Source organism: Oncorhynchus masou, chromosome 1 (genome assembly GCF_036934945.1).
Source record: "Oncorhynchus masou masou isolate Uvic2021 chromosome 1, UVic_Omas_1.1, whole genome shotgun sequence".
NCBI classification, from domain to species: Eukaryota; Metazoa; Chordata; class Actinopteri; order Salmoniformes; family Salmonidae; genus Oncorhynchus; species Oncorhynchus masou.
Window position 1 is genome coordinate 12877749 of NC_088212.1, and position 104745 is coordinate 12982493.

At 44.0% G+C, this 104745-nt stretch overlaps 2 protein-coding genes across 3 annotated transcripts; one reads left to right on the plus strand and one right to left on the minus strand.

Moving 5' to 3' along the window:
• The first annotated feature begins 12626 nt into the window (after nucleotides 1–12626).
• On the plus strand, nucleotides 12627–72601 carry LOC135517763 (SH2B adapter protein 3-like). 2 transcript variants are annotated; one of them, XM_064942391.1, is made up of 8 exons: nucleotides 12627–12702; nucleotides 27731–28705; nucleotides 51055–51156; nucleotides 55078–55172; nucleotides 60936–61027; nucleotides 61341–61555; nucleotides 61717–61888; nucleotides 67335–72601. In XM_064942391.1, exons 2-8 carry the CDS (start codon nucleotides 27758–27760, stop codon nucleotides 67646–67648), a joined length of 1938 nt encoding a protein of 645 aa, XP_064798463.1. In that variant the 5' UTR covers nucleotides 12627–12702; nucleotides 27731–27757; the 3' UTR covers nucleotides 67649–72601. The 2 variants fall into 2 exon arrangements, with proteins under 2 accessions (XP_064798463.1, XP_064798551.1); XM_064942479.1 differs by having other exon boundaries at nucleotides 12637–12849.
• Nucleotides 72602–73876: 1275 nt separating this feature from the next.
• Nucleotides 73877–97984, minus strand: LOC135517698 (ataxin-2-like). Its single transcript, XM_064942265.1, is given in 26 exon segments — nucleotides 73877–74468; nucleotides 74734–74908; nucleotides 75074–75435; nucleotides 75734–75860; nucleotides 76073–76251; nucleotides 76715–76787; nucleotides 77348–77365; nucleotides 81196–81327; nucleotides 81444–81510; nucleotides 81713–82020; nucleotides 82137–82207; nucleotides 82323–82430; nucleotides 82601–82711; nucleotides 82714–82764; nucleotides 85121–85300; nucleotides 85845–86036; nucleotides 89529–89692; nucleotides 89969–90157; nucleotides 90340–90431; nucleotides 90875–91005; nucleotides 93004–93018; nucleotides 93789–93939; nucleotides 94485–94556; nucleotides 95250–95309; nucleotides 95584–95617; nucleotides 97339–97984. Coding segments are annotated over 26 exon segments (3183 nt in total). The 5' UTR covers nucleotides 97431–97984; the 3' UTR covers nucleotides 73877–74439.
• Nucleotides 97985–104745: the final 6761 nt, after the last annotated feature.

Here is a 104745-nt window from a genome sequence, read left to right on the forward strand (position 1 = left end):
GCCATGTCATAATTTTCTGGAATTGTCCAAGCTGTTTAAAGGCACAATTAACTTAGTGTATGTAAACTTCTGACCCACTGGAATTGTGATACAGTGCATTATAAGTGAAGTAATCTGTCTGTAAACAATTGTTGGGAAAATGATTTGTGTCATGCACAAAGTAGATGTCCTAACCGACTTGCCAAACTATAGTTTGTTAAAACAAGAAATTTGTGGAGTGGTTGAAAAACGAGTTTTAATGACTTACATACACTTACGTTGGCCTAAGTGTATGTAAACTTCCGACTTCAACTGTACATGTTTTAACAGGGTATTACATGCGTTTTGTCAGGATGTTTCAGCGTTTACAGCACAGTCAGGAGGAGTAAAGCACAGAATGCCTCCCATGCGCGATTTGACAAGTGTAAACTTCAGATCACTGCAAGCTCAGCAAAGAAGGTTCCTGTGCGCACCTCAGCAAATCCCGAGCATTTCTTCTGAAGATGGAAAGGAGAAAGAGCAGGTGGTCTACACATGGATGGAGAGCTGTGGGTTTAGTCTGGCGAGTAGAGACACAGTAGTGAGAGTCAAGGAGCCATGTCTTTCTGCAAGCCCAGACGGAGTGTTAAACTCTCGAGAACTTATAGACATCAAATGTCCTGTTCTGAGTAAGAAGTGAAAGTCTCTGACTGAACTGTTTTCTGGCAAACTGGTGGATGGGGTACCTCAGCTGCAACCTAAAGGAGCCCGTCGGTGCTACATGCAGGTCCAAATGGGCATGTTCTGCACAGGACTGGAGAGATGCAACCTGCTTGTCTGGGCTCCATCTGAACAGGTTGTTATTGATGTGCCTTTTGATGTGAAATTCTGTGCTGATCTTGTCCCTAAACTGAAGGCATTCTATTTCACACATATGCTGCCAAGGATAGTGGATGAGTTCCAGTCAGGCAGACTAACTCTGTGCTGCAAATATGTTAATCTATGTGATTTCTAGGGCTTTCTATGGCTCTCGACCTTCGCCTCTCACGAGTCTGTACGGGAGTTGCAGTGATGAGACAAGACCGTAACTATCAATTGGATACCATGAAATTGGGGAGAAAAATAATTTTAAAATTAAAATAATTAAATTCAATAAAAAATATTAAAAAATACTATTATAAAAAATATATATATTGATCTAATCGTCACTTTTTGGACATTACAGTTTTTGGGCGGGCGACAGGCTCTCTAGACAAAGGCATTCCTTTGGTTGATACTGGAGAGGATTCTCTGCAGCATAAGATTTACGATAGGCGTGAGGTGTCATAAAACCGTCCCAGCCATGTGATTTTAGTTTTCGAAACGAGATCAGTTTTCACGGCCTTTGCACATTAACTAAACCACGTCCCGAATGAGGTCAGAAGAGTGTTTCAGTGCAACTGAGCCTCCCTTTTTGAGCAGAGTGCTTAAAAGGACTCGCTAAGAATCAACATACCAGACCAGCAGACGTGAAGTGTAAGTTAATAATTGAAATTCCCAGACAAAAAGACGTTTGACCGTGGTCCACACGTTGAAATGGTTAGAAACTCTGAAACTCTCGACACAAGGTGAAGAAGATAAAGACTAGACCTTAACATTGCCAGTCTGCAGCTGGGCATGTGTAAAGTGAGTTTGGAACATTGACTATCTACCTGAGGAATCCCATCTCAGACAAACATCTGAGTATCTGCTCTGAAAACACTCCACTACAAGACCAAGACAACTAAGAAGAAGGACAATGTGACATCTGGTGGACAACCAGAGCCTTACACCCATCGAGACCTTCCCATAGAAGGACTGATTGGTTTCAACAGAGAGACGATGAACAAAGACAAATACACATAAATACATTACATTTCTTACCCAAACGGGTGGTGATTCATGAGGAAAGTATTATTATTACTTTGAGGGTAGTTTACAAATGTACGATAAGTTTAACTCTCTTTGTCTCTCCCTCTATCTATCTACCCCTCCCTCACCATATGTGTAATAAACTGTCATATCTTGTCAGTCCACTAGGGACTTTTGTCTCATGTAAGTGTGTATGTGTACTCTGATATTATTTAGTAAGTTAGAAAATAAATAATTTCATCAATTTGTGTAGTACTGAATAATCAGAAAAGGCTTGGTCTCTTTTACGGATTCAAGAAGTCTGTGATGTTCAGAATGAGACTGATATGAGGTAATGATTAGTAAGTGACTGTTATCGATATATAACATACATATATATATATATACTATCGTTCAAAAGTTTGGGGTCACTTAGAAATGTCCTTGTTTTTGAAATAACTTTTTTGTCTATTTAAAAGAACATAAAATTGATCAGAAATAAAGTGTACACATTGTTACTGTTGTAAATGACTATTGTAGTTGGAAATGGCAGATTATTTATGGAATATCTACATAGGCGTACAGAGGCCCATTAACAGCAACCATAACTCTTGTGTTCCAATGGCACGTTGTGTTAGCTAATCCTAGTTTATCATTTTAAAAGACTAATTGGTCATTAAAAAAAAACTTTTGAGGGCCTCCCGGGTATCGCAGTGCTAGCTGTGGCAGAGACTCTGGTTTCGAGCCCAGGCTCTGTCGCAGCCAGCCGCGCCTGAGAGGTCCATGGGGCGACGCACAATAGGCCTAGCATCGTCCGTGTTAGGCCGGTAGGGATATCCTTGTCTCATCGCGCACTAGCGACTCCTGTGGCGGGCCGGGTGCAGTGCATGCTGACCAGGTCCCTAGGTGTACAGTGTTTCCTCCGACACATTGGTACGGCTGGCTTCCGCGTTGGATGCGCGCTGTGTTAAGAAGCAGTGCGGCTTGGTTGGGTTGTGTTTCGGAGGACGCATGGCTCTCAACCTTCGTCTCTCCCTAGCCCTTACGCGAGTTGTAGCAATGAGACAAGACAGTAGCTACTAATCATTGGATACCACGAAAAAGGGGGTACATTTAAAAATATATATTTTTAACCTTTTGTTTTATTTTATCACATCTTAAAACTGTTGTTCTGATTAAAGATGCAATAAAACTAGCCTTCTTTAGAATAGTTTAGTATCTGGAGCATCAGCATTTGTGGGTTCGATTATAGGCTCAAAATGGCCAGAAACAAAGCACTTTCTTCTGAAACACGTCAGTCTATTCTTGTTCTGAGAAATGAAGGATATTCAATGTGAGAAATTGCCAAGAAACTGAAGATCTCATACAACGCTGCGTACTACCTTCACAGAACAGCGTAAACTGGCTCTAACCATATTAGAAAGAGGAGTGGGAGGCCCCGGGGCACAACTGAGCAAGAGGACAAGTCCATTAGATTGTCTAGTTTGAGAAGCAGACGCCTCACAAGCCCTCAACTGGCAGCTTCATTAAATAGTACCCACAAAACACCAGTCTCAAAGTCAACAGTGAAGAGGCGACTCCGGCATGCTGGCCTTCTAGGCCAAACTTTTGAACGATGGTGTATATCTTCTAGAGTTGTATTCGGGAGATGGTAACTCTATAAACAACTTCTTCCATGGTACCCCACATTCGTAATGAATTAATTGTTACATGATTCATTTAATCTGGTAACAATTAAACATAGTTTGATGATTCGATAAATAACAATCATCACTTTAATGAAAGTCACATCACGACAACCTTGTATAGCTATTTATTTTCTTATGGCACTTCATGAACTTACGTATCTAAGTAAACCATAATTCATCTTGCACTTGGCAAATTATTATGTTAATAAAAACACTTTGAAATTCAACTTTGTTGACATTTTCTTTGATATGTAACATTTTGAAATGAAGGATGAAGAGGCATGTCTAAGGGTTTTAAATGTGTTTTCAGTTTGATTCTGGGTTTCATTTTCAAGGGAACAAATTAAGAAAACAGTGTGGCACTTCGTAAACAGTTTTCTTCCCTCTTGGTCTGTTAGAGACATTTTGCTGTTGAAGAAAATGTATTTTAAATAGATTGAAGAAGGCATAATAACAGCACCTATTGGATGCCTGTAATGATTAGGAACATGCAAAGTTACAATACATTTCTAATGAAGGAACATTAAAATGATTCAGATTAAATAGGAAACTATATATACACAGTATCTCATGTGGATGAAATTATAGTGTATAGTTACATTTCATATGTATGAACGTTCTCACTGCTCACTCCGCATCCTCATGGATGATCTCACCCTGCATGTTAACAAGCGCTGCACTGATTCTAAGGACTATCCATTTTGGTCGTCAGGTTGACGGGAACAGTCTGGGAGAGGATTTTGAACACCTTGAGTCGTCTGATAACTCTCTCAACATTAGCTATCCTTCTCGTGCTTGTGACATCCTTATCAGACAGCTGGTCTCCTTTTGAGTGAAGGCTGGTATGGCAAGGTTTAACTTCCTCTCATACAGCAGATCCCGGATGGTGAAGCCCCTGTCTGCCATAACTTATTCGCCAGGCCTAAGGTATTCCAGGAAGCCAGAGTTTTGGGTGATGAACTTGTCACTCCATATGCAGGAGAAATTAACATAACGAGTCCACATGGAGCAATGACAACCAAATACTTGGGAGTATTGCTGGAATAATAGTGTCTGTATGACTCCCTTCTGGAATCCAGATGATGTGCTTTCTGAAGAATGGTTTCAGAGCAGTTGATGATGCAAGTTGTGTTAGGGAACTTCACTTTGAAGCACTGAGGCATTGTGTTCTGGATTGTCTCCCTCAGCAGGCATGGAATGTAGATCTTCATGTGCTCCTCCATTGTATCAATCAAGAAGGAAAGTATTCTGCTCACTACTCCCTGGGACACAGCAAATCGTTCAGCAAGATCACCCTGGAGAAGATTCAGTTTCAGCTTCATCAAGGTTATCAGTGTTTCATCAGTGATATGCATTTTGAAGTTAGCCGTGTAGAATTTCTCCAGAAAAGCTACATGGTCAAAGAAAACACTAAGAGGAAGGCCAGTATACAACATTGAGCTAGTGTCATTCTTCAGGATGATGTGGGTCAATGGCTCTGCACCACCACATTGGGTTTGTTTGTGGCAGATGGGCTTGTTGACTGGTTCTCTTGACACATAGCTGTGATCAGTCAGTGCTGGAATCTCCCATTGAGTATCAGCATCTTTATGCTGTGGTGGCATTAGCACACTCAGATCAGAACCTGGCCGGGGACTTTAATGCAGGCCAACTTAAATCCGTTTTACCTCATTTCTACAAACATGTTACATGTGCACACAAAGTTTTAAAAAACTCAAAACCATCTTTACTCCACACACAGAGATGCATACAAAACTCTCCCCCGCCCTCCATTTGGAAAATCTGACCATAATTCTATCTGCCTGATTCCTGCTTACAGGCAAAAATTATAGCAGGAAGTAACAGTGACTCGCTCAATACGGAAGTGGTCAGATGACGCGGATGCTACGCTACAGGACTGTTTTGCTAGCACAGACTGGAATATGTTCCGGGATTCTTCCAATGGCATTGAGGAGTCATCGGCTTCGTCAATAAGTGCATCGACGATGTCGTCCCCACAGTGACCGTACGTACATATCCCAACCAGAAGCCAAACTACAGGCAACATCCACATCGAGCTAAAGGCTAGAGCTTCCGCTTTCAAGGAGCGGGACACTAATCCGGACACTTATAAGAAATTCCGCTATGCCCTCAAACAAAACATCAAACAAGCAAAGCATCGATACAGAATTAAAATTGAATCCTACTACACCGGCTCTGATGCTCGTCAGATGTGGCAGACTTGAACACTATTATGGACTACAAAGGGAAACCCAAACGTGAGCTTCCCAGTGACGCGAGCCTACCAGACGAGCTAAATGCCTTTTACACTCACTTCGAGGCAAGCAACACTGAAGCATGCATGAGAGCACCAGCTGTTCTGAATGACTGTGTGATAATGCTCTCGGTAGCCGATGTGAGCAAGACCTTTAAACAGGTCAACATTCACAAATCCGCGGGGCTTAAGGGATTACCAGGATGTGTACTAAAAACATGCGCGGACCAAATGGCAAGTGTCTTCACTGACATTTTCAACTTCTCCCTGACCGAGTCTATAATACCTACATGTTTCAAGCAGACACCATGTGTCCAAGGAAGCGAATGTAACCTGCTTAAATGATTACCTCCCCGTAGCACTCACACCGGTAATAATGAAGTGCTTTGAAAAGCTGGTCATGGCTCACATCAACAGCATCCTCCCAGATACCCGAGACCCACTCCAATTCGCATACCGCCCTCAACAGATCCACAGATGACGCAATCTCAATCGCACTCCATACTGCCCTTTCCCACCTGGACAAAAGGAACACCTATGTGAGAATGCTGTTCATTGACTACAGCTCAGCGTTCAACACCATAGTGCCCCTGAAGCTCATCACTAAGCTAAGGACCCTGGGACTAAACACCTCCCTCTGCAACTGGATCCTGGACTTCCTGATGGGCTGCTCCTAGGTGGTAAGGGTTGGCAACAACACATCCACCACGCTGATCCTCAGCACTGGGTCCCCTCAGGGGTGTGTACTTCGTCTCCTCATGTACTCCCTGTTCACCCACGACTGTGGCCAAGCACAACTCCAACACCATCATTAAGTTTGCTGACGACACAACAGTGGTAGGCCTGATCACCGACAACGATGAGACAGCCTAAAGGGAGGTCAGAGACCTGGCAGTGTGGAGCCAGGACAACATCCTCTCCCTCAATGTGAGCAAAACAAAGGAGCTGATCGTGGACTAAGGAAAAGGTGTGCCGAACAGGCCCCCATTAACATCGATGGGGCTGTAGCGGAGAGGGTCGAGAGTTTCAAGTTCCTTGGTGTTCACATCACCAAGAACTATCATGTTCCAAACACACCAAGACAGTCATTAAGAGGTCAGGACAACACATTTTCCCCCTCAGGAGACTGAAAAGATTTGGCATGGGTCCCCAGATCCGCAAAAAGTTCTACAGCGGTACCTGTACCCCCTGTATATAGACTTGTTTTTACATTTTTTATTTTATACTATACTAGTTTATTTGGTAAATATTTTCTTAACTCCTTTTTGAACTGCACTGTTGGTTAAGGGCTTGTAAGTAAGCATTTCATGGTAAGGTCTACACTTATATTCTGCGCATGTGACAAATAGCATCATAGCGCAACCACTTCTCAGGAAAAGGATGCTCTTCAGTCAGCCTCTTGTCCACGAAGTGTTGTGGCATCTCCTTACCGAACATAAAATGGCCGTTTTGCATGAATCCATCTTTGAAAATGTTAAAGAAGCGAATTAATTTATAGCATAGATTCTCTACGTTCCTTCTCCATCGAATAGCCTAATGGGCCAACTTTTAGCTTGCAAATTATCTAGCAAATTCGAGGTGAAATTAATACATTCATTATTTTTTAAATATTCTTCCATCACCTGCCGAATAAAACTTAATACGGCCCTACTTCTGAAAAAGTTAATTGGGACAGATATGCTGAAGTGGACTCGGCCCGAGTACCATTAGCCGGAACCCAGAGTAATAGTTGTTGTCCTGAGTCTGCACTACTCTGCCAGAACCTAGGATCAAGAGAGACGCTCAAGTGTTTTAGTACTATATCTCTTGACACAATGACGAAAATAATAATGGCCTCTAAACCTTCAAGCTGCATACTGGACCCTATTCCAACTAAACTACTGAAAGAGCTGCTTCCTGTGCTTGACCCTCCTATGTTGAACATAATAAACGGCTCTCAATCCACCGGATGTGTACCAAACTTACTAAAAGTGGCAGTAATAAAGCCTCTCTTGAAAAAGCCAAACCTTGACCCAGAAAATATAAAAAACTATCGGCCTATATCGAATCTTCCATTCCTCTCAAAAATTTTAGAAAAGGCTGTTGCGCAGCAACTCACTGCCTTCCTGAAGACAAACAATGTATACGAAATGCTTCAGTCTGGTTTTAGACCCCATCATAGCACTGAGACGGCACTTGTGAAGGTGGTAAATGACATTTTAATGGCATCGGACCGAGGCTCTGCATCTGTCCTCGTGCTCCTAGACCTTAGTGCTGCTTTTGATACCATCGATCACCACATTCTTTTGGAGAGATTGGAAACCCAAATTGGTCTACACGGACAAGTTCTGGCCTGGTTTAGATCTTATCTGTCGGGAAAGATATCAGTTTGTCTCTGTGAATGGTTTGTCCTCTGACAAATCAACTGTAAATTTCGGTGTTCCTCAAGGTTCCGTTTTAGGACCACTATTGTTTTCACTATATATTTTACCTCTTGGGGATGTTATTCAAAAACATAATGTTAACTTTCACTGCTATGCGGATGACACACAGCTGTACATTTCAATGAAACATGGTGAAGCCCCAAAATTGCCCTTGCTAGAAACATGTGTTTCAGACATAAGGAAGTGGATGGCTGCAAACGTTCTACTTTTAAACTCGGACAAAACAAAGATGCTTGTTCTAGGTCCCAAGAAACAAAGAGATCTTCTGTTGAATCTGACAATTAATCTTAATGGTTGTACAGTTGTCTCAAATAAATCTGTGAAGGACCTCGGCGTTACTCTGGACCCTGATCTCTCTTTTGAAGAACATATCAAGACCATTTCAAGGACAGCTTTTTTCCATCTACGTAACATTGCAAAAATCAGAAACTTTCTGTCCAAAAATGATGCAGAAAAATTAATCCATGCTTTTGTCACTTCTAGGTTAGACTATTGCAATGCTCTACTTTCCGGCTACCCGGATAAAGCACTAAATAAACTTCAGTTAGTGCTAAATACGGCTGCTAGAATCCTGACTAGAACCAACAAAATTTGATCATATTACTTCAGTGCTAGCCTCCCTACACTGGCTTCCTGTCAAAGCAAGGGCTGATTTCAAGGTTTTACTGCTAACCTACAAAGCATTACATGGGCTTGCTCCTACCTATCTCTCTGAATTGGTCCTACCGTACATACCTACACGTACGCTACGGTCACAAGACGCAGGCCTCCTAATAGTCCCTAGAATTTCTAAGCAAACAGCTGGAGGCAGGGCTTTCTCCTATAGAGCTCCATTTTTATGGAACGGTCTGCCTACCCATGTCAGAGACGCAAACTCGGTCTCAACCTTTAAGTCTTTGCTGAAGACTCATCTCTTCAGTGGGTCACATGATTGAGTGTAGTCTGGCCCAGGAGTTGGAAGGTGAACGGAAAGGCTCTGGAGCAACGAACCACCCTTGCTGTCTCTGCCTGGCCGGTTCCCCTCTTTCCACTGGGATTCTCTGCCTCTAACCCTATTACAGGGGCAGAGTCACTGGCTTACTGGGGCTCTCTCATGCCGTCCCTGGAAGGGGTGCGTCTCCTGAGTGGGTTGATTCACTGATGTGGTCATCCTGTCTGGGTTGGCGCCCCCCCTTGGGTTGTGCCATGGCGGAGATCTTTGCGGGCTATACTCAACTTTGTCTCAGGATGGTAAGTTGGTGGTTGAAGATATCCCTCTAGTGGTGTGGGGGCTGTGCTTTGGCAAAGTGGGTGGGTTTATATCCTTCCTGTTTGGCCCTGTCCGGGGGTGTCCTCGGATGGGGCAACAGTGTCTCCTGACCCCCCCTGTCTCAGCCTCCAGTATTTATGCTGCAGTAGTTTATGTGTCGGGGGGCTGGGGTCAGTTTGTTATATCTGGAGTACTTCTCCTGTCCAATTCGGTGTCCTGTGTGAATCTAAGTGTGCGTTCTCTAATTCTCTCTTTCTCTCTCTCGGAGGACCTGAGCCCTAGGACCATGCCCCAGGACTACCTGACATGATGACTCCTTGCTGCTCCAGTTTCAACTGTTCTGCCTCATTATTATTCGACCATGCTGGTCATTTATGAACATTTGAACATCTTGGCCATGTTCTGTTATAATCTCTACCCGGCACAGTCAGAAGAGGACCACCCCACATAGCCTGGTTCCTTTCTAGGTTTCTTCCTAGGTTTTGGCCTTTCTAGGGAGTTTTTCCTAACCACCGTGCTTCTACACCTGCATTGCTTGCTGTTGGGGTTTTAGGCTGGGTTTCTGTACAGAACTTTGAGATATCAGCTGATGTACGAAGGGCTATATGAATCAATTTGATTTGATGATTCTGCCGGACTCTGGAAGAGTTTAGCCCGTATGAAGCCCCCAGAGTCCGAGTCGATACCAAGTCTCAAACGGAATAGGCCACCGTGTTGACTGGGTACTTGGCAAAATATAGCTAGCTAGAGTTCATCGCTTGTTGGTTAGCTACCTAGCCAATGTTAGCTCTCATCTGACTGGTATAATGTTACGTTAGCTAGCTAGCTAATCAAAACAAAACCACATTCATTGGCTAGTTACAGTACCTTGCATGTTTGTTAGCTAGCTTTTAGCTGACTGGTGTTAGCCTGCTACAGAGGCTAGCTGCTGAACTTTGTACAAGCATGCTAACGTTAGCACGGTAACATTAGCTACCTAGCTAATCAAAATATCCATTTGCATTTATTGATTAACCTCCGTTTGAATACCACCATATAGCTAGCTATATACAATAGTCTAGGTTTGTTCGCATAGACTTCTTACAACTGGCAGCATGGTGCAGCTGTGTCGTTGCCAAGCAACCAAACCTGTGTTAGAACTATGCGTTTCATCGGAAAAAGACGTTAGCTTTGTCACAAAAAGGTAGCATGTGAGAGCTATAAATTATATATTTAATAAAAAACTCTTGCACCTATACATTTAGTAAATCTGGGCTTTTTTAAATTCCAACGATCACTTTATGGACGCTGTAGTGTCGTCGTTCTCATCTGAAGTCTAGAATTTGAGCTAGGTAGGTGCAAGAAATCGTAAAACTCAATCGCTAATGACACTGTTAAGAATTCCGGTATGTGAATCTTAGTAATGGACAGACGGCTCACGAGGAGAGTGTTTTGAATACCTCCAAGTTGCTTGCGAATTTTTAAAATCCAGATTGGTGTGATATTGGCTTAGATATGATGATAGGGAGATTTTAATTTAACACTGAGTTTCAACCAATATCTATGTAAACTTTGTTTAAATTCTGCTGTCTGTATTCTGTCTTTAAATGTTGTCTATCACTAAGCAGCACCGTATCACCAAGTAAATGGTTGACGAATAAAGGTGATTCTGACTTTTTAACACTAGTCTTAATTAACACTGTTGTCTAAATACGAATTCAAATAACTGCGTATCTTACAGCATTGAATAATTTTTGTAACTTTATTATTGTACATCTCACTTGTTTTTCCCCAATATATCAATACGAAATAAACTCGGGGTTTTATCAGGTCCTTTAATAATAAAAGTTATATTAAATGCTTAGGCTATCGTCAACTTGATGTGCAACATCAACATGCACTCGACCGCGGCAATTTTGACAGCGGAAATGATGAAGACAAAACTTTTTTCCGCGTAGAGTTTCATCTGTGTGAAGCCAGCAAAGCCAACCAACAGCTTCTGGCAACAAACATGCTACGATTTCTGCAAGATCCTTTCAAAATATAAGTCCCGCGAATTAAAGGCATACAATAAAACAAAGGCCTTAATATTGGAGTAGTTTATGTTAGATTCTCATTTATCATTATATATACACCCAAAATATTTTTCAACTTTCATTCAATACCAACAGTTGGTAATCGTTTTGGAGGATGTGCAAGTTTAGCTTGTTCTGCAGGATTAAATAAAACATTTTTTTGACTTCTGTAGAAATAAATTCTAAATCAAATCAAAGTTTATTGGTCACATACAGAGATTTGCAGTTATTATCACAGGTGCAGTGAAATGCTTGTGTTTCTAGCTCCAACAGTGCAGTAATACCTAGCAATACAAAACAATACTACACAATTAATGCAAAAGTAAAAAATAAAGAAATTAAGAAATATCAGAAAGAGCAATGTCAGAGTCCAGAATATATATAATGGTATGTATAGACAGTATGGATACTATATGAAGAGAAAAGTAGTTATATAGGATGAGCCATGACTAGCCATGAAAATTATTGAAGTCAGATGTCTGTGCCATAAATCGATGATAGAGGTTTTGTTTAGAAGTTATACAATACCCCACTGTCAAACCTATGCCATGCTATGAGTTTTCTGCAGGACCGTGTGCCCATGGTCCCCAACCTCCAGCGGGCCCTCATTGATTTTGTGCTGATGTTTGAGTCACTCAGACAGCATATGAACATGGCTTTGGCAAAATGTTTAGAATTTCAGAAAATTGGCTTTAAAACTGCAAATTCTTTCCCAGATTATCTGCCCTGAATTGTTCCATGGGCTTGACACAGACATCATTTTGATTCTCTTTGAGGTTAGATATTGATTATGCAATAGTAAAATAAGTATTTTACTTAGGCTACATAACATTGTCAGTCATCATTTCCTGCAATACAATAAAATACAATTGTTTTGGTCACATACACATATTTTGCTGATGTTATTGCGGGTGTAGTGGAATGATTGTGTTCCTAGCTCCAACAGTGCAGTAGTATCTAATAATTCATAATACTTTCCGAAATGTGTCGTTGAGACCTCTGGCTTCATTAATTTTATTCACCGACGTCATGTTCGTGCTTTTTTCTTTCCTTTAGTTCCGTACTTTTATTGTGAAGGTTTTTCTAAAACGTCACCCGGAACTAACGACCTCGATCTCGCCAATGCTGCTGGCTTCACACCAGTCAGTTTCGTTCCTGAAAACACATTCAACATGCGAGAGAAAGCAACGGGCTTTTGGGCTTGCAGGTACATTCTAAGTATTTATGTATTATTATTATGTACCGAAGTTTGTTTTAGTTATTATAAATGTTTCACAACGCATATGGGTTATGCTACGTCCACGTTTTTGGTATGTCGTCGTGCTATGGGTGCACAACCAAGATAACAGAGAACGTGAGTATAGCCTATTGTCAAAAGAGTCTTGTGTCAAATTTGGTCTTGTTTCCGAAGTGCTCAAAACAGAGCGCCAATCGTTGGACTAAGTGTCGTTAAAAATCAGATAGCTTGCTTGTAGTTAATTGTCCACACATAGTAGCTAATTTTGGTAAAGTTTTATCATGAAGTCCAACTGTGTTTAGCTAGCCACTGTAGAAATGTGTACATTTCTGGATTAAATTTAAAGGGCCGTCCTCTCCATCCCCGACGTGACTTAATTACTGGTTTGCCAATTCTTTGGGTAGTTTCTTGCAAAACATTTGATAACTAGCAAAGATATTCTCAGGAAGACAACCACGTCAGACCACAAACGGGATTTAGTTAAAATTGCCAAACTTTGTGAATGGCGATGTATTACTGTTTTTACTGTCACACACCTGTGACCTGTTCAGCAAGTTAACGTTGTGTAACGTTAATTAAGTGTTATGTAAAACTAACATGCCTCCGACATGTTGAAATAATGTATATCTGAAACGTTTGCCTACTGAATGACATAGGGCTGCGTTCAGAAACAGTAAATCTTTCAGTATATGGAATTGGTATTGTTTTGAACACCTGGTTGGCATTAGTGAGTGAACATTGCAGATAGACATGGAATTATAAACCCGGTAGATTCTTTCTTGTCAGACACGCATGTGTTCTAGTACATGTCTGTATGCTGTACAAGATGTTGCCTTCCTGAATGTGGGCCCCTTCTAGCAACATTATGCAACTCTACTGAAGATAACCGAGCAGTAGTCAGCACAAAGTAGCCTGTACTTGTCCTTTGGTTTCTCAGATTGTGGTTGTTTTACAATTTCTTAAAATATGTCACTTGCTGCTTGGGGGGCACACACAAAGATCAGAGACTTGGAATCCATCCTGAATATCCCTTGGACTGGCTATCAGTGTCCTTCCAAGAACTATGGGCGAGCTTCGGCTGGATTTTCCCTTCACTAGAAGTAGCCTACTCTGTAGAGTCTCCTCAAACCGCTTTGTGACTGCACTTCAAACTGCATTTATTTATGCAAGTGTCAGTGATGTTTACTAAGGTGAATGCTTGGTGGGGTGTAAAACCAGCCTCAGCCTGAACCCCAAAATGTTAGGGTTTGGATTTTGGGCAATTCCATGGTAACGGAGTGATGCTGAGACTCGGATCTGTCACTTTAAAATGTCAAACAAAAATCAATAATTGCAAAGTTAAACAAACCATACAACTCTATGCACAAGGTCTATGTTTAACAATTTCCAGTGAAATTGTTAATAGAAACACATTTACTTGAAGAACAGTGCAGATATAAAGTTTGGTAATATAATGATGGCACGAACAGCACAAAAAATATTTGGTTTTCTGGTTGGTTGAAGGTAGTCCAATGCCTGACAAATTCATTCAAATTCGTTTTGCATAAGGCCAATGATTCTGACAATTCCGACAACAAATGTGTACAAATCAGAGGGCCGTTTTTTTAAAACTTCCAGGCTATACCAAATAGGAGCAAAAAAGCCTAGAAAGTTGAAGAGCGGTGTGCATGGTTTTAGGAGAATGTGACATCAATACGTAGGCCTATCTTTTGCAGAATGTTCAGTTATGTCACCATCATTTACAGTATGACTGTATTGGTGGATTTTGGTACCAGCTCACAAAAACCTGTTTGGGAATTTTTTTGTTCTTACCTATGCTGGTTCCCAAAACTACTTGCTATAGCCTTATGTTTGAAATGTGTACACAAGCTCAATCGGCAGAATAAATGGCGTTCTGATGAGCTCTGTTGTGGGTGACTCGCATGTAAACATCAGTCGTACACATGATTACAGGATGCAGAAGAGAGGAACAATTGGGGAAGCTGGTGCTGTTGCACAATTCCTTTGTTATAGACTTAAATCAAAACAATAATTATCTCATCAAACCTAAAGGCCTAAGAGGTGTGTCAGAGCGTGCTCGTCTGCCTGAACCCAGCTTTTATACACAAAACAAATCCTATGTTTTTCTCTTCAAAGTAGAGGTGTGCGTCTGGTGAGATGAAGTGATGAAAGGACTTCTTTAAAGTCTCTTGAAGGGCAAAAGGAACTGTATCACTATGTTCACCTCTGTTCTAAACCTGCCACGTGTGCAGGTTTGTATGTGTTCTAGTTGCATGTTGTTAGGCTATGATGTTTCTTGCATGCCTACATGTATGCTTGTCTATTCCTGGTGCTTTTCACATCTCAAGCCCTTTGCAGACTCTGAAACTTTTAAGGCCGTAAGCACACATGGATCAGCTTCTGCCATGCATGAATACATGTCCTTTTAAAGAGATGTTATCACCAACTATGCTTTCCGTTCCATTAAGCATTAACAAGATTTCCATAGATTTCACTGGTGCACGAGCTCTGACCCTCATCGGCCCTACAGTAATGTAAGTGTAGATCAGTGTTTCTCAGCCTAGAGGCACTGCTGCCTAGTATGTTGCTGACCACAGTGACCGGCCCCTCTTATTAGGGCCTAAGCTAGTTTTAATGTAAGGCTGTCTTCTACCTCAAAGGAATGCTTGTGTTGCGCCCTGGTACTTGAAGGTCATGAAACAAATAGAGAGAGAGAGAGGCTGAACTCCACACCCTCACAGTAAGTTTGGACCCCTCCCACAGGGGAAGAGTGTGTTGTGATCTGAGTTGGTGATATGCAAACCCTCTCTCGAGCCCTGTGTGTTTGAGATGAGTGCTGCTCACCGGCAGACAGCTAGGGAGGTTTGCTATGTGGTGTCTTTAGGCCTAATTGACAGATGCCTAGGGAGGTTTGCTTTGTGGTGTCTTTAGGCCTAATTGACAGATGCCTAGGGAGGTTTGCTTTGTGGTGTCTTTAGGCCTAATTGACAGACGCTTTGTGGTGTCTTTAGGCTTAATTGACAGACAGAGGTTTGCTTTGTGGTGTCTTTAGGCCTAATTGACAGATGCCTAGCAGGTTTGCTTTGTGGTGTCTTTAGGCCTAATTGACAGATGCCTAGGGAGGTTTGCTTTGTGGTGTCTTTAGGCCTAATTGACAGATGCCTAGGGAGGTTTGCTTTGTGGTGTCTTTAGGCCTAATTGACAGATGCCTAGGGAGGTTTTCTTTGTGGTGTCTTGAGGCCTCACTGACTTGACGGCTAGACGGCAGTAAAATGACAATAGCTAGACGGGGGTACAGAGTCAATGTGCATGGGGGACCCGGTTAGTTGAGGTCATATGTAGGTAGAGTTATTACAATGACTATGCATAGATGATAACAACAGAGTGTCAGCGGTGTAGAGGGGGCACTCCAGTACTGCTTGCCATGCGGTAGCAGAGAGAACTGTCTATGACTAGGGTGGCTGGAGTCTTTGACAATTTTTAGGGCGTTCCTCTGACACCGCCTGGTATAGAGGTCCTGGATGGCAGGAAGCTTGGGCCCAGTGATGTACTGGGCCATTCACACTACCTTATGTACTGCCTTGCGTTCGGAGGCCGAGCAGTTGCCATACCAGGCAGTGATGCAACCAGTCAGGATGATCTCGATGGTGCAGCTGTTGAATTGTTTGAGGATCTGAGGGCCCATGCTAAATCTTTTCAGTCTCCTGAGGGGGAATAGGTTTTGTGTTGCTCTCTTCACGACTGTCTTGGTGTGCTTGGACCATGTTAGTTTGTTGGTGATGTGGACACCAAGGAACTTGAAGCTCTCGACCTTCTCCACTGCAGCCTCGTCGATGAGAATGGGGCATGCTCTGTCTTTTCCTGTAGTCCACAATCATCCTCTTTGTCTTGATCACGTTGAGGGGGGGATTGTTGTCCTGGCACCACACCACCATGTCTCTGACCTCCTCCCTATAGGCTGTCTCGTCGTTGTCGGTGATCATCCTACCACTGTTGTCATCAGCAAACCTAATGATGGTGTTGGAGTTGTGCCTGGCCGTCCAGTCACGAGTGAACAGAGAGTACAGGAGGGGACTGAGCACGTACCCCTGAGGGGCCCCCGTGTTGAGGATCAGTGTGGCAGATGTGTTGTTACCTACCCTTACCACCTGGGGGTGGCCTGTCAGGAAGTCCAGGATCCAGTTGCAGACAGAGGTGTTTAGTCTCAGGGTCCTTAGCTTATTGACGAGCTTTGAGGGCACTATGGTGTTGAACCCTGTGCTATTCATTGACTACAGCTTTCTCACATAGGTGTTCCTTTTTTCCAGGTGGGAAAGGGCAGTGTGGAGTGCAATAGAGATTGCATCTTCTGTGTATCTGTTGAGGCGGTATGCAAATTGGAGTGGGTCTAGGGTTTCTGGGATAATGGTGTTGATGTGAGCCATGACCAGCCTTTCAACGCACTTCATGGCTACAGACGTGAATGCTACTGGTCGGTAGTCATTTAGGCAGGTTACCTTAGTGTTCTTGGGCAGAGACACTATGGTGATCTGCTTAAAACGTGTTGGTATTACAGACTCTGACAGGGAGTGGTTGAAAATGTCAGTGAAGACACTTGCCAGTTGGTCAGCGCGTACTCGGAGTACACGTCCTGATAATCAGTCTGGCCCTGCGGCCTTGTGAATGTTGACCTGTTTAAAGGTCTTACTCACATCGGCTGCGGAGAGCGTAATCACACAGTCTTCCGGAACAGTTGGTGCTCTAATGCATGTTTCAGTGTGTTCCTCGACGCGTGCATAGAAATAGTTTAGCTCATCTGGTAGGCTCGGGTCACTGGGCAGTTCTCGGCTGTGCTACACTTTGTAGTCTGTAATGGTTTTCAAGCCCTGCCACATCCGACAAGCGTCATAGCATGTAGTATGATTCGATCTTGGGCCCATATTGACGCTTTGCAGGTTTGATGGTTCGTCGGAGGGAATAGTGCGATTTCTTATAAGCTTCCGGGTTAGAGTCCCGCTCCTTGAAAGCGGCAGCTCTAGCCTTTAGCTCAGTGCGGATGCTGCCTGTAATCCATGGCTTCTGGTTGTGGTATGTATTAGAGGTCGACCGATTATGATTTTTCAACGCCGATACCGATTATTGGAGGACCAAAAAGGCCGATACCGATTATTCGGCAGATTTTTTAAAACAATTTATTTGTAATAATGACAATTACAACAACACTGAATGAACACTTATTTTAACTTAATATAATACATCAATAAAATCAATTTAGCCTCAAGTAAATAATGAAACATGTTCAATTTGGTTTAAATAATGCAAAAACAACGTGTTGGAGAAGAAAGTAAAAGTGCAATATGTGCTATGTAAGAAAGTTAACGTTTCAGTTCCTTGCTCAGAACATGAGAACATTTGAAAGCTGGTGGTTCCTTTTAACATGAGTCTTCAATATTCCCATGTAAGAAGTTTTAGGTTGTAGTTATTATAGGAATTATATGACTATTTCCATCTATACCATTTGTATTTCATTAACCTATGACTATTGCATGTTCTTATAAGCACTTTCGTATTGCCTGTGTAACAGTATAGCTTCCGTCCCTCTTGTCGCTCGAACCAGCAACACAACGACAACAGCCACCATCGAAGCAGCGTTACCCATGCAGAGCAAGGGAAACAACCACAGGCTCAGAGCGAGTGACGGTTGAAACGCTATTAGCGCGAGCTAACTAGCTAGCCATTTCACTCCGGTTTCACCAGCCTCATCTCGGGAGTTGATAGGCTTGAAGTCATAAACAGCGCAATGCTTGACGCACAACGTAGAGCTGCTGGCAAAACGCACGAAAGTGCTGTCTGAATGAATGTTTACGCTCCTGCTTCTGCCTACCACCGCTCAGTCAGATACTTAGATACCTGTATGCTTGTATGCTCAGTCAGATTATATGCAACGCAGGACACGCTAGATAATATCTAGTAATATCATCAACCATGTTTAGTTAACTAGTGATTATGATTGATTGTTTTTTATAAGTTTAATGCTAGCTAGCAACCTACCTTGGCTTACTGCATTCGCGTAACAGGCAGTCTCCTTGTGCAACGAGAGAGAGGCAGGTTGTTATTGCGTTGGACTAGTTAACTAGTTAACTGTTGCAAGATTGGATCCCCCGAGCTGACAAGGTGATAATCTGTCGTTCTTCCCCTGAACGAGGCAGTTAACCCACCTTTCCTAGGCCGTCATTGAAAATAAGAATGTGTTCTTAACTGACTTGCTTAGTTAACTGACTTGCTTAGTTAAATAAAGGTAAATAAAAACAACAAAAAATCGGCGCCAAAAAATACAGATTTCAGATTATGAAAACTTGAAATCGGCCCTAATTATTCGGCCATTCCAATGAATCGGTCAACTTCTAGTATGTATGGTCACTGTGGGGATGACATCATCAATGCACTTATTGATGAAGCCAGTGACTGATGTGGTGTACTACTCAATGCCATCGGAGGAATCCCGGGACATATTCCAGTCTGTGATAGCAAAACAGTCCTGTAGCTTAGCATTTGATTAATCTGACCACCTTTTTATTAATCTAGTCACTGGTGCTTCCTGCATTAATTTTTGCTTGTAAGCAGGAATCGGGAGGATAGAATTATGGTCAGATTTGCCAAATGGAGAGTGAGGAAGAGCTTTGTATACAGCTCTGTGTGTGGAGTAAAGGTGGTCCAGAACTTTTTTTCCCTCTGGATGTACATTGAACATGCTGATAGAAATTTGGTCAAACGGATTTAAGTTTCCCTGCATTAAAGTCCCCGGCCACTAGGAGTGCCATCTCTGGGTGAGCGTTTTCTTGTTGGCTTATGGCGGAATACAGCTCATTTAATGCTGTCTTAGTGCCAGCTTCTGACTGTGGTGGTATGTAAAACAGCTACAAAATACAGATAGTGTGGTCTACAGCTTATCATGAGATACTCAACCTCGGGAAAGCAAAACCTCGAGTCTTCCTTAGATATCATGCACCAGCTGTTATTTACAAAAATACATAGTACGCCACTCCTTGTCTTACCAGACGCCACTGTTCTATCCTGCTGGTACACCGTATAACCAGCCAGCTGTATGTTGATAATGACATCGTTCAGCCACGTCTCCGTGAAGCATAAGATATTACAGTTTTGAATGTCCCATTGGTAGTTTAATCTTCCTCGTAGATCATCTATTTTATTTACTACTGTACACATGCATGGCAAGAGAGAAGACTATGATTTGTGTGTGCCTGTGTACTATGTTGGAACCCATGTGTTGAGGTGGGGGGGGGGGTCTTTGTGTGTCTATGGAAACAGTAATGAGAGACTTGTTTGTTTTTGTAAGTGGATATTGATTGTAGGCCTATAAGTAGGTAGTGTAGCCTACATGCAGTGCTGTTGTGGTTCACTTGAGTGTTGGGGCTCTCTACTCATTGTGAATGAGCTTGGAGGTTCATGCTTTGAAAATATGAGGAACTTCAATTGATAAAAGACAGAATCATTGAAAGATTTTGTGTATGTTTGGTGGGGGTTATCAAGAGTCAGCAGCCTACAGGAAGTGGAGTGGAGAAGCGGAAGTAAGAACTCTCAAACATAGCTCAGACAGTGAGGGGGAGTGAGAGCAGGCATGTGCACAGACAGGGCTCTCTACCTGTCCCATTACCCTTCCAGTCTCTAAAGTGCCCTTTTCAGTGGCTGTTCAATTTCCCCCAAAATGATATATATTTTAAAATACATTCTTTAGCATTGTTGTTCAACCCACTGCCCTCAAATCGTCCTTAAATTATCATCTATGCTTCAGAACCAAACAGTTGTGCGTCTTGATTGTTGACCAAAGACCAGTCCTGCATTGGTGCACAAAGGCAAGTGCGCATATCCAGATTATTGACCAGAAATAACTTGTTTCATTTTCTCCCATTTTTGCCTGCCAAAAACAGAGTAGGTCTACGTTTATCACCCATATAAAATACAGTTTAGCAATCTACTACTGACTCATCTTAGCCAGAGCAATCTACTACTGACTCATTTTAGCCAGAGCAATCTACTACTGACTCATCTTAGCCAGAGCCATCTACTACTGACTCGTCTTAGCCAGAGCAATCTACTACTGACTCGTCTGAGCCAGAGCCATCTACTACTGACTTGTCTGAGCCAGAGCAATCTACTACTGACTCGTCTTAGCCAGAGCCATCTACTACTGACTCGTCTTAGCCAGAGCCATCTACTACTGACTCGTCTTAGCCAGAGCCATCTACTACTGACTCGTCTTAGCCAGAGCCATCTACTACTGACTCATCTTAGCCAGAGCCATCTACTACTGACTCGTCTTAGCCAGAGCAATAGGCTACCTGGCGATTTGATTGATCATTTTTACATTTCAGATAGGCCTAGCTTGGGTGGCTACTGGCTATAGATAAGCAGCCGGAACATCGCACCGCCTTCAATATTATTGGATGATATTTGTGAGGAAGAACTACCTGGCTGTCACTCTGCAGGCAGGCTGCCTTCCAAAGACATGACGCGGTGCAGACAGAACGTGCTTTTCTCCTCTACAAGTTGGCCGTGTGACTTTTCTTGCTCTGGACTCCAGAGAGATGACATGATATACAGTGCCTTCAGAAAGTATTCTTAATTACTTTTACACATTTTCTTATGTTACAGCCTAAATTTAAAATGGATTAAATTGTATTTATATTTTTATCACTGGCTTACACACAATACCCCATAATGTCGAAGTGGAATTACGTCTGTGTAGACATTTTACAATTTTTATTTAAAAAATGAAATGTCTTGAGTCTAAGTATTCAACCCATTTGTTAGCCTTAAGTTCAGGAGTACACATTTGGTTAAACAAGTCACATAAGTTGCATGGAATCACTATGTTCAGTAATAATGTTTACCATGATTTTATAGATGGGTGAGGTTATTTAAAAAAAATCAATTTTGAATTCAGGCTGTAACACAACAAGTGAAATAAGTCAAGGGGTATGAATACTTTCTGAAGGCACCGTATCCCAAGCTGATATTGGCTGCTAACATGAATGACTTTCAGCTCTAAATGCAGGTGTAAAACACAGTTTATTTCTGTAGCCTAGATGTTTATGGCTGTAATAACAGGCTACATTTGCACAGGGATTATGCGAGCATGTTTGCAAGCTTTGTATCATTCCTTTTGGGGGGTCGTGGGTCAAAAAGTTTGAAAACCACTTGGAAACATGATGGTGACAACAAATGGGGTTGGATATGGTCATGGTAGGCTACAGTATTTCTGACCATCTTCTACTTTGACTGGAATTGTGTCGGTCATTGGTAATAAGTGCAGCATTTATTCCAGTTCAAAATAGTTGAGCAAAATACTTTACTCATCTGATTACTGCCTTCCCCTCTTCTTGTAAGAATTGCTCAACTAGTGGTTCCTTGGACCAGTAGCCTAACAGATGGATAGGGAACCCCTGGTTTGACGTATGCTGACTACTCTGTTTGAGTTCTGATAAGAGTTGGCTCTTGGCCTGTTTCTTGGCATATGACCGTGTAGCTTACTTGGTGAGTGACTGATTTAATTTGCGTGAGGAGTGAAGTAACTTGTTTGTCTGGTAGTACTGAGCCCACTCCAATGACCTCCATCCCTGCGTGCCCCAGGGCTGAGTCCACTCCAATAGCCTCCAACCATCCGTGCGCCAGGGCTGAGTCCACTTTAATGGCCTCCAACCACCAGGGCTGAGTCCACTCCAATGGCCTCCAACCACCAGGGCTGAGTCCACTCCAATGGCCTCCAACCATCCGTGCCCCAGGGCGTGTCTTTTATGAGGCGTGGGAGGTGTCCTCTTTCATTCTCCACTCGGTTTGATAAATAATTGTATCATTAAATGCATTATGAAATAATTACATTCAAATTATTTTTTTATAGATTTTTGAATGGAAATTTCATAGCCCAAAATAGTGAACATTCAATTGCCAAAACAATATTCCATCGTCTCTGTCAGGTAGACATCACTAGGACATTTCTATGAATGGTACAATATTTCAGTTGTGTATATTACTTTATTATTTTTCATTCCTTCAAAGTCATCCTCTCATTTCTGCTCAGGCAGCAGCAGTCAGCCAGACAACGTTGTCTCTGTTCTCCCCATACTGTACTGTCTTTGGTCATCCTATTTAACTCACCTGCTGAAGTATGCTGCAGAGCTGTCTGGCAATCATTTTACTAGTTCTTCAAAGTAGATACGGCATACTTTCATGAACTGTCTCTATCCCTCTCTCTTGTGGTTGTGTACTTTCTTCTCTCTAATGCGGTTCGCGGGCTGCGTGCATTCTGTGTGCATCTACGTAGCAGGTGTAGAAGTGCATCCATCTCTGTCCGAGCCGGAAAGAGCAGGCGCAATAGATTATGGTCGTTGTAGTTATCACGTTTCCGCGCTGAACTAGGTTAAACAACTCCCTTCAGCCCAGCGTCCCACATACTTCTTGACTTGGTTTTTCTCATGAATGATTTGATTTCTCTCTAGAGAAATGGCATGTTTAGGTTTTCATGATGAATAAAGGGGTACTTGAGGTAAATCATTTAACCGGAAAGTACCTGCTTAGGTCAGATGGTTCAGTAGTAGGGAGGGGCTAAAATCTACTGTCTTCACCAGTTCAGATTTTGCCACTTCCTCCAACCAAAGTAAACAAAGTAGCTAGCAAACACACACAAGATTTGCTTCTGCATTCCCAAATTAAAACTTTCATGGTGTTTGTTAGCATAGCATTAGGCTACGAGATATGCGTGTGCTTGCTGAAGCATGCCAAATGTGCTTTTGTACTGTAGAACAGCTTATTTCTTTTATTTTTATTGCATTTTTTTTATTAGTGTGCTTGCTGAAAGCAAAAACACTTGTTATTCGCCACACCTTTTGTTATTGGCCTATCAATTTTGCCTTAAACACCATAACAGTAAAAGCTGCCAACACCTAAACAACTTTCACAACCATAAATACTTCAGGACAAGCAAGCACACACACTTTCTTTAGGAAATGTTATTGTTTCTGTATAGTAAACTGTTAATTCCGTCAGTTCCCTCTCTCACCCCTACCTGTCTGACACAGGGAAAATCTTTACTTGTTCCCTGAATTTGGCTTGGCCTTCCCTACTGCATTCTCTATTTTCTAAATCTGTGAAATTGTTGAGTTGTTTCAGTGAGTCATAAGAATAGCCACATTGTGTTGTGTGGAGCTTGCATTGTTGTGAGTAAGCATGTTGAAGGACTGTGGACAAAGGTTAGGAATTATGGCCCTCTTCTGCCAAAGTGGAATCCACTACTTTGGTAAAGTACCCATAAGCTCCTAGAGAGGTAGAGAAAAGGTCCAGTTGCCATTGAGATATAGGCTTATCCCACTAGAAGCCTATACTTTACAACCACTTTTTCATAATATATATACATTATTGCTTTACGCACATAGACAAAGTTGACGCAGAAAACAGAACATCCCAGCCTACACATCCAGGCCTATACAGATATGCTCTCGTTGCTGTGGAACGGCCAGCTGACAGACCCGGCTCGTTGCTGTGGAACGGCCAGCTGACAGACCCGTCTCGTTGCTGTGGAACGGCCAGCTGACAGACCCGGCTCGTCGCTGTGGAACGGCCAGCTGACAGACCCGTCTCGTTGCTGTGGAACGGCCAGCTGACCGACACACTTTGTGTTTCAGCTTCCTATCTGGCTCAGGGTAGTGAGCTGAATGAAAGCTGGCTCCCACAGTTTCCAGGCCAGGATACTGTAGGGTACGGTTTGTGTTGGAGACGGTTGCCAGGGCAGGGCAGGGCAGGGTTTCCTGTTCCTGAGATTGCTGCCTTAGTGCCACTGGTCGCTAGAGCTTTCTTTTGTCTCAGTGAGTCTGCCACCTGGGTTCTCTCCCTTCCTCCGAGAGCCAGGCCAAAGCACATGAGGCTTTTACATGCCCACTTCTCTTGGTTCCCTGCTTGTCAGTGTTTTGTACTTCCTTAGAAACACCTTGCATTCAAACACCAAACCTGTGCAATTCAGAGAATCAACAACACTGTTTGGGATTGGACCAAAGTTATTGTGTGGTAATAGGGGATGGCTACTCTGACAGTTGTTCATGTATGCCAATAGTACAGGGTAGATGTCTTTCTCTTGCGTAAAACAGCCTTAATAAAACAGTCAGGATTCTCTCTGTGTCATGCTGGGTTCAAGGTGAGTGTTTGTCATCTGACTGGGATGAGCTCTTCACTGGGTCCATTGCAGCAGGCTTGAGGAGGGAGGGATCTTCTGTCTCCTCCATGGCCTAAAGTAACCACCGTTCCCAACGGGGGTCACAAGGAACACTGTTTATTGTGTGAGCACAGATACTAACCTATGAGATATAATTAGGTCCACCCTGTTTAGAGGGCTTCCACTAGGACAAGGTGAGGGTTGTGTTGCTGCTCTGCCTCCAGTAGGCCAGACAATGTCACTGGAGGGCTAGGACAGTGTCACTGGAGGGTTAGGGCAGTGTCACTGGAGGGGTTAGGGCAGTGTCACTGGAGGGGTTAGGGCAGTGTCACTGGAGGGGTTAGGGCAGTGTCACTGGAGGGGTTAGGGCAGTGTCACTGGAGGGGTTAGGGCAGTGTCACTGGCGGGGTTAGGGCAGTGTCACTGGCGGGGTTAGGGCAGTGTCACTGGCGGGGTTAGGGCAGTGTCACTGGCGGGGTTAGGGCAGTGTCACTGGCGGGGTTAGGGCAGTGTCACTGGCGGGGTTAGGGCAGTGTCACTGGCGGGGTTAGGGCAGTGTCACTGGAGGGGTTAGGGCAGTGTCACTGGAGGGGTTAGGGCAGTGTCACTCGGCACACGGCTGAGCCTAAAGGAAATGCAGGGGGACAGACAGCCTAGGGCGAGGCAGGCACACAGTGAAGGAGAGGAAGTGTGTCTTACAGTGCTGGAGGCTGCTGAGTCATGGCTGGGCTGGCTACACTGATAGAAACAGCCATCTGGGGGCCAGCGGCAGGGGTGGGAGTACCAGCGGGAGCATGCGTACAGGGGCTTTGGGGGCGGAGAAGAATGGTAGTGGGACATTGATGGTTGGTGATGCAATATTTCTGGATGCTGTCAACGCCTCTGACACACATTGTGACGTCTCTGTCCACCGTGTGAAAAACACATCACGTATGGTGGAGGTTTTGAGTTTCATCAGCCTTGGTCTTCTATCTCAAGTGAGGGAGAGGCCATAGAGAACAGCCTCGTGTGTTTATTGACACCATTAGGCCTTAACATGAGACCCTCCTCTTGAATAAGGAGAAGTGCCCAGTTGTAGCATCCATTTGAGAAATGCTGAAGCCAACTTCCTCAATCTGCCCTTCATTCACTCTCACATTACTATATTGGCTCCATTCATGTGGCCTTTTCCCGGTGTAAAGCGTATAAAACTCATCTGGGTTTAATCTAATCAGGTTTTTATTGCTCTCCTCTACCCCCACCATGCTGCTCCCTGCCTCAGCTCTCATTAACAGAGGGGGAGCAACAGAGATGTGGGGTCCCAGTAACAAGGATTACTGTTGTTTCTAACCCTCAGCAGGCAGCGGAACAGGGAACAAGGCAGATCTCCGTTTTGGTTTTGTAATATTACATATTATTCAAAAACCAACAAAACTCAATGCTGGAATTATGTACTTTCATGGTGTATTAAACAATAATTTCCACGTTGCTGCAAAGTTGGAAAAATTGTATGTAGGTTAGGGTCTACTGGTAAGGAAGTATTTCACTGTTAGTCTACACCTGTTTTACAAAGCATGTGACAAATACATTTGATTATTCATAAGACAAATTCAATTTATCAGAGTTAGGCCTATTTGCGTCATCAAATCACATGTTATTTGTCACATGCTTCGTAAACAATAGATGCAGACTCACAGTGAAATGCTTACTTATGGGTCTTTGCCAACAATGCAGAGACAATATGTAGAACTAATAGAAACATAATAAATACACAATGAGTAACGGTAACAGGGCTGTATACACTGGGAGTATCGAGTCGATGTGCAGGGGTACGAGGTCGTTGAGGTAGATATGTAAATATTTCTAGGAGTAAAGTGTCAAGACTCCTGTATCATCCAGGGTTGAGCCTTTTTACTCATTTGTCTAGTTGAGGCATGACGTTCTTGTCAATGTAGACTACCTTTCACTAATTAGGGTGCTAGCTCAAAGCAAGAATACTCAATCTTACATGTACTCTTAATATTATTTGCTTTCTTCCATAAGCTCCAGTGCTTGAACTGATTAAAAAAATAAAAAGTGAAACTGCCACATCTGTTTGGGATATTACACCAACAAAGGAGTCACTGCAAACAACCACCACTGTTTACCCCGTCAGACATCAATGCACGTGCAATAGAACAGTAGAATAGGTCCAGAATCTTTCTTTAACAAGCTGCTCCACTCCATTTAGTCAACAACAACAATAAGGCGCTGGGGGAGAACAGTCTCTACTATAGCCATATTCGCATTAAATTCAATGCATTTCCATGGCCATAGTGATAAATAGACTTACTTTGCTACAACTATAAATACTTCAAGACAAGCAATCAAACACATTTTCTTCAGGAAATATACTTTTATAGTTTGACTCAGGCTACTATAATCATTTGGTCTCTACATTAACTTTTTCTCTGGTTGAAATTCAGATTTAGAGCAATCTTCTTCATGATGGATGTAGTGTGTGTTTGGCCTATCTCCCAATAAATCATATGACATCATTATTAAGTGCAGCAGTTAGTTAACCTGTAATCAAATTGGATTTGTTGAAATTAGATTTATGGGAGATAAATCTCCTCCGAATGTCCGCGTGTCGTACATGGTACATTTCCCCTACTTTGGTCTTTGGTGTCTGTTAAAGTAGAAGGTTTTAAGTTGAATTAAATAGACCTTTGGTCTGTATCAATTGTTATATCTCAAATGTAAGTGAATGTATTAAAATTGCTCCTTTTTAATAATATCTCTCTCTCTCTCCCCCCCACCAACACATCTCATTTGTAGTGATTCTCAGCTGTTCTGGTTACTGCAATGAATGGTAACACTATCCATCAGGCTACGACCACAGCTTTGGTTGCAGTGCCTCGTGGCTGGAGGGAGTTCTGCGAGTTGCATGCCATTGCCACGGCCCGAGAACTAGCCAACCACTACCGGAACTTTGCCAGGGAGTGGCCAGTGCACGATGTCGTCCCAGCGGACAGCTTCTCCAAGCAGTTCAGTGAGCTGTTCCAGCAGCACTTCCACAGTGAGGTGGCCAAAGAACTCCCTGCATCGACCCCTCCCCCCATGATGGGCCGGCTCCACATCACCACCTCCTCCGAGGCGCTGGACTACAGGGAGGCGGGCCGGTCTGGCGTTCTGGCCCCAAAGACGGAGCCCGTGCCGGTGAGCCGGGAGCAGGGGAACCCCATCTGGTGCTCGGCAGCCAACCCGGTGCTACGAGCTCGAGCTCCCATCCAGAGCCGCAGCCAGGAGGAGGTGACTGTGTCAGAGGGGCGGCCTGCGTCTGAACGGTACATCCCCACCTCGACTTCCTTCACTGCTGCTGAAGTTACACACTTCTCCGTCAGCCAGATCAGGAAAAGCGTGCGCCGTCTCTTTAAGAAGCACCCGCCCCTTCAGGACCTGCAGCCCAGCAGGCTGGTGGACAGGGGAATGGGTGGGGCGCTGGAGGAAGTGATGGCCTTATCGTCGTCAGCGCTGACTGGGAACCCCTCCCACGAGACCACGCCCTCGGCCTCCCCCACGTCCACCCACTTCCTAGAACGGCTGAATAGCAGGTTTGTCCGTAGGCAGAGTGGGAAGCGCAGGCCGCAGGCTGCAAGCAGCTGCAAGGAGGGCCAGCTGAAGTACCTGGTGGTTGACGACACTATCTCGGACACACAGCATCGCTGGCAGCGCTGCCGCCTGCTTGTGAGGAAGATCAGAGAGGGCCTGGCAGGAGAGAGGTTCCAGCTGGAGCTCTACGACCCCCCCAAGGTAAACTAAAGCCACCTGATTCCAGCTGCTGGACTGGGCTCTCCCCTACCACTAAATTCATCTGATTCTTTCTGTTGGGCTTTTATCTTATCAAATTGGGCTTCGCCTACTGTAGGTAATTGCTGCTTTAGGAGTGCTGATCATTTAACAGTGACGTTTCTGACCAGGGTTTGGTTGTCCCTGGTAGGTCCCCTACCCATGTCCTATACCAATTTCAAAGGACTTCTATTATTCCTATCTGACGATTGTTTTGTTTGATGACGATTGTCTTGTTTTGTGAGAGGTGCGTGAGAAATGAACATAGTTTAGGCTGCTCCACCTACACTGGCTGTCAAATGCAAATGATCTAAAGCTTGACGTGAACGTTTCAGTTCAGCTGACCTCCCACACTTTCCTGTCTCTGCTGCAGTAACCATGTTGGGCTGTTGTTTTGAGTGTTAACATTAGTAGCTTCTGTAGAGAAGCCTGATATGTAGCCTATATCAAGCCTCTGTACTGTCAGAAATATAATCTGCATGCTACGGAGCAGAAGTGTTACAGCGTCTGTTTCGAGGTGTACTCGTCTGAACGGAAGGAGAGAACCACAGCTGGCCGGGCCAACACACAACCCCAGAGAGGGCAGTGAGTGGGGAGGCTGCTCTATTCACACACCCAGTTTTACGTAGCCTGGGGGTAGTAGGCAGCCACACATAGTAGGCTGCCCATGTCAGATTGTCAGAGCTGGAAAACCAAGCAACCTTTTTAGAGAACATTAAAACCAGACATTTGTAAACCAGTCGTGGATGTAGACCCGAGAGTTTTTGATTAAGCACAAGGCTTTGAAAAGGCTGTACAAATAATGTATATTTAGAAGGCAGCTCTGCCAGCATCTGGTGTTTTATCACAACCAAGTTCACATTTGTTGCTAAAGACTGTTTGAGAGATGTAATGCTGAAGTTCCATTAAGTCTTCCACTCAGAAGTGTGTGTGTGTGTGTGTGTGTGTGTGTGTGTGTGTATATAAAGGCCTTGCACTATTTCTGTGGAATCTTGGCAATGCTCAAAGCCAGAGAATATCTGTAGACCGTAGCACACAGACATTAACATTCCCTCATACTGTAGAGGCCCTCACAAATATATATATATATATATATGAACGTTAAAGGATCACTTTACAACAACAAAACACGTTTAGTATTTTGTTCATTAGTCAACTGTTGATATGGTCCCAAAAAATTGGCCATGTCAGCAGTGATGTTATCAAATGATATAAAACGCATCATCACACCACTCACCATGCGTTCTTACCCGGTCATTCATATGTGTTTCTCTCTCTCTCTCTCAAATAGATAATAAACAGAATTTCTGATTTGTTATTTAACAGTAAACATATCACTCACAAAGTTTCAAAAGAATATTGACATTTCAAATGTTATATTAATGCTATGTACAGTGTTGTAACAATGTGCAAATAGTTGAAGTACAAAACTGTACAAAATGGACAAATGCATATATACTGAACAAAAATATAAAACATGTGGAGTGTTGGTCCCATGTATCATGAGCTGAAATAAATGGTCCCAGTAATGTTTAATACCCACAAAAAGCTTATTTCTCTAAACTGTTGTGCACAAATTGGTTTACTTCCCTGTTTGTGAGCATTTATCCTTTTCTAAGATAATCCATCCATCCTCAAATCAAGAAGCTGATTTAAACAGCATGATCATTACACAGGTGCAATTTGTGGTTGCGGGAGGGGGGGGGGGGTGAGGAATACTTATGTTTGTAATAAAGCCTTTGTGGGGCACTTCAATTGACTGATTTCCTTCTATGAACTGTAACTCAGAAACATATTAGAAATTGTTGCGTTTGTTTTTTTGTTCAGTATAGTTTACATTTACAATGTTGTTTGTGCTTCACTGGTTGCCCTTTTCAGTGTAATCTGAGGGAAATATGTCTCTTTTAATATGGTCATACATTTGGCAGGAGGTTAGGAAGTGCAGCTCAGTTTCCACCTCATTTTGTGGGCACATAGCCAGTCTTCTCTTGAGAGCCAGGTCTGCCTACGGTGGCTTTGCTCACTGAGTCTGTACATTGTCAAAGCTTTCCTTAATTTTGAATCAGGGAAGGACATTCTACCAGCACTTACACAAATGACTGAGAAATTGATGATAAAATGATTGTGTGGGCTGTTTTGTTAGACTTCAGTGCGGCTTTTGACATTATCGATCATAGTCTGCTGCATCTGTGTTATGGCTTTACACCCCCTGCTATATTGTGGATGAAGAGTTAACTGTCTAACAGAACACAGAGGGTGTTCTTTAATAGAAGCCTCTCCAACATAAACCAGGTAGAATCAGCAATTCCCATGGGCAGCTGTCTAGTCCTCTTGCTTTTTTCAAGCTTTACTAATGACATGCCACTGGCTTTGAGTAAATGACTCGACACTATACATGTCAAAACTTAGCGAAGAGGGGCAGTTAGTTTCAGAGTGGGTGGCAAGGAATCATTTAGACCTAAATATTTAAAAAACCAAGAGCATTGTATTTGAGACAAATAATTTACTAAACCCTAAACCTCAACTAAACCTTGAAATAAATCATGTTGAAATTGAGCAAGTTGAGGTGACTAAACTGCTTGGTGTAACCATGGATTATAAACTGTCATGGACAAAATATATTGATACAACAGTAGCTAAGATGGGGAGAAGTCTGTCTATAATAAAACGCTGCTCTACCTTCTTCACAGCACTATCAACAAGGCAGGTCCTACAGGCCCTAGTTTTGTCGCACCTGGACTACTGTTCAGTAGTGTGGTCAGGTGCTGCAAGAAGGGACTTTGGAAAATTACAATTGGCTCAGAACAGGGCAGCAGGGGGGGCCCTCGGATGTACACAGAGAGTTAACATTATATATTATTACATATTATTAATATCTCCTGGCTCAAAGTGGAGGAGAGATTTGAGTTAATCACTACTTGTATTGACATGTTGTAGGCACCGAGCTGTCTGTTTGAACTACTGGCACACAGCTCGGACACCTGCATACCCCACACGAAGTGTCTTAACAGTCCCCAAGTCTGTTGTAAGACCCCAAGTCCAGAACAGACTATGGGAGGCGCACGGTACTACATAGAGCCATGACAACATGGAACTCTATTCCACTGATGCAAGCAGTAGAATCAGATTTTTTTTTAAACGATATAAATACACTTTATGGAATAGTGGAGACTGTAAAGCAATTCAAACATTTGGTTTTGAAGATATGTGGTAGTGGTGGAGTAGGGGCCTGAGGGCACACAGTGTGTTGTGAAATCTCTGAATGTTTTGTAATGTTTTTAAAATTGTATAACTGCCTTAATTTTGCTGGACCCTAGGAAGAGGCAGCAACTAAAGGGGATCCATAATGAATACAAATACAGTGGTCAGGCATTCTCCCACTGTGTACTCTCTGTTTAGGGCCAAATATAATTTCAGTTTGCTCTGTTTTTTGGTTAGTTCTTTCCAATGTGTCAAGTAATTATCTTTTTGTTTTATGATTTGGTTCCGTCTAATTGTGTTGATGGGGCTCTGTGGGTCTTATTGTGTTTGTGAACAGAGCCCCAGCACCAGCTTCATCTCTCTGTAGGTGATGGCTTTTGTTATGGAAGGTTTGGGAATCGCTTCCTTTTAGGTGGTTGTAGAATTTAACGGCTGTTTTCTGGATTTTGATCATTAGCGGTTATCGTCCTAATTCTGCTCTACATGCATTAATATATTTTTTTGTATGTTGTACACAAAGGATATTTTTTGTAGAATTCTACATACAGTGTCTTTCAATTTGTTCTTTGTCCCATTTTGTGAATTATTGGTTGGTTAACGGACCCCAGACCTCACGACTGTAGAGGGCAATGGGTTCTGCAGGGCCGGTGCCAGAATGAATCAGATGGACGGGCATTTTTTCACTGGACCTCCTGTGTGCGAACGCTTGCTCATTCACACATTTTGTTAATGGGTGTTCGTAATGAAGACCTTGTGAGTTTCAAGTTTAGGGAAACGTATAATTTATTCTACCGATCTGGGTGCCAGTTATGATTATTTTTAAATGTTGATTTTCGTGGAACGGTTTCATTTCAATAATAACACTTTCCTGTGGTTAGTCATAAAAATCGGAATTAAAATTATAAAAATCTAAGTTAAAATTCAACTAATGCAATAGCACCATCCTTTTCCATATGGACACATTGATACACCATGTCGGCTAAAGACATTTGGGCATGGAAGTCCGAGATATCGGAGTCAATCACCACCTTCCGGAGACACCTGAAACCCCACCTCTTCAAGGAATACCTAGGATAGGATAAGTAATCCTTCTCACCACCCCCCCCCTTAATGATTTAGATGCACTATTGTAAAGTGGCTGTTCCACTGGATGTCAGAAGGTGAATTCACCAATTTGTAAGTCGCTCTGGATAAGAGCGTCTGCTAAATGACTTAAATGTAAATGATATCTTAAAGGGCAGTACAGCAGTAGGCCTATAACTTCCATTGTCAACTCGGCCTAAAGTCGACATAAAAACTGTAGAAAATATCCTGATGAAAGATCCAGGATTTTCAATCACAGTAATCTCTACTCTGCATATCTGCCTGCCTTTCTGTCTTGACTTGAGCTATCGTTAGTGAAGTGCATCATTGTATCAACTCAGCAGGTTGGCATCTCAGGCGTGTCAAGTAATTATCTTTTTGTTTTCTTATGATTTGCTTCCCATTTGTGTTGCTGTCCCACTCAACGTTATCATGGCAGAAAAACTACACACATACTCATTGCTCACATGGAGCACTCCAAACAAAAGACAATGGAAAAAATGGATAACTCCTTAATGATTGTTATGAATTAAATCAAAACTTGTTTCTCACAATTGTAGCAGGTTGTGAACTCTGTAAAGAATGTTTCCACTATGAGAACGATAAAGGATGGGGATTAACAATACATCTACTCGGCCTACTGGTTACGTATGTAATGGGGAATTGATCAAATAATCAATCAAAGGGCAAACAATACACACAATTAAACAATTTAATGTACAAGAATTGGCGGGAGACAGTGGGGCACATCCTGGAGAGCTGAGGGTATACATTCTGGAGAGGGATGCCCATATCTTCGTCACACATCACTTTCCTTGTCTCAACATTTTAAAATTAGACTCAAGACACATTATCTTCACACTTTTTGATATGCTTTTCATTGACAACCGCAACTTACAGCTAGGCCTATTGCCACGTGTGCTGCCCAAATGGCCTACTTCCTAAATAGGTTGTAGGCCTATGCAATAGTCCAGCTCTCTGGGAAAGTATTTGTATTATTTTATTTAGACAGGAGTAATTATATAATATTGGCAAAACTTCTATTTACTTTAGGGGAAGCCAGCATCCAAACAGTGCACTGTGCAACCTCCAACTTTCCTTTCTAATTCACAACTGGCTGAAACCAGAGACTTGTATATAATGACGAGATGCTCATGTCTCTGCCCTAATAATGTGAGTCATTGTCCCAAAGGCGGAAATGCAAGTGACAAGCTTAGGTCTGCATATTATGCCCATAAAATCGCATTGTCTTATTTTGGACAGATTTTGGCGAGAGTGAGGTCTCTTGCTTCGCCTCGTCTGCTGAAACTAGCAAGTGAAACAGCACTGCTCTGTCTTACTGTATCTAGCCAATGTATCTGATGCTGTTTGTCCAGAAAGAGTATGACATGCCATCCGATAGATGGTCTACACATAGGGAGACAGATGGGTGCTGTTTCTCTCGCTCTTGGTCAAATAAATTATCAATATTTCAATATTTTATTTGGATATTAGCCAAATCCTAAATGGGATGTCGAATTGTATGTTTGTTTTGATGACGTTGAAGGCCATTGTTCTCTTTCAGGTTGTTCACTGCTTTGTGGAAGTAACCTGTGGCGCTGATGTTTAGGCCAAGGTTTAGTTTTTTGTGTGCTCTAGGGAAACGGTGTCTAGATTGATTTTGTGGTCTTGTCAACTGGACTTTTTTTGGAACACCATTATTGTTGTCTTACTGAGAGTCACTGTCAGGGCTCAGGTCTGACAGAATCTGTACAGAAGATCTTGGTGCTGCTGTAGGCCCTCCTTGGTTGGTATTTTATTAGGATCTCCATTAGCTATTGCAAAAAACAGCAGCTACTCTTCCCGGGGTCCACACAAAACATGAAACATGACATAATACAGAACATTAATAGACCATAACTGCTCAAGGACAGAAATACCTGAAAAAAGGCACATAGCCGACATATCAAAACAGAAGCACCAGATAGACATTTGACTTCAGATTCTTGTAGGGTGTGGCCGGGTGCTGCTGACTGTTCTAGTGCCCGCGCCAATTCATTAATGTTTATGTTGAAGAGGGTGGGCCTCAAGCTTCATCCCTGTCTCACCCCACGGCCCTGAGGAAATAAATCTGTTTTTTTTTGCCAGTTTCTGCACACAGATTTTAGAATGTTTTCCCCTGAACACCGCTTTCCAACAATTTATATTGCAGACCCTCATGCATGAGAAGACTTGGCTTTGTTTTTGTTTGTCAATTAGGGTGTGCAGGGTGAATATGTGGTTTGTCAAATGGTAATTTGGTAAAAAGCTAAATTTGACATTTGCTCAGGACATTGTTTTTACTGAGGAAGTGTAGGATTCTGCTGTCAATGATAATGCAGAGGATTTTCCCAAGGTTGCTGTTGATGCATGTCCCATAGTAGTTTTTGGGGTCAAATTTGTCTATTTTTGTAGATTGGGGGGGGGGGGGGTCGTCCGTCCTTGGTTCCAAATATTGGGGAAGATGCCAGAGCAGTTAAAGAGTTGTTAAAAATGGGCAATTGGAATTTGTGGTCTCTATTTTCAAATTTCATTTAGGATACTATCAACACTATCAACGCCTTTTTGTGATCGAGGGTGTGTATTTTGTCCTGTAGTTCATTCAATGTAATTGGAGAATCCAGTGGGTTCTGGTAGTCTTTAATTGCTGATTCGAAGAGTTGTTTTTGCTGTTTATTCTTCGTTATAGAGCCAAAAAGATTGCAGAAGTGGTTTATCCATACAGCTCCATTTTGGATAGGTAACTTGTTTGTGTGTTATAATTTTCCCAGAAGTGGTTCTATTCTATGGATTCTTCAATTACACTGAGCTAGTTTCTGACATGCTGTTCCTTATTTTTCCTTATTGTATTTCAGTACTGTTTTAGTGTTTCACCATAGTGAAGGTATAGACTCAGGTTTTCTTGGTCTCTGTGTTCTTGGTTGATGAGATTTCTCAATTTCTTTCTTAGGTTTTTGCATTCATCAAACCATTTGTCATTGTACATTTTTTTATGTTGTCTGCTTGACATTTTTTGATTTGATAGGGAAGCTGAAAGATAATATTTAGGCTTTCTACTGCCAGATTTTCATTATTGCAGTGAAACGTTTTATCCAGGTCTAAAAGGGATTGAATTTGTTGTTGCCCAATAGTTTGGTTTCTACGAGGCTTGGGCGGTATACCGTATACCTGGGTATTATGAAAAAGCCATGGGATGGTTTTTCAAGAATGTCAATACCGTTAACTTTTTCTTTTTAGTTGATGTAAGAAGGGCTATAATTATTATTATTTTTTAAATCAAATTTATTTATTAGACCCTAGTTGCTTGTTTGTTTACTAGCACACAACGTCAAGAGACCGGAGCCTTATGAGTCACTATGATCTAATTACAGTATGGAATTCACAACTAAATGTTTGCCAGCTAAATATCTTAACTTAATATTTGTAACTGTCTAAAATGTGCTAAATGCTCTGCAGTTGCTTTTTTGTTTTGCTAATTTCGTAGATAGTTGGCTATCTAGCTATTGTAAGTGGTTAGCTTCTTCCAAAATGAAGCATTTGCTTACATTTACATTACATTTAAGTCATTTAACAGACGCTCGTATCCAGAGCGACTTACAAATTGGTGAATTCACCTTCTGACATCCAGTGGAACAGCCACTTACAATAGTGCATCTAAATCATTTAAGGGGGGGGGTGAGAAGGATTACTTATCCTATCCTAGGTATTCCTTGAAGAGGTGGGGTTTCAGGTGTCTCCGGAAGGTGGTGATTGACTCTGCTGTCCTGGCATCGTGAGGGAGTTTGTTCCACCATTGGGGGACCAGAGCAGCGAACAGTTTTGACTGGGCTGAGCGGGAACTGTACTTCCTCAGTGGTAGGGAGGCGAGCAGGCTTGGTAACAGCAGAGAATCCCCTCCTGAATCAAGAGCCTTGCAGGCTAATATTTGTTTTGTGCGTGCAGCAAACTGGCAGTACTGTTTTCGAGTTATTTGTATAGTTTGGGGGGGTTGGTATAAGAAGGTCATTCCAAGGCTCATTTTGCGAATTGATTTTGAATTTTAAGACTCATTGAAGTATCAAAAATTATAATATTTGATCAATTCATTTTTGGCCTTACTGCTATTAGCTCATACAAACACAATGAATACCAGATTCACTACATAGAATAACAGATTGTCCCACAAAAAAAACTAAAGGAAGTTTGTTCTGGGTGTCTGTCCTATGTCTGAGAGATATAAGAAAGGGCATGAAACATTTTCTTTTTTTACATGTATTTAACCCCTTATTTTTGGCATTCAGTCTCCATATACAGTACATTTGGAAAGTATTCAGACCCCTTGACTTTTTCCACATTTTCCACATTTTGTTACGTTAGAACCTTATTCTAAAATTTTCCTCATCGATCTACATACAATACCCCATAATGACAAAGCAAAAACTGATTTTTAGAGAATTTAGAGAACAATAAATTGAAATATCAGATTTGCGTAAGTATTCAGACTCTTTATTCAGCACTTTGTTGAAGCACCTTTAGCAGTGATTACAGCCTCGAGTCTTGGGTATGACTCTACAAGCTTGGCACATCTGTATTTGGTGAGTTTCTCCCATTTCTTCTCTGCAGATCCTCTCGAGGTCTGTCAGGTTGGATGGGTAGCGTCGCTGCACAGCTATTTTCTGGTCTCTCCAAAGATGTTCAAGTCTGAGCTCTGGCTGGGCCACTCTAGGACATTCAGAGACTTGTCCCGAAGCCACTCCTGTGTTGTCTTGGCTGTGTGCTTAGGGTCGTTGTCCTGTTGGAATGTGAACCTTCACCCCAGTCTGAGGTCCTGAGCGCTCTGGAGCAGGATTTCATCAAGGACCTCTCTGTACTTTGCTCTGTTAATCTTTCCCTTGATCCTGACTAGTCTCCCAGTCCGCTGAAAAACATCCCCACAGCATGATGCTGCCGTCACCGTGCTTCACCGTAGGGATGGTGCCAGGTTTCCTCCAGACATGATGCTTGGCATTCAGGCCAAAGAGTTCAATCTTGGTTTCATCAGACCAGAGAATCTTGTTTCTCATGGTCTGAGTCTTTAGATGCCTTTTGGCAAACTCCAAGCAGGCTGTCATGTGCAACACCATATTTAGTAGATGTACTACAGCACCATATTTAGTAGATGTACTACAGCACCATATTTAGTAGATGTAGTACAGCACCATATTTAGTAGATGTAGTACAGCACAATACATTTCTCTCCATGTATTGGTCTGAATTCATGTTTTGGAAAAGATATGAAAGATAAACTAAAGGCTATAGTTGGATTTTGCTGAGGTCACTGTGGTTGTGTGTGTGTGTGATGCCCATGCACTGCCTGCGCATAGCATAGCAGCGACCCTGTAAATATAGTAACATTTAATTGAGGGCTATGTGTATCTGAACTACAATGGCGACGCCAGTCGGGTCATTTTGCAGAAAGAGGAAGCTGGGTGTTAGCTGATTAATTTCTTTGCATGAGAAGCTCCATAGCAGGGGAGTCTTAACTTTTTTTAAAGATGGTGTTTGTGTAGCTGATAAACTGGGCAGATAATCTGCTGTCAGATTTCACAGAAGTGCATTATTCTTATTTTTTTTTAAATGTAGGGTTAGCCTAGTTAAAGAGACGTACTGTTTGGCTCTTACTAAAAGTAGAAACCCGAAGCAGCCTTTTTAAAGAACAGAGCAGAATATGGCTCATTTTAACACATGGCTCTGGTGGTGTTATTTTTAAGAGATAGACCCTTTTGTTTAGGAGACAGCTGAGGTTCTGCCTAGGTTGCCAATGGATTAGAACACAAGGCTCTCATCCAGGACGAGATGTCTCCTGTTACCTTGCCCACGCTTTGTAATGCATTCTTGAGTAAACGGGCCCTCGTTTTTTGTTGCACGGCCTCAAAGTATGTTGTTTGATGTGTGATGGTGCCAGTGTTTGTGACTTTACAACTTAATCTTCAACACATGGTTTCAGTGTGTGTGTGTGTGTGTGTGTGTGTGTGTGTGTGTGTGTGTGTGTGTGTGTGTGTGCATGACTGTTCCCTGATGGTAATGTTCCTGTTTGGAGCTATGCACGTGTTTGTGCGTGTATATCGCATCAAGAGATGAGTAACCAAAAGTGAGAAATAGTTGCTTTCACTTTAATTGCTTGTCTTGATTTATATATTTTTTTTTTAGGCGATCTGACCAAATTCACATAGAAATGTGAGTTATAGATCTGTCCTTCTCATTGAAAGCATGTCTAAGAAGTGGTGTGTTCTATGTGCTCTATTTCTATGCTCCCCTGTCTGGTACATTCGGGTTTTGTACACCAGCTTCAAACAGCTGAAAATACAATATTTTTGGTTTTGGAAAATATATTTTACAGTGTTTTAGATGGTACAATCATTCTCAGTGGTTTAGATGGTACAATTTTTCTCTACACTATATTTGCTTGTTTGTCACACAAAAATAAATTCGAATTTTAGCTTCAAGGAAATGGCGAAGTGATTTCTGCATTGCATCTTTAAATATATATATATATAAAAACAAACACTGGGGATGTTTTTTCGGTATGCTTTATCCAGATCAAAATAATCTGTTCCCCATTTTGTTTAAAAAAATCATCTTAAGGGCAATATTGCCTAATTTTGCTTCACAGTTATTGCAGTGATAAAGATAAATTCAGGTTTAGCTTTAGTTTACTTATTGTTTGTATTTAAATCTATTACCTCTCTCTTCTTAACCCATGACAGAATGGAAAATACTTTTTACTCTGCCAAACCTCATCGCCCATCTGTGTGTTGACACGGAGTATGTTTCAAACTTACAAAGCAACATGCAGCGTTCATTTCAGTCACCCTGTGCACCACAAGTAAGAATCTGAACATGTGGCCTGTACCAGCAAAACCAGTAACTCAATTAGCACTCTCCAGTTCCAGGAAACATGATGAGTGATGAAAGAACTTGCTTTCGTACTCCCTTGTTCTTTTTAATCAACCTTAAAGCTACTCAACGTTGTACTGTCTTCGCTTTGGTTGGGCTATTGCTTTGCAACCAGTGTACCTGTTGTTTAGGCCTAGTCACTACACTTGTCATGGAACTAGGAATGTGTAGGACCTAAAAAAAAAAAAAAAGTTGCCTGAAATTGTGGGATTCGTTCCACTATTAGGCTACCGATTTTAATTAATTTATTTTTAAATTCTGCTTATAATAGGTAATTACATAGAAATAGTATTGGGCTGTTCCTAGGCCTTATTTTCCTTATGCTTTTATAAGATAAACTATTATAAGATAAGCTATTCTCATCATAAAGGCCGAGACTACTTAGTGAAAGATTATCATCCGTGAAGAGAACTCATCTTTTTACTGGAACATAGAAATCAGAACACCTGCCTCTACCGCAACGCAGATGAATGGAAACCAATTTCTGGAGGCAAACTGACCTGTTTGGTACAGTTTTCACACTACATAATTATCCACCTCAGATTACTAGAAATTAGTTTCAGTTTTCGTCACCCTCGTCTCAATATCAAGCTGTGTTTCTGCTACCAGGTTGTGTTTCTCGTAAACACCAAGCAATGTCAAACCTTGAAATGGTGGAATTATGTAAACTATACTAATGTAAACTTAAATGTAGCTGCTATTTCCCAATGCCAGAAACTCATATAATAGTAACTAAATCAGCTCTAAGGTCGGAAACAATCTCACAACCTCCCATGGCCAGCGGAATAAGGTGAGGAAATAAAAATCCATACTCACCCCTTCATATACTCATTAAAAAATGGACTTGTGGGTTAGTAGTATAGAGCAAGCTGGCAATTGCAAGCTTTGTGTGATAGAAGGGTGTAGAAACACTATACACATGTGAGTATGCCTCTATGGCCACTCAAATGAAACACTTCGCAAGACATGATGGGATACATTTGTGAAAAGGAGGCGGGTGAATTGTGCATCTACTCATCAATCTGTGAAGGCACATTTCATACTTGAGAGCTTCCATGGTATCAACAATGGAAGGAGGGCTTCAGTAAATTGTACCTTTTCAAAGTGGATGCTGTCCATACCAACAACGTGGCTTATGAAGTACACTGTCAGCCAATTGTTGCTGACAGGTGTATAAAATGGAGCACACAGCCATGCAATCTCCATAGACAAACATTGGGAGTAGAATGGCTTTGCTGAAGAGCTCAGCAACTTTCAACGTGGCACCGTCATAGGATGCCACCTTTCCAAAAAATCTGTTTGTCAAATTTCTGCCATGCTAGAGCTGCCCCGGTCAACTGTAAGTGCTGTCTGTTATTGTGAAGTGGAAGGTCGAGGAGCAACAACGGGAGCTGTGAAGTGGTAGGCCACACAAGCTCACACAACGGGACCGCTGACTCCTCGGTGGCAACACTCACTACCGAGTTCCAAACTACCTCTGGAAGCAACGTCAGCACAATAACTGTTAGTCGGGAGCTTCATGAAATGGGTTTCCATAGCCTAGCAGCCCCACACAAGCCTAAGATCATCATGCGCAATGCCAAGTGCCGGCTAGAGTGGTGTAAAGCTTGCCGCCCATTGAACTCTGGAGCAGTGGAAACGCATTCTCTGGAGTGATGACTCACGCTTTGACATCTAGCAATCCGCTGGACAAATCTCGGTTCGGCAGATGCCAGAAGAACGCTACCTACCCGAATGCATAGTGCCCACTGTAAAGTTTGGTGGAGGAGGAATAATGGTCTGGGGCTGTTTTCCATGGTTCGGGCTGGGCCCCTTTGTTCCAGTGAAGGGGAAACGTTACAGCATACAATTACATTCTAGACGATTGCGTGCTTCCAACTTTGTGGAAACAGTTTGGGAAAGGCCCATTCCTGTGTCAGCATGAGGATTCCCCCGTGCATGAAGTGAAGTCCATACAGAAATGGTTTGTTGAGATCTATGTGGAAGAACTTGACTGGCCTGCACAGATCCCTGACCTCAACCCCATCAAGCACCTTTGGAATGAATTGGAATGCCGACTGAGAGCCAGGCCTTATTGCCCAACATCAGTGCCCGACCTCACTAATGCTTTTGTGGCTGAATGGAAGCCACTGCAATGTTACAACATCTAGTGGAAAGCCTTCCCAGAAGATGCTGTTGTAGTTCATCCCCCCTTTGCTGCTATATGTTAATGCCCATGATTTTGGAATGAGATGTTCGACGAGCAGGTGTCTGCAGACAGGCAGGCATATGAGTGTATTATCTCCTGAGGAACACTTGGCCTAAATGTAGCCTAATGTAATGGCAAAGTATTGTTTTGGAGTTGACTCTGCTGTGTGTTTGTGTAGGCTGGTGTGTCAGAAAGCCAGAGAGCAACAGTTAACACACTGACAGTGTCTGTGTGCAAAGGACAACGTGTGGTTTATGTTGCTTCTTGATGTGCTAAATGAGATGGATGGCTTTCCGCCATTTAAAAAAAAAAAAAAAAATGTAATTGAGCTTCTTAGCTTAGGATGTGTCCCAAATGCTATGGGCCCTGGTCAAAAGTAGTGTGCTATATAGGGATTAGGTGCATTTGGGAAGCAGACTTTGTAGATAGGCAAGTATTATCCGGTGTAAATAGGTCTTTGGGGCGATGCACAATTGGCCTAGCGTAGTCCGGGTTAGGGAGGGCTAGGCCGGTAGGGATATCCTTGTCTCATCGCGACTAGCGACTACTGTGGCGGGCTGGGTGCAGTGCGTGCTAACCAAGGTCACCAGGTGCATGGTGTTACCTCCGACACGTTGGTGAGGCTGGCTTCCGGGTTGGATGTGCCCTGTGTTAAGAAGCAGTGGTTGGGTTGTGTTTCGGAGGACGTATGGCTTTCGACCTTCGTCTCTATTTTGAGACAAGATAGTAACTACTAACAATTTGGATACCATGAAATTGGGGGGAAAATTTAAAAAATAAATATATATTTTTTTTTAAAGTAGGTCTTAATGTAACCTGCAATGCTTCTGTCAGAATTTTGTGTGCTGTCTGGTGCATGACGCAGCCGATTTTGTTTTTGGTTATTTAACAGAATGAGGAATTAGCATGCTTGACTCCAATAGTTCTTAATAATACAAAGTATTTTAGGTACAGGGTTCAAAAGACAAACTGAAAAAGAAAAACCCACATTCACTGTCGCCTAATAGTATTTGCTGTTGCTAAAAGACATTAACATGCAGAGGTCAATCTAGCAGTCAACGCTTACAAAGGCTGTTTCCACAACATGTCCATTTGATTGAAAAATATGCATAAAAATCTAAAGACTAAATTAGCCCAATCTCCTTACACTGACCTCGGGACCAAGAACCCCGAATCAAGTAGGAAACATCCAGTAGCTGAGAGGAGCTCCCAGTTTTCAGTTCTGATCACAGGGAAAGAACTTAGCCCAAAATAGTTTGTTGTTGTTTAGACTACCTTTTTTTCTTCTCTCTCTCTGCCTATTTGTTTTGTACCCCATCCTGTCTCTTACAGTACGTACACTCAAAATGGTTGAATAGAAGAAGGGTGGGGAAAAAATGTTCGTCAAGGTGACACAGAAAATGTAGAAGAGTCGATAGGAAGTCAAGTGGTTACCGTAGTCATGCAGAGTAGTGCTTGTTTGTTTTAAACCTTTCACTGGCTTTGATGCCCTGTGTGCGTGTATGCGCCTCTGTTGTGGGTAACAATGCTTATCTCTCTGTGATGAACCTGTAACCACAGTGTTAGTGCACCTGACCTTGCTCAGTTGCTTGTGGAAAGCCCCTTAGGGGAGCGACGTCTGTCATCTCTCTGGAACATCTCTTTCCTCTGGTCATTTTCTCATTTTGTCACCTTTCCCCTCTCTCATTTCTCCCTTTGCCTGTCTTTTCATCCCCCTCCCCTGCTCCTCTTTCTCTAATTGTCCCTTTTGCTCTGGCCCCCTAACCCCGTGTGTGTGTGTGTGTGTGTGTGTGTGTGTGTGTGTGTGTATGAGAGACACGTGGTTCACTGTCTTCAGTGGACCTATGTGAATGCCTGTTCTGCCTGAATGGCTTTTCACAGAGCCAAGGCCAGTGTACACGGACAAGTGACGGGCGTGCAGGCAGACGGAGTGGTGGGCGAAGAGAAGGGCGGGCAGGCAGACGGAGTGGCAGGCAGACAGACGGAGTGGCGGGCGGGCAGACGGACGGACGGGCGGGCGGGCAGACAGTGGCAGACGGGCGGGCGGGCGGGCAGCCAGAGTGGCAGGCAGACGGACAGGCGGGCGGGCAGCCAGAGTGGCAGGCGGGCGGACGGACGGGCGGGCGGGCAGAGTGGCAGGCAGACGGAGTGGTGGGCGAAGAGAAGGGCGGGCAGGCAGACAGTGGCAGACGGGCGGGCGGGCAGCCAGAGTGGCAGGCGGACGGGCGGGCGGGCAGCCAGAGTGGCAGGCAGACGGACGGGCGGGCGGGCAGCCAGAGTGGCAGGCGGGCGGACGGACGGGCGGGCAGAGTGGCAGGCAGACGGGCGGGCGGGCGGGCAGCCAGAGTGGCAGGCGGGCGGACGGACGGGTGGGCAGCCAAAGTGGCAGGCAGACGGGCGGGCAGCCAAAGTGGCAGGCAGGCGGGCGGGCAGGCAGGCAGGCAGACGGACGGGCGGGCAGCCAGAGTGGCAAGCGGACAGACGGACGGGCGGGCAGCCAGAGTGACGGACGGGCGGGCGGGCAGCCAGAGTGGCAGGCAGACGGACGGGCCGGCGGGCCGGCAGCCAGCCAGAGTGGCAGGCAGACGGGCGGGCGGATGGGCAGCCAGAATGGGAGGCAGGCGGGCGGGCAGCCAGCCAGCCAGTGTGGTAGGCAGACGGACGGGCCGGCGGGCAGCCAGCCAGAGTGGCAGGCAGGCGGGCGGGAGGATGGGCAGCCAGAGTGGCGGGCGGGCGGGGGCCGGGCGGCGGACAGCCAGAGGGCGGGCGGGCGGGCGGGCGGACAGCCAGAGTGGCGGGCGGGCGGGCGGTGGCGGGCGGGCGGGCGGACAGCCAGAGTGGCGGGCGGGCGGGCGGACAGCCAGAGTGGCGGGCGGGCGGGCGGACAGCCAGAGTGGCGGGCGGGCGGGCGGACAGCCAGAGTGGCGGGCGGGCGGGCGGACAGCCAGAGTGGCGGGCGGACGGGCGGGCAGCCAGGGAGGGCGGGCACGGGCGGGCAGCCAGAGTGGCGGGCGGACGGGGCGGGCAGCCGGGCGGGCGGGCAGCCAGAGTGGCGGGCGGGCGGGCAGCCGGGCGGGGGCAGCCAGAGTGGCGGGGCGGACGGACGGGCAGCCAGAGTGGCGGGCGGGCGGCCGGCCGGGGCGGGCGGGGGCGGAGTGGCGGGCGGGCGGGGGGGGCGGCCAGAGTGGCAGGCGGGCGGGCGGGCGGCCAGAGTGGCAGGCGGGCGGGCGGACGGGCGGGCGGGCGGGCAGCCAGCCAGAGTGGCAGGCGGGCGGGCGGACGGGCAGCCAGCCAGAGTGGCAGGCGGGCGGGCAGCCAAAGTGGCAGGCAGACGAGCGGGCGGACGGACGGACGGGCGGGCGGGCGGGCAGCCAGAGTGGCAGGCAGACGGACGGGCGAGCAGCCAGAGTGGCAGGCAGGCGGACGGACGGACGGGCGGGCGGGCAGCCAGCCAGCCAGAGTGGCAGGCAGACGGGCGGGCGGTTGGGCAGCCAGAATGGCAGGCGGGCGGACGGGCGGGCGGACAGCCAGAGTGGCAGGCAGGCGGGCGGGCAGCCAGAGTGGCAGGCAGACGGGCGGGCGGGCAGCCAGCCAGCCAGAGTGGCAGGCGGGCGGGCAGCCAAAGTGGCAGGCGGACGGGCGGGCGGGCAGCCAGAGTGGCAGGCGGACGGGCGGTCAGGCGGACGGACGGGCGGGCGGGCGGGCAGCCAGAGTGGCGGGCAGCCAGAGTGGCGGGCAGCCAGAGTGGCAGGCAGACAGACGGGCCGGCGGGCGGGCAGCCAGCCAGAGTGGCAGGCAGACGGGCGGGCGGATGGGCAGCCAGAATGGCGGGCGGGCAGCCAGAGTGGCAGGCAGACAGACGGGTGCCTTTCCAATTAATGTCCAATCAATTGAATTTACCACAGGTGGACTCCCATAGAGTTGAAGAAACATCTCAAGGGTGATCAATGGAAACAGGATGCACCTGAACTCAATTTCGAGTCTCATTGCAAAGGGTCTGAATACTTATGTAATTGAGGTATTTCTCTTTTTTTTTTTTTACATTTCTAAACTTTTATTGTGTAGATTGATAAGAACAAATTGTATTTAATCCATTTTAGAATAAGGCTGTCACGTAACAAAATGTGGAAAAGGTGAAGGGGTCTGAATACTTTCCGAATGCACTGTATGGAACACACACACACGGATTTGATGGGGAGGGGGTTGGGGTGAAGCTCCATGTCTGTGGCCTAAAACAGCTCACACCCTAGCCCCAGTCTCTGAGGATCTCAAGACCCAAGGCTCAATGTTAGACAGTAACAGGAAACACTATTCTGTTTCACTTTCTCACCTCTATACATTTCTCAGTAGCAGGGGCTCTCGAGTGTTTCGGTGAAACTGCGGTTGTATTTCCAAGAGCAGGGCCAAAGGTCAGACTGACTGACGTTGTCATTTTCCTGATGTTACACCTTCAGTGGAATGACTTCCAGACCAGAGTGGCTGTAATATTTTTAGCTGCATAGGCAAGCTATTATTACCATTTGAAATTGCAAGATAATTGACACACAAGTCCGACTAGAAAAATGGTCTTGTTTGTATTGCCTATGCAGCCTGTTAGTATCTCTTTCCTATTGGCTGCTCTGTTTCCTAGAAACCTGTCATTTCTCAGTTTAATGATAGTGCTGCTGTCCCCACATCCTTGATGATGTCATATCTAGCTAGATCTGGTTCATATGGCGTTATCACCGTACTTGCCGCTGCTCTCCTCAGACTGCTCACAACCGAGAACAGCACGCTCTCTTTCCTGTGACACTTCTGAGGATTTCAGTTCCACTGTAGGGTTGTTTGATAAACCTGCTTCACCATAAAGATGCCGAGCTGGGTGTAAAGTCAAAAGGCAACCACCAAGGCTGATTAGCGTGTGGTCTAGGCCAGGGATCATCAACTAGATTCAGGAGTGGGTGGTCAGGGGGCCGGAACATAATTACAAATCATTTGTAGGTTGCAGATTGACTACAAGAACCACAAACCGATATATTTGACTCGAGCATAATCATTTCAGAATGTTTATACAGCCATGTGTTTCTGTTATGCGTGGAAATACTTGAACAGATTTACAAAATGGAAATCACTTGTGGCTGATTTCCTGGTGATTTTACAGTCTTATGTACAACAATGAAATTTCAACCCACATTTTTTTGTCTATTTTTTTTTAGTTGTTTGTTGTCAGAACTTGGGGATGGAATAAAACCACCGGTGGGCCACCAGTTGTGGAACCCTGACCAAGGCCTCCTATAGTACAGAATGTAATGTGTGGATGTGGAACAGGGACTATTATACAATATCAAATTATGAATCACCAAATGAAATCTCAACCCAATAACTGTAGCGTATGAAGATCCTCCTGTATTGAGTAGTGTGTTATGTTTGTGTATTTGTACTGATGGGGAGCTGGAGGGTAGCATTTGGGAAGTCTCTGGAGAGGGTCCTGATGATGATGATGATGACCCCAGGATCAGTGTAATGTTGGTGCAAAGCATGCTGGGAATCCTGCCCAGGGTGGACAGTGTCAGCTGTGAATATTTGTATTTGCTTTGCCACACATCTGTGGGTTATATTGTCAATTTTCTCCAACCATATTACCAAATGTTGTGTGTGTGTATGTGTGACTAAAGCTGAAACACGATTGTGAATGACTAAGATTGAAAGTGACCAGTGAGAAGTGAAATGGAATCGGAGGGCGTCACAAGTAGACCTCTGTAAATTTCCCCTGTATTCCACTCAGTGTCATATTGAGCTTTAAAGGTGCCATCTGCAAACAACAGCAAAGGCACCGCCCCACTGTTTTGGTAAACAGCTGATCTCTGAGATGAGATGTTGTTGGGATGGTCACTGAATGAGTAGCATGAGACGTTTTGCTTCACATCAAACTGTTGTGCTGCATCTCTCCCTCTTTGCTTTTCCCTTGTGGCTCAGTGGCTCAGGGCATACCTTATTAAGTACACTAAAATGCTCTAAACAAGCTCCAAGAGGGACAAACAATTTGGATGCGTTGTGTATACAGTCAAGGAGATGGCGTCAAGCGTTTCGAAGCAGACGGCTAACCAAATATGGCATTTGTCCAACATTTAGTTTTCACAGGCTTCCAGTGGCGTCACCCTACCAAAGCGTTCCTGTCACTAACTCTCAATACATCAGTCAGATGTAGCCTATCTGATGCTGTGTCCTGTTTCTTTTAAAGGTTGAAGAGCTCTGGAGTTTTTGTTTATGCTAGACCTTCGCTACATTTATTTGCCAATCTGTTCCACTTGTTTGAAAGTGTCAGTTTTAGTTGACATAGCCAAGCTATGGAGTGTCCACTGAACCACCGGTACATTTGTTTGTCAGTACACAGGCTCGGATCTGGGGTGTATCATATTTGTGTAGGCCTAATTTATGATCGTGTGTGCGTACTCGCCCACCCGCCCAGTGGAGTGCTGTCTCTGTGTAATGAGTCAGTGCAGTGCCAGTGGGTGGTGCAGCAAACTGGAAAGAGACCTGGTATTAATCTAAACGGGGAGATTCCTTCCTTCCATGACCACGTTTCCATCCACAGGCTTTATGCGAGTAAAGTCATGCAGTATACAGTGCATTCGGGGAAAGTATTCAGACCCCTTTTTCCACATTTTGTTACGTTACAGCCTTATTCTAAAATAGTTGTTTTCCCTCATCAATCTACACACAATACCCCATAATGACAGAGCAAAAACGTAAATTACATTTACATAATTATTCAGACCCTTTACTCAGTACTTTGTTGAAGCACCTTTGGCAGTGATTACAGCCTCGAGTCTTCTTGGGTATGACGCTACGAGCTTGGCACACTTGTATCTGGGGAGTTTCTCCCATTCTTCTCTGCAGATCGTCTCAAGCTCTGTCAGGTTGGATGGATGGGAGCGTCGCTGCACAACAATTTTCAGGTCTCTCCAGAGACGTTTGATCGGGTTCAGGTCGGGTGGTGAAGTGCACGATATGAGCCTGATGCTCCTTTCCAATAAATATCCAGAGTCTTATTCTGGTGACATGTTGATCAATGATTAAAAATATTCTCGCTGTTATCCATTTTAATCTCAAGTCTACCCACAGTGTATCTGCCAACTGTTGGCCATGTGCCAAGACCAGAGGAGGCACATTTGCTTTGCTTTTTAATGCAGCAGCAGTTTTGTCACAATCTGTATTGTTAGAAATGCAACGGAAACACATTTTTATTTGCTACATGAAAAACTAAAACTCACTTTTTACATTTATTTTTATTTTTATCTGCAACAAGTCAGTTTGGTGAAAACACCACTGATGGGAAAATGCACATTTTCTTTATGCAGATTTTAGGATATTTGCATGAAAATCTCACCAATTGGATGGAAATCTAGCTACTGAGTCAAATACTTCTAATTTCTCCTTAAAGCTGTTGGGAGGAACAATGGCTCCATGTGATTCATTCATACTAAGACTCATGAGGACAGGAAACGAGGGGGAAAGGAATCTCCTTTTGATGTGCCCAACCTGTCTGGGATAAGCATGGCCTGTGTTCCTAATGGCACCCTATTCCCTAAGTAGTGCACTCCTTTTCAGCAGGGCCCATAGGCCTCTGGTCAAAAGTAGTGCACTAAATAGGTAATAGGGTGTAATTTAGGACGCACCCATAGACATTTCATCGGCTCACACAGTGTCACAGGGTCACACTCATCCGCCTCAGCCCTCTGGAATCCACCCGTTTTTTCTCTCCCCCGCTCTCCTTTGTCCCCCGCTCTCCTTTGTCCCCCGCTGTCCTTTCTCCCCCATCTTATACTGTCTCGCTCATTTCCTTTCCGTCAGCCAGCATGTGGAACAGCTCACACATGACACACAACAGCAGAACTATCATCAGCGACGAGCACTTTCCTTCTGCCCATTTTCTCCTGAAAGAACAGTGAGGAGATTAATTTTCAAAGGTGACCTTTGCCCTGTCATCCCATGGGGCTGTTGATGACTGGCCTCCCCTCCTCCCTCTGAGCTGGGCTGGAGACTGTGAGTGTGTTCCCGGAGGAGCAGCCTTCCTCTCTGGGTCTCTCCATTCTGAACCGGGCCTGGCCTGGAGGGAAGGAGTCCTGGCGCTCAGCCAAGAGAGTTCCACTGAGGGATACTCCAGGGGAAGAGCCAAGTTGGATTTTCAACAGCAAAGACTTGTACACACAGGAACACGTACTTTAGACACTCTGACACTGAGAAATACCGACACACACACACACACAGCCTGCATGTCCCAGTGGTTTTGCGTTTCCCACTAGTTCCTCCACCATCTGGATCCCCTCTCCATCTAGTTTTGGAGGTCTTGTTGGAGAGTGCTGTAGAGCGAAAGGAAAACAACATCAAAACAGCAATAGATCACATGAATGCATCCTGATATGTCGACTCCCTAAAAAACAAAAACACAAACTAACGCTCCTCACCACAAACACTCAGTCAAATGTTCAAGTAAAGCAGAAGCAAACTGTATCTAGAAACGTCTCTTAATGTGCCACAAACACACTAGTATGACGTGGTTTTTGCGTCGAAGCGGATGTGGTGAGTTACTGGAACAGAGTGGTGTTTGAGGTGGTGTGTTACTGGAACAGAGTGGTGTTTGAGGTGGTGTGTTACTGGAACAGAGTGGTGTTTGAGGTGGTGTGTTACTGGAACAGAGTGGTGTTTGAGGTGGTGTGTTACTGGAACAGAGTGGTGTTTGAGGTGGTGTGTTACCGGAACAGAGTGGTGTTTGAGGTGGTGTGTTACCGGAACAGAGTGGTGTTTGAGGTGGTGTGTTACCGGAACAGAGTGGTGTTTGAGGGGTCTAGGACACGACGTGCTGTAACAATGTCTGCTTGATCTCGGACCCTGTCTCTCTCTCTATCTCTATCTCTGTGTCCTCCAGGGCTCCAGTCCTAAACTGACAGCACGTTGCTCAGACATCCTGGAGATCCGCCGCTGCAACTGTCTGGAGATGCCGGACAACACAAACACGTTTGTTCTAAAGGTGAGGAAGAGGAGAGACCCTCTCCCTGTTGTTGGTGATCTAGCGTCATGCCTCATTTCTTGTCCTTTTCTCAACATCGCCTATTCACACACACAACCATACAGCCGAGCCAGTCTGTTCTCTGTCCAAAAGCACTCCTGTGGATTTATAGTGAGCATTGAGCTTCCACATGAATTGCGCACACACACACACACACACACACACGTAGTAATATGGCTTCTAGCTCCTAAGCAACTTTTCAGTATTTTTCTTTCATTATTAGGCCTGAATATTTTTTGGTGTGTTATTACATACAGCCAGAAATAAGAGCGGCGGTAACTCACCAGCGTTACTACTAGGAATACTATATTACCAAATTGGATCCTTTGTTTCGTACCCCCAGGGAAATTGAACTTATTCCAGAGGCTGCTCCAAACACCACTGACGGAGAAGAGGTATTCAGAGTGGACTTCTAGTCCGACTCAGGAGGCGTGCACACCATCCACCGCTTCAGAGTATATATAGTCTCTGGATAATAAAGTAGCCGAGCTCAGGGCGAGGATCTCCTTCCAGAGAGACATCAGTGATTGTAACACACTCTGTTTCACGGAAACATGGCTCTCTAGGGATGATATACTGTCCCCGTCCATACAGCCTGCTGGGTTCTCAGTACATCGCGCAGACAGGAATAAAGAACTCTCCGAAGAGAGAAAGGCGGGGGGGTAGGTTTTATGATTAACTACTCATGATGTTTCTGTATGTTATGATAATCACAAGTCCTTTTGTTCACCCGACCAAGAATACCTCACAATCAAATACCGACTGTATTACCTCACAAGATAATTCTCTTCAGTTATAGTCACAGCGGTGTATATTCCCCCTCAAGCCGATACCACGACAGCCCTCAAAGAATTACAGTGGACTTTATACAAACTCGTAACCACATCCTGAGGCGGAATTTATTGTAGCTTTGGATTTAAAAAAAGCCAATTTGAGGAAACCGCTACCAAGAAACATTGGACCACTGCTACTCAACTTTTCAAAATGCCTACAAGGCCCTCCCTTCGTCAAGTCTAAGCACGATTCCATTTTGCTCCTCCCTTCCCATGGGCAGAAACTCTAACAGGAAGTACCTGTGCTACGGTCTATTCAACGCTGGTCTGACCAATTGGAATCCATGCTTCAAGATTGTTTTGATCATGCGGCCTGGAATATGTAATACCAATGTAAGAATGCTGTTCATTGACTATAGCGCAGCATTCAACACCATAGTACCCGCTAAGCTCATCATTAACCTCGGGGCCCTGGGTCTGAACCCTGCCCTGTGCAACTGGGTCCTGGACTTCCTGACGGGCAGCCCCCAGGTGGTGAAGGTAGGAAACAACGCGATGGGTGCGTGCTCAGCCCCCTCCTTTACTCCCTGTTCGCCTCCAACTCAATTGTCAAGTTTGTAGACGACAACAGTAGTAGGCCTGATTATCAACAATGACAAGACAACCTACAGGGAGGAGGTGAAGGCCCTTGGAGAGTGGTGCCAGGAAAATAACCTCTCACTCAACATCAACAAAACAATGGAGCTGATCGTGGACTTCAGGAAACAGCAGAGGGAGCACGCCCCTATCCACATCGACGGGACCGCAGTGTAGAAGGTGCAAAGCTTCAAGTTCCTCGGCGTACACATCACTGACCATCTGAAATGGTCCACCCATACAGACAGTGTGGTGAAGAAGGTGCAACAGCGCCTCTTCAACCTCAGGATGCTGAAGAAATTTGGCTTGGCCCCTAAAACCCTCACAAACTTTTACAGATGCACAATTGAGAACATCCTGTCAGACTGTATCACCGCCTGCAACCACAGGGCTCTCCAGAGGATGGTGCGGTCTGCCCAACATATCACCGGCCCTCCAGGACACCTACAGCACCTGATGTCACGGGAAGGCAAAAAAGATCATCAAGAACATCAACCACCCAAGCCCCACTGCCTGTTCACCCCGCTATCATCCATCAAAGCTGGGACTGAGAGACAGAGGCTGTTTCAGTCTCAAGCTTTCTCCGGCTTCCACCCAGTTACGCAACCCTGCACCTTAGAGGCTGCTGCCCTATATACATAGATTTGGAATCACTGGCCACTTTAATAATGTTTTCATATTGCTTTACTCATCTCATATGTATATACTGTATTATATTCTACTGTATTTTAGTCAATACCTCTCCGACATTGAGCAATCTAATATTTATATATTTCTCAATTCCATTATTTTACTTTTAGATTGGTGTGTATTGTTGTTAGATACAACTGCACTGTTGGAGCTAGGAACACAAGCATTTCGCTACAACCGCAATAACATTTGCTAAATATGTATATGTGACCAATAGAATAAGATTTGATTTGACACACACACCCTCTGCCAAACTTGCCTTAGTTTCTTCCTGTTCCAATTCTTGTGTGTGTCACGTCTTTGTGTGTGCGTGTCACGTCTTTGTGTGTGCGTGTCGCGTCTTTGTGCGTGCGTGTCGCGTCTTTGTGCGTGCGTGTCGCGTCTTTGTGCGTGCGTGTCGCGTCTTTGTGCGTGCGTGTCGCGTCTTTGTGCGTGCGTGTCGCGTCTTTGTGCGTGCGTGTCGCGTCTTTGTGCGTGCGTGTCGCGTCTGTGTGTGCGTGCGTGTCGCGTCTGTGTGTGCGTGCGTGTCGCGTCTGTGTGTGCGTGCGTGTCGCGTCTGTGTGTGCGTGCGTGTCGCGTCTGTGTGTGCGTGTCGCGTCTGTGTGTGCGTGCGTGTCGCGTCTCTGTGTGCGTGTGCGCGCGTCTGTGCGCGCGTCTGTGTGTGGCGCGCGTACGGCGTCTGTGTGCGCCCGGCGTCTGTGCGTCTTGTCCCGCGTCTGTGTCGTTGCGTCTGTGTGTGCGCGCGTGCGTGTCGCGTCTCTGTGTGCGTGCGTGTCGCGTCTGTGTGTGTGCGTGCGTGTCGCGTCTGTGTGTGTGCGTGCGTGTGCGCGTGTGTCGCGTCTGTGTGTGTGCGCGTGTGTCGCGTCTGTGTGTGCGCGTGTGTCGCGTCTGTGTGCGCGTGTGTCGCGTCTGTGTGTGTGCGCGTGTGTCGCGTCTGTGTGTGTGCGCGCGTCTGTGTGTGTGCGCGCGTCTGTGTGTGTGCGCGCGTCTGTGTGTGTGCGCGCGTCTGTGTGTGTGCGCGCGCGTCTCGCGTCTGTGTGCGCGCGCGTCGCGTCTTTCTGTGTGCGCGCGTCGCGTCTTTCTGTGTGCGCGCGCGTCTGTCGCGTCTGTGTGCGCGCGCGTGTCGCGTCTGTGTGCGCGCGTGTCGCGTCTGTGTGCGCGCGCGCGTCTCGCGTCTGTGTGCGCGCGCGTCTCGCGTCTGTGTGCGCGCGCGTCGCGTCTGTGTGCGCGCGTCGCGTCTTTCTGTGTGCGCGCGCGCGCGTCGCGTCTGTGCGCGCGTCTCGCGTCTGTGCGCGCGTCTTTCGCGTCTGTGCGCGCGCGCGTCTCGTGTCTGTGCGCGCGCGCGTCGCGCGTCTGTGCGCGCGCGTCTGTGTGCGCGCGCGCGTCTCGCGTCTGTGCGCGCTCGCGTCTCGCGTCTGTGTGCGCGCTCGCGTCTCGCGTCTGTGTGCGCGCGCGCGTCTCGCGTCTGTGTGTGCGCGCGCGCGGCACGTCTGTGTGTGTGTGTGTGTGTGTGTGTGTGTGTGTGTGTGTGTGTGCGCGCGCGCGCGCGCGGCACGTCTGTGTGTGTGTGCGCGCACGTGCGCGCGGCACGTCTGTCTGTCTGTGCGCGCGTGCGCGGCACGTCTGTGTGTGCGTGCGTGTCACGTCTGTGAGTCACGTCTGGGCGTGCGTGTCACATCTTTGTGTGTGTGGGTGTTTGGTGTGTGTGTCACGTGCGTATCACTACTTTCTGTGTGTCTGTGTGTGTACATCTCCTTAACCAGCAGTCTTGTCTCATCCCCAGGTTAATAACTTTCCAGGTAGTCTCATATTTGAGACCGACAATGACCAACAGGTCAGCTCCTGGACAACAGAAATTAAAGAATGGATAAACAACAGGTGAGAGACGTGCCACATCTAACCTAAATGTTAACACTATTTATCATGCTACTCTTCTCCCCGTCTACTGTCAGCCTTTTTCTTCATCTCGCTTTTTGTTGTGTGTGTGTGTGTGTGTGTGTGTGTGCCCGTGCTGAGCTGTGTCAGGTGCAGCCCTGTGAAAGAGGAAGCGTGGGGGAGGTGTGTCTCAGTGGGGGAATTTTCAGGACCTTTCTGCAGATGTCTGGATTCTCCATCTCACTTCCCGTGTTGGTTTCAGCTCTGCAGCACCCATGTCCCAAGGGTTCTCTCTCTCTCCCACTCACTCATTTTAGTCTCATGCATTTCTCTCCTGCAGTACTGACATCTAGTAGTTAGTATACTGCTATTAGGATTCCACATTTGTCTTCAAAATGGATATCCCGTATTAAATGGCTGAAGTGTGCAGGGAATGATGAGCTATTGGAGACCCATGGCTTGGCCACGCTTTCAGCATGTCTGTTATCATGCTGTTCCAAATCTAGCAGCATACAAGATTATATGATTGTGCATAGTCATTAGTTTGCGCATGTGTGCAGCTATTTTTCATGTGTGTTTGAGATACAGTGCCTTCGGAAAGTATTCAGACCCCTTGACTTTTTCCCCCTCAACAATCTACACACAATACTCCACAATGACAAAGCACAAAGTTTTTATTTAATTTGTTTTTGTTTGCTAATTAATATAAAATAAATACTTTTTTAAGTTTTCAGACCCTTTACTCAGTACTTTGTTGAAGCACCTTTGGCAGCGATTTCAGCTTGGGTATGACGCTACAAGCTTGGCACACCTGTATTTGGGAAGTTTCTCCCATTATTCTCTGCAGATCCTCTCAAGCTCTGTTGTGTTGGATGGGGAGCGTTGCTGCATAGCTATTTTCATGTTTCTCCAGAGATGTGTAAGTCGGGGCTCTGGCTGGGCCACTCAAGGACATTCAGAGACTTGTCCCGAAGCCTCTCCTGTGTTGTTTTGGCTGTGTGCTTAGGGTCGTTGTCCTGTTGGAAGGTGAACCTTCACCCCAGTCTGAGGTACTGAGTGCTCTGGAGCAGGTTTTCATCAAGGATCTCTCTGTACTTTGCTCTTTTCAACTTTGCCTCGATCCTGACTAGTCTCGCAGTCCCTGCCGCTGAAAAACATCCCCACAGCATGATGCTGACACAACCATGCTTCACCGTAGGGATGGTGCCAGGTTTCCCTGGACGTTCAATCTTGGTTTCATCAGACCAGAGAATCTTGTTTCTCATGGTCTGAGAGTCTTTAGGTTCCTTTTGGCAAACTCCAAGCAGGCTGTCATGTGCCTTTTACTGAGGAGTGGCTTCCGTCTGGCCACTCTACCATAAAGGCCTGATTGGTGAAGTGCTGCAGAGATGGTTGTCCTTCTGGAAGGTTCTCCCATCTCTAGAGTTACTCTGGAGCTCTGTCAGAGTTCTTGGTCACCTTCCTGACCATGGCCCTTCTCCCCCGATTACTCAGTTTGGCCTAGTGGTCAGCTCTAGGAAGAGTCTTAGTGGTTCCAAACTTCTTCCATTCAAGAATGATGGAGGCCACTGTGTTCTTGGGGACTTTCAATGCTGCAGAAATGTTTTGGTACCCTTCCCCAGATCTGTGCCTTGACACAATCCTGTCTGAGCTCTACGGAAAATTCCTTCGACCTCATGGCTTGGTTTTTGCTCTGAAATGCAGTCAACTGTGGGACCTTGTATAGACAGGTGTGTGCCTTTCCAAATCATGTCCAATCAATTGAATTTACCACAGGTGGACTCCAATCAAGTTGTAGAAACATCAAGGATGATGACTGGTAACAGGTTGCACCTGAGCTCAATTTCAACAGGTCTGAATACTTTATGTAAATTTTTGATTTAATACATTTGCAAAGTATTAAAATAAATATTATGGTGTATTGTGTGTAGATTGATGAGGAAACGGTTTTACTTCATCCATTTTAGAATAAGGCTGTAATGTAACAAAATGTCAAGTTGTCTGAATACTTTCCAAATGCACTGTATAAAGTATCATAGAAAGTCTAAACCCCCTTGGATTTCTTCATTTATTTTCATAAGGGGATAAAAATGGATTTAATTGTTGTTTTTGTCAACAATCTACTCAAAATACTTTAAGTGGGGAAATTTTTTTGAACATCTTCTAAAGATTATTGAAAAATTATACCTGAGATAAGTATTCATCCCGCTGCATGTTAGAAACTCCTTTGGCAGTGATTACAGCTGTGAATCTTCTTGGGTAATTCTCATAAGATCTTTGCACACCTGTATTTTGTGCAGTATTTGCCTATTTTATTTTCAAAATACTAATAGCTCTGTCAAGGTGTTGGGGATCATGGCTTGATAGCGATTTTCAGGTATTGTCTTAGATTCTCAAGCAGATTTAAGTCAAAACTGTAACTTGGTTGCTCAGGAACATTCACTGTGTTTTTGGTAAGCAACTCCTGTGTACATTTGGCTTTTAGGTTGTTGTCCTGCTGAAAGGTGAATTGCTCTCCATGTTTGGTGTAAAGCAGGTTCTCCTTTAGGATTTTGCCTTTGCTGTATTTTTTCCCAGTATTGCTTTAGTGCTTTGTTGCATACAAGATGCATGTTTTTGAATAGTTTTATTCTGCGTGTTTGTATTATTTTCACTCTGTCATTTAGGTCATTATTATGGAGTCACTAAATGTTGTTGATCCATCCTCAGTTTTCTCCCATCACCCATTAAAATCACTAATGGCCTCATGGTGACATCCCTCAGCAGTCTCCTTCCTGTCCTGCATCTCAGTTCAGAAGGACGACTGCATCGTTGATGTGTCTGGGTGGTTTAATACATCATCCACAGCATCATTATTAACTTGACCATGCTTAAAGACATATTCAATGTCTGATTTGTTATTGTTACCCATCTACCAATCACTGCCCTTCTTTATGAGGCTTTTGAAAAGCTCCCTGGTGTTTGTAGTTGAATCTGTGCTTGAAATTCAGTACTTGACTAATGGGACCTTACAGATGTTATATGTATGGGGGACAGAGGAAGGGGTGAAATTCAGTACTTGACTAATGGGACCTTACAGATGTTATATGTATGGGGGACAGAGGAAGGGGTGAAATTCAGTACTTGACTAATGGGACCTTACAGATGTTATATGTATGGGGGACAGAGTACTTGACTAATGGGACCTTACAGATGTTATATGTATGGGGGACAGAGGAAGGGGTGAAATTCAGTACTTGACTAATGGGACCTTACAGATGTTATATGTATGGGGGACAGAGGAAGGGGTGAAATTCAGTACTTGACTAATGGGACTTTACAGATGTTATATGTATGGGGGACAGAGGAAGGGGTAAAATTCAAAAACTTTCATGTATGGGGGACCCCATGTCAATTATAACTTCCATATCACTTCATTATGTGATTTGTAAAGCAACATGTTTCTTCTGAACTAATTTAGGCCGGCCTAAACAAAGGGGTTGAATACTTATGCAACGACTATTTAATTTCATTTTTATTAATTTGCTAAACATTTAGTAGTTTTTTTTGTAGCTCAATGACAAATTACATCTATTTCAATCCTACTTTGTAACAAAATGTGAAAACAGTTCAATGGGTTGTAGACTTTTTATAGGCTACACTGAGCAAAAATAAACGCAACATGTCCCATCTTTCATAAGCTGAAATAAAAGATCACAGAAAGGCTTATTTCTTTCAAATTTTGTCCACAAATTTGTTTACATCCCTGTTAGTGAGCATTTCTCCTTTTTGAAGATAACCCATCCACCTGAAAGGTATGCCATATCAAGAAGTTGATTAAACAGCATGACCATTACACAGGTGCACCTTGTGCTGGGGACAATAAAAGGCCACTCTAAAATGTGCAGTTTTGTCACAACAGATGTCTCAAGTTTTGACTGCAGGAATGTCAATCAGAGCTGTTGGCATAGAATTTAATGTTTTTTTTCTCTACAATAAGCCTTCTCCAACGTTGTTTTAGAGAATTTTGCAGTGCGTCCAACAGGCCTCGCAACCGCAGACCACGTGTAACCACACCAGCCCACGACCACCACATCCGGCTGCTTCATCTGCTGGATTGTGTGAGACCAGCCACCCGGACTGTGGGTTTGCACAACTGAAGAATTTCTGCAAAAACTGTCACAACCCATCTCAGGGAAGATCATCTGCATGCTCGTTGTCCTCACCAGGGTCTTGACCTGACTGCAGATAGGCGTCGTTACTGACTTAAGTGGGCAAATGCTCAACTTCGATGGCCACTGACACGCTGGAGAAGTGTGCTCTTCACAGATGAATCCCGGTTTCAAATGTACCGGGCAGGTGGCAGACAGCGTGTATAGCGTTGTTTGCGGCGAGCGGTTTACTAATGTCAACGTTGTGAACAAAATTCCCTATTGTGGGGTTATGGTATGGGAAGGCATAAGCTACTGACAACAAACACAATTGAATTTTATCAATGGCAATTTGAAAACAAAGCTACCGTTTGACAGATTTTCCTTTTTAAATTTTTAAAAAGGAAAATAAGTTTGTTCTCTCTGTAAGTGTGTGTGTATATACACCAGGCAGGATGGGGCAATGGACTCATGCTGCTTATGCCAAATCCTGACTCTTCCATCAGCATGACGCAACAGGATCCGGGATTCATCGGACCAGGCGATGTTTTTCCACTCCTCAATTGTCCAGCGTTGGTGATCACATCCCCATTGGCGCAGCGGCTGCTTGTTTTTTTCCAGATAGGAGTGGAACCCGGTTTGGTCGTTTGTGCGTTCTGAGATGCAGTTCTGCACACCACTGTACTGCGCTGTTATTTGTCTGTTGGTGGCCCGCCTGTTAACTTGCACGATTCTTGTCATTCTCCTTCAACCTCTCATCAACGAGCTGTTTTCACCCACAGTACTGCTGCTGACTGGATGCTTTTTGTTTGTCGCGCCATTCTCGGTGAACCCTAGACACTGCGTGAAAATCCCAGGAGGCTGGTAGTTTCTGAGATACGAGAACCGACGCGCCTACCACGGTCAAAGTCACTAACGTGACTTGTTTTGTCCATTCTAACGTTGAATGGAACAGTAACTGGATGCCGCTCTACTTGCATTTTTGTGAACGGGTGGTGTACCTAATAAACTGGACTGAATATGTAAGAGAAGTAAAAACTCCTGTCTGTCTGTCACACTCACAGAGAGAGGAGAAGGCTTGTCTTCCTGTTATTCAGAGTTCTCAGAACTGTAGTCAGCATTTTAAGCAGGATTTGATCTGTCTTCCTTCTCAACCTGGCTACCAAAGTGTACGTGTGTGTGTTGAGTGTGTGGTGTTGCTTGGGGTGCGGGATTCATGTACAATAACGTGGCGTTCTCAAGACTTAACAAGACGCTTCCTGACCGAGCCCCGACGCTTTTGTGTGCCATCCTGCTGCTTCCTGTAGACTCGATGGCCCCCAGCCCTCCCTCTTCCTTTCGTTCTCTTACTTTCTCCCCTAGTGTGAACACCCCTCCAAAGCTCCCCTCTGTGGTTCACACAATTCAAATAATAATACATTTGTGTATTGTAATATTATACTAGTGTGATCTAAATCATTTTCGATTTGTTTTATTTGACTTCCTTGTGAATAATGCCTAATTGTTAAAAGAGCAGTCACACAGAGGCTGGAGTTGACTAATGAAGTCAGTCGGTGGCAGTGTCATTCCCAGGAGGCTAACGTTTCATCCCACTGTGGATTGACTGCTGCTAACTAAAGGCATTGTTTGTCCACAGGTCTGGAAGCGGGGATTTGGAATGCCTAACCTACCCTATGGATAATGCTGCGACGGCCAACCGGAGAGGGAGCTCCGAGTCAGGGAGTCAGGGTGGGTGTCAGGGACAGGAAGGGGCGGACCTTCTTTCCCATGCGTGTCGTTTCACAACAAGGAAGTGTGTGAATATCTCAGGATTCTATTGTAACTTGATGTTTAAAATGATGCAGTAGTAGTTCCGATTGTCTGCCGTTCAGAATCAGAGCATGGTGCTTGTACCAGTTTGAGGTGTTGTGGGTGTGATTCCTGCATGGGCTGCATGTATGTAAATGAACATAGCGGTAATCAGCTAATTGTGGATCAAAATGTTTGCTAAATGTTATTACATTCTATTCTTACGCCTTGCTTGTCGTGCCCCCCCCACTAGGCTCTGCGACCTTTGCCCTCTCGGAGCAGGTGTACCATAAGACTGACCACTTCCTGTGTTTGTACCCATGGTTCCATGGCCCCATCTCGCGGGTCAAGGCGGCCCACCTGGTCCAGAACTCGGGCCTGGAGGGACACGGAGTCTTCCTGGTGAGGCAGAGTGAGACCCGCCGCGGAGACTATGTCCTCACCTTCAACTACCAGGGCAAGGCCAAGGTGATGCAGACACACACACACACAGGTTCTAGAAGAATTACCTTATTAGTTTTAGATATAATCTCCTCTATAAAGATGTCTGAATAGAAGCACCATCATCTTGGTCCAATGTAGTGATCCTTGTAAAATTGAAAGAAGACATTCTCTCTCTCCCTCTGCAGCACCTGCGTCTGTCTCTGACAGAGTGTGGTCAGTGTAGGGTGCAGCATCTGCGCTTCCCCTCCGTCATGGACATGCTCAGTCACTTCCGCCTCTACCCCATACCCCTGGAGTGTGTCGCCGCCTGCGACGTCACCCTCACCAGCTTTGTGGTGGCCAATTCTACCGCACAAGGCAAGTCTAGGTTACGAACCTCCACCACGCACGTACGCACACGCACACACACACGCACGTACACGCACACACACACGTACGTACACACACACACACACGTACGTACACACACACGTACGTACACACACGTACGTACACACACACACACACGTACACACACACACACACACACGTACACACACACACACACACGCACGTACACACACACACACGTACACACACACACACGCACGTACACACACACACACACACGTACGTACACACACACGTACACACACACACACACACACACACACACACACACGTACACACACACACACACACACGTACACACACACACGTACACACACACACACACACACACACACACGTACACACACACGTACACACACACACACGCACGTACACGCACGCACGTACACGTACGTGAGTATATATATACCGTAATTGCTGGACTATTAAGCGCACCTGAATATAAACCGCACCCACTGAATTATTAAAAAATATGTATTTTGTACATAAATAAGCCGCACATGTCTATAAGCCGCAGGTGCCTACCGGTACATTGAAACAAATGAACTTTACACAGCCTTTAAACGAAACATGGCTTGTAACAAAAATAAATAGGCTTTAACGAAACACGGCTTGTAACAAAAATAAATAGGCTTTAACGAAACACGGCTTGTAACAAAAATTAAAACAGTAGCCTACCAAGAAAGTCATTGGTCACCATCTTCCTCCTCTTGTGCACTGAAACCACCTCCTTCGGTGTCGGAGTTGAATACCCTCAGAATTGCTTCATCCGATGTTTGATCGTTTTTAGTCGCTCTCGTCACTTTCATCCGGAGGCAAATTCCCCGCTGAGCTCATGCTGCCCCTTCAACACACAGCAGTCCAGCCTTTAGAAACCCGTTGATGATAGTGGATTTTTTGACAATGTTCCACGCTGTCAGGACCCATTGGCAGACTTGACCATAAGTTGCTCTTCGCATGCGGCCCGTTTTAGTGAAGGATTTCTCCCCACTTGTCATTCAAGCCTCCAACTGAACACGGAACGCCACCTTAAATGCACGATTTACACTGATGTCGAGTGGCTGCAAATACTTTGGGCCATCTGCTTTTCTTCCCTCTGAAACCTTTTTTTGTCTTTTTGCACTGAGTCAGTTCCTCACGCTGCTGTTTACAAAGTCTTATAATCGACTCATTAAGGCCAAGCTCCAATGCAGCAGCTCTATTCCCTTTTCCAACAGCCAGATCGATCGCCTTCAACTTGAAAGCTGCATCATATCCATTTCTCCGTGTCTTTGCCATGAGGGTGACAAAATGACTACCGTAATCAGAATGATGGGAAGTTTGAGCGCGCTCGATTTACGTCACATTATGTGACGGTGCTCAGTTTTTTGGCGGCATGAATCTTGTGAAAGCGGGAAAAATCCATAAATTAGCCGCGTCATTGTATAAACCGCGAGGTTCAAAGCGTGGGAATAAAGTAGCGGCTTATAGTCTGGAAATTACGGTGCACACACACACACACATACACACACATACACACACACACACACACACACACACACACACACACACACACACACACACACACACACACACACACACACACATACATACATACATACATACATACAGTGGGGCAAAAAAGTATTTTGTCAGCCACCAATTGTGCAAGTTCTCCCTTTTAAAAAGATGGGGCCTGTAATTTTCATCATAGGTACACTTCAACTATGACAGACAAAATGAGAAAAAAAATCCAGAAAATCACATTGTAGGATTTTAAATTGATTTATTTGCAAATAATGCTGGAAATTAAGTATTTGGTCAATAACAAAAGTTTATATCAATACTTTGTTATATACTCTTTGTTGGCAATGAGAGGTCATGTTGCTGGTATTTTCGCCCATTCCTCCATGCAAATCTCCTCTAGAGCAGTGAGGTTTGGGGCTGTTGATGGGCAGCACGGACATTCAACTCCCTCCAAAGATTTTCTATGGGGTTGAGATCTGGAGACTGGCTTGGCCACTCCAGGACCTTGAAATGCTTCTTACGAAGCCACTCCTTCGTTGCCTGGGCGGTGTGTTTGGGATCATTGTCATGCTGAAAGACCCAGCCACGTTTTATCTTCAATGCCCTTGCTGGTGGAAGGAGGTTTTCACTCAATCTCACAATACATTGCCCCATTCATTCTTTCCTTTACACGGATCAGTCGTCCTGGTCCCTTTGCAGAAAAACGGCCCCAATGCATGATGTTTCCACCCCCATGATTCACAGTAGGTATGGTGTTCTTTGGATGCAACTCAGCATTCTTTGTTCTCCAAAAAGTTATATTTTGGTTTCATCTGACCATATGACATTCTCCCAATCTTCTTCTGGATCATCCAAATGCTCTCTAGCTTACTTCAGACGGGCCTGGACATGTACTGGCTTAAGCAGGGGGACACGTCTGGCACTGCAGGATTTGAGTCCCTGGCAGCGTAGTGTGTTACTGATGGTAAGTTTTGTTACTTTGGTCCCAGCTCTCTGCAAGTCATTCACTAGTTCCCCCCGTGTAGTTCTCGGATTTTTGTGATCATTTTGACCCCACGGGGTGAGATCTTGCGTGGAGCCCCAGATCGAGGGAGATTATCAGTGGTCTTGTATGTCTTCCATTTCCTAATAATTGCTCCCACAGTTGATTTCTTCAAACCAAGCTGCTTACCTATTGCAGATTCAGTCTTCCCAGCCTGGTGCAGGTCTACAATTTTGTTTCTGGTGTCCTTTGACAGCCCTTTGGTCTTGGCCATAGTGGAGTTTGGAGTGTGACTGTTTGAGGTTGTGGACAGATGTATTTTATACTGATAACAAGTTCACAGGTGCCATTAATGCAGGTAACGAGTGGAGGACAGAGGAGCCTCTGAAAGAAGAAGTTACAGGTCTGTGAGAGCCAGAAATCTTGCTTGTTTGTAGGTGACCAAATACTTATTTTCCACCATAATTTGCAAATAAATTCATTAAAAATCCTACAGTGAGATTTTCTGCACAATTGGTGGCAGACTAAATACTTTTTTGCCCCACTGTGTGTGTGTGTGTGTGTACACACACTGCATTCGGAAAGTATTCAGACCCCTTGATTTTTTTTGACACATTGACATTACAGCCTAATTTTAAAATGGATTACATTTTTTTCAGCAATCTACACACAGTAACCCATAATGACAGAAACAGGTTTTTAGATGTTTTTAAACAAATTTCTTAAAAATACACAACTGAAATGTTAAGTATTCAGACTCACTACTTTGTTGAAGCACCTTTGGCAGCGATTACAGCCTCAAGTCTTCTTTGGGTGTGACCCTACAAGTTAATCAAGGTGAAATAAAATAAAGTTTGGCACACCTGTATTTAGGGAATTTCTCCCATTCTGCTCTGTCAGTTTGGATGGGGAGCATCACTGCACAGCTATTTTCAGGTCTCTCCAGATTTCGATCAGGTTCAAGTCTGGGCTCTGGCTGGGCCACTCAAGGACATTCAGAGATTTGTTCTGAAGCCACCCCTACATTGTCTTGACTGTGTGCTTAGGGTCGTTGTCCTGTTGGAAGGTGAACCTTCGCCCCAGTCTGAGCTCTGGAGCAGGTTTTCATCAAGGGTCTTCCCCAGACTGAAAACTATCCTCACAGCATGATGCTGCCACCATCATGCTTCACTGTAGGGATGGTGCCAGGTTTCCTCTGCTCAGCATTCAGACCAAAGTGTTCAATCTTGGTTTCATCAGACCAGAGAATCTTGTTTCTCAGTCCTTTAGGTGCCTTTTGGGAAAACTCCAAGCGGGCTGTTATTTGCCTTTTTACTGAGAAGTGGCTTCCGTCTGGCCACTACGTAAAGGCCTGATTGGTGGAGTGCTGCAGACATGGTTGTCCATCTGGAAGGTTCTTCCATCTCCACAGAGGAACTCTGGAGCTCTGTCAGAGTGACCATCGGGTTCTTGGTCACCTCCCTGACCATGGCCCTTCTCCTCTGATTGCTCAGTTTGGCCGGGCGACCAGCTCGAGCAAGAGTCTTGGTAGTTCCAAACGTCTTCCATTTAAGAATGATGGGGGCAATGTTCTTGGGAACCTTCAATGCTGCAGAAATGTTTTTGTACCCTTCCCCAGATCTGTGCCTCGACACGATCCTGTCTCGGATCTCAACGGACAAATCCTTCGACCTCATGGATTGCTTTTTGTTATGAAATGCAGCCAGCCAACTGTGGGACCTTATATAGACAGGTGTGTGCCTCATGTCCAATCAATTGAATTTACCACAGGTGGACTCCAATCAAGTTGTAGAAACATCAAGGATGATCGATGGAAAAAGGATCCACCGGAGATCAATTTCAAGTCTCATTGCAAAGGGTCTGAGTACAGCGTGGTCATACTTGCGTACTATTGTTTGTACAGATGAACGTGGTACCTTCAGGCGTTTGGAAATTGCTCCCAAGAATGAACCAGACTTGTGGAGGTCTACAATTTTTTTTCTGAGGTCTTGCCTGATTTCTTTTGATTTTCCCATGATGTCAAGTAGAGGCACTGAGTTTGAAGGTAGGCCTTGAAATATATTCACAGGTATACCTCCAATTGACTCAAATTATGTCAATTAGCCAATCGGAAGCTTCTAAAGCCATGACATCCTTTTCTGGAATTTTCCAAGCTGTTTAAAGGCACAGTCAATTTAGTATATGTAAACTTTTGACCCATTGGAATTGTGATACAGTGAAATAATCTGTCTGTAAACAATTGTTGGAAAAATTTATTGCGTCATGGACAAAGTAGATGTCCTAACTGACTTGCCGAAACTATAGTTTAACAAGAAATTTGTAGAGTGGTTGAAAAACGAGCTTTAAAGACTACCACCTAAGTGTATGTAAACTTCCGACATCAACCGTATAGTGCATCAACCCGATTAGCCTGTTAGTATCAGAGCATGAGGCTCCGATACTAACATGGATGGTGCAGCGGTAGTATTTGGAGAGGACCTGCGGTGGAATGCCCAAATTGCTTCAGCCGCCTTAGGAAGTAGAGATGCTGTTGTGCCCTCTTGACAGGAGTGGTGTTTTTTTTGTCCATGTCAAGTCCTCGGGGCCATGTTCCCTCCTGCTGTCTGAAGACAACAATCAACTCATTTGTTTTGCTGACGTTGAGGGAGAAGTTGTTGTCCTGGCACCACACTGCCATTTCACTTAACTCCTCCCTATAGGCTGTCTTATTGTTGTCATCAGGCCTACAATTGTGGTGTCGTCATGTAAACTTAATGTCCTGTTAACACTTTACATAAAGATATTAACATTCTGCACAAACGTATTTTAAATAGACGCTATTAATACAGCTACAATTATGGGACTCAGCACAAAAAGGATATTCCAAGTCAGTCTGTTTCTGTCAGCATAAATACTGGAATGTCTCTGTGATCCCTCTGTCTTCAGGTCAGAGTTCATCCGCTGTCCTGGTTCCTTTCTCCCTGCACCGCTGGAGCTCCGAACCCAGCCTAGCCCACTGCAGCCCCAGCCTGCTCCCCTCTCCAGACCCCCTTCCCCAGCCCAGGCTCCCTCTCCTACGCCCTGCGCCCTTCCCAGACCTTTCCACCTCGGGTCCCCTGCGTCGGAGCGAGTCTGTGGGCCGCAGACCTATTCTGCGTCACCCCAACCCCCACCTCCTCACTCAACGGGACTCCGACTACGAACTGGAGCCAGACAGAGGCCGCAAGCGGGCCATCGACAACCAGTACATGTTCCTCTAATTGGTGGACTCCCGGTCACAGCCGACCCAGTGGTGGCTCGGAGACTCCAAATGAGCGAAGGACAGACTCATGAGTGAACGTGTATGCCACAGTGGAGGTCTGTCTCGTGGGCTGGGTGTCAGAGGTCCGACCCGAGTGTCCATTGTGAATGTATTTCTTAGGAAAGTGCCTAATCTTGTTATGATTGTCATTTTCTGAAGCGGCTGTCGTGGTCCTTCTAAGGGACGTTGCTACATGGGAGTGAGTGGCGCTGGTATGGAAGGTCTTCCTTCAGTCCCTCCCTTCTATAGGGGTCTGTTCACTCCCTCCACACATACACTCCATTTAAGTGAATTCTAATGTTCTTTGATACCCTGTGTATTAGTGTATCTCAAATGCACACATTGTATACTTTTAAACACTGTGTATTTTAGTACGCAGACTATTTTTGTAGGAATATGAAGGTGTTGAAAAATAAATAATTTAAAAAAACTTAACTGTGATGAGCTTAGGGCTGTTACGGTGACGTCATGACCACAGTCAAATTCCATGTGCCTTCTCAAACTGTGCTCTGATGGTTAGTAGCCTACCAAACGTGCCAGTCGCTCAGCACTATTGTCCCTCTAATCACCAACATCAATTCAAATCAAACACTTCATGAGCTCATGTTGCACAACATTTTTATAGGCTATGCAATTGCGTGAGAAAAGCGTCTTGATGGCCTCTAATAAACAGAGGCACACTATATTTCTCAACTTTCCTAATATTAAGCACATTGCTTCTCTTCACAACATGAGTATAGCCTAACTGGCTGTAATGAAAATGAACCACGGGAAAAGCAACCTCCATTCGCTATTTTAAGTGCGTAGATTACATATTTTTCCCCCCCCTCTTCCGACAGGTGCAAGATAATGGTCCATCATTAAGTATAGGTAAAGACAAGATTAGTCTGATGGGTGACAATATTTGGCTATCACTCATGAATGATGCCCAGGGTGTGCAATAAGGTAAGAAACAGAGCATGTTTTGTTTTTTTGCAACTTTTTCTAATCATAGTCACACATGTCATGTAGCCTAGCCCATGATAAGATTTGTAACTAAAGCACATTATTACGGAGACCAACTGACATACACTACCGTTCAAAAGTTTGGGGTCACTTAGACGTCCTTGTTTTTGAAAGAAAAGCACTTTTTTGTCCGTTTTAAAATAAATTGATCTGGAATATCTACAGAGGCCCATTATCAGCAACAAGCACTCCTGTGTTCCAATGGCACGTTAGCTAATCCAAGTTTATAATTTTAAAAGGCTAATTGATTATTAGAAAACCTTTTTGCAATTGTTAGCACAGCTGAAAACTGTTGTCCTGATTAAAGCAGCAATAAAACGGGCCTTTAGACTAGTTCAGTATCTGGAGCATCAGCATTTGTGGGTTAGATTACAGGCTCAAAATGGCCAGAAACAAAGAACTTTCTTCTGAGAAATGAAGGCATTTCCATGCGAGAAATTGCCAAGAAACTGAAGATCTCGTACAACAATGAACTACTCCCTTCACAGAACATTGCAAACTGGCTCTAACCAGAATAGAAAGGAGTGAGACCCTGGTGCACAACTGAGCAAGAGGACAAGTACATTTTGACAGCTTCATTAAATAATACTCGCAAAGAGGCGACCCCGGGATGCTGGCCTTCTAGGCAGAGTTCCTCTGTCCAGTGTCTGTTCTTTTGCCCATCTTCTCTTTTTATTTGCAACTCTGCCTAGAAGGCCAGCATCCCAGAGTCGCCTCTTCACTGTTGACGTAGGTGTTTTGTTGGTACTATTTAATGAAGCTGTCTTTCTCGAACTTGACACTAATGTACTTGTCCTCTTGCTCAGTTGTGCACCAGGGCCTCCCACTCCAATCTGGTTAAAGCCAGTTTGCGCTATTCTGTGAAGGAAGTAGTACACAGCATTGTACGAGATCTTCATGATTAGCTAACAACACAGGAGTGATGGTTGCTTATAATGGGCCTCTGTATGTAGATATGCCATAACAAAATCAGCCGTTTCCAGCTACAGTAGTCATTTACAACATAAACCATGTCTACACTGTATTTCTGATCAATTTGATGTTACTTTAATGGACAAAAGTGCTTTTCTTTAAAAACACATGAGTGACCCCAAACTTTTGAACGGTAGTGTACATCAAAAGTAACATTGACAAAGTCATCAATATTTGAGCACACAGAATCCCAAACAATGTGAGATGTTCTCATAATTTACCATAAAAATGCACCTTTTTATAATAAAGCATTACATGTCTAATCGCATTTGCAGACTTAATGTAAGATGGATTACTATTTGTAATGTGATGAGTAGATAGTTTAGGCAAATAATATAACTGAATCACTGTTGGTAAAACAAAAAAGACCGTTCAGTCCATTACTGAGCACGTATAGCAGGCCAAGGCTATATGGGATACGTTTCGTCTTTGCATGTGAAAAATGTGGCCTTTTTATAAATGCAATTCTACTACACTTCATATGGCGGGAGACATTAGCATCTTTTTTTAATAGGACAAATTAAAATGAGTAGCCTACTCAGCTGACAGTGACCATATAATAGGCCTACGAGAAGGGGTGATAACTAACAATTAGTCATTTCACTGTCTTCTTACAACATTAATCATTTACTTTCCAAACTGTTTTCCCGCAATTGTATTTTGAAATATTGCTATATGCCTGGCTTGGCCTCTAATTTTCAGACATTCGCAACTCAACAAATATCTGCCCAAATTGTGAACTGCCTTTCCTTCCAAACATAGGCAATGCGATTTAAAACATTTTATTTATTAATTATTTATGTTTCAGCAAATTAGGCTATATAATTTTGGCAATTTTAATTACATTTACTTTGGGAGAATCTTAGCTTCCCCTATTAAAAAGGTAACTGCACGCGACCTCCATATGCTAGAGTGCAGGCTACATGGGTTTTGTGGGCCATATTAAATTGAGAATAGGCTGAAGGGTGAGATTATCAAGTGCTTGTCAAATTGTGATTGAGAGACTGAAGTGTGCAGCCTGCACCAGAAACAGAGCTAATGCCTTTCATGCGACTATTAAAAATCAGAACATGTCCCTACTAAAGTTGCATTAAAAAAACTACCTATATGTTAACCACTCATAGACTAGCCGCATGTGCGCACTCCCTCAAGGATATTTTCTCCATTCTATAAAATAAATGCCACGAAATTCCAAGCATATCTTGTCTGCTAAATGAACTAGTGTAGCCCACAGCCATATCAGGGTCTAACATAAGGACAACTCAGTATGCTATTCTGTTCTGAAAGACATTCTTCATATCATGTTTCTTTAGAACTAAAATAGATAATGGATTTAATGTGATGGTGTAACAGTCAATTACCGTAGAGACCAGCAGTTATTGGCTTGACAATCACCAGCTGACAATCTCATGATCTCCACAACCCTAAGAGGCTCATAGTTGGGGTGTGTTGGTGCTGAACCTCAAGAGATGACTGAATAAAGGGTTTGGGAGGAGACATGAAACCCAACCTAGTCTATGGTTCTCAACACATGATACGACAGTTTGTCTACCCAATAACATTTACATAACCCTTGTAAAAAATATCACTATTGTACATCAGTTGTAAAAATCTGAATGTGTACAGGGCCAAAGATTAGCGTGTTAATTTCCTATCAGCATGAAACAAAGGTTCTTACCTGTGCTCTCCATCCCTACCAGGAAGTAACGGATAACTCATCCTGGTCCTTTCTGAAGGCATTTTTGTTTGCAGATGCTACATTTGAATGTTTGTCTATGGCTTCTTAATCATCAAGCCCTAGAAAGCCGCCCTCACTAAGAACCCATGTGGTGCCTTAACACTGTGTACGCAACCATTCTGGTATAATTTGTTTATTAAACACTTTCTGAAAATTCTAACACACCCTTCACTTTTCTGTATGTACGTCTTTCCCCTTGCTTAACACTAACTTAGCAGTGACACTTTAGTCAGCGACTCAACCTCGATGTCATGCAGTATTTATGGTAATCATAGGGTTTCCTGTTTAAGAAATGCACAAAGGCAGGTTGATCTCCTTAGACATGATCAGGATATTTTATTTTCATTGCATAATTGAGCTACAAATGTATCAAGGGTATCTTCCAGTATTGAAACTGACATTAAGAGTTTAGGTGGTGGGGGGGGATAGACAATTGTAAAGTACGGTTGGTCTCCTGCACTTCAATTTAAACTGAACCCAAACATCTGCTCTGCAAAAGGAAATCTACGGTATCAGTCCCTCTCTGACCTGTAGAGACTGCTTTGCCTGAAAGCTGCTGTTGCTTTGAACCTCCGGGCCTGACGTTAGAAATTAGTGCAATAACATTTCCCATGATTTGGCTTATTGAACAATGCTTTATATTGTGGCTTAACCTGTACATTGGAGAAACAAACAATTCATACTTGGCATCCAGCAATAAAGATCACCCCTACTCACGTCAGTGTCATGGCAAGCGTTGAGTGCATTCCATCACTGCAGACATGGGTAGCTCACTCTTCAACTGTCTGCACATATGTTTGTTTTATACTCCCAAGGAAACAGTGCAAATGGATTGGCATCAAACGCATAGAAACCATGTTTGATGCCATTGCCGCCTGCCAATCCTCACCAATTAAAAAAGTGCCTCCAACCTCCTGTGCTCAGGTATTAGAACATTTGCTTGCAAGCATTTTATTTTGGCCCCTCAGCGACGCCTTGGCTGACATTGTACATTTTGAGTTCAACTGATGAATGCATGTCTTCTCAATACTGTTGATTCTATTTATGTATTAGCACTGTAACATTCCATCACTAAGTAAACCACCCCAACGCTTTGTCGATCTTTGATCAATTGTTACATTTCCCTCAGCTATAAGCATTCTAAATTTATATAAACTGTATATTTGACTTTTGGAAAATAAAGCTAACCAAAACACATCTACCTGCAACACATTTGTGACTGAAAAAGCGCCACACCTCCCTCGTGGTTTCATGTTTATCTACAAATATCACTGAGTCAACAAGTGTTCCCCGAAATGATTAAGTATACACAGAATGGTATGGCTCCACCACAAAGCCCTATAAAATGCTTTCACGTGTTTAGTCTGAACAGAGGGTGCTAGGGGTTAAAATAGAACTGGGTAATTAAAGGGTGTCGCTAAGGGACCTGTGAAACATTTCTTTCTTGAGCCTCTTTGATACCTGGTGCTAAAATGTGTACTGATCCCATCCATACTGAGACCGGTATAGACAGTTAAGACTCACTGGGCACGTTCGAGCAGATCACGTTAGTCACTGCCTTTCAAAGTATGTTGCATTATGGGGATAAGAAATATCTAATTGTCCGACTTGCGCCTACATGTACTTTACACAAACCATGTGATTAAAGGTCATGAAGTTGCTCTTCAACTTCATCACCTCTTGTCAACCAATGAGGTGAATTGTTTTTGACAAACATGAGCAAAAGTGACCGAAACAGGAAACAACTTTGCTGCAAGACGAGATGGATATTGACAAATTGTGATATGAGGGTTACCAATTGATTGTATCATGTAGCCTACACACACGATTTCAGTTCGTGTGATATTGGAGGTTGAGATGTTTACTTGGGACAAATAAACTTTCATTAATAGCTTATGTTGATCTGAGCTTTGCTGTTGGAAATCTATAACAGTGTTCGGCTGTTGCAGATCCACTTGCCACAACTTCAGTCTCAACCGCTTAGTGACAGGTCAGGGGGTGGAGTTTATAGGTGAGTCAAATAAAGACAAGGCTCGTATGGAGGTAGGTTGAAGGGTGTTAACTTGGTCGCAACCCACGTTTGTCAGTTCAAATCACAATGCACTGTTTGTTTTCCAACCTTACATTTTATAATTGTTGGGTGATTTGACTGAACAGCTTTATATCTGTGAAGAAAGTGGCACAGTTGACTAGGCATTTAGAGATCTGAAGGTCACAGGTTCTAATCTTGCAGATAGCCTTTCTAAAAAGACATCTCATGTGCAAACTGATCTGGATGGTCAAAGTACTTCAATCAATTATACAGCCCTCGAATCACTGGGATCGGGACCAGGTCCTAATCTTGTCCATGACATTGAGTGGTCATCTACTTTTTGACCTTGGACCAACTTAATTCATACATTTGTTAATTAAGGTCTATACATTACTTCAAAAAAATGTGATTAAACAGAACGCTAAAATAAACAAAGACAGTTACCCAGTTTAAAACTTTTATTGTTTTCCTAATTTTTTTTAATGGATATCTACAAAGTAAACTGTATTTTAACTTAAGTTCCATAATGGTCAGGTGGGAAGTGGGATCACCTTAGCCATCAATTCATAAATAATACTTCAGTCTTTTTAGCCAAACTTGTTATTAATTACAGGAAGATTTTAATTTGTTTTAGTTTGGTTTGAACCTGTTCTCAAGTCTTGAATGCAGCAATAGTAGCAGCAATTAAACAGTCACTTTAAAACTGTCCAAGTCAGAAGAATTTTCATATCAAGGTGCAGACATAATGCAAGCTCCAGTACTTTTTTTTTACATTCTCAATTCTTAAATTGGCAAGCCAAATCAAGTTCCACTTAGGTGTGTGTGTGTGGGGGGGGGAAAGGAGTCCTTTCTGTTATCAGCACAACTCTAAACTAATAAAACCTCTGAACATTCTGACTGGGAGAGGAACGCACATGTAGCATGATGAGAGCTGTGTGGATTCTCTGTGTGAAGACTCCGAGAGCGAGGGTGGTAGAGGGGTCCATGTTCTCCACAGTACCCTCTACAGCTGCTGCTGATGGTGCTGTTGTACTGCAGGGACAAAACACAAAATGGAGCAAATCATTGATTGGCCAGTCGTGGTTAGATTAGATACAGCTGCATGTCAGCATTTATTAATATCCGTTTTCAACCAAAATGATCATTAGCAAAAAGACTGGGAAATGGGATCAAACATTGATATGATGAACAACCTATTTGCCCCAATTTAAGACTTGTGTTTAGTTGAACAAGCAGCAAAGAAGTCTGGAGAAGTCCTCCCCGAGGCATGTAGGGATGGGGTTTCATATGGACGTACCTTGAGGGTGAGCCAAGTAAGAGAAGTGAGCAGTGGAGGACACTGGGATGGGGTTGAGGGCATTCTGGGCGAGTTGGGGCTGGGGGCCACCTTGCTGCTGGGTGGCCATCAGCATCATCTGAGGGTGGCCAGGGTTACCATGGTGGGACGGCACCATCCCAGACTGGATATGGGCCTGAAGAGGGAGAGAACAAGACAGAGAAAAAAGCTTAGAAAAAGATACATACAACTGTTACTGACTGATTCTATAAAAGTGAGTGTTTTTGTTCCTGGGACCACTAACCTGCTCATATAGTATGTACTCAGAGTGAAGGGAAGGGCTTCTGAAGGTGGAGCTCACCTGCTGCATGTGGGCCATGTGGGAGGGGTTGTAGCCGTGCTGCATCTGCTGGGGGTGGAGGTAGACTGCCTGCTGGGCCGAGGAGAAGCTGCCCTGGGGGGACTGGGGGTTGGGCCCCGGGGTCATGGAGGGTGGGGTGGGGGCCAGGGCCTGGTACATCTGCTGCTGGGGCTGGTTACCCATGTGCAGGGCCTGGGCAGCTGCAGCAGCCTGGTGCTGCTGGACGGGGCTGGGAGCCGGGTGGTTGCCACCGTGCTGCACGCCCTGCTGGGACTGGCCTGTGGGGGTGGCCGAAGGCTGGGGGTGGGGATGCAGTGTGGTATTGGGGTGGGCGTACTGCTGCGGCATGGGGCCTTGTGACACTGGAACCCCCCCAAACAAAGACTGGGTTATTGTCACGGACAGACAGATGACACAGAAACAACATGTTTGCTTTGCCAAAACAAAATAACCTAACGTTTATTGCGCAATCGCACACCATTTATGCTTTTTACATGGAATTCGTGTGGCTATGCAACCGTATTACAAATCTCTCTACCACCGGTCCCAGAACCAAAATAGAGTTGCTGATTTGGTTCTGGGTGGTGAAATGAGGTACATACACACAACCAGATAGTGGGACGAGTAGGAAATGTGGTCTGACACACAGTGGAGTCTTACCGTACATGGTGTGAGTCTGTTCACCATACTGGGTGGTGGAAGAGACCAGCTGGCCAGGATGGCCGTGGGTGGGAGGGGCCATCATCCTGGCCTGACCCTGAATCACCGGGCTGAACACATGCTGAGCCTGGGGGGGGGAGATGGGGAACTCACTGCCTGCACATGCATGTGTTTGTGTGGTCCTATTCCAAAGACACTGCTGATGATTTTAAGGAATTCATGCGCTCATTGGAGGAGTATTGGAATACCTTCTACAAGCCCTGAAAATCTATAGGGTCTTCTTTCCATTATCCATGGTCCATAGAAGTGAGTAGAGTAGTTATTTTGGCAGATTGTTACCTGTGACTGGTAGTGGGGCATCAGTTGCTGGCTGGTAAACTGCTGTGGGCTACACGTGAAGTACTGGGCTGAGTAGGCAGGGCTCTGGGCCACGATGGGCGGCCCCGCGGCCGGGTGCATCATGGTGGGCGTGCCCTGAGGGTGGTGCTGGTCTGACCTCTGCTGGGGCATGTTGGGTACTGCAGCAGCCAGTGGCATACCACAACAACAACCGTTCAGAACACAAACATTCAGAATAACAGGAGAGATATCTGGGTGGGCAACCTTTTAAATTAATTATTTGTCTACAATGCTGAATCCATCTATGATGACATACACCCTATGAAAATGCTGAATTCCAAAAGCACCGTTAGTGTAGCCGTTTGGCTCTCCAGCAGACTAGACAACGACGTCAAAAGCTCCACATAAAGCAGCGCTATCACCCGATGCCGGCCGGCTGTTACGACTACAAAACACATGAATATTTACTGCACAACGTCATGAGAATGTCTTCACTATGCGTTTGCCAGACAGCTTTAGCTCCATGCATGTGTGAGGGCAGCATGTCTGACTTCTGGAAGCAGCCTTTGGCTGTTAATTTGGCAGCTGAACTGTGCTATTGATGAGGACAAGGAAGACATGAGACAGCGTTGCCAGTCTCACCTTTACCTGGTCTGTAGGGCTTGGACTGGCTCAGCGTCATATGAGGCATCTGGACGTGGTACATGGCTGGAGACTGGCAGAGAAGATCAGAAGAACACCAGGGTTAACCCACTGATTTCTCAGCCCCCTTATACCCTTTCAACTCTGACCTCCTCATACACCCACAATCCATGTTCACAGCATGCCTTGTAAACTTGAAGAGAAGAAGGGCTGTCTGGTCTCATGCATACACCTGTCTGTCCACACTGGGCCCCCCTTCTATCAGCTGGATGACTGAAACATGCACTTAATATTATACGTTCATCTGCACATTATCAATGCAGGCTAATCAAATGGCAACATTTGCTCACATACAAATACGAGAATTGCTCTGCATTTCTTCAGTTTGTAAACTAAAAATGAAGACAGTCTTAGGTCTTTGTAAAAAAAAAAAAAATTCTTAAGGCAGCGAGACCATTAGTTGTCAAATGAACCAAAGTAAGCTGTTAAAAACGAAGATAAGATCAACAACTAGAAACAATTGCAATAAGAAATTGGCAAACCAACATTTGATGGGACATTTTCAAGCAAGCAAAACATCACATACGGATTTGGACATAAGAAAAGAGTAAAAAGCTTAAGAAATGCACAAACCTTCCAGATAATGCTTTTCTAATGGAGAGAGGAAAGGGAGAAACAACAGAACCATTCTTTAGTGGCTTGTTTGTGGTAACTAGAAAATGTTTCTCTCTCAAGTGACTAATGTTGGATCACCATAGCAACTTCAAGACCAAAATAGATTTATTTCTTACAATACATCTCTGTGGCAGATATTGTATGTGCTTTTGGAGACAGCGCAAGTCCAGAGATCTCCATCGCACAATTGCATAGTTCACAATGGATTCACTAGTCTCAAACTGCATTCCAGAGCTGGGCGGTATACCGTATTTTACTATATACACACACACACCGGTATTTATGCACAGACCGGTTTGGGTTTTTACTTTACCTTCTATAGGGGTATTTGAATGTTTGGTTCGTTTAATGTGATACGCCGTGTGTAACGTTACTTTTTATAGTTTACTCCACTACTCGAGTCATCCCTCTCCATGCCGCTTCCACACAGACCTAGTCCGACCCTGTCACTCAAGGACCACATTTGTTGTTGCTTGACCACCTGACACTTCTGTTCAGTCTGCATGGTCAATGCAGCACAACAAATTTTCATTTTTGCTTATGGATTTAATATAAATCCACAAGCATACTATAATTACTTTGTGCTTCTTACATCTGCAAACAGCTAGTTTGTATTTTCTTAGCCACTAATGCTAATTGCAAGTTGGCTGTATGAATACAGATTTAATGTAGCCAAAGACTATAGGGTCCCCTTGGAAACACTGATCAACACTTTGGTTCCTACCCTGTCACAATAACACGTTTCATTAGTTGTCATGTCACTGTATTCAAAGTGCCCACCATTATTTATATTCTATTTCTAAAAGTTCACCCAAGTGGTTTGATCTAAAATCGCAATATCTGGTTAAAAATAAGGCCTGGTATTTTTGTTCGCAGTGTGGAAGTGATCTCAAATGAGTGCAGGAAATTATTTTAGGTTGAGGTTGAATTAAACCGTATAAAACAAATCAGAATGGAGAATTGCAATCACTTAGAATGCATGTGTTGCCACCCTAGGGTCACACACACTACTCAAAGCAAATTTAGAACTTTTATTGATCAAAAACAAAGTAACATTAAAAATGGAAAAAATACCATGACATTTTGGCGATATGGCCCAGCCCTACTGCATTTACTCCCGAGTCCTACATTGAAACAGGACTAGCATCAAGACAATGCTGCTGTATACTGACAGGAGAAACTAACTACTAAAAAAAATAATTCAAGCTCGACTCAAACCCACCTGAAGTCTCCCGAAATGTCACAAACCAATACAAAGAAGCAGTAGGCTACTCTACATGAGTTCAGACAGTGAGTACATGACTGTGGAATGGTGACCAGTCAGGCCAAAGTAGGAAGAAAGGGCCTCTAACATATGCATGCCACAACTGCATAGAAGGACAGATGGATCATACAAATACCCCCAAATTTTAAAACTGATAGCAGTGAAGCAAAAATTGAAAAGGTGATCCTTCTGGTTGGGAATGATGCAGTCCAGGGTTTTTTTCTGGGTCAAAATGGGGCTTAGGTGGTGGACGTGGAGGGGCCGTGGGCATGGTCACTGGTGCAGTCTCTGACCGGACATTTTAGAGACTCTCCCATTGTCCGCAGTGACAAAATGTAGCTGTTATATAGCTAATTTACTCCAATCTACACATCTTGCCATGGCTTATGCCATTTGTGTGACTCAAATGTAACAAAATCAATGTGGGCCCCATGCCTTGACAAAGATAGTCCTGAATGAATCATTTGGTGAAATTGATTGTCCCTGACTGATCTTTTAAAAAATAACAGCGCCATAATGTTTTCTACATACTGTACTTTATAGCTGGTTTTAGTCATTTAAGTTTACACTGAACCTTTTCATATCCCACTTTTTTTTCTTTACTGTTTGGACACAAGTGGCCTAAACACTTAGGCGGCCCACCCTAGACTTTTCTATACAGAAAACTAGAGGTCGACCGATTAATTAGAGTCGATGTCAAGTGTTCATAACAGTCGGTAATCGGCATTTTTGGACACCGATCATGGCCGATTACATTGCACTCCACGAGGAGACTGCGTAGCAGGCTGACTACCTGTTATGCGAGTGCAGCAAGGAGCCAAGGTAAGTTTAAATGCTAGAAAGCACCTTAAAAAAATCTTCGAGTTAACTACACATGGTTGATGATAGTTTTTCTAGCTTGTCCTGCGTTGCATATAATCGATGCGGTGCCTGTTAATTTATCATTGAATCACAGCCTACTTCGCCAAAAGGGTGATTTAACCAGCACATTTGCGAAAAAAAAGCACTGTTGTTGCACCAATGTGTACCTAACCATAAACCCCTTTCTTAAAATCATTACACAAGTATATATTTTTAAACCTGCATATTTAGTTAATGGTGCCTGCTAACATGAATTTATTTTAACTAGGGAAATTGTCACTTCTCTTGCGTTCTGTGCAACAGAGTCAGGGTATATGCAGCAGTTTGGGCAGCCTGGCTCGTTGCGAACTGTGTGAAGACCATTTCTTCCTAACAAAGACAGCCAACTTCGCCAAACAGGGGATGATTTAACAAAAGCGCATTTGTGAAAAAAGCACTATCGTTGCACGAATGTACCTAACCATAAACATCAATGCCTTTCTTAAAATCAGTACACAGAAGTATATATTTTTAAACCTGCATATTTAGCTAAAAGAAATCCAGGTTAGCAGGCAATATTAACCAGGTGAAATTGTGTCACTTCTCTTGCGTTCATTGCACGCAGAGTCAGGATATATGCAACAGTTTGGGCCGCCTGGCTCCTTGTGAACTAATTTGTCAGATTTTTACATCATTATGGCATAACATTGAAGGCTGTGCAATGTAACAGGGATATTTAGACCACCCGTTAGATAAAATACGGAACGGTTCCGTATTTCACAGAACGAATAAGCGTCTTGTTTTCGAAATGATAGTTTCCGGATTTGACCATATTAATGACCTAAGGCTTGTATTTGTGTATTTATTATACTACAATTAAGTCTATGATTTGATAGCGCAGTCTGACTGAGCGGTGTTAGGCAGCAGCAGGCTGGTAAGCACTTTACTGCGTTTGCCAGCAGCTCTTCGCAATGCTTCAAGCATTGCGCTGTTTATGACTTCAAGCCTACCAACTCCCGAGATTAGGCTGGCAATACTAAAGTGCCTATTAGAACATCAAAGGTATATGAAATAGAAATGGTATAGAGAAAAAAAGTCCTATAATAACTAACCTAAAACTTCTTACCTGGGAATATTGAAGACTCATGTTAAAAAGGAACCACCAGCTTTCATATGTTCTGAACAAGGAACTTAAACGTTAGCTTTCTTACATGGCACTTTCACTTCTCCAACACTTTGTTTTTGCATTATTTAAACCAAATTGAACATGTTTCATTGAAACTAGATTTATTATATTTGGTTAAAATAAGTGTTCATTGTTTATTCAGTATTGTAATTATTACAAATATATATATATATTTTTTTTTTAAATTGGCCGATTAATCAGTATCGGCGTTGAAAAATCATAACCAGTCGGCCTCTAGAAAAAAATCAAACTTCATTCAGTCTTGTTGTACCACAACACACAGAGCGAGACAGAGAGCGAGAGCAAGAGATAAGGGATGAGGTGAAAGGAGGGTGAACTAAAAATTTTAGGACCCTCATCCACCTTCCATGCTGCTTAGCAACTGTGCATGCCAATCATACACCAATTATCATTTCATGGGGATGTCTCAGCTTCCACAAGTATTCTTATTCTGACCTGCCAGAGTTGTGGGGGCATGCAGGGGGATGGAGTCTGTGTGTGCGTGTGTCGTCTCACCTGGACTCCAGGGCTGACAGGGGTCAGAGGGTACATCTGGGGAAAGTAGACCTGTTGAGGCTGCTGCATGACGATAGAGGGGCTGGGCTGGCCTTGGGGCCGAGGGGGGGTCGGGGTGGTGGCCGGCTTTGGCTGCACACAGGCACATATTACAAAGTCTTTTCATCTTCGACAGGAATATCGATATCAAGCAGAGATACCAAATAGCAGAAACAGAAGATGCAGCCTATGTGGGGTGTCAAACTGACCTGAGGAGTGAAGACCCTGGGTTTGAACTCGTGGGCATTAGGATTCAGAGTCGACTTTCTCATTTGACTGCAGAGCGGGGAAAAGGAATACATTGACATAAGAACAAAATCATTAACAAAATAATTTATTTCGGCAACACGAGAGTTCCAGGATGATCAATCTCTCTCAGGTTGGCTGTTTAAAGCTGCACTCCATTTGTGCCTACCCTCAAGAGAGGCCCACTACAACACCAACTCAAATCTAGCAGATGAATGGCCATGACACTCACTCTGCCTCATCCTCTTCCTTGTCTTCAGGCTTGGCTCCTCCGCTTAAGTTGGGTGCAGATGTCTGGACGCCCTGCGAGGTCACGTCAGGCCCCCTGTTCTGCTCCGGGGCGGGACAGAGTGTAGAGGACAGGGAGGGGGATGGTGCGCCAGGGCTGTCTGGCTTGTTGCTCCTGGCGGGGACCACAGGGCCCTCAGACCCCTCCAACCCCTTATCCAGAGGAAGCTGCTTGGACTTGTCTCCCGTGTCCTGCGGAGGCTTAGTCACCATCTGCTGAAACTGTGGGTCTGGGTTAGAGCTGGACTGCAACTGAGAGAGCGAGATGAGTTTTAGATGGCTGTACTAAAAGATTATTTATGACATTTTCTGTATTTTACTGTCAAGAGATACTTCTTCCTGAAGGCAAGTGAGGACACCTAACTTACCCTAAAATCTACACTAAATTTCTTTAAGTTGTCTATTTGTTTTCTGTGGTCTGGTGCCATGGAGGGGGGTCCTGCAGAGAGAAAGTGAAAGATCATGAGACATTTCACCAATACAGAAATAGAGATGCATTTCAGACAATACAATTGGATCCTCCTCAACATGTGAGCTGTGTCCACGCTGCAGACCTTTAGAGAGTGGTCTGTTGATACTAGGGGGGCTCTCCAGGGGTTTCATGTTCTCTTTGTTGACCGTAGGAGAGTTCTGTCTCGTCGCCTGGACCCGAGAATCTTTTGCTATATTAAGGGAAGAAAGAAGGGGAGGGGAAATCGTCAAGTGCCTTGTTTCAGACGGCGCTTGACTGACTGCTTTTAATAAGAAAGTGACAGATTCTTACGTTTGTCACTGCTTCAGAGCATAGCCAGAAAACAATAGGAGTATGGATGTCGATGGCAAGCAGACTTACCCTCTGCTGAGATGGTGGCAGCCATATTGGGGGCAGGGCTAGCAGTAGGTGAGGAAGCTGACATTGGCGTGTTAACAGGTTCCACGGGAGTGGACCCAGTCTGGGGCGAGGACCAGGAGAGGCCCCGCCCATGCTGTTCTGCCGAGGGGATCGAGGTCTGTGTGCTATAGGAGAGCAACAAACACCGTTATCCTACACACATCCAAAAGAGATGTAGATAAGAACATTGCCCAATAAGTTGTCTTTAGTCTATCGAGGGCTGTCGCAGTAACCGTATTACCGCCACAACGGCAGTCACGAGTCATAACCACAGTCAAAGTCCCTGTGACCACTGGTCAGGGTAAACCCATCCATAACAGTGCAAATTAATGGCCCTGAATGGTAGCCCACCAAACTTGCCAACGAACCTCTAAATCGCCTCATACTCAGCACTCCATTGTCCCTCTAAATCACTTCATGAGTTAATCATCTGAATGATGAGGACAATGGTGATGAGAGTCAGAGCTCCTGTTCTGAAATGGACAAGAAAAAGCCCAGGACCCAATATGCATATATTTATTTGAAAACCCGAAAGGATCTGAAGGACAACCGGTCAGATGAGAATGAGGAAAGCAGTAGAAGACATTGTTTTGCTACCTTATTAAACCGGAGCCGTTACAGAAAGAGAGAAAGAAGTACAGAGCGAGCATTGGTGTGGTAACTGAAAGGTCGCTGGTTTGAATCCCAGAGCCGGCAAGATCCTTGAGCAAGACCGGGAGAGCCCCCCTCTAAAAGTCTGCAGCCTGGACAGAGCTCTAAAATGTGAGGCACAGGGCAAGTAAGGAAAGGGGGATACCTTGTCAGTTGCACAACAATGCATTCAACCAAAATGTCTTATGCTTTTAACCCAAACCCTCAAGAGAGAAGCAGGTTGCTGACTAAACAGGGAAAATCAACCCAAATCCACTAATTCCTTCAATTTACAGTGTTAAATAACTAATGTTACATACATACAATTTATTTGGTGAACAAATGTTTAGTTTTGGCATTATGATAAAGGTGGGTAGCAAAATGGAAAATCAATGGGGAAATCTGTTGCAGCTCAAGTCGACTACAAAATCCACAATGCAATGCTCTCTATGGGCTGGCTCGCTAGCAAGCAAATGTAGCTACACACAATAATAACAAAGACAATATCAGCATGTAAAGTAGCAAATTGGGATCCAACCCGGGTCTGTACTGACGCCTCTAGCACTGTGATTCAGTGCCTTAGACCGCTGCGCCACTCAGGAGCCACAAATATACCTTAGACATAAAACAAATCTTTACCAAGATGTGAGATAATTAAATTGCCATCTGTAGTATCGTATAGCTTTTAATCGTGACACTACGTACTTGAGGAAAATAGGCATGTTTCTCAACATACACAGACTTTGAGAAAGGGATTGCGTGACGCAGCATGACAACGTGAACGGTTGACAGTATGCTTGATCAGGGCATTATACATTCCCATCTCTTTTATATCATCTATTTTCTATCTCTAGCAACGGCACAATGCACCCTGGACTAAAGAGGCAGACAAATGGGAAAAATGTTCTAGGCTCTCCGTTAAATTACATAATTTCCCGAGGTACGAATACCTCAAAATATGATCAATGGCTCATTCGAGAGAGAAAAATCCTCCCGAGTCAAGACATCAGCCGGTAGTGTGTGGGGGAATGTGAGAGTAGGACACAGGACTCAGGAGGCTTGGAGCACAAAGGGAGAGACCGCAACTACTGTTCTCGCCCTGGAATAACTTCTTGCTAGTTACCATCCCATCGGATTACATTGTACCAGTCTTGACTGCATCAAACCGAGAGAAGCTAGCTAACTTGGCTACTTAAGGCTAGCCATAATGTTACTTTGGATCTCACTATCCTACAAGTTAAGCCAACATATCACTACTCCGTTCAAATTATAGCCTAAATACAAGCATACCTGTTGGTTTTTGGTTGTTATAGCCTTTTAATTGTCATTTTAATGCCATCTTCTATTGATTACATATCCCCTAACTTGCTTGACACACAAGTAGATTAACAATGCAATCGTCTCGCCGAGGGAAGGATGAGAGCACATGCCTTTTTATGATTTTCTCTCCCCAAATCATCAAGTCTCATGCAACATTTATGTTTCGATATCTAAGACAGGCCTATAAACCTGGGAATATCACAACTAAATAATGCATTTTAATGTGACGGTGTAGGCTATATTAAATGGATTCATTTGACTTGTTAAAATGTAGATGTTCCATAGGTGCGCATCAGCAGCTCGTATGTGTGGAAGCCAGGAGATGCTAAACATGTTATGTTAATTAACAGTGAGATACCGGCAGTCATTTGCATGACAATTAACAGCTGACAATCTCATGACCGCCACAACCCTAGGCATACCATTTGTCAATGTAATATAACCACACAGTGGCTATATCTGTAACAATCCAAGCTATTTTCCCAGGTGTCATTTCCACCCCAGTCCTGAAGGACAGATGGGGTTTCTTACCTCCGCTGACCACTGAAGACCAGGTGCCACCGGATGAGCTGCTGCGGGTAGCCTGGGGCACGGACACCTCTCCTGGAGCATTGTGGGGCATGAAGTCTACTCCCGGGGGGACTCTACTCCCGGGGGGAACTCGGTGGGTGCGAGGGGTACGCTGGGTCTTTGGGGACATCCTGGGAGGGCCTGGAGAGAGATAGATGTGACACATCACATCATTTAGCTAGAAGGAGCACAGGTAGAGGCTTGTGAGCCACTAGCACCACAAACTATATGCAACTAGGTGGACAATACAAACAGCTACTTACCACAGACGATATTACAAAATGATTGAGGAACGGTGATGAAAAACTGCATGAATACATACACCATCTTTCCTTCACCCATACAACGGTCATCAATGCACCCAGTGCACGTAAACACTGACAAGTCTGACTAGTGCCTCCTGCTTTCAATGCCACACCATGGGAGTGTTACTGGAGAGCGCGACCAACACCACACAATTCACAATGCAATGTGTGCAAGGAGAGCGAGAGAGAGCAGGAGCGAGAGAGACAGGAGGAAAGTGGAGGTAGGGCAAAGAAGAAAAAACATCAAAGTCCAAAGCCGTTTCTCAATTGAAAAGCAGCGTCTTGAAGCAGGAGATTAGAGACAGCGGCAGCAGCACAGCCAGCCCAGCGGTGCACATGGCTCTGTGTGTTCACCACTCTGTTAGGAGGGAGGTAGCTACCTTCGGAGGACATGCGTCTACTGGGTATAGTGGAGATGGGAGCTGGAGAGCCGTGAGCAGAGGGGTGAGACGGGGGCCGGGAGGGCCGCGAGGGGGGTCTGGAAGGAGGCCGGGTGGGCGTGGCCGCCCTGGGTGGGAGAGGGGAGGGGCCTGACTGGTAGCGGGAGGAGGGCGATGGGCAGGAGGTGGCACCTGATAGGACAAATGACAATGAGCAGAGGAGGAGAAATAAGGAGAAACGAGAGAGCAAGGACAGAAAGGACTGATAATAAGGTGGAGCGAGGGGTAAAGACGAGGAATGGGTACACAAGGAAAAGGAGGGTGATTCAAGGAAGGCAGGAAGAGGAGACGGGGTCAGCAGGTTGAAACTAGAGGTCGGCCGATTAGGGCAGATTTCAAGTTCATAACAATAGGAAATCGTTATTTTTGGACACCAATTTGGTCGGGTAGAATGACAGATTTTTACCTTGTCAGCTCGGGGATTCAATCTTGCAACCTTACAGTTAACTAGTCCAATGCTCTAACCACCTGCCTCTCACTGCACTCCACGAGGAGACTGCCTGGTACACAAATGCAGTAAGCCAAGTTAAGTTGCTAGCTACCATTAAACTTATTTTTTTTTAAATCATAATGACTAGTTAAACTAGGAATATCATCAACCATGTGTAGTTCTCTAGCGTGTCCTGCGTTGCATATAATCGATGCTGTGCGTATTCACAAAAAAGGACTGTTGTTGCTCCAATGTGTACCTAACTATAAATATCAACGCCTTTCTTAAAATCAGTACACAAGTATATATTTTTAAACCTGCATATTTAGTTAATATTGCCTGCTAACCAGGCATCGGTGCGAACTCTGAAGACTACTTCTTCCTAACAAAGACAGCCAACTTGGCCAAACGGGGGATGATTTAACAAAAGCGCATTTGCGAAAAAAGCACAATAGTTGCATGACTGTACCTAACCATAAACATCAATGCCTTTCCTAAAAATCAATACACAGAAGTATATATTTTTAAACCTGCATATTTAGCTAAAAGAAATCCAGGTTAGCAGGCAATATTAACCAGGTGAAATTGTGTCACTTATCTTGCGTTCATTGCACGCAGAGTCAGGGTATATGCAACAGTTTGGGCCGCCTGGCTCGTTGAACTAATTTGTCCGATTTTTACATAATTATGACATAATATTGAAAGTTGTGCAACGTAACAGGGATATTTAGACTTATGGATGCCACCCATTAGATAAAATACGGAACTGTTCCGTATTTCACTGAAAGAATGAACGTCTTTTCGAGATGATAGTTTCCGGATTTGACCATATTAATGACCTAAGGCTCATATTTCTGTGTGTTATCATGTTATAACTAAGTCTATGATTTGATAGAGCAGTCTGACTGAGCAATGGTAGGCACCAGCAGGCTCGTAAACATTCATTCAAACAGCACTTTTGTGCGTTTGCCAGCAGTTGTTTATGACTTCAAGCCGATCTACTCCCGAGATTAGGCTGGTGTAACCGATGTGAAATGGCTAGCCAGTTAGAGCACCAATAGCGTTTCAAACGTCACTCGCTCTGAGACTTGGAGTAGTTATTCCCCTTGCTCTGCATGGGTAACGCTGCTTCGAGCCCAGGTAGGAGCGAGGAGAGGGATGGAAGATACTGTTTCACTGTCAATACTAAAGTGCCTATAAGAACATCCAATAGTCAAAGGTTAATGAAATACACATGGTATAGAGAGAAATAGTCCTATAATAACCAACCTAGAACTTCTTACCTGGGAATATCAAATACTCATGTTAAAAGGAACCACCAGCTTTCATATGTTCTCATGTTCTGAGCAAGGAACTGAAACGTGAGCTTTCTTACATGGCACATATTGGACTTATTTTTTTTCAACACTTCATTTTTGCAATATTTAAACCAAATTGAACACATTTCATTATTTATTTGAGGCTAAATAGATTTTATTGATGTATTATATTAAGATAAAATAAGTGTTCATTCAGTATTGTTGTAATTGTAATTATTACAAATAAATGAAAATATTTTCTTCTTCTAAATCGGCCGATTAATCGGTATCTGCTTTTTTTTGGTCCTCCAATAATCGGTATCGGCGTTGAAAAATCACAATGGGTCGACCTCTAGTTGAAACTGATATAAACAGCATAGCAAAGAATAAACTCCAGAGATTTACTGATGAAAAAAGAATAAACTTGAAAAAAGGTCAAAGAAAGTTAGGACGCAGAACAAGATGACCACTCGGGAAATTAAACTGAACTGACATTCAAATTGTTAATGTAGAGAGAAACATGCAATTGTGTTTTTTGGATGATAGGATGATTACTGAGTACTGATGGCTGAAAGTCAAGGCCAAACTCGCCACGGCAAGTTTCCCAGACAAAGATAAACATAGGCCTGGACTTGTCAGACTAACAAATCCTACAGGTGATCTGACAGTTGTGGTCTAAATACCAGCTAGAATATACAATTCAAACTACGAGATGAGCATACAGCTTAACTAAAAAGAAGAACGTTAAACTAAAACTAGGGATTGGGTAAATTCAGGACAGATGAGCTCATTCAAAAATAGCCAGGCATGTTCACACAACTGATCTCTACAGGATGCCTGTAAAAACCCATCAAGGGGTGGTCTGACACAGAGACATCCTCTGGCTTTGACAATAGTGCCTTTCATTCAGTCATTGTGTGGTGCCCTCGATTTACTGGGGGAGGATGGGTAATGGAATTATGTGATGTTTTGTGCTCGTGCACATCTGTCATTTTAGTCCTTTCTGAATCTGCCATGTCAGCCATTTTTATCTGGCAGGAGTAACAATTTCATCCAGAATATCCTACTGTTGGCGAACTCATTATACTAGTCCCGTGCGAATCGACATCCCTGTGTTTTGAGAGAACTATCTTGAGTTTGATAGGTGTTGCTTGCGGTTTGAGCAAGAAAACAATAACTGATTGGATAATTTGAACTAAGTGCTGCTCATAGCCTATATATATGAAGGGTCAACATGTATCAACTTCCACAGTGAATGCTTTGGTTGATGTTTTGTGTGTGTGAATATTGCCAAATGCATCAATGAAACATATTGCTCCTATGTAATGCAACCCTTGCTGTTAATAGATCACAAAGCAGCATACAACTGAGCAAAATATTTGGAAATGACAAGGTAACTCATCTACAGCCTTAAAACACACCTCAAGTGCAAGTTAACTGTTTAGCTCCCATCTGAAGGCTGGGGGCATTTAGGATGCCTTCTACTGCGGATCATTAAAATATTACACTTCGTTAATTCAAATATTATATATCAACACAAGACCTAAAAGATGGTTTGGTATGGTTCAGAAAGTTGGAACCAAGCTCAATATATCAGTGTAGCACATTGTCGCCTGGATTTGTTGAAATATCTTCACGCCTTAAAAAAACCATCCAGACTTCCATGCCAAAAATTACAGGGAGTTTGTAAAAAATAAAAAAAAAAAAAACTCATCTTGGCAGAATCGTCCTCTGGAATAATTGACATTCTGGGGTAATAAATACATAACCAACGTTCTCAAGTAATACTAGCCCAATTCCAATAGGACTTTAGTCTACACCTGTTGCTTAGAAAGCGATGTGACAAATACAATGTGATATTGTTCCATGCTCCAGGATGAACCAGGGTGCCCTTACCTCCGTTGACAACTCTCTGGTCGGCTCCAGAGCTGGGGGTGTAGTCGTGAAGACCTGGCCGGGGAGGTCCACTGCTGCCCTGGACCAACCTAGGGGAGTTCTGACGACCTGCTCCCCATGACATCCCCTCTCTGTTCCTCTGACCCGGGGGAATGTACTTTTCTCTATGTAGAGATCAGTGACCCAGGAGAACAAGTTAAAAACTAATGCAACAATGTGAAACCAGATGTACAAATTGGCAGCGGAATCCTGCAAACATCCTGCAAGCCTGCCTCTGCAACGTCCACAACTGAACGAGCGCTTGAAGACACTGCAGTATGCCAGTATGTTAGCCATACACGAGGCAAGTCGCAGCTGAACATGGATGCGAGTGACAGACAAATTCAATTTATGGATACCAGCATCAATTAATGGATTGTGAAAACCCCTCAGAGACCCACCTGTTGTGTGTGTGTTGCTCCCGCTCTCCCCTCACCACGGCAGTGTACTTCTCCTCCTCGCTGCGCTCGTCATTCTCCAGGGCCACGCGGGACTTGTAGGTGGAGCTGGCCTCGATCTCCTCCGCCAGTTGGGCCGCTCGCGCCTCCCGCTTCAGAAACTCCTCAGAGTTATCCCGCTCCAGGGCAACCCTGCATAGCAGAGCACAGCACCGGGCAAACCTTAGACACACACACACCTGTCCCCAAATAGGGGTCACGCATGCAAAGCAAAGTAGGTGCAACACATTGTTCGTGGATGAGCTCATTTCCTACTTGATAAACCCAGCTGTGCCTGTATGACGCATGAGTGGACAGAGGCAGGAGTAGCTTACGTGTAGGTGGACAGGCTACTGTCGTAGGTGGACTTGATGCCATACTGCTCTTCATTGTACTTGAACATGTCATTCGGGTCCCAGCCATTTGACTAAGAGGAGCAAGAGAGCGAGGCAGAGGCTTTTGGTCAGATGATAAACTATGACAAAAAACAACAATACTCTGGAGTGAAGTGCTACCAAGCTACAGATTTAGGATCAGCTTCCCCTTCCCCAATCCTAACCTTAAAGGGAAACTTCGGGATTGATCTACTTCCCCGGAGTTAGATGCTACTGTAGACTTCCTGTCATTGCGCTAACGCTAGATGGCATTGGCTGCAAAACTACCTCCAATTTCTTTCATACTGGACGCAGAGAGATAAAGGAGTTCATCGGACTCTGGGGAAGTAGACAAAGGACCTCAGTGCCAAAATCCCAAAGTAACCCTTTAACCACTAAGGTGGAAAATAAACAGATACCAGAACAGCATCTAGGGGCAACTTTGCCCACAGAAGCAGATATAGTTCCATGCAGAGCAATAAATGGAAAACAATACCACGTCTGTGTCCAGAGACTCCAGGCTGCCTGAGACGATGTGCTGCTGCCGCCCGCCATCCCACGGCTCCAGGTCCTTCTCCTTGTGTTCCCCGTTGATTCTGCCGCCCACTGCAGTGTCCGTGAAGTTATCTACACGTTACAACACACATTCATAGTTATATACTGCTGACAAACATGCATGCAAACACGGAGGGGATCACACATACACGCGCAGGCACAGGTAAATGATGACTGTGCAGGTGTGGAGAAGGCAGATAGCACATGATCTGCCTTTCTAAGAACCAGGTGCACTCTTTGCTTTGGCAGTGATCATGTCAGGATAACCATTAGAGACGGTCACAACACAGAAGTAGCAGAATCATAGTGTTAACATTAGGGAGAACGAGTACAGAAATTAATGGTAAGCAAAATAAACCTATAAATAACATGCACTTTGATTAGTCATAGCATGAAAAATATGACTCCAGGCAGGTCAGACAATGTGGTTACGCAGAATAGATTGAATTATAAAAAGGAAAATTTGGGACCGCACTTGTCATTTTTAAATGAGATATTTTAGCACAGTTCAACATCTTTGTAAGCACTTTTGTTTCAGTTGCATTTATTTGATAGTCAACCAAAGCTCTTTAGAGAATCAAGCCATTTGAATAGGTCCCCCAGAAACATGTATTTTAATGACAATGGGGTCTGGCTGAAACAAGCCCAATATGAGGATTGACCCTTATAATATATGGCATCTAGCAGACACTTTCCAAGAAACTTACTGTCATGGGTGCATATATGTATTTTTTACGTATGGGTAATGTTCCCTCAAATGTTGTCCGGCGCTGAGTAAATTTCAGGTCTGCAGAGCGCAAACTTCCAAAATTGTGAAAATTCTGTGCAACTCCCAATGTGAGTTTACAGTGAAAACCGAGTTACAGATTCAGACAGTGGTCAAGTAGACTGTTAACTCATGTTGGCTTATCAGTGGCCTACCATCAGAAACAATGGAAAAATGCACACCATACCATTTTAACATGGAAATAGCTGTTCTATCATTCAGCCTACAGTAGCAGCCAATGTGTGGTCAATGTAAGCCTACATTCCATGCAACAATACATTCCTTTTTAACCTGCTTATCCACTTGTCTTTCAGACGAGGTGACTGAAAATGTATTGTTTGACACAAGAAACCACTTTACAAAATAAAACGCATTATTACTCCCATTCCCTGATAGAGAATCAGACAAACCCTCTGCCTCTTGGCTACGTAGCTTATTCAAGACATCTCAAAATACAACACTGCCCCCTTTAAGACAAAAAAAAAGCTCTTCAGGTGACTCGCTTTTCAAAGGTCTAGAAATGTACACGTTTTGTGCTCTTGTAGGAAGCAATCACTGCCCCCTATTGCCGACTACAAATGATCTATAATTGGGCTAATAAATCACTAACTAGCAAAGGATATGAACAAAATGTGCATGTGGATACATGCAACTGTCACATTGATCTCAAAACAAGTGCATCTACTCAACCACTCATGCTGTAAACACAGTCCAGTTCAACGTGAACGGCACAGCTTCATATGGCAATGGTCTATTTGCATATAGGCCTACTGCAGCTCTGATTGCTTATGCCGCAAAGGTCTGTGTAGAGTACGGGCTGAGTCGTGCATGTCAACGCAATAGAATCCTACGGCGATGCGTTTGGCCTACAACAAAATCTCTTGCATAGTTGTGTTTCAGTATGTTGCATTGAAAGTGGCTAAAATTGTGTTGATTCAATCCCAATTCCCACAGTAAAGGGAAACTTTGATAGTGTTAACTAAAAGGGGAAAACTCTAGAAGGTTCAGTGACGTTCAATCTCGCCAGTGACAACCTTGAGTGTACAGGTGCTTCTCTGCGCAGGCTGATATTTTGTGCGGCAGTCCCGGGGGAGCTGCTTGCAGCATAGAGGGAACATTGCGTATGGGTGGTCCTGGGAATCAAACCCACTATCCTGGTGATGCAAAAGCCATGCTCTACAGAGGACCCTTACACTACTGCATTTCTTCAAAGCTATTGAGGTTTTACTGTTTACCCCCTTACCATCAAAATTAACATGTGTATGCGTCAACAACATCAAAAAGGTGCAAAAACAGCATATTACCTGTGTCAGTAGAGACTACACCCATTTGAGGAGAAACACATGAAGAGAGGGTCAGTTGAGAGAAGACAGGTAGCCTAATCCTGGGGTTCCTAACCTTATTCCTGAAGCGCCACTATGTATATGCTAATGTTTACATTCCAACCACACAGCTACATTTCTTTCATCCACAAAACAAATGGCTTTTCTTGTGCATTACCCGAGACTTAGCCCAGTGAAATATCTGGCACATGGCAATGAGATACTGTATGCATTTAACATGTGGCCTTTGCTATTTGTCTGCTAGAAACTGGGTTGGCTACAACAAGAACCTGGGCACCCAGGGATGCTTCAGGAATGGCTGTAGGGAAGCACTGATCTAACCCACTTCACACAGTAACACTTCACTAGTTGATTTGATTACAATGCTAACTAGCAGAGTCTATTGTTGCTCACTGTGCAGTGTTTGAGTCCTGACAGGTTTAGAGGTAATATAGATATATTGGATCACAACCTTATTGAGTACCCCTGCAGTGCCTGGGAGACATTCGGAGAAATCAATATTTCACATTAATACTCAATGACTGGCCACAGAGGGAGCATTCAGTTCAGGCACATGATCTAGCCCTTGGCTCTGCTTCTAGACATGATAACAATTCACACAGGAGGAATGGGCTATCTTTGTATTGGCCAATAAATAGGCATTTCCTTGTGCATCCAACCAACTCAAGTTAAAGACATAGCTACACCTACAAAATTAAGGGGCCAGTGACAACCTTGAGTGTACAGGTCTTGACACAAGGATGTACCTTTTCTGGCATAATTGAAGTCCACGTCTCTGAAGTGCACCACCACCACATCGGAAGCCTTGAAGATAATGCTGTCCACGAGGTCTTCCTGTCGCAGGCCCACACTGGGCCCAGGACTCTTGATGTTGGCCGCATCCAGAACCAGGTCACACTGGGGGACGGACGACAGATGTGAAGTAGAAAGAGCTCCATCAAGTATCACTGTAAACGCTTAGGTTAGACTACTCCCCGAAGGAAATACATGGTTGTATTTTATATTTGGGTTTTGTGTGCGATTTGAGATTATGAACACTGCATCAGTAAGTGAGCCATGCAAAGCATTTTCCCTTTAATAAATGGACAACAAGGCTGTTAAACTTGAAGCATATGTTGCATGTAAGGCCCACTGTGTGTAACCCTCCTTTTATGTTACCAAGAAAGATAGAATATCCTTGGCCTCAAGTATTATACTAATAATAATCATTCAGCACACGATTTTACCTAAAGCAACGTACAGACATGCGTGCACACATACGTATGGGTGGTCCCAGGAATCGAACCCACTACCCTGGCACTACAAGCACCATGCTTTACCAACTAAGCTACAAGGGATCAGGTCATAAAACACAGCTCTAGCCATAACAATTAAAATGTACTTATTGTCACCCAATAGAAAAAAAACTTTGCTTTGACATTGCTTTATGTGATTGTCCTTACCTCTGGGCTGTATGTTTTAAACACTCCATCATAAACCATTCCATTTTTTACTTTCAGTTCACAATTGGTTCCCTGCAAATGAAGGGAGAAAAAAAATATATTACTCCATCATCATACACACGAGCTGTACAATTACGTTCCAACTCAACTAAGACCATTGACTTGCTGCTAAGTAGTATCTCCATTGGCAGTCTGAACAACACATTTAAACAAAGTTCACTCCTAAAAACATATACCTCTTAATTAAAACAATCTGTCAATCACACATGACTTAATTATCACAAGGGAAGGTCTTTGGGAAAATGTCACTGTTGCTTGCTTGATATGCTTCAACGAGTCAACAGCACGAGTGGCATAGAGGTCTAAGGCACGGCATCTCAGTGCAAGAGGCGTCACTACAGTCCTTGGTTCGAATCCAGGCTGTATCACACCCGCCCGTGATTGGGAGTCCCATAGGGCGGTGCACAATTGGCCCAGCGGCTTCCGGGTTTGGCCGTCATTGTAAATAAGAATTTGTTCTTAACTGACTTGCCTAGTTAAATTAAGTTTACATAAAAAAATAAATGTGTAGTGTGCTGTCCTTAGCTTTCCAGTGACATTAGATTTTAAAAAAAGCTTTGTTCAGGAGACACATCCAACATACACAGTATCTGGCTCTACTATCGCCGTCTAGAGATTGGTTATGAATTAGTTTCAAATCATAAAATGTATTTGGTGTTGCCTGATCCTCACAGCCTTAATGCATCAAGTGATCGAGGAACATACCACTAATGATGTCAAGACATGGACCATCCTCATGTTTGCATATACACCATTAGAGACAACCTGAAAGACAAAACGTATTAATCATGCAATTCAAACCTGAGAGCCCAAAGCAAAATAACACCAAATAATATTTGTGCAAACATTATGGACAAAGAAGAGTGTGACAAACAGGCAACTGTACCAGTACGCTGGGGGGGGGTTCTCCCATAAAAAAAAAACAATAGTAGATATGATACCCTAGATAGTGACAAATCATCATTAGCTGCCAACTTCACGTGCCTAATTCAAATAATGGGACAGAAAACCAAATCAAACAATGAAGCTGTTCACTTACTGCTGCTGAAGGTCCTTTGGCACTATGCCGTCCCCTTAAAGACAAAAAATAAAAACAATAATTTTCAATATCATTATAATCCTCAAAATGACTCATTACTGATTCTGTGACACAAAATAAATAGATAAATGCAGTGTTTGATGTCTTTCCACAGTCAAATAAACACTAAGCATATTTAATGAGTCCTGCATGCCCTGTAGTGATAATGGTTCATATGGGTAAGTTTCACCTGAAATATGACTGGCTAGATATTTTCACTAGCTGTGCAGTGAATACTTCACTTTCCCACACACAATTTTCTTCTGGATTAGGAAATACATTACTGAAATCATTTAATTTTGAGCTTGCCTCCCTAACCCATATGATGACAGTTTATATATGAATGGCTGGTTTAAACGTCTATGATGCATGGGTCAGGACTCCGAAGTGTGGAATATGACTATTGTTGTTGCCCCCCCCCAAGAAAAAAACACATGCAACGCTAGGACTTACTGTCCCTACCGTCAAAATAGTTTGCTATGAAAATAGACTGATATGTTGCTGAAATACAGCCCTTCTGGTTAACGATAGTACTTACACAAGCCATGTTTCAAGGGCACAATTTTACACAAGCAGCAACTAAAACGTCAAGGTTGAACGTCCTTCGTCGATCCTTAAATTATATCTTCGCCACAAAACACCGCCACGCCCCCTTTTCTTTTGCAGACTTGCACGCACTTACAGGTTAAAAATTATTGCAACATCGTTGCTGTGACTCCGACTTCAAAACAAAAAAAGGTAGCAATTTAGTTTGGCAATATGACTTGCAATCGCCAGTGACAAAACTTCCACCTCGCAACAATATTTAAAGACGAAACGTTGTTGTGTCCTGCCCACCTTTACTATACTGACTTATCCATGACGCCGATGCAATGATGGCATTAATTAAATTAATGAATGATAGAAAGCGTTAACTGGTTAACAGGGTAGTAGCCTAGCTTATTCTAAGTTCCGAAGGTATAGCTAGCTAGTTAGCCGTTTGATTTCTAGCTGCATATGCATCCTCTTAACAGGATGATCCATCGAAGCAAGTGGCACAGGATACAAACCACTGATAGCTAGTATTGAGAGCATAGCTAGCTAACTTACAAACAGACATGGCGCTACCAAACCAAAACTAGCTAGCTACGTACGGCATTACTGCGGGAACATTCAGTACTACGAGACCGTGTCCAGCATCATTCGTAGGCCTAATTTGCTAGGGTCCGTGCTATCCGGGATCATCGACGTCCCTTACCCGTTGAAATGTAAAATGGTTACAGTAAGGCTGGGGTTAGGGACATCACAAGGATTCCGAATAGTATCGACCAAGTTGCTAACTAGCTGGATAGAAACTTGCCTACCGCAAACGACGTATGGTTAGTTTAGTAACGTTAGTCAGATAAGCATGAGCTGGCGCAGATCCAGATACAATTATTTCGTGTAGACTAACGGTGAAAAAACTATTTAAAAATAACAATAAGTCGCACACTTCACATATATATAACCTCCCAGTAATCAATAAATTACTGTGAGGTCAGAGATCGTTATATGGAGTGTGCGACTCTTTTTATAGCTTATAGTATAGTAGTCAGGGAGACAAACACGTTGACATTTATCGTGGAAATATCAACTCCTGTAATTAAGAACATAGGCGGCGATTGATAATTTCACAACGTTAGCATCATAATAATAATAATATGGTTAGCTCGAATGTCGACTGAATAAATCACCTACCTGCCCAAATTCTGTCGTCCGCCACTTCCCCCGGCACCAGAGGCAGCGCCACTGCCGGGTTTGCGATTACCACCGGCCTGCTTCATTGACATGATGAGCCCATAAACGACGTGTGTGGTGTATTCCTAAAATCTCAAAAAGAATATACACTGCAACCAAATGAAGACTGGATAATATTTAGAGATAACTAGTTTTTTTTTTACTTGATAACGTCGCTCAGCTACTCCGCGCATGTGATTCCAAACCTATGAAAAGTTAGCTAGCCAACTTAGCTAGCTGTGTAAGTTAATGCCTTTTAAAAATATAAGTAACGCTCTTTAAAAAAAAATACAATATGCGCCGATTACACTTGTAACAAATAGGTGAATTAAAGCTCCTGTCAATTTGTTTTTCGATTCTGAAAATGTATTTTAATTCCGTCAAACGGGATTTTCAGCTATGTCGGGTTCTCTCTTCGTTGCTACCAGCGAAAAGACCAAAACCAGTCTTGAAAGGAGACAAAACAGCGGAGGGATATACCGATTTCCGTCACACTATGATCCCACCTAAATAAACTGCCACTTGACTTTTGACAACCTTAAAATGTTAATGTTTCGAATAAAATAATAATTATAAACCCAAATGGGTGAATGGAGGTCATCCACAGTCTAACCGTTAGGTATTTTTTTCGGAGATATAAGACTTACAAATTGCACTATTTACAGGAAGTCAAGAGATCATCCGCAGCGGTAGCAAAGATTTGGCGGTACCATGGCATCCACGTGAGCCGGGTGCTAGAATATCTTTGATCATGATGACACCCATTCATAAAAGAAACAGCTCAATTCATGTTAAAGACATCTTGAATAATGAAAAAATTGCATCAATAAATCTTTCCATTTCAATTTAGTTTTGACTGCCAGAACGTTGAACCACAGTCAGAGATATCATTTGATCTCTATGGTTTGAGAAGTTGAGAGGTGAAAGTGAGATAGATGGCAGTGTAGCAGCTAGTTGTAGGCAATGGTAAATTGGATTATTTATTTATATGGGAAAAAACATCCATCTTGGTGAAAGGGCTTTGGTTCCACTTCACTCTTTTTATGCATATATCAATGAGATGATGATTGGAGTTGGACCTCTGTTTGATCAACTGTGGTAGTGCCAAAAGCCCAGAACAGTGCTATCCCAGGACATATTCCTGAAATCTAACTGCTTATTGGTGGGGAAGTAACAGTATTTCTATTCTATAGCTCGGTATAGGGATCATTTGTATCTCTCACATGTAAAATAAATAGATTTCTTTGATTAGGTTTGATTAATTTTAGTAATCTGATGCAGATCATGTCCAAATAATTTAGTGACAGTTTCACTGACACAGATTAATGAGGCTATATCAAACTTTTGCCACAGGTTTTTTTTTGTGACAAAAGTGGTCCTTTAAATGGACATAGCTTTATTTTGCAGAAATGACTTAATTCGACAGATAGGAGTACACTTTGGCACATCACCAAAATCATATATTGTTTGCCTAATTTGGGTGGCATCATGAGATAAGAAATGGATTAATTGTATTGTAATATCTGCTGCCTGGGAATGGTCATTAAGATCTACCCTATTGGAGCGGTGGTTTGTGGTTGAGTTCCGATCGGACGACATTGTAAACGAATGCCATATCTTACAATGCCTGAATAGGTATTTAACAAATCAGCTAACCACATCATATGATATAGCAATCTGATGCCCGACTGTACAGTTGATGACATAGCACTTAACCAATGGTTGATGCAGTGCAACGCCAGCACATCTTGTTGGGCAACTCAACCCCTGAGTTTGTCCATGCGTTGGAAGAACAGTGTCACGTTCCTTGAAGGCACAATGTGCACCATTTATAGATCTGAATGACCAATTGAAGAATGATTTACAGTACCAGTCAAACGTTTGGACACACCTGCTCATTCCAGGGTTTTTCTTTATATTTATTATTTTCTACTTTGTAGAATAATAGTGAAGACATCAAAACTATGAAATAACACATACGGAATCATGTAGTGACCTAAAAGTGTTAAAAAAATCTAAATATATTTTACATTCTTCAAAGTAGCCACCCTTTGCCTTGATAACAACTTTGCACACTCTTGGCTTTCTCTCAACCAGCTTCATTAGGTAGTAACCTGGAATGCATTTCAATTAACAGGTGTGCCTTGTTAAAAGTTAATTTGCTTCAATTTCTTTCCTTCTTAATGAGTTTTAGCCAACCAGTTGTGTTGTGATATGGTAGGGGTGGTATACAGAAGATAGCCCTATTTGGTAAAATACCAAGTCCATATTATGGCAAGAACAGCTCAAATAAGCAAAGAGAAATGACAGTCCATCGTTACTTTAAGACATGAAGGTCTGTCAAAGCTGAACATTTCAAGAACTTTGAACGTTTCTTCAATTGCAGTCGCAAAAACCATCAAGCACTATGATAAAACTGGCTCTCTTGATAGTCGGATTTCTGCAAAGAAATCAATACTAAACAGTAAAAAGACAGTGAAAAATACAGTAGCGAGGCTATATAGAGTAGCGAGGCTATAAAAGTAGCGACGCTACATACAGACACCGGTTAGTCGGGCTGACTTAGGTAGTATGTACATGTAGATATGGTTAAAGTGACTATGCAAATATGATGAACAGAGTAGCAGTAGTGTAAAGGAGGGATTGGTGGGACACAATTCAGATAGCCAGGTTTGCCAATGTGAGGGAGCACTGGTTGGTCGGGCCAATTGAGGTAGTATGTACATCAATGTATAGTTAAAGAGACTATGCATATATGATAAACATAGAGTAGCAGCAGTGTAAAAGAGGGTCTGGGGAGGCACACGGTGCAAATAGTCTGGGTAGCCATTTGATTACCTGTTCAGGAGTCTTATGGCTTGGGGATAAAAACTGTTGAGAAGCCTTTTTGTCCGAGACTTGGCACTCTGGTACCGCTTGCCATGCGGTAGTAGAGAGAACAGTCTATGACTGGGGTGTCTGGGGTCTTTGACAATTTTTAGGGCCTTCCTCTGACACCCCTGGTGTAGAGGTCCTGGATGGCAGGCAGCTGTGATATACTGGGCCGTATGCACTACCCTCTGTAGTGCCTTGCGGTCGGAGGCCGATAAATTGCCGTAATAGGCAGTGATGCAACCAGTCAGGATGCTCTCGATGTTGCAGCTGTAGAACCGTTTGAGGATCTCAGGACCCATGCCAAGTCTTTTTAGTTTCCTGAGGGGGAATAGGCTTTGTCGTGCCCTCTTCACGACTGTCTTGGTGTGTTTGGACCATTGTAGTTTGTTGGTGATGTGGACACCAAGGAACTTGAAGCTCTCAACCTGCTCCACTTCAGCCCCGTCGATGAAAATGGGGGCGTGCTCGGTCCTCCTTTTCCTGTAGTCCACAATCATCTCCTTAGTCTTGGTTACGTTGAGGGATAGGTTGTTATTTTCTTTGGTTCCTACATGTAGAAAATAGTAAAAAATATATAAAAAAATAACCTTGAATGAGTAGGTTTGTCCAAACCTTTGACTGGTACAGTATGTCTATGGTTATGATCACGGTGGCTTAGAAAGTAATTGTGTGTGGAGTGCTGTTGCACCAGTTTGACTATTTAAAATGGTCACACCCATATCGATCAGGTCATACCCCGCTATACTCACCAAGCAAACATACTTTGAAAACTCTTGAAGAATGTTTCGCACTAGCCCAATAATGGACTAAAGGATCCTAATGTTACTCCTTATAGTCCAAGGAACTAACATGTTCTGTTTAGAAGCAAATTGCCAGCCAAATCAGCCAAATACTCCATCTAAATGTGAGTCGATTCTCAATTGCGGTACGGTTCTAGAAACATAAAGCCTTCTACTTTTGTATCTCATCAAAATCATTTCAGTCTGTTTTCTGCAAACAAGCGCTGTAACATGGACATGTCGCCTTGTGGTAACACTAATAGAAAAGTATAGTAATTCAACCTTTTGTTTTTTTTAAATGTATTTCTTGCTGTTATGAAAGATACATTCCTTATTGTTTTCAAAACCCTGAGGGCTTCTGAGTGGTGCAGTGGTCTAAGGCCCTGCATCTCAGTGCTCGAGATGTCACTACAGTCCCTTGTTTGAATCCAGGCTATATCACATCTGGCTGTGATTGGGAGTCCCATAGGGTGGTGCACAATTGGTCCAGTGTTCCCCGGGGTAGGCTGTCACGGTAAATAAGAATTTGTTCTTAAATTACTTGCCTAGTTAAGTAAAGGTTAACTAAAAAATACAAGCTGTGCATGTTAATTTTTAGAGCAAGCGTCGGGGCTCTGAACAAAACTCCCCTGGGCCAGAAGATACTATCGTCAATAGGCGTTAAAAAGGTAGTTAGTGTCTATGAATGGGTTAGATGCACACAGTTGTGAGAAAACATGTCGTTCAGTACATGTCGCGAAACGTAGTAAATCATTGAATAAACTGAATGCACCCCAGGCTTCAAGATCCACAAGAGAGCTTGCACTGCTGCCATTTGCTACGTCAAAAGTGGGATGGTGCCCTTGAGACCATTGGAAAGGTGCGTATTTGAGGGTCTTGGTAGGGACATGCTCTCCTGAAAGGGAGGGGATAGTACACTGCTCAAAAAAATGAAGGGAACACTTAAACAACACAATGTAACTACAAGTCAATCACACTTCTGTGAAATCAAACTGTCCACTGAGGAAGCAACACTGATCGATAATACATTTCACATGCAAATGGAATAGACAACAGGTGGAAATTATAGTCAATTAGCAAGACACCCCCAATAAAGGAGTGGATCTGCAGGTGGGGACCACAGACCACTTCTCAGTTCCTATGCTTCCTAGCTGATGTTTTGGTCACTTTTGAATGCTGGCGGTGCTTTCACTCTAGTGGTAGCATGAGACGGAGTCTACAACACACACAAGTGGCTCAAGTAGTGCAGCTCATCCAGGATGGCACATCAATGTGAGCTGTGGCAATAAGGTTTGCTGTGTCTATCAGCGTAGTGTCCAGCGCATGGAGGCGCTACCAGGAGACAGGCCAGTACATCAGGAGACGTGGAGGAGGCCGTAGGAGGGCAACAACCCAGCAGCAGGACCGCTACCTCCGCCTTTGTGCAAGGAGGAGCAGGAGGAGCATTGCCAGAGCCCTGCAAAATGACCTCCAACAGGCCACAAATGTGCATGTGTCTGCTCAAACGATCAGAAACAGACTCCATGAGGCTGGTATGAGGGCCCGATGTCCACAAGTGGGGATTGTGCTTACAGCCCAACACCGTGCAGGACGTTTGGCATTTGCCAGAGAACACCAAGATTGGCAAATTCGCCACTGGCGCCCTTCACAGATGAAAGCAGGTTCACACTGAGCACATGTGACAGACGTGACAGTCTGGAGACGCCGTGGAGAACATTCTGCTGCCTGCAACATCCTCCAGCATGACCAGTTTGGAGGTGGGTCAGTCATGGTGTGGGGTGGCATATCTTTGGGGGGCCGCACAGCCCTCCATGTGCTCGCCAGAGGTAGCCTGACTGCCATTATGTACTGAGATGAGACCCTCGGACCCCTTGTGAGACCATATGCTGGTGCGGTTGGCCCTGGGTTCCTCCTAATGCAAGACAATGCTAGACCTCATGTGGCTGGAGTGTGTCAGCAGTTCCTGCAAGAGGAAGGCATTGATGCTATGGACTGGCCCGCCCGTTCCCCAGACCTGAATCCAATTGAGCACATCTGGGACATCATGTCTCGCTCCATCCACCAACGCCACGTTGCACCACAGACTGTCCAGGAGTTAGCGGATGCTTTAGTCCAGGTCTTGGAGGAGATCCCTCAGGAGACCATCCGCTACCTCATCAGGAGCATGCCCAGGCATTGAAGTGAGGTCATACAGGCACGTGGAGGCCACACACACTACTGTGCCTCATTTTGACTTGTTTTAAGGACATTACATCAAAGTTGGATCAGCCTGTAGTGTGGTTTTCCACTTTAATTTTGAGTGTGACTCCAAATCCAGACCTCCATGGGTTGATAAATTTGATTTCCATTGATAATTTTTGTGTGATTTTGTTGTCAGCACATTCAACTATGTAAAAAAAAGTATTTAATAATAATATTTCATTCATTCAGATCTAGGATGTGTTATTTTAGTGTTCCCTTTATTTTTTTGAGCAGTGTATATTGAGTAACAACCCTTGTTTATGGATCTTCCCCAAGTGAATCATAGTATTGGAGCAGTGGTTAGCGAGTTTTCCTAGGGCTGACTGGAAGACTCGGGTTTGAAACCCACAAAGTAAGTTGCACTGTTGCCATTGGCTACAGTATTCTCCATACATGCAGCCAACATTCAAGCTGAAATTTGACTAAAAAACAAAAATTTCAACTACTTTCCGACAGACAGAAATCATGTAATAGTTTACCCAAAGATGGTAGATATATAAAGATAGTTCACTTAGGCCATTTACCAATTTAAAAAATGGTCAGTTCCGGTCTGTTTAAGGGGTGACTCTCCCATAGACACCAGTGCATTCAGGAGTGGGGTGTCTCGCATTCCTTTTCCGTCTCTGGTTGACCCTCTTGCTATAAAAATACACTATATATACAAAAGTATGTGGACAACCCTTCAAATGAGGTGTGGCTATTCCAGCCAAATGTTGAGGTGTGGCTATTCCAGCCACACCTCAACAGGTGTATAAAATCAAGCACACATAAACAAACATTGGCAGTAGAATAGCTTTACTGAAGAGCTCAGTGACTTTCAACGTGGCACTTCCAATAAGTCAGTTTGTCAAATTTCTGTCCTGCTATAGAGCTGCCCCGGGTCAACTGTAAGTCAAATCAAATCCAATTGTATTTGTCACATGCGCTGAATACAACAGCTGTAGACCTTACAGTGAAATGCTTACTTACAAGCCCTTAATTAACCAACAATGCAGTTTTAAGAAAACACCCCCAAAAAAGTATGATATAAGAATAACAAATAGTTAAAGAGCAGCAGTAAATAACAATAGCGGGGCTATATACAGAGGGTACCGGTACAGAGTCAATGTGCGGGGGAACCAGTGTCGAGGTAATATGTACATGTAGGTCGAGTTATTAAAGTGACTATGCATAAATAATAACAGAGAGTAGCAGCAGCATAGAATGGGGGGGGGGGGGGCAAATGCAAATAGTCTGGGTTGCCATTTGATTAGCTGTTCAGGAGTCTTACAGCTTGGGGGTAAAAGCTGTTTAGAAGCCTCTTGGACCTTGATTTGGCATTCCGGTACCGCTTGCCATGCGGTAGCAGATAGAACAGTCTATGACTAGCGTAGCTGGAGTCTTTGACAATTTTTAGGGCCTTCCTCTGAAACCGCCTGAAATAGATTTCCTGGATGGCAGGAAGCTTGGCCCCGGTGATGTACTGGGCCTACCC

Coding starts and splice junctions, on each gene's coding strand:
- LOC135517763 (XM_064942391.1), top strand. CDS start 27,758: ATGAATGGTAACACTATCCATCAGGCTACGACCACAGCTTTGGTTGCA. Junction 28,706..51,054: donor AGCTCTACGACCCCCCCAAG/GTAAACTAAAGC, acceptor TGTGTCCTCCAG/GGCTCCAGTCCTAAACTGAC. Junction 61,028..61,340: donor CTCCGAGTCAGGGAGTCAGG/GTGGGTGTCAGG, acceptor CCCCCCCACTAG/GCTCTGCGACCTTTGCCCTC.